A 144,179-nucleotide genomic window follows, 5' to 3' on the forward strand; every position below is an offset into this window, starting at 1 on the left:
AGAGACATAGGCAAAATCTTTTCTTTTGTTTCCTACTCTTTTATGAACCCAGCCCACCTTCACTAAAGAGCTTACAGCAATGAATAAATAGTGTGAATATATTGATGGTTTTATTATAAATAAATTTTAGGTTTTTCTGAAGTGCAATAAACCTGTTGTATTTTAGTATAAAAGAAAATAGAAATTTTTATTCTGTGCTTTAGCACTTTCCATATGACTTATTCCTTACCCACATTTAGTGAATGTTGAAATAACCTTTAAGCTCTACATAGAAAGTTCACCATAGCCATTTCTTCAAAGGGCTACTAAGGCATTGGACAGTAGTATGAGAAGGGAGAGAATTTTTCTTGACATTTTCTTTAATAAAGAGAAAAATTCAAAGGAAAAGAAAAAGTAAACAGAAATACAATGTACAGTCAAGCTTTTTCATGTAACTATTCTAGGATAAATTATTAAGAAAAAATTAGTTGTAAGTATGTTTAGAAACTAATTAAGGACAACATTTACAAGCAATAGAGAAGCTTATAATCTTTTCAGTGGGCTAGACAGAAAAGTAATGAAAAGACTGTGAGGATAGAGAGAATAACTGTAGAAAGTCACGTGGAGAAGACCATTGTTCAAGAGACAGTAGAGGTCCTGGGCTTTATGAACTAATACACTTCACCAAGTACCCCAAACATGTAGTCATAATCCCACAGATGACTAAAATTGTTCTATTATCCCATGAAAACCACAGGTACACTCAGATGTTTGTTTACTAAGTGATACTTTAAAAGCCACATAATAAAGGCGCTTGCGGGCATCATAAAGTAAGAGAACCGGTCATAAAATAAAAGAAAGATGATTTTGAGAACAAAATAATATTGTTTTTACAAACTTTGAGTGTTAAGTGGTAAATTTTATTTCTACCAATTAGAGGACATTGCATAATACCTATAGTGACCAACAGAGATCCAGGTAACTAAATGGTTAAAATTGCTATTATTTTTTCTTATGTTACAAAAAATGATGGGCCACAAAATGCCATCTTATTTGAAGGAAAATATATTTCCTTCACGTATAGTAGTCAGTAGTCTGGAAATCAGATAAAAATTATAAGAGGTAAATGGCTGTAAGGTCAAAGTCAAGGTTGTACATGACCTATTATCGTCCATCCATCCTTCATCTTTTCTACGACAGTTGTGAACTCCTATGTAGTACAATTAAATAAAAAGATTAGTAACTACTAGCAGAAGAAATAACATCTTTTATTCATAGATAAGCAGAAGATCACTTTGAAAAACACATTTCTACATCCTAAAAAATTTTAGTCATCTGAAATTCACTGTTATAAGACAAGCAGTGATGGAGTTTGTTAACCCACCCAGTCCAGGGCCTGGTCTCTGCTCGTCTACCCTTCTATGCAACTTTCCCAGGGTCATCTAAAGGCTCCTTAGTCTTCTGCCCCAGCAGACTGCCGGCAGCCCTGTGGGGTGTGACTCTCCTGTTAGCCTCCACGCTGGGTGGCAGACAGGGAGTGCTTGGGCAGAAAGAGTGAGCAGGGTTTTCCAGGCGGTTTTCACGGATACGTTGTGAAAATTCTTCTAGTCTTCTGCTTCTGCTCACAATTTGTGTTGGAACTGAATCCTGTCTATCCACCTAATTTCAAAGAAGCATGTGTGCATGTGTGTTTGTGCATGTGATGTGGCCAACAGGATTTTTTTTGTGTGTGTATTTAGAAATAAAGCACAAGTTGTCAGTGCAGCAAATTGGGTCATATCTTGAAGAGAACTTCAAAATATGTAAATTGATGATTTTATGATTAAAACTTTTACTGTAATTAGACATTGTGGTAAAGAGCACATTGAGTTAGCAAAAGCTTCAAAATAAAATTAAACTTAAATTTAAATAAGGTACACATCAAAAGCTAATCAGAAATGTTTAAATTTGCATAAAATTAAGAATTTTTAAGATATTGTAAAACTACACTCATGTTAATATCTCAGAACGAGTCAGTAGCACAAAACACTACATATGCCAACATTTATTTAAATTTTGAGAGATTTCTCGTGGTATGGTAGTATAAATTTCTAACTACGAAACTGATTTTAAATTAACATAGACAAAGATTTAAATGCAATAAGGAATTACTATTTCTACTAAGCATTAAAACTAATATAAAACTTTCTGTAGTAAGAGTAAATTTAAAAAGTAATTTTACTCTTAGAAATTTATCATATAGATAAGTACAACACATAAGAATGCTTGTAACTGGTACTGTAATGGAACTGATTGATCAAACGGAGCAGCCAGTCTCTTAGAATGGATGAGGCCTTTGCCAGCCATGGTGAATAGATTGTGATAAGCTCCTCCAATTTCAGTTCTGGAAACTACATTAATGTTTATTATGCCCCAAATCAGAAATAAAACCAAAACAACAGAGGGATAAGATAAATAAATTCGATGTAATATATAACTAACAAAAAATTAGGTGTAGGTAGGTCTCATACCATAACAGATATCAACTGAAAAAAAGATTAGACACTCAAACATAGAGTCTAAAACTATAAAACTGTTTGGCAAAGTTATATAGGTACAAATCAACATGGTATTGATGTAGTTAGGAATTTTTTTTAATTTTTATTTTTTACAGAGATCCAACTGGCCATGTCTCTTTTCACTAAATGAAGCTTCTAATACCAGGTTTGGGTTACATCTAATTGACTTGCTGGCCAAAAGAAGTCCCAAGGGAATCCCCAAACAACTAAGCTACTGCCAAGACCATACGCTGTTTCCTACAAACTAACAGCAAAACCCCATTTTTGGAGACTATACCTACACAACTCATTAACAAGGGTCCACTCCAAAAGTAGAAAACATAGCTGACACTGTCTCGGTGAACAAGAACTTGAGACTATATATCCCAGGGACCTCAGTCAAACCAAATAAGAGTGGTCTAAGAGAAGAAAAAAGAAAAAAAGAAAAAAAAAGAAAGAAAGAAAGAAAAAGAAAAAGTGAAGTGATAAATTGATTCCTAACAATATTCAGCTATACTCACAGATGTTTATGCCTCATCACAGATGCGTCCTCCTGCAGCATATGGGAACACATATATAGAGAACTGCAGGTAGATGCTATGCAGAGAATTACAGACCTTGGAATACTCATTTCTAAATGATGTCTCCATCAAATCGCCCCCTACAGGGGTCAGGGAACCCTCTGGAAGAGGGGGTGGAAAGAGTGGCAGAGGGGAAGGTACACCAAGAATGTAAAGCCCTTTAAATCAACATGAGTAAAGATTGTATGGACTCAGAGACTGAAATAGCATGCATAGGCCTACAGGGCCTGCACCATGTCCTCTGCCTTTACAGTATGGCTTCCAGATTAATGTTTTTATAGGGTTTTGTAGACTATGAATGAGTGGGTCTCTGACTCTTTGCCTTCTTTTGAGCTCTTTTCCTTCTGTTTGTTTCGTCCAACTCTGATGTGATGGTTTTGTCTTATAGTTTGTTTTGTTATATTTGAAATGAATGAATGAATGAGTGAATGAATCAACGAGTGAGTGAGTGAGTGGATGAGGGTGAGGGTTAAGAGTCAAGCTGTTGTTTTTATTTGGTGGGAGTAAAAGGACTGGTTTTCTCAATGGAGTGACATTGGGAAGGCGAGCCACCTCAGGGCCAGTCTTGTGTTCAGGAATGGTTGACCAACAGATAACAGATCCTACAGATTTTTTTGTGTGCTTCCATTTGATTACATTTTTTTTTTCCTTTTTTGTGTTGTATTTTGTTTTCTGGGTTTGACAGGATTTCTTCCAGTGAGTGGGTAGTGAGGACCTGGAGGAATGTAGGAGAGTGGAAATACATTTAATTTTGAGAATTGTTTTAAATAGTAGAAAATATAGTAATTAAAGAGGAGGTAAAATTAGATTTCATCACTAAGTAAACAATAGAGCAAAAGGCAAACTCTGAAAGAGAAACTATTTCTAAGCTATATCTAAAACAATTCATATCACTGAATTTTGGAGCAAAGAAGGCAGTACTTTGACTCTGTCCCTTCTACACTATGATCTTAATGTGGTAGTATTTATAACTAAGACCCTTTTTGTTTTGGTTTGGTTTTGTTCTTTGGGGCAGGGATTCTCTTGTAGTCCTGCCTGTCCAGGACTTGCTTTGCTGACCAGGCTGGCCTTGAACTCATAAAAGTCTGTCTGCCTCTGCACCCTGGGTGCTGGTGTTAAAGACGTGCATCACCATACCTGGATTAACTAAGGCCTTTCAAAGTGATTATGTCATAAGAATCCTCTATATTGGACAGGACTGAGTCATATCTGAAAAATGCACTACCTTTAGTATGTAGCCTTGCCTTCACCATTTTTTAAAATATATAAATACTGGTTGATCAGAAGTAGCTTTCAGCTGCCGTACAGAGGAGAGAGAGAGAGAGAGAGAGAGAGAGAGAGAGAGAGAGAGAGAGAGAGAGAGAGAGAGAGAGAGAGAGAGAGAGAGAGAGAGAGAGAGAGAGAGAGAGAGAGAGAGAGAGAGAGAGAGAGAGAGAGAGAGAGAGAGAGAGAGAGAGACAGAGACACACAGAGAGAGACACAGAGAGACAGAGACAGAGAGACAGAGACAGAGAGACAGAGACAGAGACAGAGAGACAGAGACAGAGAGACAGAGAGACAGAGACAGAGACACACAGAGAGAGACACAGAGACAAAGAGAGACAGAGAGAGGACAGCTACCTTTCACCATGTTAAGATGCAGCAGGAAGGACTTCACCACCAAACCAGGCCAGGAAGTGCCTTATTCTAGAACATTGCTGCTTTCAAAATTATATGAAATACTCTTTTGTAGGTGACAGACATCCAGAGGCCCTGGGTGACACTAAGATGAGCAAGTATGTGGTAGGGAGATGGGAGAGGAGAAGACTGGTGTGTATACAATGATGGGAAATGGACCTGGAGACTCAAGGGTGGTGAGTAACAGCCTGCTGTGCTGCCACCTGAGGTCATGGTGACGTCATGGCTTTGCTGCCACTGAGGGCCATGTCTGGGCCCATTGCCCTGCAGCAGTGGGTCTGTGTGGATATTCATGACACATGTTACCACCAAAGACCATGCTGGCCTCCCTCCCTGGGCTGGGCTGCGGCCTGGGGCCATGTTGTTGTCTAAGTGCTGGGCAGAGCTAGCCCTGCCCCTCATTGGCTGCAGCACTGGAGGAGTGGGTGTCCTCTGCTTGGGTACAGGAGAGCTGGTGGGTTGACCAACTCAGCTACCATCCAAGGCCTGATCCAGGGCTTTGAGTTGGCCCATTCCAACAAATAGCCCAACTATGAACTGCTGGAGCAAGTGAAGGGGGCAAGTCCTGCAGAACCAAAGCTGTAGGATTTTCATGACACTGGGCAACAAAAAGATGTCCGACAGGAGTGCAGTCAATGAACACCGGCAAGCAATGCAGTTTGGGCAAAAGGATGTACTGTGTGACACACACCATAACATACGGCATCTTCCATGGCTAGATGTTTAAAAAAATATTTATTTATTATCTATTTTCATTTTATTTTTGTTTTCTGTTTTCAGAGAGGTGGCAAGGGAAGAGGGCTGATATTAAGGGATGGGCAGGGATATGAGTGAGATTCAGGTGCATGCCTATAATTCATAAAGGATCGATAAAAAGTTAAAAAAAAAAGAAGAAATAACTTGTCATTAAAAAAAGCCCCAGAATATGAGTTTTGGTTATAGCAGCACAAGTCATATAAGGCCACCCTATATCGTAACCATCTTTCTAGAGAACTTGCCCACAAGGACCAGGTCCTCTGCAGTCATGCTCAATGACAAGCCATCAGTAACCTTCCTTAGGGCACTTTAATTTTCCAACCCTCAACTCCAAATTCTACTTATTATCTTTTCCAAGTCAAATCAATTCAGTAAGAAATTTATGATATTTTGCCAGGCCCAGATCTCCTTGGTCAAGAGGACCCAGAAACTGGTGATAAATGTCAGAACCTTGAACTGACAGATGTGGGAGTGCATTTCAATATCTGACATCAAAAGACTTCCCTGTGTTCTTAAACATGGAGAGGTACATACAATGTAGCATTTATTTTTGTGGGTCTTGATTCTTTTTAAAAGTTTTTTATTTGTTATAATTTATTCATGTTACATCCCAATTGTTATCCCTTTGCTTTTTTCGCTTTTATCTTCCTGTTCCCAGCATCTCTCCCTCTTCTGTCCTATTCCCCTCCCTTAGACCTCTGACAGAGGGGCCCCCCTCCCCCACAGTCTGGACACAGCCTATCACAGCTCTTCAAGACAGCCTGTATCCCCTTCCTCTGTGTTCCCACAGGGCTTCCCTGGAGGCAGTCCCTCTACACCCCGTGGAGAATTAGCAGTTCACTGGCTACATCTGAATAGGGAGTCTAGGTTCTCTGCTTGCATTGTCCTTGGTTGGTGCATCAGTTTGAGCAGGGCACCCTGGGTCCACACCATTAATAAACTTTATCAGTTTTACCAAACTTGATAGGATAGAGGCACATGAATACTTTGTAGCACTAATAGTTCAATTAAGAAAAAATAAAACAAGCCAGGTGCACACCTGTAATCTTAATAGTTGGAGAGGCTGGGGCAGGTGGATCTCCATGACTTTGAGGCCAACCTGGTCTACAAAATAAGTTCAGGACAGCCAAGGATACAGGGAGACACCTGTCTCCAAAATACAAAAACAGCAACAACAACAAAAGAAAGAAAAAAGAAAAAAAGGAAGAATGAAAGAATAAGTCAGTTCAATGAAAACTTTTTGAAAGGAAGAAAGAAAGAATAAATCAGTTTGATGAAAACTTTTTGAATCTGGTATTTTGAAAAATCTACAGAATCTGCTGAGAATTGAACTTGCTATTTGATACACATCATTTATTAATGACTAATAAAATTAAGCAGCCTGTATATACACATACATGCATAATACATACACACTTATTGTTAATGCCCAGCTGCAGCTCTGAAGAGGTCCAGGGTAGGGTCTCTGGGGCTGGATACAGATACCCTTCCAGTTCACTTTATCTCTCAGGGGGCCAGAGCTGATGGCTCAGGCAACTGATCAGGACTGAAAGAGGGGAGAAGAAAAAGAGCCCAAGGTTTCTCCTCCAGGAACTGGCTATACTTTGGCTGAGGAGGAGAATTTAAACTGACCACAAGTTTCCTGTGGCTGAGGCTGTACAAATGGCTAGAAATTGCACAGGGGTCATAAAATGAGGCTCTTTGATCTGTAGATAGGCCTCTTTGTGGAGATCTCCAGTAAACCAATGTAAACTTAGATTTATTAGTGACAGAAGGCTGATGGCCCTGAGTCTGCTAACTTATTTGTGAATCTACAGGGAAATAAGAAATAAGGAAGAGACAGAAAATAAACCACTCACACACATGCATTCAAGAGAAAAGATTCAAGAGAAAAGGTGGATGAAGCCAGGCATCTCAACTTCAACTGAAGTTAAGTTTCCTAATTTCTTTTTTTTTTTTTTTTTTTTTAAGATTTATTTATTTATTCAGAAGAGGGCATCATATCACATTATAGATGGTTGTGAGCCACGATGTGGTTGCTGGGAATTGACCTCAGGACCTCTGGAAGAACAGTCAGTGCTCTTAACCTCTGAGCCATCTCTTCAGGCCAAGTTTCCCAATTTCAGAACATACATTCAAGAGAAAAGGGTATCAATTAATACATGCTTTAAATCTAAACATTTCTTATCTAAGTATCCATTACATAAGTTCACAGTGAGTTCAGAGTGACAAGGCCCAAATGCTACAAGAATATATCAATTAGGACTGACCTAACTATACATTATCCAACTATCTCTTAGTTCATAATGAGTTCAGGACAATAATTTTATCTGTCTTTCATTCTAAGAAACAGTAAATTCAGACATTTCTAGGTAGCTTCATTCCAACTTAAGTTCATAGAAAGTTTAAACAAACTTGCCTATATTTATGAGGATCCGTGGTGCCATCTGGAGTGGAGGCTTATCTGAAACAACAAATCTGCTACAAGGCTATCCTTAGTGAGACATCTGGAGGTCCACAGAGGTATTTATTGTAGCCATAAACTAACTTTAACTTTTAAAACTATTTGAATCAAATTAGGAATTCCATAATCAGGAATTAATTCATCTGAATAACAAGCAGTACATGTTCAATAAGATCCTGTAGGAAGTTTGCTCAATCAGAGCTGGTCAGTACCCAGAGAGTAACAGTTCACATCAATGCCAGATGTTTTTTCTTTTTGGTTATTTGAGATAGGGTTTCTCTGTGTAATCTTTGCTGTCCTGGACTTGCTCTGTAGACTAGGCTGGCCGTCAATGTAGTCCTGGCTGTCCTGGACTCACTTTGTAGACCAAGCTGGCCTTAGACTTACAGTGATCCACCTGCCTCTGCCTCTCTGGGTGCTGGGATTAAAGGCATGCACCACCATGCCTGGCTCTAATGCCAGATTTTAGAGAGATGCAACAAAGCACAGTTGACAGGGTAGTTAGAGTTTGGAAGCCATACCGGGGTACATCATGATACAGATCTTGCAAATACCGGATCACCTCCAGAGATCTCTCATGCCTACTGAACTTCCCCAAATCAGTGGCTCCTGACAGTATGTCAGAGGCTGGAAACAGTTTGGGGGTGCATCAAGGTACAAGACCTTGAAAACACCAGATCACCTCCTAGACAGCCCACACGCCTAGTGAGCTCCTTTAACAGGGTGGCTCTTGGCAACTTATAAATGTGTATGTATGCATGCATGTGTGAGTGTATGTGTGTGTGTGTGTGTGTGTGTGTGTGTGTGTGTGTATGTGTATGCTTCTATAGGAACTACAGTTAACACTATTGTCACATTTTCAAAGCATCCTGATGCTCCAACATAATTAAAAGATATGTTCACTATAGCCAGACAACGTAAAGTTCTGGATTCTACAGAGTATGTCACAACTGATCTATAAGTAGATGTCTAACATATTGTAGTATCTAAATGTAACTGAGAAACCAGTCTGAAATGTGGGGTCAAATTCATAGTGGACACACTTTATGTTTCCTTTATGAGCGGGAGAGGGAGGCAGCAAAGCCTTTGTTCTGGGGCACTCTCCTCTGGAAAATAAGCTAGAGGTTCCCAGCTCAGTCTTCGAATTTATTTCCATCAGACTCCCTTAAATGTGAACATGATCTGAAATTTGTTTAAAAACAACAACAACAACAAACTGAAATATGCCGGATGCCGAGGAATGATTGATGTACGGACATGTTTTTCAAATCACTAAATAACACGATAAGAAGTAGTGTAGGAGTGTTAGAGGAGTTGGATATTATCTGCCTAGTAATTTTTATGTCACCATGAGTGAAAAAAGCTTAAACAGATGATGGATTGAGTGGAGCTTCAATTTAGCCTTTCGTTATAGTTATGGGCAAATTTTGCTCTCCAGCGGTAGGCGCATAGATGCAGGTCATTGAGCTGCATGATTAGATCTTGATACATCTGGCAGCCACTCGTCTGTCTCAAGATGAATCTGAACTCATCAAGAAAATGCTGTGCGCTGGCATTTTGCTCTCTTTTCACTTCTACTAGACAGTAGTGAGCCTATTCAGTTACTAGGGAAGGTGATATCCCGCCTATTCAGTTACTAGAGAAGGCGGCATCCAGTCTTTATACTGCTAACCTGCTTTCCACTTGAAAATTAGACCTGTGCACCCATCCTTCTCGCGGATCTTCTTAATTTTAAATTTGTACTCAGAACCATGTATTGCACATGGAAAACAAGTCAGTTCATGTGATAGCTGCGTTTTGGGACTAGCAAAGCCAGCTTGTGTTTTGTTGTTTTTATTCTGTTTCTGTCTGGACAGTAGTCCTTTGATGTGAACTAAAGCTTCAGAATAACACTTATCAAATAAAACAGCTACAAAGAAAGAAATATTCAGAATGAAAACCATAAAATCCCACATTCTGTTTAGTTGGTGAACTGTAAGTAACTCAGGAAAAATTTTAAATTTTGATCATATGCATTTGGCCATATTCTCATCATCTTAGAAATTTCTGCCCTTTTCCTTTCTAGTCAGTTATCCTAAATTTTTTTATATAATATTCTTATTGCTTATTTGGAAATTTCACATAATGTACCTGAACACATTTACTTCCCAGTCCTCCCAGATCTACCCCTCACCCTTGTGACCTTCCCCAAAACAAAGGAAGAAGAAGAAAAAATAAGAAAAAATAAATAAAGAAGTAAAGAAAAACTACACCAAGTCTAATTTGTTTTGCCGATATACTCACTGGAACACGGTCAAATTTCCAGTGGCCAGTGCCTTAAAGAAAACCGAGTTCTTTCCTCCTCCCAGTACTTCCAGAAGCCATCACTGTGCAGAGCTACACTTCAGCATTCCTGTCACAACCTTTAAGAGTTTTCCTCAATGGCTTACTGTCTAGACGGTTGGTGGAGTGGTGGAGGCAGGGATTATCACAGAAGCCTTCTATGTCTGTCATTCTCAACTGTAAGTCAACTCTCTTAACACTATCCAGAAGCTGGCACTGTCCGGACTTCAGTACCGTACTTGCCTTTGAGGAAATCCACGTGACCACTATAATACAGCACTGATCATTGTATGTGATCTCAGTCAAGTATGTTCAACGTTGCATGAATATAGTAGTTAATATATTTTATGTCTGAGAATTATGCTGTTATATACATATATTTCATTTTTTTGTTTCAAAATTTTTTATTAATTAATTATTTTATTCAGTTTACATCCCTGCAAGAGCACCCTTCCACCTCCTCTAACAATTCCACCCTCCCTTCTACCTCTGCCTCCCCTATTCCTATCCAACCACTCCAGCACATCAAGTTACATCAGGACTGAGTTTGCCCTCTTCCCCTGTGGCCAGGGTGAAGTGATCTAAAAGCGTGCAACAGAATCCACGTCAGAAACAGATCCTGCTCCTCTTACTAGGAGACCCATATAAAGCCTGAGCTGTCCATTGCCAGTATCTATGTAGAAAACCTGGGTCCAGTTCATGCGTGGTCCTTGGTTGATGCCTCGGACTCCACAGGCCTCTCTAGGCCCTGGATAGTTGGCTCTGTTGGTCTTCTTGTGGAGCTCTTGTTACCGCTAAGTCTTTTTTTATCATTCCTACCACTTTTCCACTAGACTCCCTATGCTTCGCCCAATGTTAGGCTGTATGACTTAGCATCTGTTTCTAACTTCTGGATCATCACAGAAGACAGCTCTGATAGGGTCTTGTCGACAAGCAAAACACAAATCTGTAATAGTGTAAGGGGTTGGTTCTCTTGTATGGGGTGAGACTTAGGTTGGGCTAGGCATTGGGTGCACAGTTGCACATTGCCTCAATCTCTGGTCTCTCTGTTCTATCTTTATCTCTGAACATATTGTAGGCAGGGTAAGTTTTGGATTGAAATTCTTGTGGGTGGGTTGGTGTTCCATTCTCTCCACTAGGAGTCTTTCTTTCATTAGAGAATATCCTCTTTAGTCGCCATGGCCCTTGCTACTAAGAGTCTCAGGTAGAGTCCACCTCATACCCTCTCAGAGGCCTATTCTGACTTAGATCTCCAGCTTGTCACAGAGATGTCCACAGTTTTTCTTTTCTCTTCAGGCCTTTTGTCTTCCCGCCCCTGCTGGCCCTAGGGTTGATATCCACCCCTTACTTTTTTGTGTGTGTGTTCCCTCTCCTCACTTGTTCCCTCTTTTCAACCACTGCTTCTGTCTATTCCATTTCTTCCTCTAAGTGAAACTTAAGCATTCTTCATTGGGTTCTCTTATTAATTACCTTCTTTGGGTCTGGAATTGTAGTATGTTTACCCTGTACTAAATGGCTAAAATATGCCTTTAAGTGAGTACATAGTACATGTGTCTTTTTGTGTCTGGGTTACTTCACTCAGGATGATCTTTTTTAGTTCCATCCACGTGCCTCCAAATTTCATAATTTCTTTGTTTTTAAGAGCTATAGTATCCCATTGTGTAAATGAATCACACTTTCTTTGTTTATTCTTTGGTTGGGGAAATCTAGGTTGTTTCCAGATTCTGGTTACTACAAATAAAGCTCTTCTTAACATAATTGAGCAAATGTCCTTGTTATGTGGTGGAGCATCTTTCCAGTATATACCCAGGAGTGGTATAGCTGGGTCTTGAGTTAGAGCTATTTAAAGTTTTCTTTAAAAGTTCCAGATTTATTTTAAAAGTGGTTGCATGAAGGAGAGAGAAACCTGTTTTTCTGATCCTGAGTGTGGGATCGGAATGGTCCTGTGAGAGAACAGGTGAGGTGAATCCACTAGAAGACCAACCACCTCTTGCGGGAGCTTGATTGTTGTCAGCTGAAAAGATCCCATGAACAGACTCTGGGAGGAGATAAGCCCAGAACTGGAGGCAGAGCCTTTGGAGACTGGGGATAGTTTTGGCTGTTCGTTTCTCTACTTCGAGACGCTCCTAGAGCGAATTGCTTGAGGGAAGGCTTTGGAGTTCCGGCTACTGCTGAGGTTCCACGTTCTGGTTACTCCAGGTTACAGTAGAAGAAATCCTGCTGATTATACCAGGAGAATCGTTCTTTGGAACTTTGTGCTCTTTAATCCTCTTTTTCTATTGTTTTGGCTAGTTGGGTTATAAGTGAAGTATGCTCAATTAATAAGTTGTAATAAAATATATTGGTTAAGAAAAGGGAGCCTATAGTTTTACAAGCTTGTATTCCAACCAACAATGGAGGAGTGTTCCCCTTTCTCTACATCCTCATCAGCATGTGCTGTCCCTTGAGTTTTTTACTTTAGCCATTCTGATAGGAATGAAATCTCAGAATCATTTTGATTTGCATTTCCTCGATGACTACCAACATTGAGCATTTCTTTAAGTGTTTCTCAGCCATTTGAGAGTCCTCTGTTGAGAATTCTCTGTTTAGCTCTGCATCCCATTTTTAACTGGGTTATTTTGTTTGTTGGTTTTTTTTTTTTTTTTAGTTCTTTATATATTTTGTATATTAACCCTTTGTCATATGTAGGATTGTCTCTCTGCATTTAATTTGATTTTGCCTACTGGCTTTCTCTATATAGCCTTTATTATGTTTAGGTATGGGCCCGTATCCCTGATCTCTCCAAAACTTTTATTATGATGGGATATAGGATTTTTGCCAAGGACTTTTTCTGCATCTAATGAGATGATAATATGATTTTTTTCTTTCAGTATTTTCTGTAGGGGTGTGTTGGTGAATAGATTTTGCTGAAGTTTGGTTTTGTTATGGAATATCTTGTTTTCTCTTCCTATGGTGACTCAAATTTTGCTGGGTATCGAAGTCTGGGCTGGCATCTGTGATCTCTTAGCATATGCACCACATCTGCCTAGGCCTTTCTAGCTTTCACAGTCTCTGCTGAGAAATCAGGAGAGATTCTGAGAGGTCTGCCTTTATATGTTTCTTGGTCTTGTTCCTTTGCTGCTTTTAATATTTTTCTTCTGTGGATGTAGTATTTCGATTATTATGTGGCAGGAGGCATTTCTTTTCTGATCTAATCTATTTTGTGCTCTGTAAGCCTCTTGAATGTTTAAAGGCATTTCTTTCTTTTAAGTTGGGGAAATTTTCTTCTGTGATTTTCTTTTTTCCCCACTTAAAAATATAACTTTTTTGTTTTGTTTTTCTTTTCTTTTTAATTTATGATTTCTTGAATATATTTTCTGGTCCTGGAGCCTGAAATCTTCTTTTTCTTCTATTCCTATTATTCTTAAGTTTCATCTTTTCATGATGTCCTTGATTTCTTGGCTTTTTTGTGTGACAAATTTTTTCTATTTATTATTTTCTTTGACAGATATGCTGATTTCTTCAATTGTTTTCTCTATGCCTGAGATTATCTTCCTCATCCTTTCTATTCTGTAGTTGATGTTTAACTTTGTGGTTCCCGTTCTTTTCTCTAAGTTTTCCATCTCCAGAATTTTCTCAGTTTGTGTTTTATTTATTGACTCTATATCCCTTTTCAAGTATTGAACCGTTTTAGTCATTTTCTTCACCTGTATGATTGTATTTTCCTGTATTTTTTGAGGGATGTATTCATTTCCACTTTAAGTGCATCTAACAACTTCTTAAGCAGTGATGTAAGATCATTTTCATGTGTTTCCAATTGTTGTTGTTGTTGTTGGTGGTGGTGGTGGTGGTGTGTGTGTGTTTGTGTGTGTGTGTGTGTGTGTGTGTGTGTTTCTGATAGAGCCACATTGCCCTGGTTTTTATTGATTGTGCTCTTCCCCTGGCCTTTAGCCATCTGGCTTTCCCTGGATCTTTGGCTGTTTGTCCCAGGAACTGGCTGGGTTTCTTGTACCTCTGTGATCCAGTGAGGTCCTGCTGATATCCTGAGAACAGACAGCTAGTAGAGCTGGGCAGAAGGCTGGATCTGCATGTCTCTGGAGTCTGGAGTCCTCTTCAGGATTCCAGTAGACATCTGGAAGGACATGATCAGAAGATGGCATTTTGGAGTCAGCTCCCTAGCACTCTGGTTTGCCTGGGCTCCCTCATCCTTAACCCAGGCCCCTGTATACTCCTATCGTCCATCTTGTCTCCTCAGGGGGACCAGTGGAACCACATTGAGGTGCTGTCCCGGTTATCCAGGCACTGCCCCCAGGGGAAGCAGAGGAATCCAAGGCCTGGATGCTGAAGCTGGAACTGTGGACCAGCACTAAAGTAGGTAGGACGTGCCCTGGGTACCGTGAGTCTCCGACCAGACCAATGCAGACTCCTGGACCAGGAAGACAAGCACAGAGGGCCTGGAACTGGGCATCCCTACTTTCCAGGATGTTCCCTCTTGTCCAGGAAACACCAGCATCTGTATTTTGGAGTCCACCGCCAGGTTACTCACTGCATCTTCAGTCACTCATCTTCTGCCACTCAGATAAAGTGCACCCTGGTCACTGCTGTCTTGGAATAAATATTTTGGATTTAATTAAAATACATTTAACTGAGTTAGTAGTTTGTATAAATTAACATGTTTAAAGAAACAATTTGGTAGGTTTTAATAAATTTACACAGGCTAGGAACATCTGCTGTTTTATTTTGTAGCAGAGAATTGTCTCCAGATCAAATCTCCCTCGTCTCAGCCTCCCAAATTCTGTCTCCTCTTCTTGCTTCCCAGATTCTGGGCTTATGGTCACGTACCACGACAGCATGATGAAAGATGGTGCCAGAGTACCAATCCATTTCAAAATACTTTTACAACCACTGAAAAACTTTCCTGATCTGTCTATAAGAGGGTACTTTCAACATACTGGAATACTAAAAGATAGGTGAGGGACCACCCTTAGCCCCACGACTCTAGCTAGCCACTGATCTGACTTTTCATTGCCATGGATTGGATTTGCTTTTCTTCTTACTGAATTATGTACAAATTGAATCATAAAATAATTTTCATCTGACTTTAATAATTTTTTGACATTTTGCAAATTTAACTATGATAAATTTTTCTTGTTGCCAGCATCAGGAACTTTTACCATCTAGTACTAGCAGTATAGCATGACCATAAAAAACACCTATTCTCCTGTCAATCAGCATTTACGTAGTTTCCACTATTAAATCACTATTAATAACTCTGCTGTAAATTATTTTTAAAAGTTTTTTTTTTGTAAAAACATACTTTTATTGCTGTTTGGTTTGGTATGGTCTGAATTTTACTAAAACTGATAAATTCTCCACCAGTGATCATAAAAATCTTCTACTTTACTTGTTTGAGTCATTTGGTATTGTTTCAATCCTTTAGCACTGGCAGTAAAATTATTCAGGCAAGTTCCCTTTAAATTTTCTGTTTTATTCTCAAACTCTCTGTGTGAGGGCCCCAACTTTGTAACAGGTATTCGACAAATCCACTGACAAAGGACAATGCTTCACTTGGCTCATCGTTCTAAGTGCCTTTCTCTCTCTCTTTCTTTTTTTCTTTTAAGATTTATTTATTTATTTATGTATTTATGTATTTATTTATTTATTATGTACACAGTGCTCTGCCTACATGTACATCTGAGTGCCTTTCTTACTGCTTGCATCTTTCCTTAGCTGACATTGCTGGCCACTAGCGTTGCCACATTTCTGTCATCTCAGATGCATTGTGGGCACTCCCACAGCCCCACGAATTGTCCTGGCAGAAGGATGCGTGCAGGGCTTTCACTCCTGCAGGCCACTGACTAGCCCAGATGTTCTTTTGAAATCTCAGATGAAACTTGTATGCAGTTAGCATTCTTCACTCTATATGTATGTAAGGCCAGAATCACCTGGGCTCTGCTGAGACCAGCCTTTTGTGGAAGCTAAATCTGAGCCTTCTCACGCAGGAGCTGCAGAACTCCTGAGTGCCTGCCTGGTTTGAGCATTTCTGGGCAGTCAAGGAAGTTTGGAGGAGTTTTTTCTGGAAATTGGCTTGGGATAGCTTTGAAATAAATTGTCATTTTCATGATTTATGAGATGTCCTCACAGCATCTCTCTTACTGCCCTGGTACAAATTCTTGGCTTTTTGAAAAAAAAAAAAAATGTAACCCTAAATCTCCCAGACCTTCCTGGGCCACATATTCTATATGCTCTTTGTTTTAGATCTTCTCTAAATTTTTAAAGCTTTCCCCCCTGGGTTCCTCTATGATCTGTGTTTGGCTAAATGCAACCATTGACACATGCTGCCTGAGTGCCGACCTTCCTTGAAATCTCTTGCTAAGTAAACTGATCTTCCACCTTTAAGCTCAATTTTTCATAACATCAAGGAAGGAAAAATGCAGCCACTGCATCCCACAGGTGGTCCCACGATCAATAGTCATTTTTGATGCCCATGGTCCTGCAGCACCCCATTACTCTCCATCTCCAACTGAACTGCAGGGTAAGGTCTGCTAGAGCATGCTAGGATTGTGTAACCTACTCTAAACATTTCCGAATTTCTCTTATATGGCAGTATTAAAGGCTCTTCCACATCCTCATGTACAATATTAAATGGATGTATACAAATCAATTTCTTGGGACCAGTTTTCCATTTTTTTTGAAATTGCATAAACACCAGAGATCTTCAAAGAGGAAAGAGTTATTTTGTCTCACAGTTTTAGTGATTTAAGTCGACGATCAACATGCCCTGTGGCTTTGAAGGGACCATACATCACAGATGTGTGACAGAAAGGACTGCTCACACCGTGGCCAAGCTGTAGAAGAAGGTGTGAAAGGAGCCAGGCTACCATAATTCCCTTTGAGGGCACACCTCCAGTGACACAGGCTTCCAAACAGGCTTATTCCTTAAAGGCCTCTTCCTCCTCTACTGACCACAGACTGGAATCAAGCATTTAACACACTGGCCTCTGCAGAAATACTTACCCAAGCAATGGATGTAATGTAATACACTCTCTTTTGACAAAAATCAACAGTCTGTAACTTTCTATAGGCCACTCGTTGTTTCCCTGAGAATGTGAACTTATGTCAATTATGTGTGTAAAACTATACTTTTTATAACTTGGGTCTCTTAGTTATATTGTCCCCTCTCCACATACCTTGGATTAGTTTTCATTCATTTTAACATAATTATAGTTTTATTTTTAAACATATGTAGGCATGTGCACACATGTGCATGTGTGTATATCTGTGTGTGGGGGTATGTAGTATGTTTTGAAGCAATGGATAGATTAGAGGCAGTACATTTTAATATGTCTGTGGACTCCATATGCCCTTAAACAAGAATTTATAACCAATATTTTCTCTTAACCCCTTAAATGTAATCAACTTTTATTTTCTACAACTCTCCTTTTCTGCAGTGATGCAAACTTGAATTATCAAGGCTTAATCCATAATTGCTGATTTAAATCTTGTTGGACCTTAGTATGTTTTGAGAGCATTGCCAGCAGCTTGTATCTATTAAGCAAAAGGAGCAAGAAAAAGTGGCATCAGTCCCAACATATGCTGTCCTTAAGTTTTCCTTCAATGTTTTTGAATTTTTAACTTTGGCAACTAAATAATTGACATCTATGTGGCCTCATCATTAACTCAAATTATTATCCACCTCAAGCAATGCAGCCTCTATTTTGGGATACACAGATACCAATTTGTAAGCAAAACATTATTTTCCTGAGCCTGTTTTCTTCACTAAAATAATGCATCTTGTCTTCTTGGAGTATAGTAGTCATCATGATACATTTATTTCCTGCATATTCCCTTTTTTCATATAACTCCATTTTAGATGGAAATTGAATCTATGGTTTCTGTGGTCCATTTTTCATCATTATGACAAATACCCGAGAGAAACCATTTAAAGAAAGCACAGATATATTTTGGCTCGTGATTTCAGAGGCTTTCAACCATGGTCCATGGTAAGTTGGTTCCATTGTTTCTCAGCCATGGTGAGGAAAATCATTCTGATGGAGGGAGAGGAGAAAAATAAGAAAGAGCAATGGACAAAGTATGTCCTTCTTAAATAAATAAATAATTTATTTAGTGCTTAGAGATATTTTTTTCTCTAGCAAAGACTACTTCTTAATTTCTACCATCTTTCAATAAAGTCATCAAATCATCAATCCATCAATCACTTAGTCATTTATGATAAAATGGATTTTGAAAATCTTTGTCAACTTGCTGGATTCTTGACATTTTCTAGCTGAATATTTGGTGCATCCATGACATAGTTTGTTTCCTAGTTTTATTTTTGGTGCATCCATGGCATAGTATGTTTTAGGGATTTTATATTGTATGCCTGAAGAATTTTCTGAAATGATTCAATTCATGTATGTTTATAAATTGAATGCAATTTTTGCTCATTCTTAAAAACAGGGTTAGTCATTGTGTTTGTTAATATATAGCCAGCATAGATAGTTTGTCTAAAGCGCTCCCAGAATGCCTTTGCTGTTGTTTTTCACATCCCACCAACACCAGTGGTTTTATCAGTTATATTATTGTGCTTATACATACTTATCAGAGCTTTCAATTCAAAAAAATTATCACTACTAGGTTAACACAGCATTTACATCTGTCATCTATTCATTGATTTTAATTTTACACTAATGCTTCCCTGAAAAAGCTGTCTAACATCTGCAGTCTCTGGCACTTTGTCTTAAACAAAAGCTGCCTGCGAGTTCAGTGGAAAAGACCATGCCAGGTACTTAGAGGTTCCAACTTCTCTTCTGGCATCACTGAAACAAATTTGAAACTATACCAGTACCCGGAGTCATAAATTCCAGAATTCTAGTTAAGAAGCAGATGGGAAAACAAGGCAGCCAAATTCAAGACAGCCAAACAAGAACTGATTACTAAGCATGTGATGAGCTTCTGTGGATGGATGGTTTTTAGTCTGAGTATGGTTGATGGTTTAATGTTCTATTCTATTGCAGTTTCAAGGAAACTCTCATTTATCTGTAACATAAAAGTTTGATAGACTATGCTTTGTTAGCAAAAAATGAAATACTTGTATTTATCTTATTCCTCTGGCTGGTCTTTTAGAGTTTGAATTTTTTTGAGTGATTTGGATACGTGCCTTCCAACTTATGTTTTGAAGACCCACTGTATCTCTCTGCCCATGAATTAGGATATTACACTCAGCTACTGCTCCTCCAACGTCAAGAATGCTATCATTCTCTCACCATGATTATAATGAACTAACTGTCCAAAACTGTAAGCAAACACTAATTAAATGCTTTTTATTATAAGAAAAGAAGGAGAAGAAGATGAAGAGGAGGAGGAGGAGGAGGCGGAGGGGGAGGAGGAAGTTGGAAAGTTACAGCTTCTTTGGGTCTGTCCCTAAAAGAGATATAAGGAAGGCATGCTCAGGAGACCGCCCTGCAGAGACTTGTGATGGGGGGAAATGAAGAGAATGAGGAAGAAACGCATATTCAAGAAGGAGGACGTGTACATTTTCTTTGGTTGCTTTTATGGCTATTCTTTTACTTTCTATAGCTCATTATGAGCATATATTTCCTCATGCAGATTTTAGGGCCCTTTATATGGTTCTATATTAGTGTTTATATCAATTTAAAGAAAATGACAACATATTGGTAACACTAGTGGTTTCTCCCACTCTGATTACATTAAAATAGTTATTCTTTTCTTCAGTTTAGGGTGTTATAGTCTTTATTTATATATACACCCTTTGCTTTCCTTTACAGTAGAGTCTTAAAATTATGTGTGAAAATCTTACATATTTTTGTTAGGTAAATACATATGCTTTTGCTGTTATGTTATGACCAGTTGTTCTCTACTAAAGAACTACTAATTTATAAACATGTTAAATCCAAAACATTTTCTTCCAGTAAAGTTGCTCCAGTTTGTTTCCATTTGCAAGAAGGAGTATAAGTGTTTTGACCTGACCTAACCTGCATGTAGCTTTTAAAAAAATGATGGCTTAAATCTTAAATAAATAACTTATTTAAGGTTTTTAGAAATTATGTTTTTTACATTTATTTTTTATTTATATACTCACTTTACATCCTTATTGTAGCCCACTCCCTCCTATCCTCCCAGTGGCTCCCTCTTCCACCTTTTCCCCTCTATCCTCCCCTCCATTTGTCCTCAGAAAAAGGGAGCCTCTCAACCAACTAACCCCAGCGCATCAAGTTGCATCTGAACTGAGCTCATAGTCATCCACTGGGGCCAGGCAAGGCAGCAGAGTCCATGTCATAGACATCATTCACTTAACTTGCCATGGGACCCACATGAAGATCAAACTGTCCATCAGTTACATATGTGTAGGGGCCTAGGTCCATTGCGTGCATGCCCTTTGGTTGGTGCTTCTATCTCTGTACACCCCCACAGGTCTAGGGTTTTGACTCTGCTGGTCTTCTGCATCACTCTTGTCCCCTCCAGGTACTTCTATCCGTCCCCTCGACTCTTCTACAAGACTCTTTGAGCTCCACCTAATGCTTGCCTGTGAGTCTCAGCAACTGATTTGATTAACTGTTGGGCAGGGCCTCCCAGAGGATGGCTAAGTTAGGCTCTTCTCTGTAAACATAGCCGAATTTTGTTAATGGTGTCAATTGTTGGCTTTCCCCCATTGGGAGGCTATAATATTGGACCAGACATCAGTTGGACATTCCCTCAGTCTCTACTCTATATTTATTTCTGCACATCTTGTAGGCAGGCTAAATTTTGGGTCAAAGGTTTTGTAAGTGGGTTGGTGATCCCCTCCCACCACTACAAGTCCTGCCTGGCCAGAAGGTGGCCTCTTCAGTCTTCTGTGTCAAACTGCTAGGAAGCTCAGCTAGAGACATCTCCATATCCTCCCTGTAGGCCTGAAAGCCTCCCTGAGACCCTGTTTCAAGTCTCCAGCTTGTCTCAGTGATGCCCCCAACCTTGATTTCTGTTTTCTCTCCATGTCCTCAAATCTCCCCTCCCTCCTCCACCCACATCTGATCCCACCATTGTTTTTCCCGCTCACCCCCTCTTCCATCTAGTTACTTCTCTACTTCCTTTTCCACTGTCAATTCTATTTCTCTATCTGAGTGAGATTCAAGGTTTCAAGGGAGGCTCTCCTTGTTAGCTTCTTTGAGCTCCTGATTTATACTATCATTATCCTGTAAGATATGACTAATATCCACTTATAAGTGAGTACATACCATGTGTGTCTTCTGGGTATGGGTCACCCAGCTCAGCCTCCCTAATGCTGCCAAACTTTAATACAGCTCCTCCTGTTGTGGTGACCTCCAACCATAAAATTATTTTCATTGCTACTTCATGGCTGTAATTTTTCTGCTGCTATGAGTTGTAATGTAAATATCTGATATGCAACCCTGGTGAAAGAGTCATTAGTTCCCCAGGGGGTAGCAACCCACAGGTTGAGAATGATGGGATCTAGAGATTCCCTAGCAACCATCTGCGCCTTGTAAACACTCACCTTGCTCGTCTCATTTGGTGGAAAGCATTCTGGCCTCAGGGAAACAACTTAGTTGCAAATTTCTTCATGTGTTCATTTGACACAACTTTCTTCTGTCATTCCCACCAGCAAAGGTGTCAGCATGCTGGGGTTGGCTAAATGCACGTCGTTAAATCACTGTCATGGCAAAAATAGACTAAAAAAGGTAAGAGACAAACCATGTCTTTTTTATAATTAGTTACTCACGCTAACCCAACCGCATCTATGTTGCTTTTAATTTTTATCTTAAAACAAGTATGCCCTAAATGAAACAGAACTTAAATGTGTTTCTGAGAGCCCAGTGCACTTTTAACTCTGTCCTTTGGATGAAACTTTTCTTTTAGTCATACATATCTTCATTTTCTCTGGAGAGCTGCTTGATCAAACTCATTAAGTGGTGCATGTGAGACAAATGAGTGCTAATTGTGTTTATAATGAAAGATCATATGTAAATAAAAATGTGTTGATGTTACATTAAAGTATATTAAGAGATTTAAGAAGAGTCTATGCCATACCTATTATGGCAAGTCTTGTTAATTTGCATGAAACTTTTAATTTTCACCTATAACCTACTGAATAAGATGTTTTTGTGTTATCAGTTTACATAATTATAGAAAGTGAGTTACAAACTGAAAAAGAATTAAAAATATTGTTACACTTAATAATAATTATTGCTAGATATATGTTTGCATAAAATTATTTTTAAAAGATAGTCTATCTTTAATTATGTATATATGTATGCCCGTGCGCAAGTATTCCCCTTGTGTCTATGGGGATGAGAGGAGGATTTCAGATCCTCAGTAGCTGGAGTCCTGGGAAATTGTAGATGCTTGGAACTGAGCTCTGGTCCTCTGCAGGAGCAGCAAAAGCACTTAACCACTGACCTATCTCTACAGCCCCAAGAAAAGTATTAACTGAAAAATCTACTGGATAAGATATTTCTCTATATTAGTATAAAGTAAATTAGGTTTTTGTGGGGTGAAAAATGTGAAGAGTTTTTTTTTTCTTCTATGTTCCAACAACATTTTAAAAACAGCAATATAAAAAAATCACAAAAAATAGCTCATGATCAAGATCTCAGTGTGAATTTTCTCAAGATTGGAAGTTGGTTTGGACATTGGGAATGAGATATTATAGACCTAGAACTGCCAAAACCATTTGAAACTGAAGAAATTGTACCATTTGATGTTACAATTTATCATCGAGACATGGTCTGTTGCTTAAATTAAGACATGCAGATCAATGACAGAAAATGAAGAGTTCAGGCACAGAATTACACTGCTGTATCACTACAGAAATTATGATGGTGTCAAGGAAATTCTGAGGTAAAATGACAGCATTTTAATGAAAACACTATAAGAACATTTAAGTATCTATATGTGATAAACACTTAATAAAACATCATATGTTTTATAATTTATTACACTTCAATCAAGATTGATTAGACATTAATTCCAAAAAGAAAACTTTGAAGATTTCAGAAGAAAATAATTTAAATAGTATTGTGTGTTTGGGATAGGTATTTCTTGGATTGTCTCTAACATTATAAGCCCATAAAACATGAAGCATGTTAAATGAGACTATCATGACTCAATAATCTTTTTCAACAGACACTATACAGAAATATAAAGGCAAATTTCAGGATGGAAGGAAAATGTAAAAACCGTTGTCATAAGAAGACTTGTATACAAATATTAAAAGCACAACAACACCTCCATTAGAAAAAACATTTAATAGAAGGTGGAGAAAACTTTTGCCCTTATCTTTAGCCAAGTTTAAATGACTAGTAAAGAGGCAAAGGAAAAGATGTTCCATGTCATTGGCACGCACCTAGGTAGGCCATAACGGAACATCACCTGAAGCTTTCAAGAATGATTAAAATTCGTGAAGACTATATTAGTAGTGGCGAGGATTTGGAGGAAGAGGAATTCATGTACTGCTGGTAAGCATGAATGCTTTACCAAAGGGTTGTGGGACTGTGGGAAGTGGGACCTGGTTAGGGCATAAGGGGATTAGGTCAGTGGAGGTGTGTTCTTGAGGGATACACTGTCTTGAACCTTTTTGATTAATGGTCCCCTGCTTTCTGTGCGTCGAGAAATGGGTAGCCTTTTTCTGCACATGTTCTCTCACAATGATCTTCTCCCTCTCCAGAGATGGTGCTAAGAGCTTCAGGAATCAGCAGCCAAAATGAATTTTCCTCACATGCTTTTGGCCATATGTCTTGTCATAACACTCATAAAACTGACTCGCATAGTAGGAATTTCAAATTATTCATGCATTTTGGAAAATGCAGCATCTATTGCAGATAAACGCAAACTTATGCTACATAATAATTTTATTCCTAGGTAGTTTGAATGAGTTGTTAAAAATATATACTCTAAAGTTATTTATATGTGTTTCTACAGTACTTTTTTCCAGCAGTAAAATCTATATGATGAGTAGATAGAATATTTGTGAAAAAGTCATAAATATGAAAAGAGTAACTTTTAGAAACACATGTTAGGTAAAAGGATGCACACTCACACACTTGGTATATTTTATGATTCCATATGCACAAAAGGAAGCTAGTATACAGAAATGTTTTTATAAGTAATATCTGTTAGAGACTACCAAACAGAGGAGTGGTCCTGACAAGTGATTTAAAGGGGCACAGTAAGTATAACATTTCACATAAGTATAACATTTCACATGGGTGTAGATTCATATACAATTTGCTAATTTACATTAAATGTAACTGGAAACACTGATAAGGTGGAAATAATTTTATTGGATTTTATCAGAATTACATTCATTTTTTAGTTTATAATTAATATAATTGCCATATTGTTGCGGTTTGTACAGATACTATATTTATTTCTTTGCTAGTTTGCTTTATTAGATAGTGTTATGATGCATAGTATCTGTTTAAAATTATACTTGTTATTAGTGACATATCATAATGCTATTTCAATTAATATTTAATAAATTAATTACATACAGAAAAACTTAATTTTGCTAAACTACATTATTTTTTGAAATATGCTAGTAGTTTACTAAGTGTACTATTGTGATTGCTTTATTTATTCATCTTATGACATATCCCCCAAATATATAAATAATGATTGATACAGTTACATGGAGAATACAAATCATCATGTATAGTTACTCATTTTGCCATACTACTTTTTATCAATTGATGGTTCCATCAGACAAAATTTAGCTATAGGAAAATAAAAATTACATTATTTTTTATAACATTCCAGATTCCAAGTGCTTATGTTGTATTGAATTAGTCATAATATGTAGTTAAATAATATCATTTTTATTTTAATTGTAAGAAAATACATTGATAAGATAATGTTTACAACTATTCTTAAATCAGTAATAAACATTGAACTGGAGTTCAAACCTATAGAAAGCAACTCTAGAATCCTTATTTCTCAGTGTTTATTTTTCTTATTATTTTTAATGACAAAAAACATGAAGTTTAAACTATAATTTATAAAAGACAAACAGTGAGATATATTATAATAAAGTATTTGACAAGTCAATGATTCCATCAAAGCCTCAATGGTCACTAAGAAATAAAAATTAAACTATTTCTGTGATCATAAAGATTACAAAGCTTCTAACAAAAGGAAGAAAGACATTATAATAAAAATAAAAATAAATTGAACGTCTCAATGTCACGTTTTGCTACCCTCATGCACAATGGTATAGAGTAAACATTCCAATTGCAAAACAGAGGCACAAGTAAATAGGAAACAAAGACTAGAGCAAAGCTCAACAAAGCACACACCAAATCCCAGCATCTGTATCGTAGAATGGAATGATCTGGGCTCCAAACACCCCCAGTACACTCACTCACTCCTTCAACTTTGCAACCTGTTACACAGAGCTTGTTTCCTGGGTGAGCGCTACTCTATGCCCCCTGCTTTTTCTGGGCAGAAGCGCCACGGTTCTGGCCTTTCCACACACTGGGCAGGAGCGCCACGGTTCTGGCCTTTCCACACACTGGGCAGGAGCGCCACGGTTCTGGCCTTTCCACACACTGGGCAGGAGCGCCACGGTTCTGGCCTTTCCACACACGGGAGTCCACATTAGGACTTAAGCTTCACCTTCATAGCTTCCTGAAATGGCCTTTTATGGCCTCTCTGCAAAGATTTTACCCAGCCATACACTGTCTCACCTCAGTGGTTCTCTGGAACTGTGCTAAGACTCCATGTCCCCTCAGTCTTGTGTCTTTCATGCTATCAATACTAGTACTACATGGGGACACTGCTGAGCTGTCCAGCCACATCTGCATGAAGCCTGCTGCGGGACCTTCCTTGCCTTGCTTTTCCTGAAGAAGTGCTTCGCTGGGTGCTTGTTGTCAAGCTGGGAATGGCCTCACTTGCATGCTCAGCTTAGCGTCTCTCCTTTCAAATCCATGTGCTTTTTCATAAGCTGAAGTCTTTACGATTTATTTATGGGCCTTTTCACATATGTATGTGAAACCAGAAGAGCATGTAGGAGCCTCTGGGGCTGGAGGTACAGCTGGTAGTTAACTGTATAGTTTGGGTTCTAGTAACTAGAATCCAGCCCTCTGCAAAACCAGCAGGAGCTGTTAGCTGCTGAGCCATCTATCAGCCCCGTGAGCTGGAGTCTTTACTATCTGGAGTTTTGCTTTGTCCTGCTGTCCTCGTATAGATCAAATCATTCGTTTAGCTATTGAAGCCTCATTATTATAGGTAACATCTAGGCTGTGACTTTAAGCTTGTATGGCTAGATCTTTCCCTCACCAAACTGAAAGTTTAAAAAATCTTTCTGCTCTACTTAAACTCAAAGTAACTACAGGAGACAGTAGCCATGCCACGATGGAAATGCTCTCTTGCCCGGAAGTGTTGTCCCACAAGCAAATCCGTGCACTGATTATCAACCACACTCAAGTTCTCAGGACCCAAGGCTGAGGGCAGCCAGACTCTTTGCCCAAATTATCATACAAAAGGCTTTCTACTCAGTTCCTGATAGACTCTTTGTTCCTTCTGAAGCCTCCTGAGCCCCACCTCTATGCCTGTGTTTCTTTTTCTTTTTTTCCATCTTGATTTGCTTGAAACTTCACATTAAATATTATTTTATTTTCACTAGGTATTTATTTTACATCCAGACCACAGCTTCCACTCTCTCCTCCCCTCCCCTCCCTCCACTACCCATGTAGTACTCCTTTCTCATCAGAGAAGAGGAGACCTTCCATGAATATCATCCTTCCTTACAATATCAGATGGGCACATCTTCTTTTATTGAGGCTAGACAAGGCCCACCAGTTAGGGTAAACGGATCCAAAGGCAGGCAACAGATTCAGAGACAGCCTGCTTTTGCTGTTACAGGCCCCACATGATGACCAAGCTATACATCTGTTATATGTGTGTGGGGGTGGGTGGGACAGAACCAGCCCATGTATGCTCTCTGGTTGGTGATTGAGTCTCTGTGAGGCCCTAAGGGCCCAGGCTAGTTAATTCTGTAAGTTTTCTTGTGGTGTCCTTGACCTCCATGGCTGTTTCAATCCTTCCTCCTCCTCTTCCACAAGATTCCCTGAGCTCTGCTTAATGTTTGGCTGTGGGTCTCTGCATCTGTTTTCATCAGCTGTTGGGTGAACACACTCAGATGACAGTTATGCTAGCCTCCTGTCTGAAATTATAGCAGAAATATTATTAATAATGTCAGGAGTGGGCTCTCTCTCATGACTCAGGTTGGTTCTGTCATTGGTTGGTCATCCTTCCACTTTCTGTTCCCTCTTTAGCTCTGCACCTCTTATAGGCAGGAGAAATTGTGGGCTGAAGAATTCATGGCTGGGTCTATATCCCCAGGCCTCCCTTTGAAATCCTGTGTGGTTATAAGAGTTGATTGTTTCACGTTCTGTATCGTCTATTGCTAGGAGTGTTAGCTAGGGTCACCCTCATAGATTCCTAGGAATTTACATTGTCCTAGATTTCTAGCTGCCCCAGAGATACACCCCCAGCATTGATTCCAGCTCTCTCCTGCCATCCTCCCTATGCCCCTGATTTCTCCTCTTCCTCTTCCCACAGCCTCTTCCACCCAGTTCCCTTCCTCCATCCAACCAAGATATCTGTTTTATTTTCCCTTCTTGGTGTGATTAAGCATTCTCCCTTGGGCCCTACTTGTTTGGAAATCAATCTGGAACTTTCTTAGAAAAATTGGGAATAGTTCAAGACCCAGCTATACCTCACCTGGGCATATACCCAAAAGACGCTCCATCATACAACAAGGACACTTACTCAACTATGTTCATAGAAGCTTTATTTGTGATAGCTAGACACTGAAAACAACCTCAACTGAAGAATGGATAAAGAAACTATTCTACATTTACACAAAGGAATATTACTCAGCTATTAAAAATGATGACATCATGAAATCTACAGGTAAATGGATGGAACTAGAAAAGATTAATCTAAGTGAGGTAACCCAGATACAGAAAGACAAACATGATGTGTACTTACTTATAAGTGAATATCAGCCACAAAGTACAGGATAACCATGCTACAGTCCAAAGACCCAAAGAAGCTAAATAACAAGAAGGGCTCAGGGGAGGATGTTTGAATCTCCCAGCATTCTTATTTCCCAATCTCTCACCAGAATGTCTGTTACACTCTGCTGAGAGCATTCAAGTGTTTTCCTACTCAAGACTGTCAAATTATTCAACATTTTCCACATAACCCAGTTCCTGCCACCTAAGATTTGCATAATTATGTTTATGCAATGACCTCAGTTTCACATAAACTTTTAATTCTTGGTATTTTCCTTGAGGTTATAGTGAAATTATCTGACAAAATCAACTTAAGGGAGAGAGGATTTATGTCAGGCCACAGCTCAGAGTTACATTCCGCTATGGTGAAGAAGTCATTGTAGTAAAAAGCAGAAAGTAGCTGGCCAGGGCCTTCTCTCCACCATCAGGCAGCAGAGGGCGATGAGTGGCTCCATGACACAGCCCATGGGATGCCGCCAAGCATACTCAATTAGCCTGACCTAGGTAACCTCTCATTGGCACCCCCAGAAGCTCATCTATCTGGCTCTTCTTTCACAGGTATAGCTAGAAACTTGTCTTTTCAGTGATTCCAGAGCCTTCCAAGTTGAAAGTAAATGAGAACCGTCACACATGGTGTGATGCTAGTTTCCTCCAATTGGTCAGTGTGTTACAGAGGGCTGAAGAGAAAGAACCGACCTAATATCACAGATCACATTGCTTTAATTCCATCACACTTTTGTTGAGTAGATATAAGCCAATACTTCCAATCCATGTTTAAGTTTAGAGTCTTATACAGGGCCTTAAGTAAGAGCAAATAGAAGTCACTGAGGAAGTGTGCACAAAGAATTACTTTAGGTTGGGCATAATTATTTTAAGTCACTGTTTAACAGACTTGGGTCAAATGGGTACCATTAAAATCACGTCCTTACACATTGGTTAGTGCAGTCCAGGTGCTGAGGAATAAGGCTGCATGGTACAGTTTACCGTCTGCAATGAGAAGGCAGAGAGAGAAGTCCAGTGAAATAATTGGTGCTCCTCAGACTTCAGCGTTTGGCAGCATCTGGATGTGCTGAAAATGAAAGAATTTATATATTTTAAAAGGCCTTAGTGGATATTAACATTACTGGACTTTGATTTGTATAGAAAACGATTAAAAAGTGTAATGAAGCCTGGAAGGGAGATTTTTTGGGAGACACAGATGATGAGATTTGTATTCTGGTGGGCTAGAGAGGTTTGGTCATTCTGCTTCCATAGTCCTCAGCTTTCTTAATTACATTAGATGAGGTAGTTTGAGAAGTCCACGGAGTTGGGCGATATCTGATATCCGGTACCTGAAGTGGAGCCAGACTCTGAAGAATTTAAGGTCCACAGGTGTCCCACTCTTTCATGTACAGCAAGGCCTTTCCTGATTGGGCAATCTGGCGGTGTGTTTCCACATCCACCAAAAAGGCTGAAATAAAGATTCTTAACTATAGAGTTCTGTGAGGATTGGGTTTTATTTTTCATTTTTATGATTTCAATTAAATTAATGTACTATCCAATATTCAAATAAAACCTGAAATATAGACTAACAATTCCCTGCTCAACCATAAAACAAAATGGGAAGAAAAATGTGCATAGGAAGTAAATGTGATATCTCTGTGTACTCATATTGTTCTGAAATAATTACGCAATAAATCTACAAAACAAAGCATTTTATAAAGAACAACCAAGGATACGATTAAGAATGTTAGAACTCTTATGCCAAATAAAGATATAAAGTTCAGGTATAATAGGTGCAATTTATGATTCAATTACATGAAATCTCACTTCTCAATGGTAACATAAACTGCAACTATAGTTGGCCTAATTACAAATTATATAGAAACAAAATATAAAATCAGTAATAAATTATAACATGTTTCATTATTAATATTAAAATTGTATTTAAACATGATATTCTATATTAATTTATGAAATACTCTTGTACTTTTAAGCACTGCATTTTATGTTTACATACTTTAGAACTATGGAATATACTTTTTTTCCCAGAAGATAGTTAGCTGGAGGCTTTCTTTCAGAGAAAAGAACTAATTATTTACTGCATAAAATCTCTCTTCTGTTTTAAAATTGAATTCTATTAACAGAAAGAATTAGATTTTGAGAAAATTCCATTATTTTTGATTATCAACTCAAGCCTCTTGGCAAAAAATTACTCTCAGCTATATTTTTCCAGTCTACAAAAACAATCTGTTTATTTAAAGCTTACAACAAGTGCTGACATCTTCATTAAAATATGTAAGTTTAAAAATATCATAAAGCTACATGAAACATGTTCTATTTTTCATCGTACAAAGTTTGAGTATTACTGTTTAGAGTTTAATTTCTTCAATATTTGGTTCCCCAAAGTATTTTAGACAAGAGAAAATATATAAGCTATATTCTTACCTATGTCATAAAAATTCTTACTGTGAATATTTTATACTGTTGAACTGAATAAAGCAGGTTAGCTGCTACTGTTATCCATCTGGCCTTATGTACTGATGAAAGATTTTCAACGTGCATTTTTAAATTAAAAAACCAATCAATATTTGCTTAAATTTTAAAAATTGTGTACATATGTTTTATAACTGCTATGTTTATCTGATTAAAAAAAAACAGTTAAACTATTTTCTTTAATTTAACCCAACTGATAGACGTAAAGACTTTTATTGACATTGAGAAGCTGGCTACATTAGTACTACCAGTGTTGGGAAATTGTAAAAAAATAATAATTATTCAAACATAGTTGCAAAATAGGGAGGTGACATAATGACTAGCTTTTTGCAGTTGCTGCTCAGGAGAGTTCTTGGGAGAGCAGAAACTCAATCATATGAGAAAGACATGACACTACTGATAAGGGCTCTGCCCCTAACAGGCTCTAACACAACATGGAGCAAGCCTCAAGGAGGAGTTGAGTGACAACAGACCATAATCACTTCATAGGGCTTTCTCTCCCTCTATGGGGCTTGTCCACTCACTGTCTTCAGGTCTTGGCTCCAGGTTATACGCTAAATAGTTCCTCATGGGCCTTCTGCTTATAAAGAACCTGTCCATGATCACTCTGCAGACCTGCCTTTACATTAATCCTCTATAGAGCATTTATATTTCTCCACACTGCAACCTCTATAAAACTGGAAACTGGCTATGTGGTTTAGTATTCCGCTGTAAGTGTTAAAAGTAGTGACTGGAACATAGACGCTGACACACGTTTTTTTATGTGAACAGCATGTTTTTGGAATCTTTGAGGAAACCTCAAACAATTTTAGGTGCCAGGGTGTATATTAAGTGCTTTAAATGTGTGATACATGACCCTGAGTGGAACTCCATATGGAGTGGAACTGCCGGCCTATAGGTAATGAAGGTAGGAGTTGATTTTAGAGACTGCATGGTTACACACGATGTCAGACTACAGTGCGAGAAATGACTTTTAGTGTTTAAAATAAAACACCGGTCCTCAGTGGGGAAAGGCATTTTACATCATGCCTGACTATGCCACTTCCATCCCCAGGAGCCACATGGTGGAAGGAGAGACCCAACTCCTGCAGGCTGTCCTTGACATATACGTGTGCTGTGGCAAAGTAAAATATTAGTTTCTTTTCTCTGATGTTTCACAATCTTCATCACTTGTTTTCTTTAGCCATGGCTTCTCTAGCATGATACTGCTGCTTTACTATTCATTTTTGGTGCTGAAAAAGTATAATGAACTAAAACTTGATAATCTGTTGTCTGAACCATCTAATCTACTCTGGTAAACATTGTTCATTAAAATCCTTGATTAAGATATTTCTTCACACTGACACAGCTGTCACCTAGTTCTTATAAGGGAGTAAGACTGTTTTTCAACATTCTCAGTTAAGAGACCATTATGTCCGCTTGCATGTAATGTCATTTATCTGCCCCTTGCCCAGTGTCAGCCATAGTGTCCGTCTTTTGTTCTTAAGGTTTCACTCATTTTCGCCTCTGGAGCACAAACCCATACAGTCTCCAGTTTCAAGAAACTGGAAGACTCTAAATCAACCAGGAATATGAAGAATAGAAAACAATAAAATAAATATTAAAAATAATGTGTGAAAATTACTAAAGTCAAAGATAAGCAGAACGCTTGCTAAAACCAGGACTTAGGGAATGTCAAACCAGCACAGAACCTGAAGCCCTTTTCCTGACAGCTAGTTCCTGCTCTTCCCTTTTCCCTGTCTAGCAAACAAGTTGTAAGAAGCTAGGTGTATAGCTTTGGATCATCACTTACTCTTCTAAAATTATTGATAACTCTAATAGGACAGTAATTTATCTCCTCTATTGCATGACTATTAAAATGTGCTGCTATAAAATAAAGTGCACGGTGGTATAAAAGCATAATTTATAATTATTTCTGAGAAATAAGAAAATGATAGTAAATTTTAGACATGAGAATATGTAAGTTGCAGGCACATTTATGGATCTATATGTAAGTGATGAACTGATCTTTATTATCCTAGCTTTAGCATTAACACAATTCAAGGTTGGGATTTGATACATGCCTATTGGGTCAATGTCTGGCTTTTCTACTGTAGAAGGAATTCTGTTTAATTGTAGATCCTAATGGTGTTAGTGATTGCTAGAAATAACAGTCTCCTGGACATTTTTGGAAGTTTAAATTTGCCACAAAACTGCAACTTGTGATGGTTGACAACAAGAGGAGTGTGTATGAAAGTGATGGATTACAGGAAGATTTGTACGGGAATATGCTCCATTTCCACGAGTCTTAGAGAGGCAGTCGCCTCTAGAGACACAACATCGTCTCAGCCTTCTGCATCACTCTTATGGATTCACTACATTTCTTCCTAGTTGCTATTAAAGGGTGAGGGGGAATCTCTGTCTACAAAGGGGAGTAGAAGTTTACTTAGTATGAGATTACTTTTTACCGGAAATGGACACAGTCTGACTCTCAGCTGGTATCAGTGATCAAAACAAAACAGGATTTATTTTTTACTTTTTGTAGTGAATTATAAGGGAAGGATTTTTATTGCTTCTATAGGAATCTGAGTTTTCTTGCCTCAATATAATATCGCTAATACACTGGTAAGCTAATTTCTTCATAAATATTCAGTTTAACTATGGCAGCTGCTTGTCTCTACATGCAGCTATAGTTTTGTTTTAAAATAGAGATAGCCATTGTGAGGAGTGAACCGATTGCTTTATTTAATGCTGGTGTGACTTGCCTTTTTTACTGAGCATTTTGCCACAGCTGGAAAATTCAGCTGCTTTCTTGTTCCTTACACTGCAAATAAGATAAGTTGTACGAAAAATGCATTAGAAAATGAAATAGTTTATTCAGTATTTAAATTTGGATTTCTGCAAGTTAAAAATATATTATTCTCAGAAAATGAACATATATTAATGATGATCAATTGTTCTAATCATGTTCCAGTAAAAATTGAAATTTATTGCGTAATAAAAACAAATTATATTTTATTGCATTTAAGTTTTAAGGAAAACTGAACTTGTGAATGTTCGAATCTCATACGTAGTCAGCTGTAAGAGATGATTATTTATGGAACTTGTGTCAAAGTTTACCAGGGCTCATATTAGCAATGGGAATCTGGAAAATGTAAAACAATTATTTCTAATCATGTGATAAGTTGGTTAATAGTATAAGAAAATGACTTATCCAAGACTTTAAACATGAACAGGTGTTAGATTTTGTCAAACGCCTTTTTGACATCTAAAGAGATGGTCATTTTTTTTTTTTTTTACTTTTGGTTTGTTTATATGGCATAGCACACTGATGTATTAAGTAAGTTGAACCATCCCTGCATGCCTGTGATGAAGCCTACTTGGTCATGGTGCATGATGTCTTTGATGTGTTTTTGGATTCAGTGTGTAAATATTTTATTGAGTATTTTTGCATCAATGTTCATAAAGAATTGGTCTGAAATTCTCTTTCTTTGTTGGGTCTTTGTGGGGTTCAGGTGTCAACACAGAAAGAGTTTGGTAATTTTACTTCCATTTCTATTTTGTGGAATAGTTGGAGGCATATTAGTATTAGCTCTTCTTTGAAAGTCTGGTAGAATTCTGTAATGAAACCTTCTTGCCCTGGTCTTTTTTTGGTTGGAAAAGTTTTGATGACTGCTTCTATTTCTGCAGAAGATATAGGTATTTTTAATTTGTTTACATGATCTTGATTCTGCTTTGGTAAGTGGAATCTATCAAGAAAATTGTCCATTTAATTTAGATATTCAAATTTTATGTCATATTGGGGTTTGAAGTAAGACCTAATGATCCTTTGGATTTCCTCAGTGTCTGTAGTTTTTGTCTCCCATTTCAGTTCTGATTTTGTTGATTTGGATAGTGTCTCTCTGCATTTTAGTTAGTTTGGCTGAGGGTTTGTGTATCTTGTTGACTTTCTCAAAGAACCAGCTATCAGTTTTGTGGATTCCTTGAATTGTACTCATTGTTTCTAATTTATTGATTGCAGCCCTTAAGTTGATGATTTCCAGCCATCCACTCCTCTTTGGTTTGTCTGCTTTCTTTCTTTCTTTCCCCCTAGGGTTCCAGATGTGTCACTAAGTTGTTTGCAGGAGATGTTTTAAACCCAACACCCAGTCATGTTTAAAGTCTTAGAGAGATACCTTAGCCCATACCTAAACATACTAAAGGCTATATACAGCAAGATAATAGCCAACATCAAATTAAACAGAGAGAAACTCAAAGAAATTTCAATTAAATCAGGGACTAGACAAGGCTGCCAATTCTTTCCATATCTCGTCAATATAGTACTTGAAGTTCTGTCTAGAGTAGTAAGGCAACAAACGGATATCAAGTGGATCCACTTAAAAAAGAAGCAAGCCACAGCACTGTTATTCACAGGTGATCTGTTAGTGTACATAAGTGAGTCCCAAAATTCCACCAGAGAACTCCTACAGCTGATAAACACTTTCAGCAATGTGACTAGATACGAAATCAACTCAATAAAGTCAGTAGCCCTCCTGCACAAATGACAAATCAGCTGAGAAAGAAATTAGGGAAACAACAGCTAAAATAATATAAAGTATCTTGGTGTAACTCTAGCCAAGCAAGTGAAAGACATATATAAAAAAATTCAAGTCTCTGAAGAGAGAAATTGAAAAAGATATCAGAAGATGGAATGATCTCCCATGCTCCCAGATCAGCAGAATCAACATAGTAAAAATGGCCATTTTGCTGAAAGTAACCTATAGATTCAATTCAATCCCTATCAAAATATCTAAACAATTCTTTACAGACACATGCAAGGGCTTGCAGCTGAATTCTGGGCAGAGCCCTGAGAGTGATAATGTAAAATGGAGGGATGGAAGGGTCCAGAGAGCTCAAAAGCCTCACAAGGAGACCATCAAGGCTGGAGGATCTAGACGTAGGGGGCCTGAACAAACTCTTGCGCCAAGCAAAGACAATGCATGCAGTGACTCTAGACCCCATTCAGATAAGGCCAATGAACAGCTAATTCTCCAAAGTTGTGTGAGGAGCGGGAACTGCCTCTGACATAAACTCTGGTTCCCCAGATTTTTTCACTTCCTCTTGGTGGAGAGGCCCAGCAGGTCCCCCTGTCAGAGGTCTGGGAGAGGGGAATAGAGCAGAAGAGGGAGGAAATGTGGCAGTGGGAAGCTACATCAAGGGGCTAACAATCGGAAAATAATCTGAATAAATTAGAATGAATTTTTTTAAAAAGACAGTGACTTATCTAAATCATTATATTTCTTAGTAAAAAGCTGAGCACATATGCTTCTGTGCTTTGTTTGTCCTCTTGTCTGTTATGGCTCAGGTGGAGCTCATGGGCACAATAAGGAATGTATCTAATTTCTTCCTTTTCCATATATGACAGAATATTTGGCCAAGTATATTCTGACTCCCTATGTGACAGCCAGAAGAGAGACAAATTTATAGAAAATAATTCTTCTTAGACATTAAACAGAAACAGTTTAAGGTTGTTATTTTATTTTATTTTATTTTTTTGAGAAAAGAAAATTCATTTAAGAGTAAGGTTGTTGCCTGTAGTGTGGTGTGGTGTGCATGTGTGTGTGTATGTGTGTTTTGTGCATGTGTGTGTATGTGTGTGTGTGCATGCATGCGTATGTGTATGTGTGCATGTGCATGGGGTGTGTGTGTGTGTGTGTGTGTGTAGTGAGTGAGTGATTGAGTATGTGCCTTGGCTGCACTTGGCTTATTGTCTTGACTTCCCCTTTCCCCTCCACTCCTCCTCTTCCAGGCTACTGGGGCAGTATGGCTCCCCAGGCCCTAGGAAATGAGCAATAGTGACAATGACATCTAAGTGAAGAGTGAAGAAGAGCAACGGAGGTTTAGATCCCCAGCCAGAAAACAGGCTCATCATAATGCACTGGAACAAAAAACAAAAACGTAGGGACCACATCAGAGAATGCTTTCACAGTTTGTGGGACTCATTCCCATCCCTCCAAAGAAAGAAGGCATCCCAGGGCCCAAATCCATTGAAAAGACTCTATTTTTCTTTTCTCTTTATTGTTGTTATTGTTGCTATTACTGCATAGGAGCTCTTGGACAACAGCCTTCATTCCCTTCCCTGTGTCCACTATTTTAAAAAGTATTCCCTTCAGGGGTGCCTGTCCCCACTAGAAATTTATTACCAAACATTGTTCTGACTTGGCAGCTCCTTTTGTGGAGGACAGCCATCTGGGCAGACCTCTAAGTATTCAGTGTCCTTCCTACCCCACCTGAGAGCATGTTCCTGGAGGACACCTGCCCTGCTAGGCTCTCCTCCCAGTCCCTTGTGTTGGGTGAACTTTGGGAATCCATGAACTGTTTTGACAAGATGACACGAATAGAGTAATCAGAACTGCCCCCTTGTTCTTTGTAAGAATTTTTTTTTGAAAAGCTATTGCTTCTGTTGAAAGACCAGGTTCCTGTACAAGTTTGTGGTATAAAAGGCAAGGAAACCAGGGACAGATTTGCAGGATCCTTGGCATGTTTCACTCTTCAGCTGCCTAAGCCTGCAGAGCCAGACTTACAGAAGGTCATGTGACGCTGGTGAATACAGGAGATGGCAGCAGTGGCAGGACCTCCCAGAAGTGGTGCCTATTCAGGCAGTAAAATGGCTCAGTCATTTTTCATTTTGGAAGCTGCTAACCTGCACTGCTGGTTCACTTAGGTATTTAAGTTTTATTCCTTCTCAAGTGTCTCATAAGGTTGAAGACCAGATAGTTTAGTCTTACAATTTAGCTTAGTTGGTTAGGGGTTAAGATGTTTTTAGATCAAGAAAGATGTTTTAAGTTAATAGAGATGAGATATGTGATTTATTTTCATTCAGAAATTTATACCCAAGAAGAAAGATACTTACTTCACTTTTGCCAAGTACAAATAGCCAAATCACCATGAATGTAACTTGTATATAATTCCTGATTGTCTCGTGTTTCTTCCTGCTGTATGTAGTTTATTTTATTCACGTGTAATGTTATAAATGTATATGTTAAAAAGAAACATAATAAAAATATTTCTTTTTCTCAAAAAAGGGGGTTCAAAGTAAAATTCCTTTTATGGGGGGGGAGCAGAGGTCAAAGAAACACTTTTTAAACAAAAGCTGAAAACAATTATCACATGGACACCTATATACTCAGAGAAAATCTCAGGGGTGTTTATCAGATAGCAGGAGAACACTAGCAAAGGAAGAAACTGACACAAGGAACTCACTACACAGATCACTAAAGGATAGCAGGCATGCCAAGCTCATGATGGGAGCTGTGTGTTTTGTGATTTGATGTGTCCAGAATTGGGTTTTATGAAATAGGTTACTCAATAGGAAGACAAAATGGAAACACAAAATCACAACTACTTAAGGTGCATTTGTAAATATGTAATGATTATAACCATTATTAAGGAGACAAGCAAAAGCCAAATATATGTAACTAATAACCAACAGTTTTTACATATTAGTACAAAATCTATGAGATTTAAAAGCTCTATTAAGTGGCAGATATTGTCTGACTGGTGAGGAGCCTCTTGGAAGAAACTTGAAGTTTCCCCCTTTAATTCACTTATACATACAAATCAAACTGTGTGCTATTATTATATTCATTATTTTAATAACAGCCTAAGATTAAAAATTCACCTATTGATTCTAAAACCCTTCATCTGGTATTTTTCCTCCAGTTCGAATACTTTGATTTGACATTCCTTACAGTATATCCCTGATGGAAATAAAATTGGGCTTTGAATAAATTTCTTGAATCTTCATTTGAAATATGTGTTTAGCACATATAGAAGTGGGCGCACCTGCATTGTGGGGTTTTGTTGTAGTTGTTGTTGAGAATTGCAAAAGCGTTAGTAATTTTATTTTGTGTTTTTTGGAAACGTGGGAATACGTTTATATATTATGAAGATGTGTTTATGAATATACTACTGAATTGTCTCAGTAAAGTTTGATTGATGGCAGTGATGTTAATGTTATGAACACTGGATCTTAATATTTTCACACCTGAAGACATTCTGCAAGCTGTGCTCTCATAATTTTTCTAAATAATTCTTTATGACTCATTCTTTTTATATTTTATTTCCTTTTAGAATTTATACTTGACAGGTCCTAAAGTCACTTTATATTACTGAGAATGTTCAATGAATGCAGTGTGGTCAGTCTTGAAACCATACAGATAATTCAGCAAGTTGTATTTGGGAAAAGGGGAGGGAGGGAAGAATGGGAGGATACAAGGGATGGGATAACCATTGAGATGTAACAAGAATAAGTTAATAAAAAATTAAAAAAACAAACAAAAAAAACCAAAATAACCAACAGGAAAAAATATTATGTAAATATATGTAACAATAGTAATAAAAGAAAAAGAGACTATCAAGTTGAGAGTAGACGGTCACAGGAGATATTTGAGGGAGTAAAGAAAGACGGAAACATGATATAATTCTATTTTAATGAAATATACTAAAAACTTCTTTGCAAAAATTTACTAAAAATAAATTGAAGTAATTATCATTTATGAATAAAAGGGTGCAGTTTCTAAACTATAGTGATAAAAGTTAAAGATATTAAATGCTTCTTGATTATCACATAAAACATTAAAATGATAAAAACATAAGGATCTTTGAGCATCACTAAGACTGTTTATAAATTTTATTTTCTGATAAATACAGTACTGTGATCCTCTTAGATGTTTTGCATATATACACGGGCTTACTTTGGCCAAGGGAGTGTTAATGAAAATTCTTTTTAGCATTTTGTGGTGTGCTATTTAAGAAGCTATATACAATTTATCATGCCTTATTTCTGTTTTCATAATAATTCTGAAAACCAAGTTTTGAGAATGAATTTAGTTTTACCTGGTGCCTGAATGACCACTGAAAGAAGAGTTCTAACTCCCAACGTTTTTGTGTGTGTATATATGACAGATAATTAAATTAATTAAAGCCTTGGGAATTTTTGAATAGTTATTAGAATATAGCCTGATAATTTTTATCAACATTTGGTTTCTTTTATGAATGTACAGCGGCGTTGTGTCCAACTTAGTGTGATTGCATTGTACAACATTGTGTCAAATCATCCCTTCATGATATTCATTCTGAATGTATGCAATTGAAAGGTGACAGAAGCCCAATAGGGGTGGGCAAAAACAACAGCAACAACAACAACAAGAAGGACAAGCGAGCAAACACAAAAGCAAAGGTAAATGATTAACTTGTAACACAGCAGTAAAAGTATTGATGGAGACATTGTCTTGTCTGGAAAGACCAACTGCCCTTTGAGCTCATGAAAGTGGAGATGTAACTGCCTAACAGCTCATGCATAAAGTCGTTTCCACATTGCCATGGGAATCTTTAGATTCTGTGTCTTCTAAGACTTCACTGATATCAAAGCCTATCTGGGCTTCTATAACAAAATACTGTATCAAACATAGTTTTTTTTCCTTCTCTGACTGCTGATCTTGCAGCTGTGGCAAAAGTGCTGACTGGACACGAGAAGCTGGACAAAGGCTTTTGAGGTAGGTTGCTCTTTGATATTAGTATCACAGCTATTGGTTTATATGCTTTTGAGTAAAATAAATTAATGTTGTTGCTTGTGCACCATGTAATAATTTTGTAAGCACTCTATGTGTTAAAGAATTATGGTACATGAGATAGATACACATTTTTCTACATTACACTCCAGGACAATTAAAATATCTATTATATTGTCTGATTCTAAGAATTTCAAACAATGTTAACAGAGTTCAGTTAAATACATATGGGATTTAGATAAAAGTTTCAGGGTGTTTGTCTCTGGGGTTATTTTCAATCTACATAATTTGTAGACAGGACTTTCAGTACCACCTTCCTCCCACCACAGAACACTGCTTCCACCTGGCTTTGTGACCTAAGAGGATGCTACACTACATGATTTATTCTCTATCTACCAAATGGCAATAATTTACAGGGTCAGAATTTACGAAGAATATTTTTGGAACGTGTGTGTGTGTGTGTGTGTGTCCTGAAGAAGGAGTGTAAATGTTTTCATTTCTTCAGGTGAGAGGATGAGATGAGAGATGGTACCAAAGCTTTACAAATATATGGCTTGGGCTGAGCCCAGAGCATTTTTATCTAAGTACCTCTGGGCCTAGGCCATGAAGTTTCTACCTTCCATGCAATCTAATCATCTGCAGTCCTAGACCTTGAAGACATCAGTTTCTAGCCTCTGTCTGCTAACCTAGATCTAGGATGTTTTCAGCCTCCGAGACTTACTGCTGAATAAGCTTATCCTTTCTAGTTCTTCTGAATTCTGGCTGGCTGGTACAACCCAGCTTTTCTGGCTCAAGCTCCTCTCCAAGCTGACTGATTTAAACTGGCTTCTCTTGGCTACCCAATGAATTGATCTACTTAAAAAAAAAAAACAAACTGCCTCTGAACTTCATGAACTGAGCCACATAAACTCAACTGCACTTAACTGAACTGCACCAAACTCTACTGTCTTCCCAGAGTCCACTGTATTCTCTCCATGAACTGCTCCTTCTCTGTGCTATGCTTAAGTAGCTTCTGTCTCTTCTTCTGAGAGTTGGGTGTATTCTATCTCTGACTCCTTCTGTCCAATCTTTCTCTGATTCACCAGTTTGTCTGCCCCTCATAGACATCATTGTTTGGGACTAAAAGTGTGCACTAAATTCCAGCAATGAGGATTAAAGGTATGTACTAAGGTTGTGTCTGTATAACAGCTGGATAACATGGGGTCCTTTTCCAGAGCAGCATTATAGCTGAATTAAAATTACTTTACAAAGAAAGGTAATTTCAACTATATGCATGTGTGTGTGTGTGTGTGTGTGTGTGTGTGTGTGTGTGTAATTTCTCCAAAATAGACATTGAATTGCACTCTTTACAGTTCCTACTGAGTGTGTGACACACACATGTTAATGCAAATTGTTGAAATGGAACCATTGTTTCCCTATACACAGACTTTACACCCAGAGATATAGGCTGAGGGATATTGTATCTACAGGGGATGGTTACACTTTGACCTTTTACTATAGAGTATTGGGAAGAGAACGAGTTGTGAAAAAAATTACATTACACAGATAGTAATAATTGTCATCATAAGTTAATATTTTAACAAGTATATTCTAACATTGACAGGTTTTATCTTTCAGTCATTTAGTATTTACCTTATGGAAATCTTAACGAATTTTTGTTGACCAAAGTGAATGGAGATATGTGGCTGAAAAATTGCAGAATGAACCAAACTCAAACTTTTGTAGGTTTTCAAAATTATTTTACTTATTCTCTAAAAAATCATTAGTAGAGGGTTTTGAATCATGGTTTCTTTGATCTCATGAAAGCACTGTTGAAATTGAGATTAAATAAACTATTGACATATTTTTGTTTTTATGTAAAAATACCACTTTACTTAAGTATTAATAATCTTACTTGCAGTGAAATGTAACGAAAGTTTATCTTCATATACAGAAGTTAATAGTGTTGTCTATTGTGCTATAATAAGCATCAGGACATTGCAGGTATCACTTAATATACTTTATTAAAAATTAAACGTGGACTCCCAGGTTATTTGAAACTTCTCCAAGAAGCATAACATTTAAAGGTATACAATCCAAACAGAAATGATATGATGAGGCATCTATAGTGAGACAACAGAAATTATTTTTGTATGATTTTAATTTTTCCTGGAAATATATATTTAAAATATTGACTTTGAATGTTAAGATTAAGAAACAAGTCTCATGCCCACATGATAGTACAACACTTTTTGAAAAGAAATGAAGCATCTTTATGATGCTAGAAAATTCTAAATGAAATTATCTCCCAGTTACCCCTCCCCCAAATGCATTTGATGTTCTGAAGAAAATGTAGTTGGTTGATTTGTACTGTTAAGCATTTTAAAAATTATCATTAAATGTACACTTTTTTGCCTCTCTCTATATGGCTACAGATGGCAAATTTGAATGTTGTATTATAAAAAATGATTATTTAATGTTGAAAACTTGCATGATAATTAAATGGCAGGTAAGGAAGAAACAGAGGGTAGAGAGATGAATTTTTGGCTAAGAGCACTTTCTGTTTTTCCAGATGACCCAGTTTGATCCCCAGTGCCCACAACGCAGCTCACACTTTTTATAAAAGCAGTCCCAGAGGATTCAATGCCCTTCTTTGGCCCCAGTGGGCACTGCATACACATGGTGCACAGATATATACGCAGACAAAACACCACATTCATACAACCAACAATAACAATACAATTTTAAAAAGGAACACATGAATTCTACCAGACATATACTTTTCTGAATTTTAAAATAATATTTTAAGTGAACATCTTAAAACAGTACAATGATTTTGATTTCCCTTATTACATTTAGACTTCTATTATAAAGACCATATTACAATATATATTTGTTTCTATTTTAAATTCTAAGGACTAATTCTCAGAATTATGACATAACTGAAGTTTTGTATCTAAAGATTATGTGATTTTGTAAATCAGATTTTTAAAAATTTGTTTTAAACTTAAATTAGTGAGACTATCACAATGTAATGATCAGTTAATGTTTACTCCTACATATACTCCTACATATTTTACTGAGATAATTGCTACAAAACTATTCTTCTTTAAAATTGAGAATAGATTTTTCATACTCTATGTTCTAATTATGGAAGCCTCCCAGATCTTCCTCACCTCCCCATCAGAATCGACATCTTTTTCTGTCTCTTATTAGAAAACAAATAGGCATCTAAAGGATAATATTGCAATAAAATATAGCAAAAAAAAAAAAAAAAAAAAAACCAAACCAATAAAAAACCAAAACTAAGACAATAGAACAAAACAAACAAAAAGAAGAAAAGGAGCCAAGAAAAAGCATGAGAAAAAAATATAGACACAGAGACACACACGTTTGTACACACAGGAATCCCATAAAAATCACAAAACTTGAAACCTGCATAATAGATAGTCAAAGGATCTGTAAGGGTTACAGGGGAAAAAAACCCCGTATGCGACAAAGACCATGCAAGGATGCCATTGAGTTCGTTTTGTGTCGACCATCTACTCTGCACACGCATGTACTCTGCCTGTGCTTAAGAGTGGTTTAATTCCCAGTGACTTTTCATCTGTGAGTGGTTATCACTTCAAGATAGGACCTGGGTTAAGGATGGGGGCACATGTCCACTTACCCTGCCAGCACTGGGACATCACCTAGCCCAGATCTGTGATGGTGCTGCTGTGTTTAGAGGGTCTTGTTTCTTTGGTGTCCTACGGTCCTTCTGGATCCTTACACTTTTTCTGCCTCATTTTCACAAAGTCACCTGAATGAGCTCTGAGAAGAGAGATTTGATGGCTACATCCTATTGAGGCCTGAGGGTTCCAAGGTCTCTCATTCTCCATACAGTAAGATATTATGGGCTATTTTAATTTTAATAGGAGGAATTAGAAACTGTCAAGATTGTACTTGTACACTGTAGAAGTTACACTGAATCTGACTGTACTGGACTCTGTATATATTATAATCTTTTGTGAGTGTATTTCCTGCATTTTGACAAAATAACTTGTCAGCTATCATTTTCCTGAAATTTTATAATCGCTTCCAAATGAAATGTCTCCTAAAATTTCTAAATGTTACGTTCTTAGAGTTCTGGCTGTTTGTATTTGACAGCCTTGAAGAAGACATCTTTCTTATCCTGGTGCATCTAAATTTCTGAATGTAAATCAATCTCCATCACATCTTTTCATTATCAACTTAAAACATCTATCTAGACCTAAAAAAATCTTAACCCCTAAACAACTGAGCTTCCTTGTAAAACTAAGCTGCCTGCTCTTCAACTCCATCAGAGGCTTGAGAAGGATTAAACTTGATTACCTGAGTATGCCAGGAGTGCAGGTTAGTAGCTTTCCAAGTGAGAAGATGACAGAGACAGTTTGCTGCCTGAATAGTCACCCAAAACGCTAAGAATGTAACATTTATATAGTTCCTGTTGTCACAGTTCCTCTTGCTATACGTAATATTTGTATATATGTGTAATAATATAAATGTATATGAAAAAATAAAGTGTAATTATCCTTTAAAAAATTCTCACTATATGCTGCCTGTGGTAGCTCATGTCTCTAATCCCAGATCTTGGGAGGCTTAAAAAGCAAAAAGATTGTTATTTTAGGCCAGTGTATGCTACACAGTGATTTTGAGATTAGTCTGAGTTGGACCCTTACTAAAAATAAAAATTCAACACAATTAAGCACAGGTAGATTTTCATCTAATCAAAGTAAAGATGATAGATTACCTACTAAGATTAAACAATGGACCTCACAAAAATGTGCTTCACCATTTGAAACGTCAGTTAACATTCTGGTAAGACCTGCCACAGAGCAATGTGCAGTTAAGACCAGAGCTGCCTTTCTGATATTGGGAAATACACAATTTGGTAATTTATGCTCAAACTTTATATCATTAATTTAAAATTTAATGTCATAATATTTAAACCACTTGGCTGATAATACGTGCCTTGAAACTATTATAGGCACAAAATTTTTCATAAAGTTCTTTATGTTTACACTGTAAAAATTTAAACAGAACAGTAATGACTCATTCCTGACTTTACGAGGGTAACACTAGTCTCATAAAGTCAGTTTGGAAGGATTTGTATTTTTTACATTTTAGAAATATTTGTAGGTAATTGTTATTAATTATTCTTTGAATACTGGCAGGCTACATCCGTGGAGGCATGGCCTAATAGGCTTTTCTATGGGATGTTTATGTTTAAATTCATTTGTGATTTGTCTAAGTTTTCAGCCTCATCTTGAGTCATATTTGGCTAAGTTATGTATCTTGAGGAATATATCTCTTTCCTCAGATTATGTAATCTGTTGCACAGTATTGCTCGTAATAGCTCATAATTGTTTTTTGCTTCTGAGGCATCTGTTCTAATTCTCTTTCTTCATTTGGATTTCTTTTCGTTCTTAGGTTAGGTAAGACTTTTTCAAACAAACTTTTTATTTGCTGACTTTGATCTCTATATGACTCATTTCTGTCATGGTATTGATATTTCCTTTCTTATAATTTTGTGATTAGTATTTTCTTATTTTTTCTTATTTTTATGAATCACTGAGAGATAAATTGATGTATTTTTCCATTTTCCTATACATTTATTTTATTACACATGCATAAAACAAACTACATACAGCAGGGAGAACCATGCAACAATCAGTAGTTATATAAATGTTACATTCACAGTGATTTGGCTATTTGTATTTGTCAAACTTGAAATAAACATCTTCTCTGTCTTGTTGGGTCTAAATTTCTGAATGGAAGTCAATATCTATCCTATCTCATCTCTATTAACTTAACCTCTTTATATTGGTCTAAATTGATCTTATCCCCTAACAGACTAAATTTGATTTTGGACTAAACCATCTGTTCTTCAACACCCCTCAGAGACTGGAGAAGGAATAAGATTTAAATTCCTGAGTGAACAAGCAGTGCAGGGTAGCAGCTTCCAAAATGATCAAAATGACTGACACAGTTTACTGCCTGAAGAGTCGCCCAACACTCTCTATAACATTGGAGCCTCATCTTCGGCCTTCTGGCCCAGTGTCTCTGCCAGACTTATCGGCAAGGCAGCAACTATTGAGGACTTGCTTACCCTGTCTTGGCAGAGTTTGGCCATCGACTCTGCCTGCATCTAAGCTGCCCATTTTCCAGGCAGAATCTGTGTAAAATTCTGCTTTAGTGCTCTTTGAATTCCATCAGGTGTGATTTGTCATGTTTTATTTTCATTTTTCTCAAGCAGTCTTTAAAATACATTTTTTTATTTCCTCTTTTGGCTCAGACACTGGTGTTTAGTTTCTATGGATTTGTGGATTTACCAGAGTATTTCTTGTTATTGGTTACCTCATATTTCATTATATCATGTTCAACAAAGATACTTCAAAACACCAAACCATATTTTTTGGTGAACACCAGTGGAAATATTCTCCAAAACTGATCAGAAGATTCCAGGAGAGGCTCTTGTCTTCAGTCCACATTGGAAGCCTGAGGATGAGCCCTACCTTCAAAGAAGGAATGCACCAGTGGCAGGCATGAGATGGATGAACTTGCCAGCAAGATTAAGTAATGGCAAGCAGGCAAAAGCAAAGTTTCATTCTATCTTTTATCTTGGCTGCCCACATTTTAGAGCAGTTCTTCCTGTTCAAATAACATTACCAAGAAAATGCCTCACAGGAATGCCCAGCAATTTGTCTTTAATTAATTCCAGAAATAAAAGAGTTTTTGCATATGGTTTCCATATATTTTCTTTTTCCAAATCCCTTCTTTTCATTATTATTATTATTATTATTATTATTATTATTATTATTATTATTATTATTATTAATACATTTAGCATCAATATTTTAAAAATCTAGTTGATACTTTTAATATCTGTGCTAATAAGCTTTGTCAGCCTAATACAAGCATGAATATATCTGGGAAGACAGATTGTTAGTTGAGAAAATGTCTTCCTAAGACTGCTCTGTAGGCAATTCGTAATTAATGATTCAAATTGGATGGACTGAGATCACTCTGGACAGTGCCACTGTTGGGCAGGTAGTCCTGGGTTGGAGAAGACCTGAGGAGCAGGCCAGTAAGAAGCATTACTCCATGGATTTTGTTGTACCTTTTGCCTCTAAGCTCTCACCTGTGACTTTCCTTTATGTTCGACTGTTACCTGAGAGTTATAATAAATACTATCCTTCCCACGTTGTATTTGGTCATTATGTTTATCACAACCACAGAAACCCAGCTAAGACATGATGTTAGTTTCTTTTCTAACTTTCAGTGATACAGAGAGAAGTTGAGAAACATGAATGTGCCTTAGACACTGAATAGTCTTTTTCATAATTGTGTTGTCATATTGGCTTTGTCATCTACTTGCTAACCATCACAATGATACATCTTCTAAAATTGTAACAGGAAAAATCTATATTTAATTCTAAAAGGTACTTTAGCTTACTATTAATAATTGTAACAATTATCAACATTAAATTAATATCAATTTAATTATCAGCATAATAATTGTTATTGGTAAATTATTATTATATTATATTAACTATTATTGAAAATATTAATAATAAATTAATAATTTTAGTCACTTTTCTGTCACAGCATACAGATAATTACTAAGTTTAAAGTCTTACTAAAATTCTCTTTGAAAACACTTATTATACAAAGACGTTGAATCGTTGATACTTATGGCGTATATAGCAAGATGGCTATAAACCTAGCTCAAATTAATTTTGAAGCTTACAATAAAGAAATTATAACTTTTTAAAGAAACAAATAGTTTTGGCCCAATTTAAAAACTATACTATATACATGTATGCATATACTTGCATGTGTTTATATTGACCAATATGCTATTACATTCTATACATTTTTTGTAATTTAACATTTCTATGTACTAATTAAAATCAGCCCAAATAGAGCATCTATAAAACAACTCCCAGAGCTAAGGTTCCAGGAACACTGTTGAAGAGAGGGCAGAAAGATCATAGCAATCAGAGGAACAGGGCATTTACTGTGAGGCTGTGTATCTTGGTAATTCCAGAACTTACATCTGTAAAGTGTCATCAACATGGCTTCCCAAACACAAACTAAAGGAGGACAACAATAGACATGCTAATGTGGAAGGGAGAAAGAATAAGAGGATTCAATCCTTCACAAAGAGCTGCTGGCAACCAAGGATAGCTGAGAGCCAGAGAAACAGATCTCTGCAGGAAGGAGCACAGCCTGGCTCATCCAGAACCAACTGGGCAGCCCTGTGACTATGCATGTCAGTAATAGGCAGTTTAGATGTATTCAATATTCATACATGCATTTAACAACAATTAGAAAGGGGGGCCATGGATTTGAAAGAGAGGAAGGAGGCGTATATGAGAGGGGTTGGAGGGAGGAAAGCGAAGGGGAGAGCAATGTAATTATAATCTCAGTAATTAAAAAAAAGTGAAAATACGAGTTTATTAAAATGCAAGCCTTTACTATTCCTTTAACTAACGTATATATTTTAGGTTGAGGTACTGTAATAATTGGCCAGTATGTTCTACTTTAAATATCAATTTATTTTATAGGAAATCACAATTTTATCAAGTGGAGTAGTTTCAGCGCTTCTCCTGGTGAGGTGGTAAAGAGGATTTAGAAGTACTGCCACTTGATCTGGAGAACACCTTTGATAGAGTTGAAGATACCTTTGCTAGCACTTTAGAGCCTTGCGTGGAAATACTGCTCCTGGACGTTTCTGTGGGGGAAAGGAATAAAGGTGATTATCAGAGTAGTTACATCACAGCAATGCTTTAGAATTCAGAGGTCGGCATTTGTAAAACGATCTCTGAAATATGAAGCACAGCTGTCATGTTTTCACTTGATTTGTTATGGTTTCCTGAAGTATTTGTGTACAGCGTTGTCTTCGTTTATGGATGGTGGCTGTGGGTGAGGTCAAAGACCTTGACCAAGATGACACAGGTGAAGTGAGTCTAGGCTGGGAATACCATCCAGTGATTCTGTCTCTTTGCGTGTAGTCTCCACTTGACCTTGAGGCATCTCCAGATAGATATGTAAATTCCACCTCTTATCCCTACTTGAAAATAATGGATGAGCTAAGCAAGGAGATACATTCCAGTGTTTTGTGTGTGGGTTCTATTTTATAGTGCTCAAGTGAGAGCACAAATTTATTAAAATTCTGTAAAGTCTGAGAAATTTTGTATAAGTTTCCTTTTGAAACCTCACAGGTATATTCTTTGTCATGCAAGATCTTACTGCACACATAATGAAATTTGGATTCAACTTTTTCTGTATCAGCTATTAATAACCTGAATCTTAAAGACAATATCTCAACATATGATAAATTGTTATAGGACTGGAAAACACATGTAAAAAACCCAACATTTTAGTAACTGCAATATATAACTTTCAAAAGCCAGGGATCCTCTCTCTCTCTCTCTCTCTCTCTCTCTCTCTCTCTCTCTCTCTCTCTCTCTCTCTCTCTCTCTCTCCCCTCTCTCTCTCTCTCTCCCCGCCCCTCTCTCTCTACCCCCCTCTCTCTTTCCCCCCCCTTCTCCCCCCCTCAAGGCTAGCTCTAAAAAGGCTGCTTATTATCTAGCATTTCTGTGACCAATGGATAATGCTAGCTCCACTGAGCACCTTACTAAAGCACTTTTACTGCATCATCCACTTTGCTCAGCAAGCGATACCTTCACGTGAACGACGCTGCTGCGGAAAGAATGTAAGCCCTAAATATGATGGTGCTCAGTGTAGCTCAGCAGCTATGTAGCTTTACAGAAATCATCATAGTTTTCCTCCTCAGTTATTCACATTTTATTCTTTAGTCATGTATGAATATCTGTGGCCTAACAAATGTTAGTTATGCCATCTGTTGTTCCTTGATCTTCAAAGGTAAAGATAATTTAGATAATAAACTTTAGACTTTTATACAAATGCTGTAGACATTATTTCAGTCCTGTGTTAATAATGTACAAGAAAAGGGTCACTCTTCCTTGAAAGATCAGTGATAAAAATTTCTATATTCACAATAATATCAATAAGAGCTATATTTCATTGGTGGCTAAATGTTTAGTGCCTTTTGTACCTGAAACGTGTTCCTTTGAGGGACGTGAACAGCTAGCCACATTTTTTGATCCTTCAAAGATGGTGACAAACTGTCAAGACAAATTGGAAGACTTAGTTTTCGGACAGTAAAAATATACCAAGGAGACAAGAAATATCCAAAGATATAACAACTATTATACAATTTCACACAAGTGAAATCTGTGTTTTTATGCCTTGAGTAAGCCCCTCCCCGCCCCAGCCCTGATTCAAAGCAGGTGAATTTTACAAGTTATAGCTCTTAGAATTTGCTTTGTGATGGATGATGACCTTGGCTATAACCACATGGCAAACAACGGCTGAGCTTTATTGACCCTTGGAAAATGTTAGTTCTTTACCCACTTTCTCCTTTGCATTAATTGCAATACATTTCAGTAAGTTGTGGATATGTTTCATAGAAAATATAAAATTATAAGAGAGAAGCAAAACACTTAACTTTGCAACTCCCAGTTTCCTCCAGGGAAATTTTTAGCAATTTACAGGTTCTGAAACAATAGAGTCACTTGTTTTGCTATTACGAGGTACATCCCGAAACTGGTTTTATTCTGGAAACTTGTGTCATTTCTTTGAATAAAGGAGGAGTAATTGTCCCTAAAAGGCAAGATGAAGCCACTGCCAAGACTTCAGCTCTCAAAACCTTTTGTCAATATAATTTCAAGTGCGTAAGAAAAACTTCAGACAGACATGTAAGGACAGCCTTTCCTGAGTCTCTCTCTATGGTTTCCCTCAGCCTTTGACTACTAACAGACGTCTCTCCCTTTAATCTTCTGCTTAAAATGCCCCAGCGCTCTCCCTGGTCCCCTTGTATGTTATGTTTCTTCTACCTCTGTTTTCCCACGACAATAAACAAATGAAACCAACAGGTCCACTTGCTTAGAAGGCTTCATGCTAGCATTTCTATGAAATTTCAAAATTTGTGCCATGAAATAGTGAAAGAAAATGGAAGAACTAATATTGACTGCTCTTTGAGTTTTGATTTCTCAGGCTAAACGTCCACGATTTATTTGCAGATCCTCAGTATTGTTAACAGTTTTCAGTTGTAACCAAGCAGTGGGTATGTGTATGTCTGAAGTGTACTTATGCAACTTTACTTAGAGATGCTCTGTGTAACAATTTTAATCATAGTTCAGGCATGGAAAAGGTAACAAGGAGAAATTACAACAGTGGATGGGTGTAGACTAGTTAGGAATTTACCATCATTCAAAGACCATTAATGACTCCCAGACTAGAGCATCAGGGCCTCTGTTCTGTTGACACACAATTTTATTTTCTACAAGTTATGAATTAAATGAGATTAGAGATTGTTAAATAGATGTTTGTGTTCATAAATAATGATCAGGTTGAATGCCGAAGTAACTTATTTATTTGAAAAATTGCAAAAATTTCTTTCAGGGTGATACAGGATTTTATGAATTGGGCCTGAAGCTATAATATTTTGTATTACTGCAAAGTTGTTGGGTTTCTGGTTAATTTGTAATCTTGTATTCATAGGGAAATTATGAAACTGAATTAAAATAAACCAAAAAGGCACTGTGAAAAAAGAATAAAGAGAAGCTAACAGCGGGATCTGTTGAGTTAAAATGGTTGAGGAAGAGGGAAGGTCCCTCTCAGCCCACACCGCCGTGTAGTTGAGCGGCCTGTGAAGTCAGTATGTAGCAACCAGGAAGCCTGGGCGGACTCCAGTGTATGGAAATTAGAGGATATTGAAAAGTATTTACCTGGACATTGCTTGGGTTCTCTGTTTGTGGTTCCCGAGGACTTCCTGTAAAAGGCAGGAAAAATGTTTTTCTTACATACATACATGCATGCATATTTGTTGGTACAAATCCAATATCCTCACCTAAATTACAACACACGCATGCATAGCTATTATTATTTTTAATGGATAGACAATTGGAACACATTTGAAACGAGAGCTCTAGAACATTAGAACTTGTATTTGCCTTCCGCTTGGAAATTACGCAAGATGATTGGGATTTATCAGGAGAGACGGGCTCTTTGCTTCAGTAGCTACACATTTGTGCGAAGCTACTCAACCCTTGTGCCTTTTTTTAACTTATAAAAGAGAGATTACCTTAATGACAAATCTAAAGGGGCCTTCGAACTTTAGCAAGCTTTATATTTATTTAATTATAAAAGGTAAGTGAGCCAGGTATGGGGGCACACATTCTCAGCAGAAATCGTCTAATCTTTATGAGGTCAAGGCCAGCCTGATCTCCACACCAAGTTCCAGTGCAGCCACAACTACATAGTAAGACCCTGTCTCAAAAACAGAACATGTAAATGCAATTAAGAAGAAAGTGATGATGTTTTGAAATGGGGGGGGGGTTGCATCAATACTCAGAGAAAATCCAATGGAATCACTTCAGATCAAAAAGTTGCCTGAGTTTCCAAGGGAGGTCAGCATATCATTGAAACACAAGGAAATAGAGATTACTTTGCAACCTAGAGACCCACTATCAGGGAAGCAACTAATCTAGCTGAGAAGCTCTGTTGAACTTTAGCTTCATTGCTTACAAATGGGTGACAAATCTAAGTTCTCTGACTCAGTTTCTTTATAAGTAAAATGGAAGTGAGACTATTTTGACTATCTTATGAAAAGACATGAGGAAATAAGAGCACTTCAAGTATCATCAAAAGCCAGCACAAGTAAACAAATTATCATTTGGGAAAAATATACATTCTAGAAAAAGAGTAAAGGCAAAACATCAGGTAAATAAGAATGAGATAGCGGACAACATTAGTAACTTTATAATTGATTAGTTATATTCTCAATGGATTTGACTTGATTTAATTTTGTATTGTACATGAGTGAACAGACTGTTCCTCTGAAATGATTGAAACTATGTGGGTTTAATATGAGGGCCATAGGGCAAGTACCAGGTTTTTAAATATATTACTAAAGTTCATGGGCAATGGACTCCCAGGACTGTCTATGAAGCTGCTTTGATAAAGACACATGTAAAAGTTCCAATTCTTTAAGCTATTCATACTTGAGATTTAGTTTTATAATTTATGAGCTTAGGAATAAGTATATTCAGCATGACCTCTCCATTAAAATTTATACTGAAATGTCCAGTAGCTCACGTACTAACTCATCTTAAATATCTTAGCGGATACTTTAATCTCATAAGCCTAACTGTTTTCACATTCTTCCTCCCACGTCTTAGCTTTGTCTGTATCCTCTATCACTCAACGTTTTAACGTGCATTTAGCAACATACAGTTTCAGGCCTCGACGGACATCAGTTCTAGAAGCTTGCATTCAGAACAAGTAGTCAAGATCAAACAATTAAAATACAGGGTCTTTTAGACAACTGGACTGGAGAAAAAGAACGCAAATACACAGCCTAGGTAAGGTACAGAAGGCAACACATCTCAGTCTCACGGGCTGTGACAGAAGACTCAAAGGACACATCTCTGGGAGAGTGAAATGGAAAACGTCTAAGTTGAGGAAAAAATTAGGCAGACTAGGGAGAAAGAACTCCAGAAGGGTAAGCAGGAGGGAAAGCTCTGTAGTGTGGTGGACACCTGAAGCAGAGAGAGGAAGCCACAAGGGAAACAGAAGAAGAGGTAAGAAAGGTAATCGGGGAAGTTTGAGCTAATGATGGATGGTCTTGTAACTACTGCAATCTTTTGAATTTCTGCCATTAGTAAAACGGAAAGGACTTTTCAACCTCTGGATTTATCTTATGTTTGTAGCATTGGTCTCTTCACCTCAAGTTAACACGTAAATCCCGTAAGAGTAAACTGGCTTGGTATTGTCCATACATGGAATATTATAACAGAAAAGAACTGCTTCCTTAACCTTCAGATTAAGTTAATGAATAAACCAGTGAAGAATATAGTAAATGTGTGTAATATAAATATCAAAGCTAGGCAAAACAGAATAATACAAAAATTTTAACCACAGGGATTGAGCCCTAGTTCTGGCTCTCAGACAGATGCTGGACACTAATGAACGAAAACGCAGAGTGGCACTAAGCACTTCCTGGCTGGATCTTATAGCCTACGACTCACAACCCAGGGGTCTCCCTGGTGACTGCCACTATACCTACAGATATTTCAGTGGTGTTCGGACAGAGTTATCACTGACAACGGGGAAAATTATTTATACACCTCAGTTGAAAGATGGTGTTTCTTGTGTGGGTTTCAGAGCAGTAGTTGGGTTAAGCCTTTGGCTTGAATTGTAAGGCCATTCTGTAGTAGAAAGATCCTTACACTTCTCCATAGCGATGCTGCTTAATCAAATTTACAGATTGAGGTCTGAACTAATATTGGACTAAAAATCCTAAAAATGTAGTAAGAGATCCATAAAAGCTGACATTAAAAAACAAAACAAAAAACCAAAATGGTTCATGCTAGCCAGATTTTAATGTGAGCTACACTAGTTAGTCTTTATAAGGCCTTTGCATCTTAGTAGAGGTAAGCTCTGAGGCCAGAAAGCATAACTTTTCAATGATAAAATTAAACCCAGTTGTAGTTCAGATATAAGCCAGCATAGCGATACATATTTGAAATTGGTCAGTGTAAATTTACATATTTCATACCAAATTCATATAAGAAGAATATTCAGCTTGCTTTATCAGCTGGCTTAAATAATAATGGATTACTTCCACAGAGTAGAATCAAGGTAAAATAGACCTAATGAAAAAATAAACACTTTCAAGGTTGATAACTAACATTTTTAACTTAGGAAATAATTAGATTATTGAAATAGTCAAAAAAGTTTTTTGTTCATCATTTTTAAAAGTTAAGAAAAACATCCAACCAACCTTCATATGCATTAGCCTTTGAATCTGGCATAAATTCTTCAATTTCACTAAAATAAAATAAAAAGAACATTTTTAAGGATGTATATTTAACAAACGAAGAAGCTACTAGTTAACAACCTGCCATTCCTCATATGGAAGCAAATGTGGGATAGCATGCTGCTAAAATTCAAGTCAAGAGAATAATTTGTAATTTGATTTTTTTCCAATTTTAAATTCATGATTAAATATACTATTTCATGTTGTAAAGAAAATTTACATTACTGTGCAAACATCACTATCTTCTACCTCCTGATCATGATTTGTGCTTAAACAGTCAGGAAATCACTATTTCAGCTTGTGTCATAAGGATTTTGAATACTCCAGATAAGTGGTTTCATAATACTTTTAATATTGCAACTTATTCACCCCAAGGTCATCCATATTCATGCAGACTGTAGAATGTGAGGATTTTCTTTAAATAGTAGATATACTCTAAAGAGTACCTAAGACTGCAAATTCCAGCATCTGTCCCAATCCCCTGCTGGGTGGAGTCACTCCAAGGACATCTATGTTGGGCTAATAGCCACTTATAAGTGAGTGTATACCATGCATGTCTTTCTGGGTTTGGGTTACCTCACTCAGGATGATCTTTTCTAGTTGTATCCATTTGCCTGGAAGTTTCGAAATTTCTTTCTTTTTAATAACTGAGTACATTTCCATTGTGTAAATGTACCACAGTTTCTTTATCCATTCTTTGGTTGAGGGACATCTAGGAGCCCAGGAATGGTACATCTGGGTCTTGAGGTAGCGTTATTCCAAATTTCCTGAGAAAGTGCCAAATTAATTTCCAAAGTGGTTGTACAAGTTTGCACTCGCACCAGTGATGGAGGAGTGTTCCCCTTTTTCCGCATCCTCACCAGCATGTGCTGTCATTCTGACAGATGTAAGATGAAATCTCAGAGTTGTTCTGATTTGCATTTCCCTGATGAGTAAGGACATTGAGCATTTCTTTAAGTGTTTCTTAGCCACTTGATAGTCCTCCATTGAGAATTCTCTGTTTAACTCTGTACCCCAGTTTTAATTGGGTTATTTGGTTTGGTGGCATTCAATTCCTTGAGTTATTTATATATTTTGGACATTAGCCCTTTATTGGATGTATGGTTGGTGAACATCTTTCCCGAGTCTGTGGGAGAAGAGCTGTAAGTTGCATGGAAGAGCTGGGGCATGGAAGGAGGGGCAGGGGGTTGTTAGGAGCTCCATGAGGAGACTATCAAGGCTGGCAGATTTGGACCTGTGGGGTGGGGGTTGGGGTGTGCGCTGCACAAACTGATGCACCAACCAAGGACACTGCAATCAGAGAACCTAGACCCCCTGTTCAGATGTAGCTGATGGACAGCTCATTCTCCACATGGGGAAAAGGGCGAGAGTGGGGGACTGCCTCCAGTGCCCTTGATTTGATAACTGTCCCTTGGCAAAGAGGGTCTGTGGGAACACAGAGGAAGGGAATACAGGCTATCCAGATGAGACCTGATAGGCTGTGGTCCTAAGGTACAGGAGGAGGCCCTGTGTCAGAGGTCTAGGGGAGGGGAATGAGGCGGAGGCGGGATGGAGCGTGGGAACAGGAAGATAAGAGCAAGGGGATAACATCCGGATGTAATGTGAATAAATTATAATAATAAAAAAGAAAAAATACATAAGACACTTTTTGTTCATGAATGCATCCAGTGACGAACATTGTAGGTTGCTTTCTTCGTTGGTCTGTTGTGAATCATGCTGTTATTGACACGAGTTCACAAATACCAGCTGCAGCGCCTTTGATAAATATACTTCAGTTCTTTGAGAAATATACTCGGAATTGCTGGTTCACATGTTAACTTCATGTTAAATTGTTTAGGGACTCTTCACACTGTTTTTCATAGTGATTTCCCAATTTTATAATTCTGCCATCAGTGCATAATGGTTTCAGTTTCTTTCCATCCTTAATACTTATTTTCTCTCCTTGCTCTCTTAACTCTCCCTTTCCCTTCAGCTATCCTTGCGGATTAAAATGGCATCTTCTGCAATTTTGATTTGCATTTGCTTAGTGGTTGGTGATGTGGAGTGCCTTTCATGGGCTTTTATACATCTTTTAGGGGACTTTTCTATTCAATTACTTTTTTTTACTGTTTTGTTTTATTTTGAGGTATGGGGAACAGTTTAGATATTGACCCACATACATACATAATGTCATATATATGTATAATAATATATATACTGTCACATATATGTATAGATATTGAAGTGAAGTTAAGATATTCTGAATTACGATACTAGGTTTTGAACACATTTTAAACATGAACCTAATATAGATAATGAATAATATATATTCTGCTTTTAGACTTTACAATATGGTAATTACAGATTATTGCATTAAATAAAATAGCAGAGACACAACTCTGGGCATCTCATCACTTATCTGATCAGACATTTTAACACATACACTGATCTTTTTGTTTTCAAATCTAGAGCCCCTGACTTGACTGAAATCACAAGTGTCTATTTTCTGCAGTTTACTGCACTTTTTGTCTTAGTCTATGCACACAAGTTCAAGAACTGTGTTAGGATGTTTCATTAAGGCAATTGTCTCACTAGGAAATCCAACATATGTTTTCTAAAAATATGATTAGTACAGACTCTCCTCTCTCTCTCCTCTCTCTCTCTCTCTCTCTCTCTCTCTCCTCTCTCTCTCCTCTCTCTCTCTCTCTCTCTCTCTCTCTCTCTCTCTCTCTCTCTGTCACACACACACACACACACACACGTGTGTAAACTGCAGCTATTTTTCTTTTTCCTTGTATTGCTTTTTTATTCTGATATTGAAACAGCCATATTTCCAGGAAACAGTTTATTTCTTATTCTGTTTATTAGGTTATATTTTAACTTTTGTGGGGTTTTTATATTAATATTACTAGTAGTTTGTGTTTTAAAAATTAATCTAAGTGCTTGAAATTAACATTTTCCCCCTTGTCTTCAGATTCTTCTGTAATGCAGGGCTATACACTACAACCTTTAGCTTACTTAACAAAACCGAGCAGGAATCTTTCCGTGCTGATGAGGCACTTTCTGCTGCTGCCTCTATGGATATTCTTCAGGCTTTAATAAACACCACAGTAAACAACAGCCCCCTATCACACTAGCAAATATCTGATCCAAGACATTGGTACACCTAAGAGCAGGTGTGGAAACGAATATGTAGAGGCTGGGTAACTAGAAATGCAACATCTTGTGCTAAGAGAAAACTTAAGACTTACAGTGGCACCAAGGGCTGGATAATCAGAACGAGGATTTTATGCTGGACGTTTGCTCAGCTACAGATTTACTAGGCGCCCCGTTCTTGCCGTAAGTCCTGCTTCCTCCCGACGTTTCTATGTCTGTACTGATTTACGTACCTGGAAAGGAGGTCCTCTTGGTTGTATGATGATGTGCTCATAATTCTGTGTATGAAGTAATGTGTTGGTTCAGTAGCAAGGATTTCCTCTTTCTGTAAAATTACAAATCACGTGTTACACACCATAGAACTTGATACGTACTTTCTGCCTCACTGGCATTTTTGCATTCAAAAAATATTTCAAGGAAAAGGAAGTTTTAGAGAGTACTTTAAATATTATTTAAAAATTAATAGTAGCCCAAGTTTTTAATGGCTCTGTGAGAAATCATAAATTATGATACTAGGTTTTCAATATCTTTTAAACCTGAATCTAATACAGATAACGAAGAATATATATTCTGCGTTTAGACTTTAAAATATGTTACTTACAGTTTATTGTATTAAACACAAGAGCAGAGATAGAACTCTAGGCATCTCATAAGTTTGTCTGGTCAGACATTTTAACACACACTCTGATCTATTTGTTGGCGAATCCAGTGCTCCTGGTACCATGTGTGTCTATTGTCTGCAGTTTACTGCAGCTTTTACGTTAGCCTAAGCACACAGGTACAAACACTGTGTTATGATGTTTCATTAAAGCAATTGTTTCACCAGGTATCCCCACTCCATATTATTCCACAAACACGATTAGTACAGACTTTTGGACAGGATAAAGCCAAAAAGGGGCATTGAGTTTCTTCTCATTTGACAATTTGGATTCAGAAACATGAACTGTGCCCCATCAGAATTAAAAAGTTTAATGGATGAATGAAATTGTAAGGTACAAAATACTTTGAATAGCTTGTTCTATTTAGGAAAGCTGTAGAAAGCTATATCAGAAAAAAGAACTTACATTTACCATGTAAGTTTTAAGAAAGGTAATGTATCTATTAAGTGGAAGTCTGAATTCAAACCCAGGTAATAGTTTTCTTTTTGTTATTATTTGGATTTAGTGTTGTGGATTAGGCCCAGGTTTTAACAAATCTTATGCAACAGTCTGAATTTCCATAGATCACTTATTTACTTCCCTATAACTTAGTCAGCCGATATGGATTCATTCTATTCACATAGAGTTTTCCATTGATGGCCACCAACTATTTACAGCCCCAATACAAAATGGAATCTATTGTTTAATTATAAGGTTGAGTTTCCTTAAGCAGTTTCTGTTTTTCATTTTTCCTTCAACTAATATTTCTAGGTTTCTTTCTATCAAATAGTTAACTGAGTTTCATGTTATGTTAATTGTTTAACCTATGGTATATGAAGGCCTATGCAAATAATGACTCTAGTATGCTTTGTTGGATACAGAAAATACAAGGTTGTTTCTGCTCCCAGTAGCTGGGAGGTAGTGTCTCACCTACCTTAGGCTGTATCTTTTCCTTAGAAGGTGGTGCTTCTGGCAAGGTTTTCGAAGATGGCATGTCGAGCTCTGCAACAGCTCTTTTAACTTGCGCCTTGCTAGGTTCCGTTGTCTGGTTTCCAGTGGCTTCAACACTTTCAGTATTTTCGCCGGACGTGGGGTGACAGCATTTGCTTAGTGATAAGAACTTTCTCAGGCTGTTCGTGCTTGTTGTGGTCTTGGGAGAAACAACTTGGTTTTCTACAGGTTTTACCACTTCTGGAACATGGTCTTCAGGTATTTCGTTTAAGCCCTGGCGTCCAACAACCTCGCCTAAAATAACCTCCTCATCTTCTGAAACCATGTTGTCTCCGAAGCTACTTTCTGAATCTTTCTTACTAATGTCATGAGCTACTAACCGGACGATCAGCTCTTTTTTATTGTGAATATCTTTCAGAAGTTCCACTCTGGTGACATCAGGCCTTCTTACATTTTGAAATGAATTTCTGCCAACAGCCTAGAATTAAAAGTACAATAAATATTGTAATAAATATTAAAAATACATATCTCAGTCACTTTTCAGACATTACTTTGTATCATAGCTACTTTTATGAATTCTAACTTTAATCTAGCAAATTTCTTCCAATAACTTTTACTAGCATATTGTCACTATTTTAAAAGAAGGCTGTGTCGATAAGTCACATGATATAGTTAATTGTATCTAGCATTGTTTTTCCTGTGAGACGACATTAATCTGTCATAGCTTATTCCAAATATTCAGTATAATAGAATGCTTTAAATTTTATATTTTATTTTTAAATAAACTTACTATTTTCTATTTTTGTCATTTTTCTTAAATGATACCAACCCAACATCTAACAGAAGGCTAATATCCCAAATATATATAGAGATCAAGAAACTAATTGGTAACATGCCAGGAAAGGGAAACTTAGTGTTTTCTAGAGGAGTGTTACTAGGTATATCAGCCATGCTCCAGGAGAAGCCTCATGCCCAGGAGGAATTGGCCTATAAAAACTGAATTCTATTTTGTATGATTTTTGTTTTGGTATTTTTTTTTCGTCTTTTGGTTTCTTTTGTTTTATTTCTTTTTTCTTTTTTCTAATAGAGAGAGAGAGAGATAGGAAGAAAGAATGTGGAATTGAGTGGGTGGGAAGTGTGGAGGAACTAAGAGGAATTGGAGGCAGGGATATGATTAAAATATACTTCAAGAAAGAGACTACTGTGCTGCCTTAAGTAGATGGCTTTATATGCATCTTCTTACACATTTCCAAATAAAATTGTATTTCAGTCAGTGTAGTGTTAATAAGGACTCCATGCTTCAGAAATTAATTTTAGTGGATTGTCTTATAAAAACTAGCCTTGCGCCTTTCTTGTGAAATATGCAAATAATATGGCAAGTCCATGGAAACCGTGACTGTAGAAATGAGCTGGTGTAAACAATTCCCTGTTTGGCTGGCAAAAATAATGAGCATGCCTCTCCACATACCAGGAGAGGATGGGAATCCTAGAACTGGTTCACTTTCCCCACTTTCTCCACTGCTATAGTACTTACCTCCAAGGGCTTTACATCAAGTCTTCCTGTCCTGTCCAGTGAGGCACGTCTTTCCTTCTGTCTGGTTCCTAAATCAGACACATCCGCGGAAGAGGGACCCTTTCCACTTATGGAAGCTCTTCTCAGCTCTGCTATGTTGCACCCGGTCCTCTTCACACAGTCCATCTTAAGTGTCTCCAGAGGTTGAGTCTTCATAGAAATAACAGCCAAGTGTTCCGAGACAATATTTGGATCTATTTTCATTGGTTTATTCCTGACATGTGGAATTATTCTGACTGGAAGTTCATCATCTTCTGCATCGTCAGAATCTTTGTCAGAGTCAGAGCTCACCTGTCCAGCATGCTTCTGTGCCCTTTCAATGATCCTACTTGTGTCTAGGTCTCCATAAGTAGCAGCGTAAGAACTCTTGGGACTAACTCGACACGATGGAATTCCTGAAACCCCATCAACAATTAAGCTGGCCACTTTCTTAGGGAAGGCCTTCTTTGTACCTTTTGTATCATAGACCTCATTATGGGTTTCAGATTCATTTATTACATTACTGTAAACAGACTCAATAACCTGAGAAATCATTTCAACATTTGCTAGATCTAACGACTGTTCTTCAGGATTAGAATCCACAAGGCTAATGTTACTTCTGGAAATTTCAGCTGTTACAGATTTTGTCAACTGAGATGCAATTTTGTTTAACTCAGGCTTTGTTAAACTGTTTGGGTCTTTGCTTGCTGCACCAGGCTTCGGTACTAGTTTAGCCAAGAACAAGGCCAAAGCTTCCTCTAAAACTCTGGAGTCTACTATTACATCCTTTAGGGATACAGATTTTTCCTGGGACTTAAGTTCATCGATAATTTTCACCACTTTTTCCATAATTTTTACAGCTTCCAGAACTAATTCTGAACTTGGAAGTTCTTCCTCTAATTCAGGTTGAAATTCAGAATTGGAAATCTCCTTCACCATTGAACAACCTATTATGTCAGAAAGGACATCACCTTTACCCATCAAATCTTCAAATACAGATGTAGGGGAGCCAGAGTGTTTTATAAGATTGCTATAAACCGAATCAGCTACTTTTTCAATAGTTGCATTGTCAGCTGAAGGCACAGCATCTGAGTCCTTGGCAGGTTGTACAACTTTGATCTTACTTTTGGAGAAAAATTGTTGGATTGATTTTAGTATTTTTGAGACTATTTTTTGCATTTCAGTTTCTTGAGATTTAGTTCTTTCTGTATCCACTTTTGGAAACCCAGATAAAAGCTTAGATAAAAATTTCACAGCAATTGCTTCTATTATGTTATATGATAGTTTACGAGGACGTGATGGCTGTGGTGAAGTAGTTAACACAACATTGGTGAGGATATTTTCAACAACATTGTCAACTTCTGCGCACTGATATGGAGTCAACTCACCACCAAAATAGTTCTGCAACTGGTTGCCAGCCGCTTCTCGTAGAACTAAGTCAACGATAGTTTGAGAAAGGAGTTTACATCCACTAACTATACAACTTTGTATGGTTTCCTGTGATCCAAACTGTGGCACCAGATTATTATAAATTGTCTGAACCACCAATTGAATAATTTCATCATCATTTGGATGCAAGGAGTCAACATACTGTATAACCAAATCTTCATTTTTGGAAATCTCGGATGCAACCGTGTTTACTAACTTCATTCGAAGGAATTCAAGTTGTGTCAACAGATTTTCTTGAGATATTTTTGTTTTGATGTTGGATAGTTTTGAAAAAACTTTTGCTAAAAGAGCAGAAATCACATCATCTAAAAATTTGAAAGGCAACTTTATGGTGTACGGAGATGAGGTCTGACATTCTTTGCTGGATGTTTGCACCACCTTTTGGATCTTTTTCTCAACATCTTTTGATTCTAGAGGCACACATTCTGAAGCTGGTATCTCATCAGAAAATATCAGGTTGAGCTGATGCTGAAAAATTTCATTTATCACTGTGCCAGTTAGCTGTTTGGCTAGACTGTCCCCATTACTGTTGATGTTCTTGCAAATAGACTCTTGAGATTTACATTCCTTCAAAACATTGCAAACACAAGAGTGAACAATTTTATTGACTACTGATTTCTCAATTGGTGGTATTCCAATAATGAATTGCGTCTTGTCAGAGGAGGATTGTTCAGATGTTTTATCCACATGCGATATTTTATCCACATTTTTAATGTTGCTGCTGGATGGTGGTTCTTCTGGAGTTGCTTCTTTACACACAGGAGGTGGGGTATGAACCGATTCTTTGATTTCTTGGGAAACTATGTCCTTTTCCTTTTCTGGCCTAAATACCTTAATTTCTGCATTTGAAAACTCCTTCAACATTGAGTCAATGAGTTTCATAGCTGTGTCATAAAGTCCTTCCTTATTTTGATCCTCATTTACATCTGTACTTTTATCACACTTCTCTGTTTCTGGTGGAGGAGTAAAAATCAGTTTGTTCACCATTTCAATGATCACGTCTTCTAGAAATTTAGCAGGAACAATTCTAGATTTACTCTCTGATGGCTGAGGATGGGCGGTCATACTAGGCTTACTTTTAATCTCTTTCTCTCTTTTTATCTCACTCTCCTTTCCTCTCACCTTAGCTTCTGTTTCCTCGCTTGCCTTCTCTTTAGCAGTGGTGTCTTTGCTAAGCTCTCCTTTTATCTTCTCACTCTCCTTTTCTCTTACCTTGGCTTCGGTTTCCTCGCTTGCCTTCTCTTTAGCAGTGGTGTCTTTGCTAATCTCTCCTTTGATCTCACTCTCCTTTCCTCTCACCTTAGCTTCTGTTTCTTCGCTTGTCTTCTCTTTAGCAGTGGTGTCTTTGCTAACTGACGGGGACACATCCTTTGTTGTAACAGTCTGTGCAGAATCTTTAAGTATAACCAATGCTCTATCACTTACGAGGCTTCTACTGTATATTGGTCTGGAAAAATCCAGTGGCTCTTGTGATATTATTAAAACATTGTCATAAATGTTTTCAATGACATTTTCAACAGTTTCTGAGTAGTGTCCCTCCTCTATATACATCTGAGCTACGGACTGTCTGCTCTCCTCCTTGATTGACTCTGGGGCTATTTTTACAGCTTTTTGTACCATGGTTTCTTTACTCTTACTCTTAGGCTCATCATCGGTTTTCACTGAATTTTTACTAGCTTTGTCAGTCTTCTTTTCATTGTCTGCTTCAAAATCTGATCCAAGTGCCTCCTTCTTGGAACTTTTATCAACAGTAGCAACTGAAAAATGGGTGTATATCTCAAGAACCTGCCCCTGATCATTGACTAGGACTAAATTCTCTTTCCCAACTTCGTCACTTTTACATGTGTCACTCACATGTTGTTCCTGAGTATCTTTGCTCTTCATACCGGTTGCCGGAGATAGGACTTTTGAGTCATTTTCATCTTTTTGGGCTGCAGGTTTCAGTTCCTTCTCATCGCCTTTCTTTGTGTCTGTGGCACCTGCAGTTGATTCTGACTTGAGGTTGATGATGTCAGATTTCATAATGGCATCTATGGAGGTAACTATTGGGTCTTGAACATCATGGTCCTTCCTCGGCACGTCTTTAGGTAAAGCAGTCTGGCTCTGCTGTAAGGATCTACTAGTCTGCATGGGAGCCCTCTCTGGTAGGAGCTGAACCCTGTTGGTGATAGTTTCTGGGTCTAGAAATGAAAAGAAAGTTGAACACCAGTCTCCTGAAAATAGTGGCTGAATCTTGAATGCAGAGATTGCTTTCTGGGCCAAAGAGGAAACCATTTCGATAACAATGTTACCAGTGTCACCTTTCTGAATAACATCAGATCCAAATTTCCCTATAAACTGATCGTATACAAAGTTAGATATTTTATCAACCGTCTCCTTCGCAATTGGTGGCAAAGAAAATATTTCTTCAGCGTGTTTTAAAACTTTAATTTCACTTTTTTTAAACTCCTGTATGAGAGAATTTGCAAAGTTGATAGCTAAGCTTACGAATTCTGCATCTGGCATGTCCTTTTTCCTGAAATCTTTACTAGGAGTTGCAAAAGAACAAAATTTGTGAGCAAGGTCAACAATTACATCTTCTAAAAATGCAGCTGAAAATAGAGAGGGTTGTGCCTTTTCTTTCCCAGACTTAGCAACAACAGAAGCACCAGCACAATCAGGCAAGTTACTAAGAGGTGAGTCTTCACCATATAAAAATGGTCGCAAATGATGGTCCAAGATTTCTTTAATAATGAAACCAGCTATTTTACTGAGAAATGAGTCTCCCTTTTTATGTGCATCTTTCTGTATTTCTTCCTGGAATTCATAACTTTTCAAAATATTATTACATATAGAATCAATGAAATTCTCAGCGGTTTCTAATTGTATATTGGCTGCATCCTCCTCTGTGGTGGCAAATCTGATCTCATGTTCAGAAATTTCTTTGATGATTTCATCCGTCAGTTTTGAGGCTGCTGCCAGGAACTCGTCATCATCATCTGGCCTATCTTCTCCCTCTAGTTCACTTTCAGTGTTGTCTGAAGGGAAGATGTTTTCTAAAAGCTTATAAATCATATTTTCTATCAAAGAACAAGGAAGCACTGTAATGCATGAAGGCAAAGCATTGGTGTCCTTCAAGATGATATTGAGCACATTTTTGATGATATTTGCAGCTTGAGGGGAAGAATAAGAAGAAGGCATTAATTCGCCTGAAACTAGTGACTGCACCTGATAATCATAAATTTCTTCCAATAGTAAGTGATATATTTTTCCTGCAAAACAACAAGTCTCATGTTGCACAGACCAGTGTAGTTGCATCAGAGATTTATATTCACCTAAAAGATTTCCATAAACAGAGTCGACTGTCTTTTGAACCATTTCCTTATATATTTCTGAATACCACAGACTCTCATCCAAATGTTCTGCAACTAAAATTTCAGATGTGGTGAACTCTAAAATAATTGATTTTACTAATGCTGTGACGATATCCATTATTTCAGCTATTGCTCTTTCTGTGGTTTCAGCAGCCAAGCAATTCTGTATGAATGTCTGAAGGATTTTGCATAGGAGCTCAGTAATTACTTCCTCCAAAAAGACAGCTGAGTTCACAATGGAAGACAATTCTCTTTGCTGAAAGTTTGTTGCTTTTGGCTTGCGGGTTTCAGCAACTGAAGCTGAAAGAATATTTCTATCTCCTGATAAGAATGAGTCTAGATGATGATTGAAGATCTCCTTTATTATAAAACTTGCTATTTTTGAAACAGGTATGCTTCTTAGACCTTTTTTATCTTTTGTAAGAGACTGGTATAGATTTGAGTGGGAAAGGTCAGCATAAATTGAATCAACCATTGACTGCATGTCCCTTTCTGAAATCATACTCTGTTTTTCATTCCCATGTTTTACAATACATATTGCATGTTTTGAAATTATTGACATGATTTCGTTTATTAGTTTTATGACTGTATTACTCAAGTCTGATTGAGAAGCATCAGCATGTTCTACACAGGAGTGCGATGGGCTCATCTGAGACAGAAGCTGAGTGACTATTTTCTGCAAATGAGTGTGTGAGAGCATGGTGGTGTATTTTGCTGAAGCGTGTCTCCGGAATCTTGACTTACTAATGTCATAATGAACTCTATCTACCAAAACATTTGGACTAAGTTTAGAATGGAAGCTTAAAGGCAACCTTGCTACAAGATCTGGTGAAATTTGGAAATCAAGAATTTCAGTCAGAGTGATTTTGGCTATCTGAGCAGCCAATGCCTTTGTGTCATGTAGAAAGTCTTTATTGGGCATGATTTCCATTTCATATTTTTCTAAAACTTTGCTGTACACAGTGTCAATAATATTTTGGAGTACATCTTTCTTTACAGGGGGCAAACACAACCGCTCCTCAGCATTCTCTACAGTGGTAACCTGGGCTTTTGAAAGTTCCTCTGTTATCCAATATATGAGGTTTTCAGCTTTATCAAACAAAACATTTTCTGAATTTCTTGAGGATTCCACTTGTACGATGCCAACCGCCCTGTGAACTATTTTGCTTACTACCCCAGAGACCACATCTTCCAAAAAAGTGGAAGGATACACACTAGCATAAAACAAGTGTTGTCTGTTATCTTCAAAATATTTGCATGCTGAAGTAGGTGACTGCTTTTTTTCCACAAATGGCTGAAGATGCTGTTCACAGATATACTTAATAATAAAACCTGCCATTTTATTAATTAAAACATCATTAGTTTTTGTGATATTTTGTTCCACTGATTCTTGGGAACCAAAGTTTTCCAAAATATTATTGAAAACAGAGTCAACAAGACGCTGAACATCATATTCTGAGTAAAAAGACTTGGTTTTCTCTTCATCTTTTGAAAATCTAATTTCATGTTGGGAAATTTTTCTCCTAATATCACTGATCAGATTGGATGCAATTTCATTAAAATTTACTCCTTTGTCTCTTGTAGCTGCTATATTTGAAACTGTCTTAGGAGAAGGGAAAAATTTAGATAATAGTACTCTGATCATATCTTCTAAAAATGTATATGGAAGTAATGTATTGTATGGAGAGTATGTCTGGTTTGGCTTACTAGATTTATTGATGTTACCAAGATCATCATAAATGGTATTATAAGGCATTGAATTAGAACAAGAAGCAGATGATAAGTCACCAGAAAACAAGGGATGAAGAAGGTAGTCTGAAATAGCTGCTGTGATAAATTTGGAAATATTTTCTACAAAAGCATCACCATTTTCAGACTCGTTAATATCAGGGTCTAGCCCATGCTGCTTCAAGACATTCCGGTAAACTGAGGTGACAAGTTCATCGACAGTGTCTGTATCGCCCAAGGGAAAGGACGGCTGCTTATCATGGAGAATCGGAATCTTAGCTTCGTCCAAATTGTTATTCACTGAGTTTACTATTTTTTGGGTCATATTTTCTAGCTCCACATTAGTACTAGGCTTAGGACTAAAAATCTTTGCTAAAACTCTGGTAACGATTTCCCCTACGAACTTATTGGGGCACATGCTGAAAGGTGATGGCTTCTGGGGGTTCTGTGAGTCTCCAACCTCACTGAGGACTTGTTTGACCATGTAAGACACCTCATCCAGTGGAGTTTTGGGGCGTGGTGAGTTCTCCCCACACAAAAATGGCCGAAGATGGTTTTCAATAATCTCTTGAATAATGAAACTAGCTATTTGGTCAATCATAATTGGACTTCGGCTGACTATATTTTTCTGTATTAAATCGAGAGAACCAGACATTTCTAAAATATTACTGTAAACAGAATCTACCATCTTTTGGAGATTTCTATCTGTGTGCAAACATTGATTATCATAGACGGTGAAACAGATTTTATGTTTTGAAATGGCTGACATAACCTTATTTGTTATACAGTTGGACATGTCATTAAAATCTGAACTCATCAAATACTTTTTTTCTAAGGATGAAGGATTCATATGCAGTGGAATAAGCTGAGCTAAAAGTCTTCTGATGACATATTCTAAAAACGAGTGTGGTAACATGGTGGTATAACCTTTTGAAGACATGGGTTCGGAAATAATTTTTCTTAGGTTATTTTGAAGCTTGTACACTATGATTTCAGCATTGAGAGTGTGGTATAGATTTGATTTGAGCTTTCCCTTGAAGCAGGATGGAAGCTGATAGTCAGCAACCTCCAACAATATGCAGTTAGATATTCGTTCAGCTACTGAAGTCTTATCATATGGCAGATCACTGCCACAGGTTACTGTGAACTCATACTGCTGTAAAACGCTGTAATAAATGGAATCAACGATTTTAGCCACACATCCTTTATGTGCTGATGGAAAATATAACCTTTCTTCAGGGTACCTTAGAACAGTAATGTGGGCATTATTTAACTCATGCACTACTCTGTTGATTAGTAATGTGTTCATCTCATTGAGCCAGGCTTCACTGATGTTTACATTTTTCTTCCACAATGACATAGACAGATTAAAGAACAATTCTGAGATTATCTCCTCCAAAAATGTGGCTGAGTAAACAGCATCATTTAAACCTCTTTGACATGGCTTGTGAAAGGCCTCTGGGCTCATTCCCCTTGTTTCTTTCCTCTCAGGTTTTACTGAATGTTGTTTGCCAAATGGTGTTTGCCTTTTAAAGCTAGTTGCATTGGCATTATTAAAGGACCTGGTAAAAAAATCACCGTCGTAGGTCATGAACCCTACATGAGCTTTAGTTTGTCCTACTGCTATTGGTTCTCGCCTTTTTGGTTTTGGATAAAAAGGCTGTATTTCTCTTGTGCTGTAGTTCATGTATTTGTTTTCAAAAGGAACTTGTTGAAAACCATGAGACAGATTATCCATCAAAGATTTAACCAAGCTGTGGGAAACAAAATTAAGTACATAGTCTGATGATGATAAATCTTGATCCATGTCTGCCAGATTTTCTAGAAGTTCTGACGTGTAATCTCCTTGAAACTGCTCACAATCCATTGGCACCTTACAGTAATGGAAATGCCCACCCTGAACACTTGGAAGGACTTTGACATGTCGGCATTGCTCTGCTACCTCAGGAAAACACGAACGATCCTCAAAAAATGCAGTGCCCGTGCACTTTTCTAGAAGTGTTCTAATAAGCTTCTCACACACAATGTTGAGAAGAAAAACTGATTTGGGGGAAAGCCCGGGACTGTTTGTAACAATTCTATTACTTTCTTGATTATTCGAGGAGAAAAATGTTCTTGCTAGTTTACTGGAACTCATACCCTCATCTGGAAATTCATCTGGTAAAAATAAATCTAAAATAATATTGAAAACTTCATTGACAACTTCTTTGGATTCATGAGATTTTAGGCTACCCACCAGGCTACTTAATCTATAGGCCAGGTAATTTAATTTATTTCTCTGAGCAAGATGATCAATTAGGTCGGGAGATGGCCCCCAGTCTCTGGGGCTTCTCTGACTTTCCATGGTATTTAATCTGTTGAAAATGGGCACACTATTGCTAAATGTGGAATACGGCTTCTTTCTTACATTATTTTCAAAATGATCTATTCCTAGTGCTTTGGACAATACAAAAATCACCCCTTTTAAAAGATCTTGAAAGATATCATCAAAGTCAGAAGACGTCACTCCTGGACAGAGCATGTACTTTGCTTTTCTGGAAGCCTGATGTGCCTTGATAGCATTAATCATGTTGCCATTAGAAAGAATTTCAATAATAACTTCAAAAATACTTAAAGCAAGTTCTCCAATGGAAGTAGATCTGTTCTTATACACTAGAGAATGGATTGAGATATTTCTGTTATATATTGCATCTTGGGTTTCCCATGCTTTCTCTTTGGTGCCATCAATAATGTCTGAAATTAGGTAACAAATAACTGATTCCGAGAGGCATTCACAAAACTGATAAACTGAAGAATTACTGTATATGCTTTTTAGAGGCTGTTTTGCATCATAATTTTTCTTTAAGGGTGAAGATATAGGATACAACGTCTCAGTTGAAACTTAAAAAGAGAAAGAGAGAAACAGAAACATATAACTTTCAGTATGGATTATAGAAAATATGGAAAATGTGATATACTGGCAATGCATTTTGTCTTTGGACCACCTTACTAAAGTAAAAGATAAAAGAAATTTAAAAGGAAACTGGATTTTCCCTAAATACTTCTCAATTGTGAAATCTTACCCTGTATATTGAGAAAATAGGTCTTTAATTTCAAATCTCCAAGTTGTGGACTGATATCTGTGCCTTGATTTTATAGTTATCTATACTAAGAGAGCAGACTTTCAGGTTTACTGAAACATCCTGCCATAGCTCCAGTGATGTGATTATTTAAAAGTATATTAGGTCAAATATTTGATGCTATGCTGCATTTTACTTGTAAGATATAAAAAGGTGTCTTATCATACTGAATAAAACACAAGTGCATCAACTCCTGAAAGGCTAAAGACAGACAGGAACAGCAGAAACATGCATAAGTACTTTGCTCACTCTTTAATTCATGATGTGTGCTCAAGCGAAGTTCTCTAGTTAGTAACATTTTTTTTTTTATGCACCATGAAAGTTTAACGATAATCAAATAGTTATTGTACTGTTCTAAGCTATTTTCAGAAAAACAAAAATGTAGACTCTTGGAGAAGGAATCCTTCAAATATATCTTACACTGTTTTCCTTAAATTATTCCGGATTAAATACTAAGTTATCTCTTGCTTACCTGAAGCTCTGACGTTCTTCAGATGTGTGATCACGGAGGTAGTAACGTGTCTTGCCACTAAATGCATTTCATTTGGACCCAGTTCATGATCAGCAAAAACAATGGTGTCAGTTTCCTCCAAAGTCTCTGTCGGCACTTTTGGGGTTTTATTTTTCCACTTGCGTAGTAAAGAAAATTCTCCTTGGCGGGCTTCAAGACTTCCAGTTTCTTTGTCGTGAACACAGGTCATTCGTTTACACCACATTCCGAGCAAATTTTTCTCTTTATTTGTTTGTCCTTCAAATACTTCAGACAAAGAATCTTGCTTTGACACAAAAAATGGTTTCATGGTCTCCACGTTTTCCTTAGGGTCTGGCTGATGAGGAAAGCCATAGCTTGACAGTACTGTGTTTACAATATTTTCTGCAGCTAAGCATATTTTAAGTGGGGAAGCATTTGTCTTAATTTCATTTGGCTCAGTTGGTTTGGTGGTCTCATAATGAAAAACCCTTGGGTTTTCACTTTTCCTCATTTCTATAAATGACATGACTTGTTTTAACGATTCTTCCGTGGAGTCGTTTGCTTTCTTAAACAATTTTTGTAACACACTGCCTTCAGGGAGACAGCTGTTACCTTTTTCGGCTTCCTCAAAAGACCTAATGTTGGGTTTCCTTTGGCTGTGGTCTTGGGCTTTGTTTCTAGAATATGATGGCATGGCTTTTGAACTGGGCCTTCTCATTGGCTCCGAGCTTCGCATTGTGTTTTCAACACAGGAACTGATCTGTGAGGGTGAAGTAGATGTGATGCCATACTTTTCCTCCGTGTCATCCTCCGAATTAAACCGAGAGCCAGATGAACTCCTTCGAGGAGTATTGCTCCGGGCGTTAGTGTCCCTCATGCTTGGTGTAGATATTTTCACATGGGGTGCAAATTCAACTGGATTAACAATGTAAACATTGTCAGTTCCGTTAAACCAATTTTTGCTTGGAAGGTTTGTGATTAAAGACTCACTAAAATGAGCACACTGGTCTATCAATGTACCAATGATGTCACTTGCTGCAATGCTCTCTCTCAGTGTGCTAACTGGGGATGCTTCCACCTGGCTTATTTCTTTGTCTAGTTTGTTCTTGATGATACTAAGCATGTCAGTGACAGTAGTGACAGAATACGTAAGTAATTCTGAATGGAAGCTGTGAACCTGTAGGAGTGTGTTCTGCACATTTTCCTTGGATACAACAGTACTTGACTTGGATTCATCACCAACCTTTCTAAGTGGTTGTAACTTTGGCGACATCTTTTTGCTTAATTGTCTCTGCTGCACTTGAAAAAGATTGTCTATGGGCATTTTTACTATTTCAGAAAACTCATATTTAGAGATATGCTTAAACTTCAGGTCCACAAATGACTCTAACATGTTTAAAACCCTTCCTACAATCTCTTGCACAATTTGGTTGCTTTGGCTCATAGACACTTGATCTTTCGTCCTCGTGTGGCAGGTCTTCATGGCGCTGAGGACACGCTTGGTTGGGACACCATGTTTACTTTTCGAAGCAACGTGTTCTTTCCCACTTGCCAGAACTCTGCTACTATCTGGAGTAGGCATCTGAGACAAGAAGCACAGCTGTAGTTTTTCAAATAGCATTTCGACAATCTCCCGCCCAAACATGCTGATCTGCGCCTTTGTGTCCTCAGACCTGGTAGGGCCACCGTGGAGTCTGTTCTCACGTGCTTCAAGAGGTGGCACATTTAAAAGTGAAAGCGAATACTCTAAGTCTTTTGCTTTAATTGAAATTTCCGTCAAAATGTTTTCAGCTATGCTTAAAAGTTTAGACTTTTCATTTTCTGTGTCACTTGTTTCTGCTTGCCATATGTCAAACATTTTTTTAAATATACCTTCTTTAGGAAAAATTTGTTCTAACTGTGAGGAAACATTCTCTAAGTAAAAACATGCGTGCTGCTCGACTGGGGAACCCGCACCGAGACTCTGCTTTGATAAATGAAGATCATGCAGACTTGAGAGAATGGGAGAAGCTGAGTTGTGGTTGTTTGTAGCGTACAACTCTTGCAACACTGCATTAACAATTTTACTGGCTTCAGAGATCTCGCCAGACAGTAAAGCCTTTGTATTTAGCACGGCTCTACTTAGTGCCACCCTTTCAAGTTCTTTCATAATTATTTCTAAAATCTCAATTATTATATTCTTGGCATGAATTCTTAATTCAGAAACTGGAAGATTGGTTCTCAGTACGGTCTTGGCGTCCGCTGCTGCTGGTGTTTGTGGCAGCCCAATGGCAGTTTTGGATCGGTTCTCTCTTGGACTCTTCTCTCCGGCACCTAACTTGGTTTTGCTTTTGGACTTAGTACCACTAAGTCCTAGATGTGGTTTTGTTTTATATTTAGAGAGAGGGGTAATTTTTGACCTCGCTTTTAAACTTGTTTTACATCCTGGCCTAGGGCTGTTCTTGGGGCTTAGTTTAGAATTATGTAGTCTAAGAAGGTACAAGTCATCATAACTACCTTCAGGGGGAAATGTCTCTTCTAGATGCATGGAGACAAAATTTGATAACCTATCAAGAACTATTTGAACTAAATATCTTCCGATCTCCAATGGTGAATATGGCAAAAAAGTGTTTTCTAACACAAGAGCATTTACATTGTCAGCAGAAGGATGCATTTGTGGCGCCCCAGGACTAAGGTGGTTACTTCTTTTTCTCGGCTTAGTTTCTCTAAAGCATGGTTGTGTTGTCGATGAGGTGTCGCTGCTGTCATGCATTTCTACTTCTCTCTTGCTTTTACTCTTTTTGTACAAGGATGTCACAATCACAGAGTGCATTTCTCCCAAAATATTTTCAAGTATATAATTTGATACGTTGTTAATATGTGGCTGAAGGACTTTCTCCTGGGTTATCGTTGATGTTTTGCTTCTACATTTAGACACAATATAGGGAATTTCTTTAAATGAGGGCGAGTGGCCGGTCATTTCCACTATTTTTTGACTCAAGTTCTTCAGAATCTCTTCCACTGCCTTGAGTATTTCAGCTTTTCTTCTTGCTTTTGATTCTCCTTTTTGCATAAATATTTCTTCCAAAACAACTCTCTCGCTTTCATTTTCCAATGCTGTTTGGTTTTCTTCTAAGGAGTCATCTGTTAACTGTGATGATATGGTTGTCTTTTCCTTCTCTTTGTATCCCAGCAAAACGTCATCATTTGATATGCTTAACTGTGAACAGCTAGGATTCTCTGGTGAGGATAGAAAAAATTCCTTTACAGATTCTTTATTATGTAAAATCTTTAAGATACTATTAACAATTTCACTCACAATCTTATGTTTTTGAAATAAAATGTGGTTTGAATATGTGTGCATACTTTGTATTTCTAAGTCTAAGTCATTTTTAATAAGTTTCAAAATAGCACTGGCAATGAAGTCAGCATACTCCTTAAGGCTGGTTTGTGATAAATGGATTGTACTTTCAAAATTTTCTCCACAACTGGCACAAATGGGTTCTGCAAGCTCTTGGCTGGAGACTGTTTTGGTTGTTGTTAATTTTAGGGCATTCACATCATATTCAACTTGGCCTGATTCATGAAAAACACTGTCATCTTGTTTACCATTTGTCAATTCTGTGCTAACAAATATGTTTTCTTTAGACTGAAAGGCAAGACTCATTAATGAATTCATTCTTTCAGTGGCAAAAGAATGTAATCGATTGAAAATGGTTTCAGTAATAAAGTTGGCATTTTTTTCGCACGAGTCAGGAGCAGGCCCCTTGGTGTCTTCTTTCCCCTTTGCAGGCATCTGACAAGCGTCGGCATAAGCTAAATCCTTATTTGTTGGATGTGACAAATGCCCTGCTTTCCCCTCCATTCCTTGTGTTATAAAAAGAGGCTGTTGGTACAGTGATTTGGGGAACAGATCGCAGAAGGCCAGTCTGGCAGAAGCAGAATCCTTTGCGTTTATGGCAAGCATGACCAAGGACGTAAGGCTACGAAGCACAATGTCCACTATATCTTTGGACACCAAAATGACATCTGCTTTAGGGACTGATACTTTTGGAACCATATTTGTACCCATAGCAACTGGCTCGAAATTTGCATCTGGGTGTTTTCCAGGTATACTATATTTCAGAGTTGGTGTGGTAAGAGAGAGATTATTCTGGTACACAATGTTTTCATAAATATCACATAAGATCCCTTCGATAGTGTCCTGAATTTGAAACTCGAGTATTTTTCCATAGTCTGTCTTATTGACTAGCCTTTCAATAATGGGGTCTTGCTGATCCGAGTAATTCTCTTTATCAGAGCTGGCTTTGTCACACTTGCTCTTGCAGGACACAATATTGAGCACTGTGTTAACAACTTGACTTGCAATATTCTCAGAAACCACAATGTTATTTGTCAAGAGAGGACTTCCTTGTTCTTTATCTAACTCATGTTTGATACCTTGTAAAATTTTCCTAGCCACTTCCTTAGCGTAAATATTTAATTTGGACAGTGACAGCTGGCACCATGAGTCCACATTTCCTGGATTACTATAATCCAATGAACAACAGGGAAATTGCTTATCAGAATATGAATCTGTGCTTGACAACACTTTGCTCAGCGTCCCCCCTTCCTCCTGTACTGGTAAAGCTACTGGAACTCTGAAGTCAACTTGGGGACAAAAGAGTGATTCTACTTTGGACGCAGCAAAATTTTCTAAATTTTCTAATATTGCCTGCACAATATCTTCTACGACATTTATTTTGGTCTGTTTGTCAACATTCCAGCTGGACTGAAGATCACATGAGTTTCCATTTAACCCAATGACATGGGTGCTTTCTCCATAGGTATGCTCATGGAAAGAAACATTGGCTGAAAAGATGATTGCTTCACATCTGCTTTCACTTACCTGCTTCTTTGTCATAGCGGCTGAATAAAGCTTGTGAAATACCGTCTTAACCACATCGTTCACCACTACAGTGACGTCTGTGTCAGACACTAATGGGCTCATCAGCTGATCCATCAAATGAGTAGATGTTTGAGCAGCTGACCCAGGAGCACTGCGGGGCATACCACGGAAATGAGAGCGAGAGAGAGAAACCGCATTTAGTTGACGGATTAGAGCACTTCGAAAGATTTCATTCAAAATATTTCTTATAATGGGAACAATTGGAGATTTGTGGGGTTCTTTGAGTTTCACTTCAATTTTGTTTAAGGTTCTTTCTAGAACCCACTGGTCAGTAGAAAAACTTCTGGTTTCCTCTCTGAGTGATGTTTGATCTCGGATGCCTTCTTCATTTTGTATGTGGTCATCTAGAAATGCCTCTGGTTCAGCTCCTCCAGGAAGGAAATTACCATAAGTTGGTTTGTATCCGTGAGTTTCCATGCTTCTGTCCTCGGGTTCAGATTCAACAAACACATCTGGGGATACTACTTTTAAAATTAAATCAACTATGTTTGTAAGTGTTTCTGTCTCCTGCTCTGAGCTTTTTCTATCTTCCCTACTCTCTGATGGGTTCATATTTAGTTCCGTTTGAATGACTTTCAAAATAGCACTTGATACCTTCTTCGCGTGAGTGTATATAGTAGACTGCAATGATTTATCATGGGAATCTGTGAGGGAACTGTTGCTTTCACACTCCCAACCTAGCGTAGTCTCTTTTTTATTCTCATCATTAAGAACATCAATATTTTCTACATTTCCAATGGCAAATCGTTCTAGTTTTGCAAAAACCATGTTAAGAATATCTGAAGCAATAGTTTTCAGTTTATTTGGGCACATTTCTTTTGAGTTCTCTATTTCAGAAGACACTGTGTTTTTTTCTTTGTCTTTGGTCATGATTTTGGAAATTATGTTAGAGATTATGTTGGTACATTTGGCCATTTCCTCCATTGTTGAGGAAAATGATAGGCTGTCAATGTCAAGTGATTCTGAGACAGTTTTCAATCCAGAATTTTTGGTGCTGGTATCTATGTCAATGTCACATAGTTTTGCAAGGACATATTCCAGAATTGTTTTGGAAATGAGCTGAACATTAGACAGCTTGGGAGGATCTTTTTGTAAGTTCTCTGTATTTTCCTTACTGCAAGATGGTTGAGAATCATTATGGGCACCTGTGAGTTTGCTTAACATTTCATGCAGCATCTCTCCAATTCGATCTAACACCTGCAATTTGGAACTATCCTTAAAATCTTTTCCATCAGTGACACTGTGGTAAACACAAGGTGTAGCCAAACATTTGCGGAAAGATTTTTTATCCTGTTTACTTGACAAAATGTTTTGTTTATTAATATTTTCTGACCTACAGAAAGTTGTAGACACTCCCTTATCTGTAGAGGTTGAAGCATTTTTTTGATCCTCATTTGTACTTGATATAATTTCATAGATGCACGTCAGTAATGGATTTTCCATGGTGTCATTGACATTGGTGATATGGGGGTCCACTGCTTCACTGGAACCAGCAAACAACCCTTCGCTTGTGTGGCACTTGGTATGTTCTGTCTCTCTAAGAGCTGGGTTTATCTTGTTGATTTCTAGTTCATTCTGGATAGCATGCAAAACAATGTTGACTATTTTCATTGTGTAAGAGCTAAGTTGAGAATGTAACGATTTCTCTATCAGTGAAGATTTTTTGCCTGTCTTCAATTTCGGACAAATAAACAGCTTTAGTCTTTTAAAAATTGTATTAATAATCTTATCAGTAATATCATTTACATGTTTAGGTCCACATTCTCCAGATCTTGTCTGTGAAGTCTTTTCAAGGTCTATGTTGAGAGAAGATAAATATTTCATTTTCTTTTCACTGTCAAACCATACTTTGAATGGTGTTTTATTTGATGTTTCTTTGGCTGAGTGGCCAGTATCAGAATGATCTAAACAAGTTTGATTAGCTGATGAAAAGGCATTTTTAATGGTATTAGGGATATACTTTGAGGCCTTATGAAGTATATTTATCACAGAATCTGTTATTTCGTGTGCAAATGCACAGATTTCTGGCCCAGAGAACATCTGTTCCATTCGTTCTTGATCAGATAATCCTGGAGCTTTTTCATTAATGAAAACAGAAGCTTCTTCTCCCTGTTTGCTTCCAGAGGGACTAGATGAAATGGAAGACATATCCTTGACCATGTCTTCCAAAATGTGTTTCACGATGTTTTCTGAAGCCTTTTGTATTTGGTGCTTTTGGTCTTGGCTGAAAATTGAGGTGTCGTTACTCAAGCAGTGCTTTGTCATCCTAATGTCTTCGCTACTGAGCGAGAAGTCCAAATTTAATTCCCAGTCACGAGGTCCAGCTCTGCTTCGAGGAGTAGGTTTTGTTGGTAGTTTATTACTTACTTTGGATTCAAAACAAGTATCTCTCTTTGGAGGCCAATGGTTAGGAATCTGCTCTGGTGATTTTACTTTTTTATCACTGAAGGATGAATCAAGCACGCTCTGCACAAAGTTATCTATTTCCTCACTATCGTCTTCAGAATAGAGAACCATGCCTGGGACATTAACAGGTGGAAATGGTCTTTTATTCCTGTGTCCATTAAATGACCTAGTGCCAGCGAGTCTGTACTTTTCTTCAGGGTCAGAAGGGTTTCTCACTCTGGGTTGTCTACGTTTTTTACCACCTGCTTTTAATGGATCCTGGTGAAGCTGAGTTAAAACATCGTCCAGCAGCTGCAGAAGGACTACAGTTTCCTCCGACGCAATAAGTCTCTCATTATTGAGTTCTGTTTGGACATAGCCTAGTATAGTGCTGATTGCCTCTTCTACATAACCAACCAGAGAGGACTGTGAAAAAATATTTGATATTAGGTTTTGTATCTCTTCTTTCACAATAAGATTAGCAGCGTCAGACGCAGGACTAGATTTCCTTTGGTCAGTTTTTTGATGGACTTTATGCATTGGCTCTGTCTTAACTTGTTGGTGGAAATATTTAGTCGTGTCTTCAGGAGGAGGTTCATTTTTCTTATAAGATGCAAGAGTCACCAGCTTTTCTAAAATGGAATGTACCATATCATCTGCAATATCACACATTGGTTCCAAAGCATAAGTCAGCATATCTTCTGAAGGTTTGGTTTCGGCAGATGACAAATATTCACCACTAGCTGATAAACTTGGTTTAATGTCCACTGAGAAATCTTCCTGTGAAAACATCTGCACACATTTTTTCTCAACAGCAAACTCCAGCTTCTCAAGCATGTTTTCCACAATCTCTGAAGCTACGGAGCATATGTCAACATTGGAGAGCAACTCTTCTCTCTCGGTTTCACTTTGGTCAACAAAAACTTCCGCTGTCACTGAAGATAGAGAAGGAATGGCCTGGCTTAAGTCGGACATTATTTCTTGAAAAATACTTTCCAGAATAAGTTGTGTTTCTCCTTTCAAGTGACATTTAAAGTTTACAAAGACATTTTTTAAGTTTTTCACTTGATCCATGGCCTTTGCTTTTTTATCATAAAGCCATGGAGCCTCTAAACTTTCTGTTTCTGTGGTAGCGTCTTTGGATTTTATAGTGCTTTCTTCCAATGATGTTAAAAGTTGACTATCGGATTTACTGCTGCCTATCTTAGGAAGCGGATAGTCCAAGCTGGTTTTTTTGTAATTGACTTGTGTAGCTATAGATTGTCCCTCCCTTTGATAGGCTTTGCCAATAACTGTTCTCTCCACATGCGCAGAGGGGGGTTTCAAAGGTGTGGGTGGGTTCTTCACAGGCATGTCACTGGTAAGTGTGCACGGATCTGTTTGAAATGTATTAGCTGTAGCTGTAGCTTTAGGTGCAGCTGCGGCTGTAGCTGTGGCTGTGGCTGTGGCTGTGGCTGTAGCTGCGGCTGCAGCTGCAGCTGTGCAGCTTCTGAACGTAAAGCCCTCACTGCATGTACTGCAGAAACTTGAACTATCTGAAGAAAGATCTGAGTCATTAGAGACTGGGTACATATTACTCTGCACTCTTTCTTCATATTTTGTGATGGCTGGATATAATATACTGGTTACTGTAGCTACAACCCAGGTCATGATATTTTGAATTATGCTATTTAGTTCTTCAGAAGTTACCTAGAAAGAAGATAACCATATAAAAAGAAAGTCATCTAACTTTTTACTCTATTTTGGGAGATAGGGGGTAGCATTCATCTTTTTATACTAAACAATTCATAAGTTTAATGCCATCATGATTTCTAAGAAAATGACAATGAATATATTTGGAATTTCAGTCTGTTTTAAGCTGGTTTATTCCATATTAAAGAGAAATGTTTTGAACATAAAATTTTATTTATATGCCTTAAGAAACTATATAAAAATTTTCCAACATTCATTACTTTGATAAATTACCATAAAATTAATGTTATCAGACTGCTACCTAATCACATCTCATAAAATGTTTTTAAAAAAAAAGCCAGATATAGTATTTATAACTCTGCTTTATGCTTTGAAAATAGATAAAATTATTTCAAAGTATTTCTCCAAACAGGTATAATAAAACTATTTTGGAGTTTTCAGAAACATTTTTCTAGCTCCTATATGGAGATTAAAAATCATCTTCATATCCATTTCATGCCATAACAATAAGTATACAGTCTATTTTTATGAAATACAAAGATGGTTGTGTTTTAGATAGGCTTTGTAGGTAACATGACTTATCAGTATAAACTAGTTAGGAAAGCAGGAAAATGGTGAAATGAAAACACAAGACATGACAGCAAGCCTGACACGTTGATCCCACTTAAAGTATATCTAAAAGAAACTGACATTATTCACGGTTTAGGTCAACATTACAAGAAAAACTAAATGTGTATGTAGCACCTTCTCTGCCAGTCAGTTTTTGGAGCTCATATGGAGCGTCTCACAAAAGACCACCTAGCTCAAATTTCTCAATTTCTTACAAAATTTCTCATTAATATTATAGATGATGGCTAGTGCTTTGGTAAGCACAGGTTGAGATGACAACAAGTATAAAAATCGTTGTTTGCAAAAATATATCTTTATTCAATAATTTTAATAATAAATAATACATTTTAACTTAGAAGATAATTATTTTAAGTGACTAACAGTGAGAGCGTATTTTATACTATCTAACCTCTCTTCTTATTACAAGATACAATGAACACCAGACCCATATTACTATTCTTAAACTGGGTGAAGGATAAAGCATTTGCAATTATAACATAAAAACGAGGGCATTGTCTAAAATTTTGCATGTAACAAAGTGAGATTAAAGAAAATTTAGTTTTTATATTTCTTTCCATTTTATTTTACATAAAGAATGATTCCTTACATTGAAGCTTTTTGTGTACTCCATTCTCTACAGACTCAGCAAGATTCCACGAGAAAATACCCATTGCTATGATATTCCTTAATGTCCCTGATTAATCTGATGAGACTTAAGTTGAGTCATATTAAAAATGCCTTTTTTTTTCTGTGTCAAGTTTCAGTTCATAGGTGATCACATATCTATGTTTTTTAACTTTAGGTAGCAGGTTCTTCCCATGAAAGTTGCTATAAATATATGCAGGCATCTTGACTCATTCTCTATGGAGTTCAGCAGGAATATCTGTAAAATTTTACTGATTAATAAGATCCCACGTGAGGCGAGTCTCTCTTATCTCATATTGCTCATCATGGTTGGTCCTGAATGCTCCTCCACTCTGCACCCAAGAACCATTCCTAAAGTGCCAAGAGTATCTTTTGATAATAACTTTGGACTAAGAGGAAGCTATTAAAATTACCTAAGGACAAACTTTCATTACAATCAAAGGCAAAGAGTAAGAACAACACATATCAGTAGATAATTATTAGTATCTAATTTACAATTATTTTCTAGAACGGCACTTATTAACTAATGTACTGTCATATTGGTTGATTTTCTGATACATACTTTATCTTGCAAACAGTTTTGTAGATTTTGCTGCCTGTAAAAGTCAAGAAATAGTAATAATTTAGCTAAGTTAGGACAAATAATTTTTTTAAAATACTTTTAGATTCTTGTTATTTATTCAGTTCCTTTTTCATGAGAATCCTTCTACATACACACAAAACACTTTAAATTTTATTTTGATTTATTCAATGTTCCTAGTTAATGTCTGCTAAGATATGAACTTGCAGACTAAAAGATTGGTTTTTTTAACTCAGGAGGGTAGAATCATAGTACAAATTGTGCCACATAAACAATGCAGGTATGTGGTATTGGAACTCCAGTTTACCTTAGCCCATTCTGTGCTTCTCTGGGGAGAGACATAGGAATGGAGTGGAGTGCACAGGTGATTACTCTCTTTATTTTGATTAAAAGAGATAATGGAATAATAAGTTTTCTGATCATAGCTCTCTAGTGGTCCTCTGTTGCCTTTCTAAGATCCTCTAGTCCCATCATCCCTTTGCTACATCTCACAGTAAGAAGAGAGTATGTGGATTACTATTCAGTAACTACTGGTTAGAATCATGGGTTTCTGGCTACATTCAAAGCTAATTTCAATCACCTTTATGTAATATGTGATGAACATATCCTTTCATGTGTTGCCTTAGGATTTATCCATGTATTGCTGACAAAGTAATTAATTATATACTAATTTGATCAAAAGATTGCTATTCCAAACTATTGGACTTTTACTTAATGAACAACATAGGCTCTAGTCATGGTTTATATGACAGAGGATTTCAACTTTTTCATCTAATGCTTGCTAGTTCCAACTCCACTCCTGCTACTAACACAACTTTTCTGCATTCACTGATGTGAATCTTCATTTATACCTTAGCCTTCTTCCACATTTACACCTTTAAAAATGACAAATAAGACAAGTATTTGAAGGAGGTGAAAGGTGGTTGACAATGGAACATGGGGTCTCCATGGTAAAATTTTTCACAACACATCATTAAGTCAGTGTGTATGACGAGCTGAGTCTCGTCAAACAGCAAAAGGCACTGAAATGTTCCTCCTGTAGCACTTATATATGAAATAAATACAAGTGATCATTATCTGCATGGGGTGGGCATCTTTCCTCCTCATTTTACCTCGTTTAAATGAGATTCATTCTTTCTGGCTCTGGGACAGTTCTATGTATTCTATGAACATTCATTAAGTTGTACACACTGATACCCTTCAACCTCAAGTTGAAAGTCCTCATTGACAAAGCTTAGTCTGAATGTGAAAAATCACTTCTCATCAGCGATCTTTACATTTATATATAGTCCTTTACATTGAAATCTAGGCTTGTAAAGAATGCAGTTAAAAAAATAATGTAGTTTAGTTTGTACTTCATTTGATTTATTGATTTATTTTTAAGACTTTAGTCTGAGAAGACTGTTCTCTGTGTACATAGCTTGATGTGCATGAGAGCTGGCTTCAGACCTTGGTCATGATCAGAAGGATCAGAGGAGAGACTCTGCCTCAAAAAATTAACTATCAAAGGGAAGATGAAGACCAATAGTGATGTTGACTTGTCTACACCACTCCCAAATAAACATGTTTTTAGAAAGATGACAATGGGGCTAAAACAGTAGCTTCTTCTCAAGTCGAAAAAAAAAAAAAGCTACAATAGCTATTTTTCAATATTTGTTTAAGAAATGAAAAGTTTTGGTACTCAATGTCTCTTTCCTTAATGTTTCAATTTACAACACTAGTATTACTCTGGACAGCACTGCAAATATTTTTAAGAAGGAAAAGAAGGTCAATTCATCAGAAAGGTCTGCTGAAAATGGTGACAAAAATCATATTTTATTAGCCATTCAAAGTCCACAATCTCAGAATTCATAGGTAAATATTTCAAAGAGAAATAGAAAGAGTTCCTGATTATGTGAAGCCTCCTGAACAAAAAGGGAAAAGACATTGGCTACAGAGAGCAAAGTACTGGATAGAGGAATGACGTCACTTACTTTGTCTACAATTCAAGCTAAATTTTGAAAGTTCTCAAGCATTGAAGTTTCATTAAGCCTAAGTAGAACTACAAAGAGGGTAAAGATTTTATGTAGCCATGTACTAATGCAATTATTAAAATATGAATTCATAATTCCAAATAAATAATTTAGGTACTTACATACGTGAATAAGCAGGAGAAGAAAAAATTCCTGGGGGTGGAGCACCACTCTGAGATCCTAAGCAAGAAAAGAAAACTGTAATTTATACCCATCCTCAGTAACCTTTAAACAGCAATACCATTTTCAAGTACCAGTTCTCAATTGTAGCTAAGTAGTTTACAAGCTTTTGAGGACATTTAACAGCAATTTCTCAAGATCTTAGCATAGAATTCAATATACTGTAAAATATCAACTTCTTATTTACCTCTCCGACTCCTCTTGGTGCCCAGTCTCTGTATGTACTCTGTGGCCTAAGGACACAGGATTATATTTAATCTCCTACCGTAATATGCTTGCTATGCTTCTGGACTGTGGCTCTGGCCTTTGGAGAATGTTGTATTTATACTTCTCAGTTTTTAAAGGTTTTGCTGAGTCTGTGTTAAGACTTTTGAAAATTTTCTGTGAAGCTCACTTAAACAAATATATATCCTTCCTTAGCATTTATAAAACACTCTACAGTGCTTATATTAAAGACTTTATAAGGGCTGGGAAGAACTGTCAACAGGCACCACTCTCACAGAAAACACAAGGCCAGTTTCCAGAAGCCATGTCAAACAGCTTAAGAAGCCATGTAACTCCTACTCCAGAGAATCTGAATCCATCCTCTATATTCATTAGGCACCTGCATTTGTACACCTGTGCATAGGCATACACAATATATTAAAAACTTAATATTAAAAGTAAAAAGCTAAGTATAATCCTATGATCACAAGTTTACTTTTATATTTCTGAAAATGTAATAGTTTCACCACAATATTCACAGTAACACCTGTTTGTGTAGTATATTAATTGATTCATGTTTTCTTAGCACTTGTTCATTGATTTGTTATTTATCTCATCCCTTTCAAATGTCTGACTTACTTTGTGTATAACATAGTGAGGTTCTGCTCTTGACTATGGTTAATAAAGACGTAGATAAGGCTTTTCTGTAGAGCACCTCCACTGCTTTACAGGATCACAGGTGTACATGTGTGTATGTCAGTTATGCAAATGAACAAGAAATCAGGAGATGAAAGTCAAGAAAAAATGTGTGTTTTCAATTACATCTATTTCAAAATCAACTTAATTAGCAATTCTTAATCTTTTCAAATAATGAATAGAGAATATATATCATACATATACTGTAAATGAATTCTATACTTTTCCAGTGTGTGTGGAAATGTTTACATGTATTTGGTTTTGGAGAAGAAACTGAGATTAAGAATACACAGAGAAAAGCTTTGCATTGTCACATGTTTTTAAAGCCTGTGCTAGGGAGCTGGACTATGGCAGATTCCTGGACCTCTCTGGAGATCCTGCTTAGCCTATTTCTTAAAATCTAGGACAGTGAGAATTCCTGATTAAAAGGGAAAAAAAATTGTGTGTTTGCCATGTGTGATTTGCAAGAACTGATTCTTGCACTTATACAAATATGAGCACATATACCTACATATGTACCTGCATATATGTGAACATGCACACCAACAAGCATGCAAACCCTTCCCCCACAAAACGATAAGCAAGATGAAAGAGTGTTCAGGAGCAACAATTGTTATAGATAATCATGTTCCTTCGTGAGCAGGGAGCAATTACTGACTGAGCCAATTCCTCAAGCTGAAGAGATGGAATTTTTAAGACACTGGGTTGTTTCAAGTTGGGTGATTTGTTAGAGAAACAAAAATGTACTAACACAGGGCAATACCTACTGATAGATGAGTGGATAAAGACTGTGGGTATGTAGAGTTATTGCTTGGTATCGTTATGAGATTTGTTTGGTGGGGAGGGATCTGAGGAGCACCAAGTCCGTGGATCTGAGGGTTCTTTATATACAACAGCATAGAATTTGTTCATGACCTAGCCATATCTCTTGTGTACTTCATTCTCCAGATAATTTATAAATTAATAAAAAAGAAACAGTACACAGTCTATTGTGTAAATAGCTGTTATTCTCTACTGGTTACAGGATAAAGGTACACATACTTAGGATAGATAAACCAGTGTAGACATAAACAGTATACACCTCATAGCTGTGTGGGATTGAAAACACAGATTATGCTGTTATGGACACTTGCTGCACATTGAAAGATGGATCTTAAGGTGGAGGCAGGAGTATAAAAAAAATTAAGGACAGTCTCAGAATGAAAAAAGTTTTTTTTTTTAAAAAAAGGAAAAGCACCATTTGAGACTGCACTCACAAATCTGGAGAGCCTTATGCTACATGAAATAACTGAAAAGTACAGAAAGACAACTATTGCATGCTATCCCTTACACGTGAGACATGAATCGTCAAACTCACAGCAACAGACTGCAATGAACTTGAAGGAAAAAAAATGGAGAGCTACTAGTACAGTTGTGTCTTTTGTAAAATCAATAATTACAGATCCAGTATGCACTATGACTCTCACTAACAGTATTTTGTTACATATTTAAAAATTGCTAGATCTTTTATGGTACAGGATCTTTTTAGCTACTCTGGGTGGTTTTATTTTTCATATGAAGTTGAAAATTGATCTTTCAAGGTCCGTAAAGAATTGGGTAGGTATTTTGATAGGGATTGAATGAACCTGTAGATTGCTTTTGGTAGGATGGTCATTTTTACTGTGTTGATCTTCCCGATCACAGGAGATCTTTCTGTCTTCTGATAACATCTTCGATTTATTTCTTAAGACATTTTAATTTTTTTTTTTATTTTCATACAAATCCTCTGAGAGACTCCACCCAGCGGGGGTGGGGTGGGACAGGGACACATGCCAGGACATGCACTGAGAGTTGTGAAGAAGACTAGGCATAAGGAAGGATCCAGAGGGTCAGGAGCCCGACAAGGAGCCTCAGGGGGCCTGAACAAGCTGATGCACCAACCAAGGGCGATGCATGCAGAGAAAGCTACACTTGTTGGGTGTTGGTCTGGTCGGCCCAAGTGAACAGACTCACTGTGCCCTGAGTTATATCTTGCCTTAGAGCTTATTATTGTTTGACCAATAAAGAGTCATCACACCTGGGCAGGGAAAATGGGATAGGTGTAGCTAAGGTTGATGGACCTATGGAGAGAGACAGGAGGAAGAGAGAGAAGGAAGGGGCTGGCATCACTGGTTAGGTGCAGGAAGGAGCACATGGCTAGCGTGTATGGAGATTTAGCCCAGATGATGATAATTAACAAGTACTTGGGATTGTGGATGGGAGGTAGTGCGACAGAAATTATTAGAAGCAAATGGCCTGGGATTGGGAAGGGTACGGGATACCTACCCCAATATGGGAGTTAGTTTACAGGACTAATATCTGCCTTGCCTCAGGTAAACTAAGGCTGTTTAAAAATGTAACAGGTGTCTGTGTCTTCATTGGTTGGTTGTGGGTTAGAAAATACCCCCATAATAATTATAGGCCTAATAATGAACATTATTAGGCCATACTGCTAAATTAACCACAACATGAAACCCCCTGTTCAGATGTAGCCAATGGACAACTCATTCTCCCCAGCTGGGGTGGTTTGTGAGGGGTGTGCCTCTGAAATGATCTCTGGTGTCCTCCTCCCATTTGATCACTTCCCATTGGCAGGGATTCCCTGTGGGCACACAGAGAAAGGGGATGCAGGTATCAGAATGAGACCTGAGAGGCTGTGGTCAGATGGTGAAGGCAGAGGACCCCCTGTCAGAGGTCTAGGGGAGGGCAATGGGCAGAAGAGGGAGGGAGAGGAGGAACGGGATGATACAAGTGAAGGGATAACAATCAGGATGTAATATGAATAAATTATAATAAATAAGAAAAGCAAACAAAAACTTATTAAGAGAGATGTTATTCAGTGTTTTAACCATGCAAATATTTACACACAAGTGTAATTGTGAAGTGAAGGATATGTCAACTGGTTTATTGGACATAAATCTCAAATTATTAAGTCATCCTAAGTCCATACTATTTTAATTGTAAACTATGCGTCAAAGTCTGGAAGACAGAAAAGGTGAGCTGCCACGCAAACAAAACCGATATAATAGAAAGCATAAAGTGTCAGAATTAGTTCAATTTTGTCTGTCATCATTAGAAATAGACCATTAAAACCAGCCGGAGACTAAAAGCTCCCGAAGGTTCAGGCGATATTGAAAAAGAGGGAGAAGAAGGATGGTAGGAGCCACAGAAACAGAGAGTATGCTCTGCCATTTTGTTTGCTAGAAATATCAGAAGCTAAACTCATTAGGTCTCACCAACATGACAACCTGGACAAGAGTAATAGACATGCTAAAACAGAAGAGAGAGAAGCCCACAATTCCTCGGTTCTAACACAGAACTACAGGCAACTCATGAATGCTGACAAGAAAAGAAATGGTCTTCCCCAGGGATAAGCACAGCAATTGGTCAGCCCTGAAAACATATACATAAGTAGCAGTATACAAAAGAAGCACCTGGTACTTAAGTATTTAACAGCATATTCAGGAGAGTCATGTATTTTAGAGAGAGAAAGGAGGGGCATGTGGCAGGTCTTGGATTAGGATATAGGAAGGGAGAAATGACATTACACTATAACCTCAAAAAATAATGAAAAGAATTAGAAGACTCCCCCTGTGTCCCAAATAGTGTTGATCTAGGTGCTCTTTCCATACAGGTTATGGCTTTTATCCATGCACTTTAATTGTGTTCATAATCTTGTTTTGTGTGTTTGTCAGGAAGATTTTCTCTGTTACAGGGTAAAAGCTCTGGGTAAGAGTCCGGGCTACTATGCCCTTCTGTATAAGACCTAGCAGACACCGCTGCATTGATACATTAGTTGGCAAAGAATTTGGAACGGCTATAATAAGTATCAGGTGAAGAGACATTTCAATAACACCATTATTTATTGCTGATGCTTACCTGGTTCACCAACATAACTTGATTTCTTGCTTGGTCTTCCATTCCAGTCACCTTGCATCTCCTTCTGCATAAACAAAAAGGGAGATTTATCCAAAATTTTACCACTAAGTACTATTTGTATGTTTACATGTCAAAAATTTAATAATATTAAATCTCTCACAAATCCTTATAAGAAATATGCATGGTTTGTACCTATGTCATATTTATTATTTACATAATTAAAACTAATGTGTATCTAAAATATCCACAATACCACTCACACATCAGAATATAGTGGTACTCATGTCAAAAATTTAGTGAACTTATATACAATTTGAATCGACATTAGGAGTAAAAAATGAAGACCTAAATGGTTAGCAGGAAGGTTCTTTGTCCACCTGCTAGGGAACCTCTTTCCTTCAAATACAACATGCAATAATAACCCCAAATTAACTACAGGAAGAATGCGTAGAAGTCAATCAACTTAATTAGAAGAAGTGCAGAATATTATTGGGGAAAAAGCAACCTAGGGGTACTAAAAGGGAGAGCGTGCACCCTCCATGAATGATTGCAAGTTTTGATTCTTAGTACTCAACCTGCTTGCAAAAAAAAAAAAAAAAAAAAAAAAAAAATCATGACAATGGGCATCTTCATTTGTCAATATTTGAGACCTGGCAATTTTAGGCTCTGCATGGTGTGCCGGAGCACAGTTCAACTTCCTGTCATATAGTTGGTGTCTGTGAACATCTGCTCCCCTTTTGGGATTAATAAGGAAATTGAGCAGAACATGCTATTCTCAGCGAGGTCAACAATGCAACTTACAATTCTATTTTACTGTACCAGGATAAATCGTTTTCTTGTGCCTTAATGAACAGTTATCCATATGTAATACACAATGTTCTCATTGTGCAGTCTGAAGTGTTGAAGTAATCAGAACATACAGTATATTATCATGCCGGTTTTTACTCCTATTCTCGTGAACAAAACTGAAGCATGCTTTCCTGCCTCTCTTCCTTGCAATGTTTTGAAAATGTACAAAAAAATTATGCTGCAGTGTTTTAGAAGACAGTATTATTAGGCCTTCTTTATCTCTTAAAGGTTTGAGGCTTTAAAATATGATTAAAAATGTGACTATTCCAACATTTAATTTTTTCCTGATTGTTAGCGTATATAATAGATTAGTAGCATAGCAGAAGAGCGAACTGTGAAATATACAGTTTACAAATATTTATTTTAGATATTCTGCATTATTTGATGCCAGATGTTACACAGTCTAAGTAAGATCAAATGTAATTTTCTACTTTAATATGATGAATTTGTTAAATCTCTAGTGTATTGAAAGTTCTTGAAAACCATGTAAATTCCTTAGCATGGTGAATCAGCTAGTATCATGCTAATATTGTAATAGAGGTTTACTGATTTTATCCCTAAGACAACAGGTTGACAATTTATAGAGATATTTATTTTATACATAATGGCTAAAACCTTGGATCCCTAATGATAACTTTCCATTAGCAGATACCTGATTACTGGTCAAAAATGCTACATCAGCATTATTATAAGCCCACTAAGGAGGTCAGTTGATTCCACTGAGGCTCTATGTAGACAGTAAATATTAAACCTTGTGGATTATATTTAGAGACACTGAACTTGAATTGTTTTTACTATGGCATGATACATCTCATGGGATTGCGTGATACTATAAGGTTAAAGGATGGCATTTTCATATATTAAATTGACTATAAGATATGTCCTTTATTCTGGTTGAATTTAGAGTAAATAGAATGATACGCACCTCTTCTTTTTGAGGATGCAAAGATGATTGCGAAAGCCTAGCATTCTTTGTGGGCGAATTTTGACCTGAAATAATTGAATCTCTAGCTGACGTGTTTCCAGGAACTAGAGAGATAAGATAAAGTTTAAATATGAAATTACTGCAGTAACAAAGGCGACTCGTAAGTTGCTGGCTTGGATTCTGCTGACTAAGCTGATACACTGACTAGAATAATCACAATCAGAAATCTAAGTTAAGGAAGCTTCTCCAGAAATAAAACACCTTATTTGGATGCTTACTGCCTAAAACTGTAACTGCTTTCCCATCGCTGCCAAAGAAAAATCTGAAATTCTTATCTTAGTCTTATGAAAGTAATGGGGCTCTTGATAGAGGACTGTCTTAATTATATTCAGTCTGAAATGACAACTCACAACTTGTCCAAAGAAATAAACAAGCCATATTTTAAAATGATTTTAGGCAAAAGGCATAAAGTGATAAAATAGTTTGGGGATGACTTTTTTTTCCACAGAAAGATGTACAATGAGCTAAAAAAGAGGAAGAAGTGACTGGAATAAGGGAACCATATGATTAAGAAAAATTCATTAATCCTTTGAAAATTACGTAAAACAGCTTTCAAAACTATATAACAGTGAAGTTATGTGCTTAACACCAGAATCATTAATACTGTTCATAATCTTACCTCTTTCGTCACTTGGTTTTTTCATTACTCCATTTCTCTATAAGACAAAATATTAAAGAGAAACTATTCATAAGTGCCAATACTTCTGAAAGAGATTTTGCCTTCTATCACATAACTAAATGAATCCAAATGCTTTTCTATGCTTCATGCCCTAAGTTTGTCATGAGAAGTGTTTAAGGAACTGTGCATATCATTAACTTTCCCTGTCTCAAACTCAGGTCAAAACTGAGCTCTCTCTGTAGCAACACACAGCTCACTCATCTTCCAATCCGTCCTTATCTAACAGCACAGTAACCCACTCAATGGACAGTGCTAAAACTTCAGAGTCACAATTCTGCCAGCCCAAACCCTAGGTAGCATGATATAATGCTTATTTAAAACTCTCCAGAGCCAGTCAGCGCAAGAGTAAAAATTAGTCACTCCAGGTTACTGTAACATTTCCTTTGCACCTCACCTCACTAGACAAAGCATCCTTAAGATGAGGGACTGTCTTGTTCACCTTCACATCCTAATAGCCTGATTTCCTTATGCTGCCAGTGACCAATCAACAACGTGCACATAGATTTCTTATGCTGCCAGTGACCAATCAACAACGTGCACATAGATTTCTTATGCTGCCAGTTTATAGCAACATCGTCATCACAGTTGATGATGGCTTTGGATTTGTTTTTGCTAAATTTCACAGTACATCAATAATAAAGCTAAACTGACTCTTTCGTGCCCCAGAGAGGAATCAGTTTCTGTTGCAAGAACTCATCTCCCTTAATTAATCTATACCAGGTTAGTAAAAGAGATAACACACATAAATAAAACTTAAGAAGATGAACTAATATGATTGAAACATTTTACCTTTTGTTCTGAGCTACTGTTCTGTATGTCTGTTTGATAAGCAACTGAGGATCCTGATATTTTTGAAACAGTCTTTGAGCTAATCTGAGGCTGATTAACTGTAGCTGACACTTGTCCTAGGAGTAAATGAGAAAGGCATCCTTAGGCTTTGAACATTTTGTTAATTGCAACAAATTGCATTTTCTCAGACTAATTATTAAAAATTGAAATATTCATAGTAGTACTTCTGAAATAGATGCACTTACAGTATCATTCGATCAATAACACATTGGAATCACTCAAATGAGCACTTCCCTGCATGTTTGTAAACAATCCATATTTCCCAATAGCATTGATCTGTACTTCTTGATTCGTGTTTTCTGATACTTTACACGAATGCAACTATACAGTCTGTACACTTCTCCTTTGTCTTCATTTTGGGGGAAGTAAAGTGATTTCTTTGATGCAGCACAATGGTATGGCATGTTTCAAGTTTGCCCCATTTCACTCAGACGTACCAGGCTTTGGATTTTGCCATCAGTTCATGGGCATCTCAGTTCTCATTCAGCCATTTCTGAAATGATCCTCTGTAAATTTCATGCACAAACTTATGCGCATGCACGTGTGTGTGTGTGTGTATGCGTGTAAACACAACACATGTATATCGATTAATAGATACTCTACAGTAGTAATCAATCTATTGATCTATCAAATTATCGATCTGTCTTTATATCTACTTCAATTAAAGTGAATAAAATTTTTTATAAAAACTGCCTGGATATATGGCAAATATAACTTTAAGGAACCTCAAAAACTTTACAATAGTGATCACTCTATCTTAATATCAATCATCAATAGATCATAATTTTACTTCTTTCATATATTCCTGTCAATACCTAACAAAGAAAATTGTGATTGTGTGTTTGTGTATTTAAAGACATAGCCAAAACAAATCAAAAGTAATGATACCAACAGGTGATTCTCCAAATTGAGTAAAAACGAAAAACAAGACTGACAAAGAAAAAGAAAGGAAATAAATCAACACAGCAGAGTCTACAGATAATTATCAAGTGATCAAGAAAGAAGTACAGTGCAGAATGTATGATATAAGAACACAAAAGATAGTGTCTCTAAAAATTCTTATATCAAATCCTATATATATGTAAATTATTGTCTAATAAATTAATATATCACTAGCTTAAAAACATATTCTACAAAGAGGTTCCACATACAAATGACTTCTTCAGTTGAAGTGATTTCATAGAATTGCAACAAATTCCTGAGGGAACTGAAATTTACACAGACTTACAAAATGTTGAAGTGCAAACATTTCTGAATTCCCATTGTTTTGAATTGCCATATACATTTTATACAGTATTGGGCTTCATAAAGACATTTCTACATAGGTATGTAATAGACTTCTTGCCATGATTTTCCTTTTCTTTCTCTTCCCTTTCCCAACAGTCACCTTTTCTCTTACACGGTTTCCTTTTTACACTCTTGACTTATTAAAGATTTTGTATATCTGTGTAAAAGCTCGGGTCTACAAAGGAGCATAAGCATTCAGCATTTCTCAGTGAGTCTCATTGAATTTGCTTCATATGATATTCTACATTTGCACATGTTTTTCTGAAAATGACACAATTTTGTTCTCTTTATGACTAAATATAATTCCATTGTGTATATATAACATATTTTATTTATTCTTCTGTTAAGGGTAGCTATCTTGATTTCACAGTTTATCATAAATGACACTGAAGCAAACATTGATGAGCATTCTATATGATTTGTTTTAAGTTTTTAGGGTAAGCATCCACAACTGATATTTTTTCAGATACTGATCAAAAATTAGATGTGTAGTAAGAATTTTACTGCATTCAGCACTCAGCACTCCATTCCACACCCCATTGTCTAGAAACCTATGAGGGGAGGAAGACTTCTAATTTTGTGTAATCACATTTGTTAGTTCTTGTTAAGCCCTTGTCTGTGCCTACATCTTTTAAGCATTTCCCCTATTTTCCACCTAACAGTTTCAGATTTTTTCCATCATTTGATACATTGGGAATGGAGTTTTGGATAAGGCATGAAACAGGCTCCTCGCTCATTTGTCTACGTGCAGCTGTCTACCTTTCCCGAAACCATTGGCTGAAGATGATATTGTTTTCTCCAATTTGCGTTTGTTTGTTTGTTTGTTTGTTTTCATCTTTGTCAAGAATCAGTTAGCTGTCTGGCGGCGTGAACACATGGAGTCCTCTGTTTTATTCTGTTGTTTTACAGGTATTTGGGTTGTTTTTGTAGCAGTGTCATGTTGTTCTTGTCTCTATGTACACATTTCTACTAGTGCACTGGGGATCATCACAGAAAGGGGCTTTGGAAGTAAAGGGTGTCTTTTATCTTAGCACTGTAATCCATCGTGGAAGGAAGTCAAGGCAGGAACAGAAGCAGGAGCCCTGGAGGGTTGTTCACTGTGCCTTCTCATGTGCCCCAGGACCCCCTGCCCAGGGCTGCCTCTGCCCTAGCCGGGCTCCTTCACATCACTCACCTACCAGGAGAATGCCTCCGTGATTTTCTCACAGGCTGAGCTAAAGGGAACATCTTTCTCAACCAAAGTTCCTTCTTCTCAGGTGACTATAGTTTGTGTCTGCTTCACAAAAACCAACCACACAGGGAAGAAAAACTGGGATTCTGTTTTCCTTAGTTTTTTTTTTTTTTAATCAGTAAATTTCAAGGTTATTCTAAGTTTTCGCATTAAGTGCAACTTGAGAGTTATTACTGAAAGAAATGTCATATTATTACTTGTTTTCTTTTTTGGAGTTTATCCGAGTACTTCGTGGGGACTCACAGTATGGTGAGCTTAATTTGAAAACATAAAGTGACAGAGCATAAGAAATACAAAGTGCTAATTTGTCAAATGTTCACAGTAGTTTAGAATCAATGAATTTAGCTTATAAACTATTTCTGAGTTTTCTAAAACCATTCTGAGAAGTTAAGATGTTCTACAACGAACCTCTATCTACAATTAGTAATAAATGCTGAATTTAACTGTTCTTGGTGGTGGTCTGATGACCAGCTGAAAACACTACCTCAGCTATAGAGAGATTAAGTCCTGGAGACAGAACACAGCATGCAACCCCCAAAACAAACCGTTCATCATAACAAACCGAAGGTCGCTCTGCATTCAGCTGAAGATCACCCCTTGCTCAGTCTTCCTCCCAAAGCACTGCTCTAAGTATTCGGAGTTTGTTAAAATGGTCTATTACCTGACGTTCCTTTACTTGCTTTCTGGTCACCACCAGGATAAACTACTTTTATATCATCCAACGGCTTCTTTTTCTTCTTTGTTAAAGCTTTAAAATGTAAGAAAGGATATTATTAGTAGTGATGTTGGGTAGTGGAACTATTAAAGTTGACTGTCCTTTCCTGCTCAGGAGGAGGTAAGTCTTTGTCAATCTAAATGTGGGGGACGAATGTGTGGAAGGCAGATAAATTGCCAAATTAACTATTTCTGAAATATGCCTTTAACTTAAAAGGCATTATGTGGAGAGACTATTTGTTTTTTTTATTTTAGAGAGAAAGAAACATGTACTGTAATCTGTTGGAACATATAGCTTCCTTTCTATAGGAATGCATGCCTGCAGAGTGACACGGATGAAGATCCACTGGTCCAATAGGACTATAGGTTTTTTGGATTTGCGCTGTGTGTGTGTGTGTGTGTGTGTGTGTGTGTGTGTACATAAATTTCTCTTGGAGATTTTTACTTGGTAGAAGAGGATATTACTACAGTGTCATATAATTATGAAAGTGATATCTTTATTCCTTCTCACCTCAATATTACAAAAATATTGACATACTGCTTTTTTTCTAAGGGTGATTTGATGTTTGAAGATTGCTACTTCAGGGGATGAACTGATGCCTCACAAGTTAAGAACACTTGTTTTTATTGTAGAAGACCTGAGTTTGTTTCCCAGGACAGTCACAGAGGTAGGTCTCCCTCTTCTAACCTTCACAGATACCGTCCAGATACCACAGTATGCATATACTGTGCATAAATGTACACAGAAACAGACTCTGTACAGAAAATAAAATTTTAAATTTGAAAACATTGAAAATTCACATTCCTTATTGTATGAGAAAGGGATGTCAGGATTAGAAAACTGGTGAAGTGATTTGTAATCTGAAGCACGGGGCTATGGGCTGTAGGAATCCTTCAAAGAGGTAAAATGAGTTAATTTTTCTAGGAAACTTATTTAGTAGAGTTATTTTCCTCAAAATATTATGATGTACATAAATAGAAATTTAGTATTAGTGAGTAAAACTGTTATAAATCTGTAGCTATTTTGAATATTGCAAGCTGCCAGTGATTCAAGAAGATCATGCAAATAAGGTTATGAAGTAATACTTGACTGAATGCAAATTGAGTGCAAAAGATTAGAAAGAAACAGGGAGTAGGTGGTTGTGGGCTGAGAAAATGGACACAGAGAGGCAAAATGATGAGAAATTTAATCTGTGTAATAATGGTCACTATTCCTATTTGACAGCACTATGAAGCCTTACTATGTGTTAGAGTTCTGAAGGTCTTCACAGAAGTTGTTCAGTGTATGATATTCAGTTTTACACTGTGAAAGTGTCTGTGAAAGGCTAAACAAATTGCCAAAACCATGTACAGGTCCCTAAAATTATTAAGGAGGAGTCACACAGCAATAGTCTGGCTCCAGGACATGGGGCAGCACCAGTAGAGGAGAGCTGTCATCTTCAAGCATATAGTGTAAAAACAAAATTTAGATGTTTAAATAAGACTGTTCTTCATGTGGTGATGATTGCTTGCTTGTCTATGCACCTTAAACTGAATTTGAAAGGTAGAAGTTTGGGGTCAGCAGAAGAAATTATCAGAATTAAAGAGGTACAAAGATGGGTTGGGGGAAGGTAAGCAGAGTCCAGCTGCAATCAGGCAATAAGGTAATGTAGTAACAAAGGGAGGGTCTCGCCAAAAGTGAGACCCATAAGGGACAAGATTGAGGATGGCCGTGTTCTTTTTCAATAGTATGTATCCTTAGAGCTTTAAAAAATCTGCTTTGTTAACTAATAACTAATGGGTGTGATTTCTTGATGTTACACAAAATGCAGTTGATATGGATCGGACACAGCCATGTCATACACGTTTACTTTTCCACCTTCTTCCATTCTTTCCATTTTCTTTCTTGCTTCTTTTCTTTACAACTTTCCCTCCATCTTTATTTCCTTATTTTCCCAGGTTCCTTCTATTCTTACTAACTGACAATAAGCCAAAGCACCATGCTGATTTATAAGAACAATTACTTTATACATTAGCTATAATATCTGAGTAGTAAAATATACATTATTTTAACTAAAGGAAAATTGGTGTAAAAACTGCAAGGGAAACACAATTTGTCTCTTGAACCAGTTGATAAAACTGTTTTCATTAAGGCGTGTGTGTGTGTGTGTGTGTGTGTGTGTGTGTGTGTGTGTGTGTGTGCATATCCATGTGTGATCCTTTCAACTTCAACAGTAATGTGGAAACGGTTAGTTTAGCACTCCATGTAAAATAGGTAGCAGGTACAAGTATATAAGATTACATGGTACAGAGATCAATGCTTAGGTCATAATGTTCTCACATTCATAAGTTGTTCCATTTTGTCCTTTATATTCAAATGCATTTCTTCCTGTGTCATCTTTAAAGCCAGTATCCTGCATTTTTTGTATATGATAAGCCATTTTTTTCTCTAGCATTGCTTGTTTCTAAAACATTAAAGAAAGCACACTGATTAGTATTAATTTGACATTTGTAAATACAAAAATGATTAATCCATGTGGTATAGTAGAAATAATTATTCTTGTCTTGTGACTTAGACTAGAAAACTTAGAGAGTAGAAAGGAGTCCACTTTTTATTTCTGAACAAATACTTAGGTAAAATTTACCTCACTGAATTCTTTGGTAAAATTAATACAGTCTTTGAAATGTAACTTTTCTTTGTGTGTCTCTGGGATACTACTGACCATGGACAGAGCAGGAGAGATCAGTGTACAGAGAGAGCCTTGCAAATGTCATAGAGCATCCCATGAGAGAAACTGTCACTTAGGACGGCATAGCGGAGCATCCATGAAGGTGAAGCTTAGATGTAAGCTACAGTATAAATGCTTTAGGAATCACACTGACTAGAATGTTAAAACGAGTCTTGCTTTGGCAATAGGGAATAACTATTTCAGTTAAAAACCAACAGTAGCCTCAGATAATAAACCATAAAAAAAATCTGATTAATCAAACTGTCTCCAATAATATAAAAAGGCTGAATACACAAATATGTGGCGTCAAGCAAAGAATGCCAAGGCATGCAAAGAAACAGGGCCCCATGGCCAAAAATAAATCATGCAATTAAAAGTAAGCTAGAAAAGACAAAAAAGTTAGAATTCAAGCAAAGAATATCAATCTGCTCAGCATAGTTGCATTCTGTGTGCTTATAAAAATAATGCAAGGATACTGTGGACAGAAAAGTGTTCACATGATTTGGTATGGGAGATGAGGATGAGAAGAGGGTGCATTGGTAACAGATCTGACATTTTAGAGGACATCTGTATGAGTTCAGTGACAGAAACTACTTTAAAGGAGACACTGAAAAGGAAACTACTCAGACTATCAGAGATATATAAGACAGTTTAACACAGTTAACAACCCGGAAAGAGGAAAGCCTATATGTCCACCTGCAGTTGATTTCATTGCAAACCTGTTAGGATTCAGAATCACCAAGGATACATACCACAGAGTTGGCCTATGAGCTTGTTTACAGAAAGGTTTAACTAAGAGGAGAAGACATATCCTAAATGTAGGCAGTGCTGTTTCGGGGGACTGAACACTGGACTCAATCAAAACGAGCTCGGTGACCTGACCACAAACATTCATTTTTCTGTTCTTCCAAACTGTGGGTGCAATGTGACCAGCTGTCACGATTCTGCAATCTCATTTCCCCAGGGCAATAAACTGTATCTCCTCAAACTGAAAACCACAATGAACTCTTCTTTCCTTAAGTCACTTCTTGTCAGACATTTGACCACAGAGAGAAAAGTAACTAATATGAGATATAGTTAAAATATCTGAGAATGGATACCCAAAAAATTCCTAAAGTTGCTACAAATAGTGGAATCAGAGGTTCAGGAGAAACCTGACCAGAATTACAAACCAACTGAATGAGACAGTGCCACACCGACAGCAAATCTACACATAGATGCTGAACAGGATTAAAAACAAGTATAAAATTATACACAAAATTTAGACATTTTGTATCAAAATTACAAAAAAACACAATTTACAAAACAATCTGATGAAATGAATTGATTCTAGATTGAACAATTAATATTTGATTTACATTCTACACTTCTAAAGAGCCATACATATAAATTCAACAAACTCTTAAAATATTTGACAACCCACTTGATAAAACTTTTGGCAATGTAGTGATAGAATTAAAAAGAAAACATGATGGAAAATGTGTATGAAAGACACAGAGAACCTTATAGTTAACTGTATGTGTGTGTTCTATCTGTAGTTGTTTACAAAGCTGTTAAAATGTTGAACATAGGTGAAATGCAGATTATACCAAATAAGACAAGCCTACTTATTCACATGAACAGTGAATCTTACGCAAGACTAAGATGTATAGGAGAAGCAAAATAAAAAATAAAATATGAACCTAAATCTGTGATATTTTTATTGTGAAATAAAATACTTTAGTTTCCAATATTTTATGAGGTTTAAGTATAATGATATGCAGCAATACAAATCAAACTTTGGACATTTTACATCTATGTTTGTAAAGAATAAATTGCCTGAAATTTAGAATGTTAGATTTACACTTTTTAATATGAAAAATCATTTACTGTTTTATTAATTGAAGAATCAGCCTACAAAATAATCTCTAAGATGTAAGCGCGAGAACATGAGACAGGGCTCATGGGTTAAGAGCACTTGCAGAGAAGCTGGGTTCAGGTCGCAGTGCTGGCACAGTGGTACACAGCCATGTGTAACTCAAGTTCCAGGGCATCTGACCCTATCTTCTGGCCTCTGTAGGCTGTAGGTTCATGCATGCGTGTAGTGCACATGAATACACGCTGTTAAGCATTCATAAACCTAAACATGTCTTTAAAATAGATACAAAAGAATGTGCTTACTTTTGTGGAGTAAATAAATGTTGATAAGAAATATTGTATATATTGTGCATGTGTCCACTTAACAGTAAGTTGGCAAAGGGAGTCTATATGCTACAGGTGTTTTTTTTTTAATTCTGTTTTACATTCTAAATCACAAACAACAGCATGCTATTAATCTTAAAAGACAATTTTTTTTTTAAATTAAGGAAAATCAAAGATTCTTTTTTACTAAAATATGTAGTTCTCTAAAAGAATATTTTCTAAGAGTAAGATTAGGAACTAGAACTACCGTTTTATTGTGAAGATTAATCCGAAAGAGCATAAAATAGTGGCATAATGCTTCGTATAGTATAAAAATGCATCAGATACAACATGTGAAAGTGTCCATAGATAGGTAGAGTGGCTTACGGCAGTTGGTACAAGGCCTATATATGTATCTCATGAGGCTGAGGTTTGAATAATGGTCACACAGATTATTTCCTTTGAAACACCAACTTTTCAAATATTCCAGGGAAGAACTTAAAGCTCACCCTACCTTTCTGTCACTCTCCTCTCGGCTTCTCCGCCTTTGCTCTTCTACTCTCTGCTCTCTCTTAACATCTTCTCCGATCTTCGTGAGAAGCAGCATCTCCTTTGCTTTCCATTCCTAAGGACCACAGTGATACCTGCTTAGTGCGGGCACGTTCTGTTTTCACGGCAAACGGATTTTGTCCACCAGCAAGAAATACTGGCAGGTCAAAGGCTCAACAGATATAGGGCCAGATACATTAAAGCCACCCAGCGCTTTTCGAATGAGCTTTCCTAACTGCACTTGTATTAAGAAAGCTGACAAGGAGCTGGGCCAGGGGGCTGTTTTGGGCATGAGGTCATGCTGACAAGCCTGTTAACGTGGGTTCAATTCCCAGAACTCTCATGGTAGGATGAAAGAACCGACTCATGCAGTGGTCAGGACTTCGCTACTGCACTGTGCCACGTGCTCACATAACTGCACAATTTTTAATTAAAAATAAAAAGTAGCTATGGTTAATTTTTACTAAAGATAATTTAAAAGTATTTCTTGTGCACACTGAGTTTAATGGGAAATGAAGTAATGCTTAATAACTTTTTACAGTGATCTTTAAAAACAAAAATTGATTGCCTATGCCTCCACATTTTATGGACTAACTTGTACACTGTATGGATATGAAAGTGTAAAACTAAAACATTTTCAAACAGTGTAATACAGCTAAATTCATTCACAACTGGAAAAACTCTATGTATTTTTCCCTTATAATATTCAAATTTTCCTCTTACCTCTTCAATTTTTCTACGAAGACTAAGTTTTTTTCTTGTGTACTCCCGCTGTCGCCTCTCTTCTCTGTCCATGCGCAGTAGGCGTTGCTCTTCCGCCGTGCGCTCAAGTTGTTCTAATTCTTTACTTATCATATCCAAATATCTGGGTTAGGATAAACATTATAATTGTGGGTGAATTGGGACGCCTTATCCTTATACTCCGAATGAAACCCTGCCTTGACTGACATGGTTGAACCACAGAAATGTCGTAGAGTTTTCATAATTTGCGTTCTTGTTTTTGTTGTTTCCAATCATTCTTCCGATTAGCTGTACTCATAACGTCTGGCTTATTTTAAATTCTTCCCTTTGAATATGTATTTGTTAGCATGGTCAAAGAAATTTTGGAGTGTAGAGCAAATTGGTTCACTGTTTTACACAGCGAGCAATGATAACTCAGTGGCATTAGAAATCTAGACTCACAGAAACAACAGAGAAAGCAAGCAAAGCTTCAAATACGTTCACTTGAAAAACATTTTCACAACAAAGTGACAATAGGCTCTTGGTAGTAACACAAAACTCTCACCAAAGATCTGGGACAATGACAGCGGCCTGTCTTAAGTCTGAGAAACAAAACTACACAGTGTAAAAGTCACATAATGTGGAGGAATGCCTTGAGTGGATTTAGGAGTTGTCAATAAAGTGCTGTTTAGCCAATCAGCTGGGCAGAAGGACAGGAAGTGGAAGGCGGGGCTTCCAGGAGAGGAGGAGGGGCCAGGAGTTGAGAGTTGAGAGGAAACAGTTGACAGAGTGAGCTGGTGGAGAGAAGTTGCCCGAGGAGGAGCATGAGATTGGTGAGTGCTTGGGGTGTAGAAGGTTATGAGATTAGAGCAGTTTAGTTTAGTTTACTGGTGTATTTGTAGCAGTTTAGGTTCTGCTCAGCACAGCGCTTGCAGCTTTGAGTTACACTTTTGTCTCATTGTGTTGTTGTGTGTGTCCTAGGTCATACCGAGACGGATCAGTTATTGGCTTCCTAGGCCATGCAGATGTATGAACTGCAACACAACCTAGCATAAAACTCTCACTCTGAGAAAAGAAAGAGGACGGGAGCATCATTTTGCTTTCAGAAAGATAAATTCAGTAATGGAGTACTAATCAGTGATTATAAATGGGAAATATCTGAAAAATCTGCTGTTACTTAGAATGGTTTTGTTTTTTTCAGAGGCATTAAACTCCTGTTTTCGACTTGCACTCATTTTTTCAGACTTAATGTCAGTCTTCAAAAAACAGTTATAAAGTATTACTTTTCTTTTTCAGCTGCCGCTAAAATAATTTCTCCTATAGAAAGGCTCTGGGATTTGGTGCTTCCTTCACCTATTGCCTCATTAAATCTTGGGTTCCCAGAAAAGCCAACTCTCCTGGAAAAAGATCCCACCTTTAGGACAAACAATTCTTGTTCGTACCTCTCTGACTTCCCTTCCATTCTCTGTCTCGTGGGGAACATTAAACACTATCTACTAATTAAAAAATAAAAGTTCTCCTTACAGTGCTGTTCAGTATAATTAATTTCAGTCCACACACCATACACACACACACGCACACATGTACACACACACACACATGTACACACACACACACACACACACACTCTGCTATAACTTTAGTCTCACCTGTGCCTTAACAAGCGTTCTTGGTCCTTAATAGACAGAGTATTGTCCTGTAACAACCAGTTCTGGAAACGTGTGACGTCAGAACATTTAGGAAGTTGGCTGGTTTCTTGCAGCTTATGTAGTTGCTTTGAAATCAATTGCTATTTAAATTTAAAAATGAATGTCAGAAATATATGTTTTTTACATTTCCCTTAAATAAAATCATAAAGAAATCATGTTTTATAAATGATAAATTGTGTGACTGCATTTAATTCTAGTTTGAATCCATTACAAATGTGAACAGATGAACTAAAATAAGGATTTGTCTTTCTGAAAATAAAAGAAATATTTTATTGGTTCACCAATACTACATTTTTGGTCTCTGTCTATTTTCCCACTCATTTCTGTCTGTCTGTTTGTTTGTTTTTACTGACACAAGGCCTCACAACACACAGCCTATGCTGGCCGTCAGCCACAGTGCCCCTGCTCCAGCTTTTCAGAGTGCTGGGATTGCAAATCATTCTCATTTTTCTCTAACATTCATACTTTGTAATAAAAACATTTTAAGAACACTTGTCCTATTTTGGGGTGTCTTGACTCTTAGGACAAAGTTGCAGGCATTTATATATATATATAAATCATACAGAAAGCGAGGGTCAGGGGGAGGACAGAGGGAGAGGAAGGGAGGACGAGAGAGAAGTCTGTGCTACTCATTACTTTGACTCAAGGCTCACTATAATGTAAGAATTCTTTTTCACTTTTATGATTTTCTTGTGAATTTATGTACACACACACACAGTCAGCTTGATTTTTAAATATTATGTAGGATATCATAGATGTAACAAAAGAAATCATTTGGTCGGGTGTGACGGTTCACACCTGTAATCCCAGCACTCAGGGAGGCAGAGGCAGGCAGATCTCTGAGTTGAGGCCAGATTGGTCTACAAAGTGAGTCAAGGACAGACAAGGCTACACAGAGAAACCCTGTCTCATAAAACCAAACAACCAGAACCAAACCAAAATAAACCAAACCAAAACAAACCAAAACAACAACAACAACAACAACAACAACAACAACAACAACAACAAAACCAGAAAATAAAGAAAGAAAGAAAAAAGGAAAAGAAAAGAAATAAAGAAATCACTTGTTTCAAAAACTGCTTTGGTTTTAGCTTTAGAATCTTCTAATACAATAGACTGCTGCTGGTGCCAGTTGACGTGTGAGTAGCATAGCTGACTTACCGAATGCTGAGTGTACTACAGTACTTACTAAACTAACACTAAGTATAAATAATAATAAATATAATTATACTAATGATATGATCTAACTCCTTTTCCATTATTGGGCAAATGCTGCAAGTTCCAAATATTGTTCATTTTTGCTTACAAATTTCACATACAATATTTTAATCAACAATTAAACTTCAAAATATAAGACAATATTACACACATAAGTAAAACATTCTATATATTCTATTTAAACAAACTGAATTCATAACTTACCTGTTCTCTTAAATAGTTTCTTTCAAAGTCTAATTTTAAGCTGGTAAGGTATTGCCTGTATTTATTCAGCTCCCTCAAGCTACATACAATCTAAAAACAAAAACCAAAATTGTATAAACATTTTAAATATATGAAGATTGAACAGTCACAACAGTTGATTAGTAGAGGACAAAAAAAAAACAATGACAATAATGACATTTTGGTGTGAAGAATAAAAAATTATTAGCAATCTTATAGGTGGTACCTCCATATTTATAAGCAAGAAGTTTCTATCTAAAAATAAAACTTTCTGATTGCTATAATAAGAAATTTATTATTCACAAGTAATTGTAATTATTAATATAATGTGAATTAATTATAATTGGATTATGATTGTAAACACTGTTCAAAAGCAATAAGAATAATCTATCAGGATGCTAACAGACTTTCATACATTTCTGTTTCAAGTTTTAAAAAATATAAATCACACACAAGAAAACAGTATCATTACAGACAGAAAAAGAGAACTATGATTCACCTGAAAATATAAATATACCTTTGCTTCTAAATAGTTGTCAATAATCTCTTAATATGAGAGAAAAGGGTGAGGTAAATAATCGCATGTGAAACCTCATTGTCTGATCCCTGAATATTCTGTAAAACCAATGAAGTATCTGCTTATAGCAAAGTTAATGATGTTTCTGAAAGACAGTTCCTGGAAGGAGGTTGTGTCTGCGAAGGCTGCCCTACTGCCGAGAGATGGGCAGTTTGGAGGGCTTGGGATGTGGCAGATCCAGAGCCCAGTTGCCTTTGATCTTAGGGTATCTTCACTCATTCCTTGCCCACTTGTTCTGGAACTAACATTCTGTTACTCACAGGTAAAAACATTTTAAAATGTATTAACAAAAATCCCCATTTTCCTTAACAAAGGGCTGAGAATACTATTCACACAACAACCTGGGCTTAAGGGATGAGAGTTCTTTGCTTGGCTGTACCAACTTCTCTGATTTTTCTACTGATGTATTTGAAAAGTCTCTTGATTTATGATTTTCTCTATTTGGTTATTATAAAAGCTTCATGTAGTTATTTCCACATTAGATCATGTAATTTGGAGTAATTTAAATTTGTGCTTCTGAGCTATGGTCATACATTTTTGGCTCCAGAAGAAATTATTTTTTTATTCCCTTTGAGGTAAGAGTAGTGTTTTTGCATCAAGAGATTGGCTTTTTATTAGGGTAGGGAAACAAACACAACATACTATAAGTTTTCATTGAGTTAAAAGAATGGAAACTGTCAACTCACTTTATTATTGCTGGTGATGTAGCCACCTTTCTTTAGTTTCCTCAGAATATCTTTGCGCCTATAGTATGTTCGTAAGTGTGGATCATGGAGACTTTTATATTGGGTTTCCAAAAGTCGGCAGTAAGGATCACTCAGGTTAAAACCATAGGAAGGTCGAAAGAGCTGCAAACACAGATAATAAAATATCACAAATATAAATTAATGTATTTTCACTTTTAATTAACCTGTTGACATGACTAGAAAATCAAACATGCAGTTTAAATTTGAACTGGGAATACGGAAGCAACAGGAGGATTTACTCAGAAAGGCTTTCCTTCTTGCCTCTCACCCACGTGAAGTCACTGAAGCAATTGGCCTTGCGAAGTCAGTTCGTTCCCTGATGCATCACCCTCTGGCCATGAGATAAAAACAGAGGAGAAGAAAAGAAAGGGAATAGTGTGTAATCTGTTTTAATAAATAAAGCCAATGCCAGGACCCTGTCTTTTCTTTCTCTCCCAGAGTGAGACATTATACTCAAAAGAAAAAAAGGATAATAATAATTATTATGTTTCAATCATTTGCAAGTAAAGACAAATAATGGAAAATCTTTCACCATAATGAAATGGAAATAATGCACATAGCTAGTAGAATTAGAACTCATGTACTAAAGACTAAGGATAAGGAATCATAGTGTCTTGGGACCTTTAACAAACCCAATGCACTTTGAGTGTTACAGTCATACAGAAAGTCAATCTCTATGCCAAATTATCCAACACACTTAAATACTAGTTTTAAGGCATATGTAAAGAAAATGGGTTTTCATCCTATGTGTTAATACCAAACAACCTCTTTCAATAAATAATATCATATAAATATAATTTTACCATATAAATATAAATATCATATAAATAACATAATAATGAAAGACGGTCAAACAATGTCCATGCTTATCTATTTTTTACTAGGAAGGAAACACCAAAGTTATTTAATCTCATTAACTAAATCATTATCAGAGTAAGGTTTTGGTGTGAACTCTCAGTTAATTTTTCAAAGGGAGAATGATGATGATTGCTTGTACCAGGGCTTCTGAGGAAGAAAAGGAAGGAGGATTAGGGAAGTCTGTGTGGGAATGTGCTAATGCCCTCTTTGTATTCTTCCAGCTTTAATGCTTACTAATGCAATAGCAAGTCTGGAAATGCAGGGAGAATGTGTCATGCTTGTAGGCATATAATTCAGTTCACACTATCACACAGTATTGTGCACCAATCCAGAAGGTTCTCAAGGTACCAGTTTGTGACCTCTGTTCAGTTTCCCTAAAGCTACAAGCTCAGTTCACATCTTGAATGCTGGAAAGTAGGGAGGAATAGGGCTCTAAAAAGAACTAGGCAGCAGAATTAGTGCTTCTTACTGGAAGAAAGAGGAAGGGAGCAGAGCTGGGAGAGGAGCTTTTCCTTCTCATAAAACATGCCTTTGTGAAGTCTCTGAGCTCTTAATGTCACAACTTTAATAACTTTCAAAGGGCCTAATCAGAAAAGTAGATCAAATGACCATCAAAGCTTCCCAGAATGCATCCCACTACCCCATTCAAATTACACTATAACTTAAAGTATAATTAAATGAAAATAGGACTGGATAAGTGGTACCCATCTTATCCTGAAGGAAACAATAAATCAAGCAAGGAGCTGGTTGCCTCTTGTAAGTGGTGACATTCGGCTAGCAACTCCTTTTAGATGCTGATGCTAATGGTGGCAAACATGTTTTTCAATGTTAATTAAAGTAATCACTCAATATAAATGTATGAAGCCTTCTTCCTTCTTCAGAATCATCTGGCCAAGAATGGAGACTACTTGGGATGGGATAAAACAAAACAAACAAAAATCAAGCATTTTAAGACAAGTAAGCAATATCACACAGTATGGTGTAAGTGATGAGTGAAATTCTTCTGCCTAAAGAAATGTGAGATATAATCAAAATAATAAACTGGTAACTGTGACGTAGTCGCAAGTGGTTCTCTAGAGAGACTCAGATTAACAAGCTAGGAAAAGAGAAGAAAAAAGAAAGAGTAAACCAAGTTTGGAGACAAATTAGACCAAAAATACAGTGGCTGCTTGTTTGCTGGGCATAAGACACACGGAAGACTTCCTGCTGAAGCTGTGCGTAGTGGGAGAAGCTAAGACCATCCTGGGCCTCATCCTCACAGAACCAGGGCCTTTTTCCATTTGCAAGAATTATAATATTAAACATAAAAAATTATTTCAAAACGATTTAAGAAAAAAAAAAACTTACTGCATGAGAGAACATTTGGCTCAAAAGAAAAAACAAAAACAACAAAAGTCTTTCCTAGAAAGGTTAGTATTGGTTAAAAGTCCAGTACATAATAGCCAATAGTGATAGCCTTCCAATCAAATGAATCTAAGACTAATCTGAGTACATAGGCATGAAAAGGGCATGCAATTAAATGTTAATATGTTGTTCTGTAATATAAATTAAAATAGGGCTGAGGATGTAAATCCTTTTGGTCACGATTCCATAAATCCATATTGGATGAAATTGCTTTATATACAGTCTAAACAGTACCTGTGGCCCCATGTCTGTTATTACACATGCTCCTAATGTAATCTGTTATACTCTGTTAACACAAAGAGAAACGAGCATAGACATTTAAGACAGTTAATGTAATTATAAGAAGCTATCTTACCTTTTCGCTGATATTCGTAGTAAAATATACAGTATCAGTTCCTGGAATCATAGGCAGCTTGACTCCAAGGGGAAGATCCAAGAGCTGAGCAGCTCCCACCCCTGGGGGTGGGGCTTTGCGTGCCCCCTGTCGAATATAATCAGAGAATTTGTCTTTGGCTTTGACCCATACCTCACACAACAAAGGTAGAAACTCAAGAATTAAAGAGTAAGGTCCAAAAGGGCCTTGCATGGTCCCTTTCTCTAGCCAGCCTAGGGCACCCTACTATAGCCTAACAGGAGCTGGTGAAATGATTAACCCTCCCAGGCCGACGATGGATGCTTCCGGGCCAGAGACCCAGGACATCCATACCAGCCTGAGGGTACTCCACTCACATCTCCACATTGTTGACTGTCCTCAGCCACACTGCTGGAGGCTGCCTTGTTGGCGGCCACATTGGCAGTCTTGGAGCAGGCACTGAGGTACAGCTCCATGGCAGCTGGGGCCTCACGTCCTCTCCTGATGCTTCCTGGCTTCCTTTGCCTTGGTCCCTCGGTTCCGAATGACCGGTACCAGCCCCCTGTGGCCCCACGAGCTTACGTTCTGCACGGAACAGTGGAGGGTTGCGTAGGAGACGGAGGGCCTCCGAGACTTGTATTGTGACGACCTCGATCAAAAGTCTAGCTCTCTTGGAAACCCTCACCCCTCAGACAATCCAAACAAAGTGTAAAATTGTATTGGGCAGGAAGCTGAGATAAGAGAGCCAAGGTAGCTAGTATCCCCTTCACCAAAGCTCTACAGTGCTTCTATGAGCACCCAGGACCCGAGGCAAGGCTCTTCATCCATCTTCTCCAGTGAAGACATTGTACAGCCTCACTCCCAAGCTCTCATAACTCTCCAAGTTAGACCCACATCCCACAAAGAATCCTGCTCCCTTCGGCCTCCTCCTTCCTCTGTTTTGCCCTTTTCCTTTAGTATCTCTCTTGCCCTTTCTGCATCCTGGACTTTACCCTGCTTCCTCCTGTCCTCAGCCACCCAGCCTAATTTTGTAAAGTTCTCAGCTCCTTTAGTCAGTCATGACTGGATAGGGATGAACACATTGTATAAAACAAGATGCTTGTTTTTGAGCAGCTGACTGGACACAGTAGTTACCAGGAAGTGATCTGATTGGCTCAGAAATAGGAGTTTGTTTCAAAGATTCCTCTATCCACTACCACTCTTTCTGGGCCACTTAGAACTATTAACTCCACATACTAAATTCCTCCACAAATTTATAAACACTTTGTCAATAGCGACCTTTTTATTTTCCAGGTTTAAGAAAACACGTGGTAATCTCAAAAGTTACATCCTTCCAAACAAGAAAAATAGAAACTACTAGAGGGTATTATTTAATTGAATACTTTTGTAGGAAGGATAGAGAGACTGTGTGGAACTGGATTACTTTCCAATCAAGGATTACGAGAGCTAATGGGGGAGGCAATGTCCTAACTAGACATTTTATTCCAACTAGTAAAACTTCCAGCGCCAAGAATGGTTTACGTTTGGTGGAGTCAGTAGTCAAGAGTCTTATGCACACCCACAAATATCACAGGCTGTGGTCAAGGCTGTTGGATGCTTTCTACAACGTGGTGGTAAGGCACGACTGCTAATGGCATTACTTATGCCAGTCAAATGAGAAGAAATAGATCTGGAGTTGTCTAAATAGAAGCTTCATTCTGACTGACCAGATTCCATGGTGCTAGAAGCCGCTTTGCACACTATTAGAGGGGCATGATAATACTCCACTACCCACAACAACAACCTGTCTGCAAGATGTATTGGTGCAGTAGTGGCTCAAAAGTTATGGGAGTAACTAACCACCTTTCAGTGTTTGTAGGACTCACTCCATGTCATGGAACACTTATTTGACATTGCTAAAGTGGCCAACAACCTGAGGCTAGATAGGTCATGGGCCTCAGGGCAGAGCCTACACTGTTATTGTGCTAAAAGAACAAGGCAATAAATTGACTAATGATATATTGCTAATCCAAACATCAGTGCCTTGCTCAACCCTCATTAGAGAAGCTTCTTAACACAAAAACCCTCAAGTGGACAATGAACAAAGAGTGAAAAACTTTGGATAACCCAGTGCAAAATAGCATGTGTTCCTCAAACTTCTCCCCTAAGGGCTTAGGGGGTCTATCTGAAAAGGAGGATAAAAGATTATAAGAGCCAGAAGGGACAAATGACTCTAAGAAACAGTGTCTTCTAGACTCAACAACTGATAAACATATGAACTCAAAAAGACTGTGTCAAGTATGCACAAGACCTGTATGAGTTTAAGGCAGATGGAGCCTCGGCTCTGTAAGGTGAATATCAACCACACTCCAGGAAGGCCTCATGCCTCCATACCCAGGAGTAGTTGAGCAACTCAAAATGAATGCCATAGGTTTGTTTTTAGACTTTTTGGGCTTTTATTTTCCTTATTGGCTCATTGAATGTTTTGAATTTTGCTTTTGTGTATTTTTTTTCCTTTTTATAGATAGAACATAAAGGTGAGTGGATAGGAAGATGAGGAGGCTTTTGGAGGACGTTGGGAGGGTAATATATGATCAAATTATATTATATAAAATATTAAAAAACAAAAAACTTATAATAGCGTTTAAAGTTGTAAACCAAATAAATTCTCATAGAGCAGAGACTCATGCTAACTGTCCGGTTATTTACATTTAAGTTTATTCTTATTAGACTGAAGTACGTTTGCATTCAGAGGTATTTTGTTCTTATTTTTTTCAAAACCACATCATATTGTGTAAAACCCCCACAGAAATAAAGTGGTGCTTTTCAATGTTTTCAAAGAATAGATATTCATTTTAACACAGTTAAGTACGGTGCCTCTAACTGTGGTTTTGTAATTTCTTTACTTTTGATCTTCATAATACTAAATTAAAGGAAATCTATTTTTTTGTTAACATGGAATAATTGTCAGTGATTCATGTAGTTTGTATTGTAACCATTCTAGTGCCTGTGCTCAGAACAAGTGCCAATTAAAATATTACTACCTTCTTATCATCTCGTGCCAGCTGGCTGTTTATATTAACAGTGCAGGGGATCGCAGTGCTATTTAAGGTAGCTGCTTATCAGCTGTGGCTTGATTTTATGTTGTTGCTAATATTTTCACCTAATTAGCAAACAGTCTGAGAAAAGCTTTATCTTTAATATGGCTTCGCACACAGTGAAGTTGAGAATAAAGTGAGTCTTTGGAGACATTCTGCAAGAAACAAAGCAACAAAAACCCTCTCCACCATCTTGCCCTTCCTCAGGCGTCTCCACACAGACCTCCCTTGTCAGTGTCAGCTGTCATGTTAGTTCCCACGCTTGTTTGTCATACTGGTTCCAATCTCTTTTCTGAAAACTCTCCTCAGTCATGCTGTTTCAGATATTGTCCCAATGTAATGCCTAGTTTATGTCAACGTGTCACAGACTAGTATTATTTGGGAAGAGGGAACCTTTAAGAAAAGTTCCCCACCAGATTGGCCCGTGAGCAAGCCTGTGGTACATTTTTAAAAATTAGTCTTCAGTGTGGGAGGATCCATGCCATTGTGGACGGTGGCACCATTTCATGGGTGGTCCTGGGGTGTAGAAAAGATTAGGCTGATCAAGTCTTGGAGAGCAAGCTAGCAAAGAGCCCTCCCCATGGCCTCTGCATCAGCTTCTGTCTCTAGGTCCCTCCCTGTTGGCATTCTTGCCTCAGCTTTCAGCAATGAACTGTGACTGAGGATAAGTAAACAAAGTAACCCTTTTCCTCTTTAAACTGCTGTCAGTCATGATGTTTTATCATGGTGATGGAAACCCTAAGATGCTCTACAAATAGAACATTCCTAGTGCACTTTTGAAAAAAAATCTTTGTAATTGTTATAAATTCACTAATTTTTACTTATTACCAAAAATATTATATATACTTCCAAATTGTTTCATTTTGTATTCACTGTATCTTTGCTTCTTTCTTTTTCTCTCACTCTTCTCATAAAAATATCTTAGTTGAGCTATAAATACTGCCTCTACTTTTGAAAGATTCATGCAAAAATATCACAGTAAAGTTTTAACATATGGGCTCATAAAGATATGCTCTTTCGTTGTGTCTATCTGTGCACTTGATAAAGGGTCGAACTATGTAGCCCAGGCTGGTCTTGAATGCACAGTCATCCTGCATCAGCTGCTGGACTGCTGGGGTTATAGGCATGCACTACCCTCCATGCATGGTGAGAACTTCTTAATGCTGTGAAAGATTTCTTTTCTGTCCTGGCCCAGGGAGCGAATATTATTAAAGTTTGGAATCATTAAAAGATGTTTATAAAAGGACCATTAGAACCATCTGTTTTTGTCTGTGATATTAAAGATACAAAATTAAAACATTTTCTTTGAGCAAGAAAAGAAGGGTCAGAGAAAAACACGTCGTTTAATGGCTAAATATCCTCTAAGTCCACATCACACAGCTACTTGATTTCAAATATAATCGACACCTGTTTTGGCTTTGTTGTTTAAAATTGAATTTGTGTTTTGCTTTAGATAACCTTCAAATCCTGAAACTATTGTTTTGATGTGAGCTTAATTGTGGAACAATTATCTCTCAGGAAGCAGTTCTTGCCGCTGTGGAGGATTTATAATACCGGATCTTTAACTTTCCCATCCTTATATAACAGAAACCATCAGGCAACTGGTTTTCATTAGTTTCATTCTATGATTTTACTCTGCTACAAAAGACATTCTAGGAAACTTGGCTTCATGCTATAGTAGTCTTTATCAAAAACTAAAAATGATCATTAGCATAATGTTTTAAAGTTAGCAATATTAAGTAATATACTGCTACTCTTCTTTTATTTCAACCTTTCTTATTTTTTGAGGAATAAGGACAATAATTTATAGTTAGTATCTTTTAAGAAGAGAACTGGTCTTGCTAAGAAGGTATTTTCTGTTTAGTCATTAAACCAAAAGTGAGTGAAAGAAGATAACAATAATTTTATATTCTCTCATATTAAATATGACTGAATTCCACCTTTATTATGGCTGATAATTTGTAAACTCTGAATGAATATCGGAAGGTTGATAATGATAAATTGCTACCTATACTTTTTGTTTTGAGATAGGGTATCACTAATTTACGTACTTTCCCTGAACCCAGTAGCTCCCATCTAAGCAAGCCCTGCAGTTGCAATCTTTATGCCTCAGCTTCCCAAGTGGCTTGGGTTTCAGGCCTGTGTCACAACAGCGTGATCAAATTTTTACCTGTATTTTTAATTTTGCTGAGCACTGGGTTAAATTCCTGATGTGAATGATCTCGTTGGGCCTTTACAAAGCAGACAACTCTAAGTCCATTCTCCTTCCATTTAAAAGTAGAAGAAGTAAGTGTTCCCAAGGGAAAATAAGGTAAGTGTTTTTTTTAAAAATCTCACCAGTAAAAATAAATATAAATAGGTGACCTCTCCTCAGATAAAGTGATGACATTTTTCTGGAATCAATACAGCCCTTTGAGCAGGGTATCTCTGGTTTAACAACCTAGTCTTGGGGAGAGACTTGGGGGTCAGTGGTTAGGAATATTGGCCACTCTTCTAGAGGGCTTGCCTCCAATTTATAGCACCTGCATTTTTAAAACTGTAATCCTCTATAAAACCAAAATAAAAACCTGATCACCTACTTCCAGCATACAATGCCACATGGTCTATATTACAATTCTAAAAGGAAGGGAGGTAGCTTAGTGAGGAAATGCTGAACTGGAAACCAGCAGGGCAAATGCCAAATTCTGTTTCTCCATGTTTGACGTCAAAGCATTCTTCAGATCTCCAATTTCTTTCAGCCTTTTGACTGCAATATACTTATTTCCATTGAGGGTGTTTCCACACCAGAGCTGCAGCTTTGTTTGGCAGGTATTACATGGCTCTCCAAAATATGGGGTATCCAGCAAAATCCTACACAAAACTCAAGTCCAAGTGGATTAAAGACTCTATAATACTAGTTTGCATTCCCACCAGCAATGAAGGAGTGTCCCTCTCTCCCCACATCCTCGCCAGCATGTGGTGTCACTTGAGTTTTTGATCTTAGCCATTCTGATGGGTGTAAGATGGAATCTCAGAGTTGTTTTGATTTGCATTTCCCTGATGACTAAGGAGGTTGAGCATTTCTTTAAGTGTTTTTCAGCCATTTGATATTCCTCTGTTGAGAATTCTCCGTTTAGTTCCAAGCCCCATTTCTCAATTGGGTTATTCGGTTTGGTGGTGTTTAGCTTCTTAAGTTCTTTATATATTTTGGATATTAGACCTTTGTCAGATGTAGGGTTGGTGAAGATCTTTTCCCAGTCTGTAGGCTGTTGCTTTGTTCTCTTGACAGTGTCTCCAGCCTTACAGAAGCTTCTCAGCCTCATGAGGTCCCATTTATTAATTGTTGACATTAAGGCCTGGGCTGTTGGTGTTCTGTTCAGGAAGTTGTCTCCTGTGCCAATATGTTCTAGGCTCTTCCCCACTTTTTCCTCTAAGTGACTTAGTGTCTCTGGTTTTATGTTGAGGTCTTTAATCCACTTGGATTTGAGTTTTGTGCAAGGTGACAAATATGGGTCCAGTTGCATTTTTTTACACATAGACCTCCAGTTAGACCAGCACCATTTGTTGAAGATGCTATCCTTTTTCCATTGAATGGATTTGGCTTCTTTGTCGAAAATCAAGTGACCATATGTGTGTGGATTCATATCTGGGTCTTTGATTCGATTCCACTGATCAACCAGCCGGTTGCTGTACCAGTACCAAGGTGTTTTAATTACTATTGCTTTATAGTACAGTTTGAGATCAGGTATGGAGATTCCTCCGGAGAGAGGAACACTCCTTCATTGCTGGTGGGAATGCAAACTAGTACAGCCACTTTGGAAATCTATCTGGTGCTATCTCAGAAAACTGGGAATAGGGCTTCCTCAAGACCCAGCTATTCCACTCCTTGGAATATACCCAGAAGATGCTCCAGCACACAACAAGAAAATTTGCTCAACCATGTTCATAGCAGCCTTATTCATAATAGCCAGATCATGGAAACAGCCTAAGTGTCCCTCAGTAGAAGAATGGATAAAGAAACTGTGGTACATATACACTATGGAATACTACTCAGCTATTAAAAACAAGGAATTCCTGAAATTTGTGGATAAATGGATTGAGCTAGAAATGATCATAATGAGTGAGTTAACCCAGAAGCAGAAAGACTTAAATGGTATATACTCACTTATATCTGCATACTAGCCCAAGGGGTTTGTCCCACGAAAGCCTTCACTTACCAGGAAACTGGGACAGAGAGGAGGACATCCTATTGGGACTCTAATAGAGAGAAGCACGGGAGAATAGCAAAGTAGAAGGATCCAGAGGGTCCTAGAAACCTCCAAGTAGAACAATATGATAGGCAGATTTGTGCCCAGGGGTCCCGCTCAAACTAAGGCACCAGCCAAGGACAATACAGGCGGTAAACTTTAAACCCCTACCCAGATATAGCCAATGGTCAGAACATTCTCCACAGTTGAGTGGAGAGTGGGATATGACTTTCTCACATACTCTGGTGCCTCACATTTGACCATGTCCCCTGGAGGGGGAGACCTGGTGGCACTCAGAGGAAGGACAGCAGGTTACCGAGAAGAGACTTGATACCCTATGAGCATATACAGGGGGAGGTAATCCCCCTCAGGAACAGTCATCGGGGAGGGGAATAAGGGGAAAAGGGGAGGGAGGGAAGAATGGGAGGATACAAGGGATGGGATAACCATTGAGATGTAACAAGAATAAATTAATAATAAAAAATTAAAAAAAATAATTTATAAATATAAAAAAAAGACTATAATACACGGTTTACTTAAAGTACTTTGAAAGTGCTATTGCAGGCTGCTGAAAATAATTAAGTAATACAGCTAATTGATAGTTGATCAAATCATGGTCATGTCAATAACTAGTCAATTTTTATCACAAGAATATATATCCTAGGTTTAAAAGCTAGATATAATTCTATAGATAGATAAGGTAAAATAGTTAGATAATGTCTTCAAAAGCCTCAAAGTCATTCAGAATATGGCATTTAAAGATGTTTTTATTATTTTAAGGATTCTTTGATAATAAGACAGGTTAACTCCTGGCAACACCTAGCCTACCTCAAAGAAGATAATGAGCATCAAAGAACCTCCTTATGGAGATGGCTTCAAATGTGGGAAACAAGCCACTGGATGAAATGTCCTCGTTTCTGCCACAGACAGAATTCTGTCTAAAAATGGGCAAGCTTGGATGCAGACAGAGTTGACAACCAAACTCTGCCAAGACAGGGTAAGCAAAACCTCAACAGTTCCTGCCTCACAAATATGTTTGTCAGATATACTGGACCAGAAGGCTGAAGATGATGCTCCCATGTTATAGAGAGTTTTGGGTGACTTTTCAGGCAGCAAACTAGCTGTCATGTCCTCATTTTGGAAGCTGCTAACCTGCACTTCCTGTCTACTCAGGTAATTAAGTTTTATGCCTTCTTGAGTCTCTGATGGCGTTGAAGACCAGATCGTTTAGTTTTACAATTAAGATTAGCTGTTTAGGAGTTAAAATGCTTTTAGTTCCAGATGGTATTTTAAGTTGATAATGATGAGATATGATACATATTGATTTACATTCAGAGTTGTAGATGCAGCAAAATAGGAAAGATGTTTTCTTCAAAGTTGCCAAATACGAATGACCAAAACACTATGAATGTAACATTAACATAGATCCTGATTGTTTCGTTGTTCTTCTTGCTGTAGGTAGTTTATTACATACATGTGTAAGAATATAAACATGTATGTAAAAAATGAAAACTCATTTTAAAAAAGGAAAAATAAAAAGAAACAACTAGAAAAGGCCAGCATATTCAACTGTAAGCATCTGAGATAACAATTAAAACAGGCAAATAAAAGTTAAACTTTCATCATCTCTAGTCACTTACTTTATATCTAACCTCTGTGACTATAAGGATTTTAACATACTTATCAATTATTTAATAGCTAACAAATAATCATATATATGTGTATATATATATATATATACATACACACACATTTGTATTTTGGGTCTGAGTTATCTTACTCAGATGATATTTTTCTAGTTCAATCCATTTACCTGTGACATTTATCATTTCACTTTTTAGGAGCTGAGATATATTCAATTGTGTAAAGGTATCTGTTCATCCACTGACAAACATCTAGGCTGTTTCCAGTTTCTGGCTATTATAAATAGTGCAGCATTAAATGTGATTGGGACAAGTATCTCTGTAACAGTATGTTGAGTCTTTTGGGTATATACTCAAGAGTGGTATAGGTGAATCTTACTGTAGATTCACCTGAAGAACTGACACACTGATTTCCATGGTAGCTGTGCATGTTTTTACTCCAACCAGCAATGGATGAGTGTTCTATTCTCCCCATCATGAGCTGTTATCTGTTTCATTGATCGTGTCCATTTTGACTGGTGTTAGAGTCAATCTCAAAGTAGTTTTTATTTTTACTTGCCTGATGACTGAAGAGGTTGACCATTTCTTTAAGTGCTTCTGTGTCACTTCTGTTTACTCTTCTGATAATTCTGTTTAGATCTGTAAACCATTTTTAATCAGATTCTTTGCTTTCTTTGTTGCTTGGTGTTTTTGTTTTGTTTTATTTTGGTTTGGTTTGGTTCTTTATATATTTTATGTATTAGCTCTTATTTCCGAGGCTTACTGTCTCCATCTGCTAACCTAGACTTAGTCCTGGAAGCTTCTGGCCTCCAAACCTGTGATGCAGATCTTGAAGCAGGAAGGCAGTGTATCTTTGATGTGGACCTTGGGTTTAGACTTGGATATTGAGGCTGAATGATGTAGGCCTTTACTCCAGACACGCCTTGTGCTAGAGTCTATGGAGGGCTGTGCTCTTTGCCTGCTTTCCCTCACCTTGCAAGCACATCTGTTCCTTCATTGGCACCACAGGTGCCTACTTCTTCAGGACTCCAACAAATACAGAAAACCAGCTGAGAGCCCCCTGCCTTGTTGGACTGAGCAACTAGTAGATTCTTGGACTGTCTATTCACAGCTAATCATTTTGGATTAACTGGACTGCAGCCTGTGTTATTCCAATAAATTTTCTAATATATATTCCATAACTGTTCTTTTTCCCCTCTCTGGATCCTAGGAGCATGTGGTATCTGTGGTCTATCTGTTAGCGAGTGCCTCTGAGTCCCTGCCAGTTGTGATTCCTGGGAATCTTGTCACACAGGAGTGGGCATTTGCTGTAAAGGTGTTATGAAGAGTGAGGAGTGTAGGAAAGAAAATGCTTAGTTCCGTGAGAGTCGGGGCAGAGGAGAAGCAGGGGCTGCAGCAGATAGTCGACAACCAAACTGCGCAGAAGACTGGGAAACCAGAATTAAAGGACAAGAAGGAGAATAAAAGTCGCCTACCTAACTCTATGGTTGGTGTGACTAGTGGAGTTCCTGGGAGTGACTGCTTTTGTGGTTCTGCTTTTACTTATACTTCGTTGATGTCTACTGCTGGCCTTCTTCTTTCTTTTCTTCTGCCAGTTTGTACACAAATCGTTCATAGTTTCCGTTGCCTCATTAGGTAGACCAGTAGGTCTTTATCTGAGATATTTCTGTATTTTTGTCATTGGTTGTTATACATTTCCTTTCTATATTATGTGTTCTTATTTGTCTCAGAAATCATCTTTGTCATCTAGACTTACTTGTCTCATGGGTTGTTTACGAATGTTTGCTACTGTTTGCGTATTAGCATACTGAAGATGATTTCCACTTGTATTGCACTGTGATCAAAAAATCATTCCAACTTGAGTACCAATTTTTTTCTAGATTGTTGAGGTTCTTTAAAGCATTCTATTATATAATACATATGGTATAATTTACCATGTGCAATTTAGGAGATATATATTTAATAAAGTAAAAATTATACTACAGTTCAAAATAATGAATAAGTATCAGTGAGATAACATTTTTTGTTAAATGAATTTCATGATTGACCTTACTTATTTTTTATAGTATGTATGACACAAAAGTTCATCTCAACAGTATGATAGAACATTATTAGGATAGTTGGTTCCCTGGGTAACAAAGAGGCTACGATGAGGCATTATATGACACACATGATGTTATGTATGTCTGTGAGGTTTGCAATATAGTTTATGTTTTTTATAAAAGAGTGAGCTCTATAATAGCTATCAAGAGATTGTAGGAGTAGAATATTGTTGGGAATGCATAATGGTGTGATGTGATGGGTCAACCTGCACTCAATTCATAAACCGTAGTTAGGACACTTAGATAATTAGGTAGCCTTAACTATAGTTAAGCCTCCAGTTTCTCCTATGACACAGTAACAGTCCAAGCATTGTCTACTCAATTCCCATAGGACTACTCTTAAATTTACTTTTAACAATGTTTCAAAGACCCCTAGTAACATCTCTGTCTGTTACCATGACATGTACTGCATCCTATGTGCTACATTGAATACATTAGATCATATGACAGGTGCTGGGTTACGTGTGCTTTACAGTACATAGAGCACCCCTGGATAATTTGCAGAGCCTTCTCGTCTTCTGGGTTCCACATAAACTAGTGATCTTTTATACAATTCTGCAAATGAATCAGAGCAACCCCCACCCCCAAAATGTCTTACTGGCTACCTAGGTATATCTTAGCTCAATCAAATTGACAAAAAAAGTTAACCATGTCTTTAAAAGTGATTTAGCACAAATCATAGAAAAAAGAGGAGTTGAACTAAATCTGTCTGTGTCACTATGCATAATGCATGTAAAATTGTGAGCAGCCTCTGCATAAATGTGTCTCAACAATATACAACTTTCATTTCTCAGTCTTAGCTTTTCATAAAAATTTTCCATGTGACTGATTTATTCATCTGACTGTTGAGGATGGCAGCATATCCATTCCCATCCGTTCACACCACACACACTTGAGCAACCACTGAAGGACTGGACCATCACAGGGCACTGTTAATCTGGATTATTTATCTAACCTACCCTCAGAGTCCCAACATCAATTTGTTGAACAAACCCTAATGAAATCTATTTGGTAAGCACATAAATATCTTTAGAAAAACATTTTGACCCTTTTACCCGACTTAAGGCTTTGATCCAGACATAGCAGGATGCATTCGTTACTGTGCGGCTTTCATTCTGATTCACAAAGATCTGGGGAAGCAGCACAGTGTAGTTTCCCTACCTAGGGAGCTGAAACTGACCTGAATTCATTTCATGGCTCACATGGAACCAGTGACTTGAACTAAAATTAGGGACAAATTAGGTACCAACTTCCCAAATGAAATGATAACTCTTATTGGAAAAACTGCTTGGAGCATACACATAGTGCCAAATTTTGCTTGGAGCATACACATAGTGCCAAATTTCTGGACTTACACAAACTCCTTAATCAAATGAGAGCTGTCTCCTCACCAAAGACAAAGGGAAAAAGCACTGGGCTTGCAGAAAACAAGTACATTCATGCTCAGCTTCCACGCAAGATGTAACTATGAACCCACAAAAAGCAGCCACTATTAACGATCACATTCCTTTCCTAATGAGCTCAATATTGGATTCACGTAGAAAGTACCTCTAATGTGATAAATTAAAAGGTCATAAGTTCAATATAAGTGATCAAGTTGCATGCCTGGTTTTGGTTGACAATACAAGGGCAGTTAATCTAATGTGCCCTTCCTGCCCATGCTGTCAAATAAGAAGCTTCCATCACGCCCTCCTAGAATGACTGAGAATGGAGGCAGAGAAGATATGTGGGTTTCTTTGCTGAACAGATACAGAGATTGGAGGCATCCTTTTATTTTAGATAGGTCTCTGCAAAAGGTTAAAACCCATTGCAAGCAATTCATAGCTAGAGATATTTGCAGAGGCATCGCAGAGCCTACAGCCAGTTAAATTTATGATACTCATCACACTTTTCGAGAGCATACCAGAGAGGTTTCTTTCATGGGGAAGATGGTAGGAATAATTCTACAATAGAAGAAATCACTAGTGTTTCTCCCTCCTAGGCCCTCAGCAGAGTCTGAGATCTTCCTTCCTCAGCACCAGATTATTTCAGTCTTTATAGGTACAGAATCTGTACATTTGATTGCAATAATTAAATCTTTACCTTTAATCCGTTTATCTTCCTCTGACAGACCAGGTTTTTATGCAATAGTTAAGTGTGGAAGAATGAGGCATTTATATAAAACTTAAGCAACATTTCTGAGTTTGGAGAAGATAAAAACAAATCCCCTTTGGGAACGTTTAATGGCTGATGAATCCTAGAAGACAACTGCCTCTATTCTAATCCTAGCTGTTGTGCTCATGGGTGCTAATGCCCTGCCCATCAGCCAACACAGATAATTCAATGCAGGGCATGCACAACAATGCTTATTAACATTTTCTCCGAAGTGACAAGGAGGTGAAGACAATATTAATTGTTATGTCTTGTTAAGAGGATGGGCTAGCTTGGTCTAAGTATAAAATCGGCATTCTGTGCACTGGGCTAGCTTGGTCTAAGTATAAAATTGGCATTCCGTGCACCAGGTAGAAACTGGGAAGTAGATAGACACAAAGTATGGAGATGGAACTTTAAAACAGTTTAAAGTATCTACAAAGGAGCCGGGCGGTGGTGGCGCACGCCTTTAATCCCAGCACTCGGGAGGCAGAGGCAGGCGGATCTCTGTGAGTTCGAGGCCAGGCTGGTCTACAGAGTGAGTCCAGGATGGCCAAGGCTACACAGAGAAACCCTGTCTTGAAAAACCAAAAAAAAAAAAAAAAAAAAAAAAAAAAAAAAAAAATCTACAAAGGGTAACAATATATATTAATATTTAAAACATGTACAATTCCGAATGGTATAAGATTGTGATGTACCAAGGAATATGACCTTACACTGAGTTCCAGGGGAATTCAATTCTTTTCTCCCCCTTACCAATTCATATTCCAACTAATCGCTAATAAGCTCAAGAACTATATAAATGATAACTTATATGGTTTGACCAATGTGTCATAATTCTAGAAACTGATTTTGGTTTTGCTGATCCGAAAGTGATTGGTTATTATAACGAATAACATATCCATGACGTTGTATTTTCATGGACAAGACAGGCAATGAGAATTGCTACAGTGGACATGTGCGAGGCTCGTGGATCATGCCTCTAGGGGAATTGGCATGGGACTAGGAAGATGGAGCAAGCTCAAATGCTAGAAATTTCCAATCTGAGATCTAAAATCGCATCCTAAGAACAGAAGGTGGGGGGGCGGGGAGCAGAGCTCTCTCCTTGTTTCTGCGCCTGCCTGGGGAGCACACAGCACAACCCCTAGGTGGTACAGTTGTCCACCACAGGAGCTTATCACGTGTTATCATTCCCCATGCAAACTCAGCACTACCTGCCTCCTAAGTCTCAGCCAACCAGACACATTCATCGTCGAAGCCCCGCCCCACAGCCTAAGGGTTATAAGTCCCTGTTTCACACGTAGTAAAGCCATGAGCACCATCTACTTCACTAAAGGACGTCTGGAACTGGCTGCTTATTCTGAGCTGTAGCACTGTGGCACAGCTGTAGCCCCCTTCACCGCTAGAGCTCACCCAACCTCGGCAAGTTTCTGCTGTTTGTCTCTGTCTCAGTGCTGATCTATGGGGAGCAAGCGGCTGGTTGTTCCCAAAGCAGCTAGCTGCCTGATTCCTCTGAGCCAGGCTAGGCCTCTGAAGCCCTGGACTCGGTGGGTCTTGGAGCCCTGAGCTCCTCGCTGCCAACTGGCCTGGCACTAGGAGCCCAGATAAAAAAGCAAGAGAAAATCTCCTTTTCCCCGCACTTCCATCTTGGACTGGAGGTCTTGAGACATGGCCTTAGTTCTGCACTCACTCAGGACCCTGCTCTGTGTTCTTTTCTGGAGACCAGTGGTGCTTGGATCTTCCGGTGGAGAAACGTGCCCTTCCGGCTCAGTGCCCCAGTGGAGTCCTGTAGCCGTGCCAAACGTTGAAGGAGAAAAAGGTTGTTAGCTATCATGGTTTAAGCCCATGAATTACTGATGAATTTTGAACGTCCTGTGCATGGTAAATGAAACCAGCCTATCTGCTGTTTTAGTTGCTCATTTTACCTATGGCTATTTGGCAATCACTGACAACCAAGACAAAGAATATATTTTAATGAAGTGGGATACTAGGCAGAAAGGTTGAACCTAAAGGGTAATAGTCTTGGAGCGCCATTAAAAACAAACCTTTAATATGGTAAAAAAAAATATTAAAAGACTATAATTTACTTGTATTTTTGTTTATTACAATCAGTTAAATATTCTAAACCCAGAGATATGCATTCATTGGCAATTAAAATCTGAAGAGATTAAAAGTTGAACTAGAGATTTTGATTTTTAATGAGGGAATACATTGATAAAATTAATCTATAGAACTAAGCATGGAACTTCCAGTTCCTAAAAATTTTTAATCAACACATAGCAATTACATATGCTTATGGGGTAAAATGGGATAATTTAATATTTATAGAATGTATGATGATCAAATCAGGGTAACTTCTACCAGCTACTTATTTATGTTTGGATATGGGGTAAAATGGGATAATTTAATATTTATAGAATGCATGACAATCAAATCAGGGTAACTTCCACCAGCTAGTTATGTCCTTAATTTTGGATCTTAGGCTGTTTATCATTGAATTCTTTCTATAATTCTAGAACATATTTTCCTATTTGACTGTATAAAAATATCATTCTTTTTCAGAGCAGAAGTAATATCAAATAAATATTTATATACAAATATTAATGTTTTTATGCTTCAATTGGGTATTAAATAAACCTTTTATTATTAATTGTTAATATGGCATAGACTATAAATATATGCATTTTATTTGTATGTGTAACATACATGTGTAACACAAGCTTATAGTACATATAGCAAAAAAATATGTAATTTCAGGGATATATCATAGTGATTAGAAGTATACACATTTCACAAAAAGTAGAAAAATAAATCTATAGTACCTTGCAGAAATAATAATCAAACGCAGAGAATTAAAAGGAAGATATTCAGAGACTTGAGAAGGAATAAAATTAATTACCTGAGTATACACTGGGTGCAGGTTAGCAGCTTCCCAAATGAGAAGACAACAGAGATGATTTGTTGCCTGAACAGTCACCCAAAATTCTCTATAATGTTGGAGCATAATCTTCAGCTTTCTGGCCCAATATATCTGACAGACATATTTGTGAGGCAGGAACTGTTGAGGACTTGCTTACCCTGTCTTGGCAGAGTTTGGCCATTGACTCTGCCTGCATCCAAGCTTGCCCATTTTTAGGCAGAATTCTGTCTGTGGTAGAAACAAGGACATATTACTCAGTGACTTGTTTGCCACATTAGAAGCCATCTCCATAAGAAGGTTCTTTGATGCTTATCATCTTTTTTGATGTAGGCTGGGTGTTGCCAGGAGTTAACCTGTTTCATTGTAAACATATCTTTGAAATAATAAAAAAGTCTTTAAATGTCAAAAAATAAATAAATAAATAAAAAATAAAAGGAAGATATTGTAAGTTAGATTGAAAACAATGACACATATCAAGAAGGATTAACAGATTGAAAAGAATTTTTTTTTTTATTAATTTATTCTTGTTACATCTCAATGTTTATCCCATCCCTTGTATCCTCCCATTCCTCCCCCCCCCCATTTTCCCATTATTCCCCTCCCCTATGACTGTTCCTGAGGGGGATTACGTCCCCCTATATATTCTCATAGGGTATCAAGTCTCTTCTTGGCTACTTGCTGTCCTTCCTCTGAGTGCCACCAGGTCTCCCCCTCCAGGGGACATGGTCAAATGTGAGGCACCAGAGTATGTGAGAAAGTCGTATCACACTCTCCACTCAACTGTGGAGAATATTCTGACCATTGGCTAGATCTGGGAAGGGGTTTAAAGTTTACCTCCTGTATTGTCCTTGGCTGGTGCCTTAGTTTGAGCGGGACCCCTGGGCCCAAATCTGCCTATCATATTGTTCTACTTGTAGATTTCTAGGACCCTCTGGATCCTTTTATTTTGCTGTTCTCCCATGCGTCTCTCATTTAGAGTCCCAATAGGATGCCTTCCCCTCTATCCCAGTTTCCTGGTAAGTGAAGGCTTTCGTGGGACATGCCCCTTGGGCTAGTATGCAGATATAAGTGAGTATATACCATTTGATTCTTTCTGCTTCTGGGTTAACTCACTCATTATGATCATTTCTAGCTCAATCCATTTATCCACAAATTTCGGGAATTCCTTGTTTTTAATAGCTGAGTAGTATTCCATAGTGTATATGTACCACAGTTTCTTTATCCACTCTTCTACTGAGGGACACTTAGGCTGTTTCCATGTTCTGGCTATTATGAATAAGGCTGCTATGAACATGGTTGAGCAAATTTTCTTGTTGTGTGCTGGAGCATCTTCTGGGTATATTCCAAGGAGTGGAATAGCTGGGTCTTGAGGAAGCCCTATTCCCATTTTTCTGAGATAGCACCAGATAGATTTCCAAAGTGGCTGTACTAGTTTGCATTCCCACCAGCAATGAAGGAGTGTTCCTCTCTCCCCACATCCTCGTCAGCATGTGGTGTCGCTTGAATTTTTGATCTTAGCCATTCTGATGGGTGTAAGATGGAATCTCAGAGTTGTTTTGATTTGCATTTCCCTGATGACTAAGGAGGTTGAGCCTTTCTTTAAGTGTTTCTCAGCCATTTGATACTCCTCTGTTGAGAATTCTCTGTTTAGTTCCAAGCCCCATTTCTCAATTGGGTTATTCGGTTTGGTGGTGTTTAATTTCTTGAGTTCTTTATATATTTTGGATATTAGACCTTTGTCAGATGTAGGGTTGGTGAAGATTTTTTCCCAGTCTGTAGGCTGTCGCTTTGTTCTCTTGACAGTGTCTCCTGCCTTACAGAAGCTTCTCAGCCTCATGAGGTCCCATTTATTAATGGTTGACATTAAGGCCTGGGCCGTTGGTGTTCTGTTCAGGAAGTTGTCTCCTGTGCCAATATGTTCCAGACTCTTTCCCACTTTTTCTTCTAAGTGAGTTAGTGTCTCTGGTTTTATGTTGAGGTCTTTAATCCACTTGGATTTGAGTTTTGTGCAAGGTGACAAATATGGGTCCAGTTTCATTTTTTTACACATAGACCTCCAGTTAGACCAGCACCATTTGTTGAAGATGCTATCCTTTTTCCATTGAATGGACTTGGCTTCTTTGTCAAAAATCAAGTGACCATATGTGTGTGGATTCATATCTGGGTCTTCGATTCGATTCCACTGATCAACCAGCCTGTTGCTGTGCCAGTACCATGTTATTTTAATTACTATTGCTTTATAGTACAGTTTGAGATCAGGTATGGAGATTCCTCCGGAGCATCTTTTATTGTACAAGATTGTTTTAGCTATTCTGGGTTTTTTGTTTTTCCATATGAAGTTCAGAATTGAACTTTCAATGTCTTTAAAAAATTGTGTAGTTATTTTGATAGGGATTGCATTGAATCTGTAGATTGCTTTTGGTAGGATGGCCATTTTTACTATGTTAATTCTCCCGATCCATGAGCAAGGAAGATCACGCCATCTTCTCAGGTCATCTTCAATCTCTTTCTTCAGAGTTTTGAAATTTTTTTCATACAAGTCCTTCACTTGCTTAGTTAGGGTAACTCCTAGATATTTTATATTGCTTGTGGCTAATGTGAAGGGTGTGGTTTTCCTAATTTCTTCCTCTGTAAGCTTGTCATTTGTGTATAGGAAGGCTACAGACTTTTTTGAGTTAATTTTGTATCCAGCCAATTTGCTGAAGGTGTTTATCAGCTTTAGGAGTTCTCTGGTGGAGTTTTGAGGGTCACTTATGTACACTATCATATCATCTGCAAAGAGGGATAATTTGACTTCCTCCTTTCCCATTTGGATACCCTTGATCTCCTTTTGTTGTCTTATTGCTCTGGCTAGAACTTCGAGTACTATATTGAAGAGATATGGAGAGAGTGGGCAGCCTTGCCTTGTTCCCGATTTGAGAGGAATTTCCTTGAGTATCTCACCATTTACTTTGATTTTGGCTATTGGCTTGCTGTATATAGCCTTTATTATATTGAGGAAAGTGCCTTGTATCCCCGATCTCTCTAAAACTTTAAACATGAATGGGTGTTGAATTTTATCAAATGCTTTCTCTGCATCCAAGGAGATGATCATGTGGTTTTTTATTTTCAGTTTGTTTATATGATGGATTACATTGATGGATTTCCGTATATTAAACCATCCCTGCATGCCTGGAATGAAGCCTACTTGGTCATGATGAATGATATCTTTGATGTGCTCCTGTATTCGTTTTGCAAGTATTTTATTTAGTATTTTTGCATCTATGTTCATAAGAGAAATTGGTCTGAAATTCTCTTTCTTTGTTGAGTCTTTGTGAGGTTTAGGTATCAATGAGACTATGGCCTCATAGAATGAAGTTGGTAATTTTCCATCCATTTCTATCTTTTGGAGTAGCTTGAAGAGTATCGGTATTAGCTCGCCCTTAAAGGTCTGGTAGAATTCTGCACTGAAACCATCTGGCCCTGGGCTTTTTTTGGTTGGGAGACCATCGATGATTGCTTCTATTTCTGTAGGGGAAATGGGACTATTTAACTTGTTTATCTGTTCTTCACTCAACTTTGGCAAGTGAACTTGATCAAGAAAATCGTCCATTTCCCTTAGATTTTCAAATTTTGTGGCGTATATGCCTTCAAAGTAGGATCTTATGATTCTTTGAATTTCTTCAGTGTCTGTTGTTATGTCTCCCTTTTCATTTCTGATTTTGTTCATTTCAATACTGTCTCTCTGCCTTTTAGTTAGTTTGGCTAATGGTCTGTCTATCTTGTTGATTTTCTCAAAGAACCAGCTTTTGGTTTTGTTGATTCTTTGGACTGTTTTCTTAGTTTCTAATTTGTTAATTTCAGCCCTGAGTTTGATAATTTCCAGGCGTCTACTCCTCTTGGGTGTTTCTGCTTCTTTTTTTTCTAGGTCTTCCAGTTGTGTTGTTAAGATGCTTATGTGCGATGTTTCCAATTTCTTTTTAAAGGCACTTAGTGCTATGAATTTTCCTCTTAGCACTGCTTTCAATGTATCCCACAAATTTGGGTATGTTGTTTCTTCATTTTCATTGAATTTCAGAAACTCCTTGATTTCTTTCTTTATTTCTTCCCTGACCCAGGTGTCATTTAGCAGAGAGTTGTTTAGTTTCCACAAACGTGTAGGCTTTTTGTTATTTCTGTTGTTGTTGAATTGCAGCCTAAGAGCATGGTGATCTGATAGGATACAAGGTATTATTTCAATCCTCTTGTATCTGTTGAGGCTTGCTTTGTGACCTACGATGTGATCAATTTTGGAGAAGGTTCCATGGGGTGCAGAGAAGAAGGTGTATTCTTTCTTGTTTGGGTGAAAGGTTCTATAGATATCTGTTAGATCCATTTGACCCATGGCATTGGTTAATGATGTTATTTCTCGGCTTAGTTTCTGTTTCAATGACTTATCCTTCAGTGAGAGTGGGGTGTTGAAGTCTCCCACTATTATTGTGTGGGGATCGATGTGTGGTTTAAGCTTTTTTAGGAGATCTTTTATATATGTGGGTGCCCTTGTATTGGGAGCATAGATGTTCAGAATTGTGATGTCATCTTGGTTGACTTTACCTTTGATGAGTATGAAGTGTCCTTCCTCATCCCTTTTGATTAATTTTGGTTGAAAGTCTATTTTGTTCGATACTAAAATGGCTACACCTGCTTGCTTCTTGTGACCATTTGCTTGGAATATTTTTTTCCAACCTTTTACCCTGAGGTAATGCCTTTCATTATGGGTGAGATGTGTTTCTTGGATGCAGAAGAATGTTGGGTCTTGTTTATGTACCCATTCGGTTAGTCTGTGTCTTTTTATTGGAGAATTGAGGCCATTGATGTTGAGAGATATTAATGACCAGTGACTGTTAAGAGTCTTAATTTTGATGTTGTTTCCAGTCGAGCGTTTGTGTAGTTGTGTTTTTGCCATGGGATAGTTATCTATTTCCTGGGTAGTTTTGGTTGTAGCTTGACCCTTTGGGATGGAGTTTTCCTTCTAGTACCTTCTGTAAAGCTGGGTTTGTGGATAGGTACTGTTTGAATTTGTTTTTGTCATGGAATATTTTGTTTTCTCCATCAATGGTTATTGATAATTTTGCTGGGTAAAGTAGTCTGGCCTGGCATCTGTGTTCTCTTAGGGTTTGCAGGATCTCTGTCCAGGCCCTTCTGGCTTTTATGGTCTCTGCTGAGAAGTCAGGTGTAATTCTGATAGGTTTACCATTAAATGTTATTTGGCCCTTTTCCCTTGCAGCTTTTAATATTTTTTCTTTGTTCTGCATGTTTTGTGTTTTGATTATTATGTGGCGGGCAGTTTTTCTTTTCTGGTCAATTCTATTTGGTGTTCTGTAGGCCTCTTGTATGTTTATAGGCATCTCTTTCTTTAGATTGGGGAAATTTTCTTCTATGATTTTGTTGAGAATAGTTTCTGGGCCCTGGAGTCTGATGTCTTCACTTTCTTCAATGCCTATTATCCGCAAATTTCTTCTTTTCATGGTGTCCTTAATTTCTTGGATGTTTTGTGTCAGGAGTTTTCCAGATTTGGCATTTTCTTTAATGGTTGATTCAATATCTGTGATTGTATCTTCTAGCCCTGAGATTCGTTCTTCCATCTCTTGGATTCTGTTAGAAAAGCTCACCTCTGTGTTGCTCGCCTTCTTCTCTGAGGTCTCACGTTCTCGTTTTTCTTCTGTCTGTGTGTTTATCATTGAATCCATTTTCATTTTCAGATCTTGAACTGATTTTTTGATTTCTTTCATCTGATTTTTTGTATATTCCTGAGTTTCTTCCATTGCCTCTTTATAGGTCTTCAGAGCTTGAACCGTTTTAGTTATTTCTTTCATCTGGTTGTTTGCATTTTCCTGCAATTTTTCCAGTTCCACTCTATGTGCTTCTTTTATGTCTCTCATCTGTTTGTCTGCGTCTTCCTGCATTTGATTACGAATTTTATTTGTTTCCTCCATTATCATCCTCATTACTAAGGATTTGAGGTCATTTTCTTGTATTTCCGTTGTATTTGAGTTCTCTGGGTGGTTTTCTTTGGGATAGCTGGAAACTGGAGACGCCATGTTGTTTTGGGGTTTTTTGCGTATGCTTTTTCGTTGTCCTTTAGACATCTTGCCGTCTTTGTTTTTGTTGGGTAGCTTCCAGAGTTGAATGGAGGGTGTCTGACGATAGATTCACTTGTTTTCTTACGATTTCCCTAGGCTGCGAGCTCAAAGCTTCACTGGTGTGGATGTTAGGAGGTTAGCCCTGTTGTTCTGGTCTCTCACAGCCAGTGATCCTCAGTCCCTCTCTGCTGTGGATCCTGCAATTGTTCTGGGTCTCTGAATGAGCGTTGGGTCAGGCCAAGGTATCCACAGCCTTCTGTGTTCCCTGCCAAGTCCAGCCAGGAGCACTGGGACCGAACCACGGGCAGAACTCAGCTAGATTCTCAGGGCCAGAACCGTCTGCCAAGCTCAGCTAGGGATTTTGGGCCCAAAATGCACACAGGGCCCAGCCAGAATTTTTGGGCTGGGACTACGCACCAAGCTCCACTAGGGCCTTTTGGCCCAAAGTGCGTGCTGTGGTCAGTTATTGACTCAGGGCCCGAACTGACCACCAATCTCAGCCAGGAATTCTGGATTCAAACTGTACACTGTGTCCAACCAGAGTCTTAGAGCTGGTGGAACCGAGAGCTCTGTCCAGCCTGTGCCACAGCAGGAGAACTGCGGCTGCTCTGAGTTAGCGCCAGTGGTGGAACAAGTGCTCCGCCCGCACTGTGTCCCCGCAGGGGAGCTGCCGCTGAGCTGAGGTGGTGCCTAGGATGGAACCGAGCACGTCACCAAGCCTGCGCCACAGCAGGAGAACTGCGGCTGCTCTGAGTTAGCGCCAGTGGTGGAACAAGTGCTCCGCCTGCACTGTGTCCCCGCAGGGGAGCTGCCGCTGAGCTGAGGTGGTGCCTAGGATGGAACCGAGCACGTCACCAAGCCTGCGCCACAGCAGGAGAACTGTGGCTGCTCTGAGTTAGCGCCAGTGGTGGAACAAGTGCTCCGCCCAGACTGTGTCCCCGCAGGGGAGCTGCCGCTGAGCTGAGGTGGTGCCTAGGATGGAACCGAGCACGTCACCAAGCCTGCGCCACAGCAGGAGAACTGCGGCTGCTCTGAGTTAGCGCCTGTGGTGAAACCAAGTGCTCGGCCCAGACTGTGTCACCGCAGGGGAGCTGCCGCTGAGCTGAGGTAGTGCCTAGGATGGAACCGAGCACGTCACCAAGCCTGCGCCACAGCAGGAGAACTGCGGCTGCTCTGAGTTAGCGCCAGTGGTGGAACAAGTGCTCCGCCTGCACTGTGTCCCCGCAGGGGAGCTGCCGCTGAGCTGAGGTAGTGCCTAGTGTGGAGCAGCGTGCTCAACTAAGCCTGCGCCACAGCAGGGGAGCTATGGCCACGCTGAGTTAGTGCCTCAGGCAGAATTGTTTGCTGGGCCGGGCCAATACCCGGGACTCTGGGGCCGAACTGTCCGCCGAGTCCAATCTGGGTCCAAAGGCTCCACGCGACCCAAATCCTGCCCCGAGTCCCCTCTCCCGCAGCAATTCCCACCAGCCACCACACCAATCGCCTCCACCGGAAGGCTATGAGCTGCAAACCTCAGCCGCCGCTGCTGGTGCCGCTGGTGCTGCCGCCTCTACCGCTGCCGCTCCGATCAGAGAAAAACCACGCTCCTCCCGTGTGCAGGGGCACGCAGGTCCTCCGCACCCTGGTCCCTCCGAACCGTGGAGCACTCCTGCTGCCGTGATGTTCGGACCTCGGTGTTCCTGGCTCAGAAATCTGTGCAATTCCCTGAATTGTTCACTGGAGCCTCCAAACGCGGTCCACACTGCTCGCCGCCATCTTGGATCTCCCGAAAAGAATTTTTAGCATAAAAATCCAAAGGATCTCTAGATATTCTGTAATGACTTTTGAACAATAATGAAATTGGCATCAGATTGCTCCTCAAAATCAGTGAACTTATTTATGATAACTTTATCATAACTTTTCTTTGTAATGGCTTATTACAAACTTACTGTGTAAGTCTCCTAGGACCTGCTAAAAGAAGATACCACACACCACAGGGCTTAAAATAGGAATAAAAGCTCTTTTTGTTCATGTGTCTTGATGTGAGACATCTCAGTGGCAGCAAGGTCATCTGTCTGAGGTCTGGAAGAGTCTCTCTTGCCTTCTTCTGACATTTTATCCTTTGCGGGCGGTCCCTGGGGTTCTCCGCTTACCGCTGCAGCACCTCATCCTCTGTCTTCACCCTCACTTAGAGGTCTGCCTGCATCTGTTTTCAAGTAACACACTCCACTGTAGATACGCCTGTCCTCAAGTTTCCTTTTTATAAACATGCCAGTGATATTTGATTAGGCTTAGCCCTAATGATCTTACCCAAATTTGGTGTCTTTGCAGTGACCCCGTTTCCAGTAAAACCACATTCCTAGCTACCAGGCTCCAGACACTGGGAAGTCAGTGTAACCTTTATTTTGGAGGGGATGACTTTTATTTTATTTCATTTTATTTTAAGAAGCAATCACACGTTTCTTAATTATTCAGAGAAACATTTATTTAACACATACTATGTATCAGAGACTGTTCCAATTAATTGCAATATTATTAAAAAATAGTGCCTTTCTGGTGCAGATCATTTAATAAAAACAAAGCAAAAAAGCTGCCAATGTAAAACACATTACTCATTCTAAGTGAGATGAGAAATATTTATTCTGGAGATAGATATGGGTGAACAGGGCCCTGGAATGCAGATTTAGGTTACCCTAAATTCCACATTCCAAGTTGATAACAATTTAATGAAGTTTTTGTCGCAACAGAATGAGACTGGAGATAAATCAAGGCACATTTGAAATATGTTTATTGAAACATTAATTCATAGATTCAAACAGGCTTCAGATGCTATCTGACGACACTCTTAACCTTGTGGTGGGTAGAAGCTAGTGGTATGCTAATATATTCTGAAATGTTTTCCCTGTTAGTCACAAGGATGATGGGATAGACAGAGGCGGGAATAGAATGGCTGAGGGGAATAATGGGAAAATGGGGGGGGGGAGGAATGGGAGGATACAAGGGATGGGATAAACATTGAGATGTAACAAGAATAAATTAATAAAAAAATAAAAATAAAAATAAAAAAAAAGAAAGGATCCTAAAATAAATTATAATTGGGTCTGTGACCTTCTAACCTTACAGTCACTAAAGTTCTAATCAATCACTTTACCTTGCTAAGGCTTCAGTGGAAGGTGCGGGTCTTTTCAGGACCATTCTTTCACAAAGGCATAAACCGGCACAAGGATAATGAATAATCTCATGTGTATGGGCATGCTATGGAAGCTCATAATCGAACAGAAAAGGGAGTTCATCGGTGTGTGGAGTAAGACGTGGGAAAGCAGCGTTCACTATGACGGCAAGAGCGCTCTCTGACAGCATGATTGACAGCATGAGTGGTTAAGGACTTGCATGTAGACATTTGATTTTGGTTATGTTGTAGGTTAAGAAAATCATGTAAATCTAAGGCATACATGTTACAGTAAACCTGGTATGATCAGAGTCTGGAGTGATCTAAGGGCCCTGTTAGGGGTGATAACATCTAGGAGGGGCAAGCATTTGGCTTCATTTTGGTGAGCCAGGGACTAAAACGGTTTATTGTAAAATATACCTCTGTAAAATAGGATGGCTGAGGTTAAGCCCTGCACAGGAAGAAGGGACAGTATACGTAAAAAGGTGTGGTGGTGGAGGTGGCTGTAGCTGTGCTTGAGGGCAGAGGGAGGATTCTGGGTGTATGTTCAGTTAGAGTCCATGTGTTGCCTGATTAATCTGTCAGAAAATGTACAAAAAAAGGTAAAATTTTAAGAGTAAATTCAAGGTTGCAGATTAAAGCTTCCAGAGAAAAGTGGCACAGCTGTCCCTGAGATGGCAGCTGAGGATCCCTCACTTTGGGATGTAGCAAGTTGGTGGCTTTAAAATATCAACCACCAGCTTTGGGTTTTTCTTGACAGAAGGAACTTGCCTACTGCCATTAATAAATGCTCATCATACTTGAAGCTGAGCATAATGCTGCTTTTTGAAACAGCCAGTTTTGTTGATGCTTTGATTACAGTTGATTTTTTTTCAACATGAAAGGGCCTTTAGTTGATCTGTATTGCAACTGACATTTATTACAGACACAATCTTCTATTTCGTGCCTTGAGTACATTTTGATTATGACCTCTCGAAATCTGTAGATAACAGGATGAACAAGCAAGGTGTTCCTCAGTGAGATATCATGGATAATCTGACTATAGGTGCCTAGCCAATAAATCATTGTTGATGTGCTTAGATGTGGCTGGCCTAAGAGTAGATAGCAAGCCGTGTTTTCAGGAATGACAGCCTGTGGGTTATGCTGTCTATAAGCTTTTGTATGCTGTACTGAACTTAGAGCTGTTGTGTATGGTGCTGTGCATGGTAGACTTAGAATACACACTTTTGTGGTCAAGGTTAGAGATTAGATTAGTGTATTAGTTTCCTTTCCGCTGCTGTGATAAAACTCCATGACAAAGCAGCTTAGAGAAAAGTTACTTTTGGCTTACAGTTCCAATGGAGGGAGAGTCTATCACAGCCATGGCAGGGAGGTACGGCGGCAAGCTGCAGGTAGCAGGCAGCAAGCAGGATGCCAGGAACAGGAAGCTGGGTGCTCACACCTTGAATCACAGGTGTGAAGCCGAGGGAGTGAACTAGAGATGGCACAGGAGTCTTGAAACTGATGCACCAACCAAGGACAATGCACGCAGAGTACCTAGACCCCCTGCTCAGATGTAGTTGATGGACAGCTCATGCTCCATGTGTGTAGGGAGTGAGGAGAGAGGGGACTGACTGCCTCTGACATCAGCTTTAGTGTCTGATTTGATCACTGACCCTTGGCCGGGCGGCCTTGCGGGCACACAGAGGAAGGGGATGCAGACCACTGTGATGAGATGTGATAGACTCTCCTCCTCTCCTCCCCATGTCAGAGGCCTAGGGGAGGGGAATAGGGTGGAAGAGGGAAAGAGGGTGGCAACTGGAAGATAAGAGCCAGGGGATAACAATCGGAATGCAAAGTGAATACATTATAATAAATAAATTAATTACAAAAAAAAAGAAACTCTGAGAGCCCAATATCCTTTCTCCATCAATGCTGACCCTCCTAAAGCTCTCCAAACAGCGCCACCTATTGGGGACCAAGAGTTCATATGCCTGGAACACCTGTATTCACACAGCTACAGTTACAACCCTCACCAGCATACGGGACTTTTTTTGTTTTTTGTTTTTTTTTTCAATTATCTGCACATTTACACTATGTCAGATTCGAAGTTCCAGTTCACTAATGGAAATATGCTTCTTTTCAGAAAAAAAACATGGATACTGCCCCAAATCATCATGGAAATTAACTAAAACTCAGACTCTATTTTCTCCAACCTATCAAGACTTTTCTAGCAAAAAACCACATGGCATAATGAGACCAGCTTCATATTTTACACACCACAGCTCTAAGCTTAAGTATCGTCTCCATAGATGGAAACACCAACCAAAGAGCATGCATGGACTGGACCTAGGCCCCCTACACATATGGGCAGTTTGATCTACGTATGGGTCCCCTAGTAAGTTGGGCAGGTGCTGTCTATGACATGGGCTCCGTTTTCTGCTTCCGATCACTTCGCTCTAAAGGCTGCCTTGCCTGGCCTCAGTGGATGAGGAGCTCAGTGCTGACACGACTTGATGTGCTGGGGTGGGTTGGTGGGGGCTTCCCTTTTCTAAGGTAACCGGACAGGGGGTTAGGGGGAGGAGGGTGGGAGGCAGGGGCAGGGAGGAGAGAAGGGTGGGAGCTACGGGATGTAAAGTGAATATATAAGTTAAAAATAAAATGCAAAAAGTATCTTCTTTTCCTGTAACAAGCTAACTTTGATTTCCTGTGGGTCGCTAAAGGTCATCATCTCTGGAAATGACTGCAACATTTGAGACTTTTAACTGGAGCAAAAAGCTGGTAAGAAGTAGAATGAAATTGTCTATCTGGCCTTATGTAAATCACACATCTGTGAGTTGACATTTGCCTATAAGAAACCCTACTGTATCCGAGGGCAGTTAACCCTGGACACTGTGCCCTGGATTGTGTCATGCTTATTTCTATTAGCATCCAGTTTATTACGGCAATGCTTTTGGAAAGGAAGAATTTCCATTTATTAACATGTACGAAGAATACAGAATAACATGTTTCATTATGGCATTTTTATTCATGTACATAGACACTTTGAACATATCCACCTACCCACCCACCAATTGCCCCCTGGAACCCTTCCTCTGCAAAACTAGTCCATCTTCTACTTTCATGTGTTTTACTAAACACAGTTAAAAAGAAACTAGTAGTACGTTTAATCTGGATAGTCAGCATGCTTTCACTGGAGCCTGGCGTTTGTGGCCCTGCCTGCGTGTGTTTACAGGATTGGTACCCTGCCATCGTCGAGGCTCATCCCACAGAAGCCAGGAAAGGGCAGTGTTGGTGGGGACATCAGAGTAGCATGTCTAGCTGGTTTTGATATTTATTTTACATTCTCCTCTGTGGTTTAAGAAACTGAAAAGTTGTGGATTCAAAGGTGACAAAATTTCTGATAGGCCTGCTGCGAGTTCCTAGAGACTGAATCAGTTGTCTCTGTAATGTCTCAAAAGTGTTTCACAGTACTATGTCAGGGGTACTCACTCATGACGACAGGCAAAAAAAGCAAAACAAACAAACAAACAAAAAACCAAAAAAAATTTTTAGGCAAATTTATAATAAAGCAAGTTTAAAGCATTTTGTTTGGAAAGTGCTCAGGTATGTACTGCAGGATTTCTGAGTGCTTAGATATGTAATGCAGGAGACTGTAAGTCAAGCGTCCACTTTCCTGATTTTACACTAAATTATGAAAATCAAGTTACATAGAACAGGGTCTCTGTTTTAAAATCCTACTGTCTGTGCCTGGAAGCACATGCCTGTATTCTTAGAGGCCTGTGCCACCATGCACAACTAGACTTGGCTTGAGCCCAGTCTTGAGTTTACAAAAGCTCTCATTGCCCCACGGAGTCTTGTGAGTCCACATGCTGACTCACAAGTTCATGTGGATTGATGAAGAACTGACATCAAAATAAAAACATACCTTTTCCTATTTTACAGTGGCATTATTGGCAGTCAAAAAGCTCAATCCGTCTCATAAGATACACACCGTACTAAAACAATTGATGTTTTAAGTGGCTATTTATTGTCTCTTTCCATATCATTACTATAAGACATTTCAAATATTACAACAGATGACATTAAATTTTAATGAAATTTCCAAAAGCTCATTTAGAATCTTCTTTTGTCTCTGTAACATATATATCATAATCAAAATGAAATTGAGTTCATTTCTGTAGTACCACTTGTTAGGAAATTACTTTTGTATATCTTAACATGTCAGTTAAAGATCTCCATGGGGAATTTAATTTTTATCTTTTATAGCAACAGTAAAAACAATATATTCTGAGAAAGTTAAATTGTCCGTGACTGCTCAGACAACACATTGATTTCATACCAAATGTCATCTCGCTAGGAGTCTAATGTCATGTTACAGACCTGGTATATGAACAAAGAAGTAAATGTAATGTAGAATAAAAAATGTTGATTTAAAAATTATATATATCCATTTTATAGTATTATGATGTAACACACAAATTAGGTGCTGAATTATTCTTATCAACTACGTGATAAATATACAAACCATGTTAAAACATTCTGATTATAAAAGCTATTTTACTAGTTATGGGGGCCTATCTTACATTTTTGAATAATGACTATATGTGTTTCAAATAAAAAGAGACATTACACCAAAAAATTAATTCAGTTCTTCTTATAAAAGCTTATCATGAAAGTTAGTTTTATTAAATGCTCCTGAGAATGGTGTCAGGCTACAGTTAATGAAAATGGAAATTTCATATAGTCAAAATTTCAAAGATTTATATACACATGCATATTGTCATATATATTTATCATGATTCATAATCAATATGCATGTATTTGAATTACATGAGTGAAAAGTTCAGTGCTCTAGGATTTTATATATTCTGTTCCAAAATAAATATTATTATTATTATTAATTATTAATGGTATAATTAGATTAATTAATCCAACATATTGACAAGCTATATTAAAAGTCCTACACAGGAGAAACACACACACATATATCTATATAATGCATATATGATAGAGATATAATGTTAGAATAAAACCATTAGATACCGAATTTCTGAGTTTACGTGTAGGTAGATAATATATTATATTTTTTTAAATCTTGAGTCACACTATTAATTTAGCGAAAAATTAGCTAAATTATTTCACCCGATCCTCAACAAAACTAAATCTTCACGAACTCACATTATAGTCTACATGACACAAAAGCACCCCAAATTTTCTCAATGATACTGTAGTTGGAAAACTCCTTAGCTTCATCTGAGTTTTTAAGTTCCACATGGATCCTTAAACTATATTAACACAATATTGAGGTCATGCTAATGCATATAACCCTGTCTCCAAAATAACCTCGTTTAATCCGATCAATATTTTTATAATAGTTTTTAATCCTTTGACAACTTCCCATGTGTATATACCGACTTCCCACCCTCATTACACTTTCTCATCTCCCCCACTCACTGAAATCCTCCTCCAAACAAAGAATTCTTTATTTTGAAGTATCTCTTTTGTCTTTTTATTTTTTGATTCATTGAGATTACTTATGTTTATATACCTAAGCATGAGTCAGAGCAGATATTTTCTAAAATATGGGCAGCTTAGAAGTGGTTATGACACAGAAAAAGATGCTGGTCCCCTCTCCCACCTGCTCATAGCTCCTCAGCAAAGAATGCATTCTCATGAGTTTCCCACACATGCATGATATAATCTTGTACACGCCAAGTGCAGGTAACCATTGTAGAAATGACTATTAATATTTATTCATGGTATAAGTAATACAGTAGATAATCTTTAACCATTGGTTTCCCCAAATAACCACACATTGAAACTATGACTTATTCAAAAGGCTAAGCACAGAGCTGAGCATAAAAACCTAAAGGAGTTCATAATTGCAATGGCCGTGTCATATTTTTAAAATGCTGCTTTGAAGCACTCCTCTTCACCTTCTCTTACATTCCTTCTGTCTCTTAGCTGAGATATACTCTCGGCCTTGGAGGAAGGGCAGAAATCTCTGCTGATGGCCAAGTATCTAAAATTTCACCAATTATGAGTCTCTGCATTAACTTCTGCCATTGCAAAAAAGGAACATCTCTGACAAAGACTGAGGTCAGCACTCATCTGTCCGAATGCATTAGTATTCAGAAGGCAGTTTTACATCATGCTTCTACAGGAGAGCAACAATAGCTGGTACTGCCTTATAGCCTATGACGTCCCAAGCCACAAGGTCTTGGCCAGGTTTACACTCCTAAGTATGAGTTCCTTCTAGATGAGTGGGCCTCAATCCAAGTAGAAAATGGTTGATTAACTTCCTAATTATCAGACCACCATGGCACTAATTGTCATGTCTTGACAGTATAATTGTTGTCACAGCTAAAATTGTCTCTCTCTGGGTAAGACCAATATGAATTTTCTTCCCAGACAGGTTCTGTTGTATCTTCATTCCCTATGAATGCTAGCCAGTATGTAGTAAACTGCTAGCTTGACTTGCAAACAAAGGATGCTCTGTCCTCAGCAACAGAGTCTTATGATCTAGTTCTGGTGGGCAACTGCGGACATAGCCCCTGGGAGCTCTTAGGAAAGTCTCCCACAGCCAGTGCTGGGATTTTATTTAGTGCCTTTTGGCCTCTAGAAGGAGCACTATCTTTCATACAAGTGCATCTGTTTAAACCTATGGGTTTTTTTTTTTTCCAAAATGGTAGGTTCCCAAAGGTCTTTTCATATACTTCTTTTTTTGTGTATTTCCTTTGTATTCATACAATGCTTGGCATTTTATTCCTTGTGTTTCTTATCAGCTGATAGAGCAATAAGTTAATTCTTGACAAGTCTTCCTTACTCCTGCGGTGAATCTGGCTTTCTTATGGAAGGGAATTATTTTTCCTTTAGGTCTTTTCCCACAGCACTATGCACTATAATTCCTCATTTATAGAGTCAGAACCATTTCTCTTATGATGAGCTTATATTCTTCATATTTATCTGCTTTTTATAAGAAATATTTGTTTTGAAATTTATTTGTATCTTTCCCTTTATTGCCTTTTGTGGATGGTAGCTGCTTAATTTCTCCTATCTCTGCTCACTCCTTTTGATAAGTAGCTTTGGAAACCATATAACAGTGATTCTCCCCCTCTATCCAACAAAGGTTTTGTTGTAAAAAACTATAGCATTGCTGTAAGGGCCTATCTGTTGACTGTCTCACCCATGGTATTTATTAACTCGCATATTTAACATATGTCTCTTAATTCATTTTATCACGCCTATCAATGTATTTACTGGACCTATAAAAGTTAATATACCTTGAAATTGGATAATTTTCATCTACCTAAATCTGCATTTCTCCCTGTATTCACCTGACTTGTCTGCTCTGTTTTATTCCTTTCTTAGTGCATATCGTGCCATGCATTATCTTAAACATGCTCTCGGCATTGTCCGTAGAGTTCTAAGTGTTTTCCATTCATCTGCTTTGTGCAGGCGTCATACTTCAGTGATTTTTAAGGTCAGTTGCCACTTATAACACATACTGGCTCATATTTAAAAGGATTTTAAGTTCATACACATCTATATTTTTTATACCAAGATATAAATAGTCAAAAAGTAAATTAAAATGCTTAAAATTGAGCTGGAGGGATGGCTTGACACTTAAGACACGCTACAGTTCTTGCAAACTACCAAGTTCCAATCCTGGCATGTCAGTCAGCTCATAGCTGAACACAAATCCAACTCCAGGGACTTTGTGGGCACCAGCGTGCAAGTGCATGCACACATGGGTATGCTCACAAGCACACACACACACACACACACACACACACACACACACACACACACACTCTATAACTTTAAAATGTTCAATATAATTTAATGTTCTTAGTGACTCATTAAATACTTGATTGTATGAAATAATTACTCTTGAATATACATATTTCTTATTAATTTTGAAAAAAAAATATAAATCCAACATCCTTCTTTTATAGAAAGGTGCTGTTTCCAGGACATATTTCAGCCATGATGAGAACTGCTTTTCAGTAGCACCCTGCATTTCTAGACAAACTGTGGTAAGTTTAACTTAAAAATAAAGCTTTTGCTAATAATAAAATTTAAAAAATGAACTAGAGCATAAATCCATTACTAAGGCTTTAATAGCTTTCCAATACATAAAGAGAATTTTCTAATGAAGACAATAGTAATATCAATGAATGTAATTTGTATACTTTCAGATAAAACACAATAACAATCGGAAGATCTTTATAACTTAGTGAATACGTATGCAATGTGATGAGCACATCATGTAAGAAGATCATGAATGAGAGAATGAGTTCCATAGAATTATGAGATAGATCAATGGATTTCTGTGTACCATTGGTGTGGTCACACATTTCAAGAAATCATCTTTTGCTGAGTAGGGTGAATAGTGTTGTGGTAGTATATCCAGGAACTAACTATCTAACTAACTACAAACATTCAAACAGTCATTATATCCATGTCCCTATATATGTTTGGGATGGATTGTGGGTGTTCTGGAAGCTTTTAAGACAGGATCTCACTCTGTAGCTCTGATTGTCCTGAAAATGACTCTGTAGACCAGGTTGGCTTTGAACTTACAGAGGTCCTACTGCTTCTGCCTCCCAAGCACTGGGACTAAAGATAGAGATGACTATGCCTGGCAGAAGATGAGGTCTTTTTAGTGGTTCAAATGAAACTATTTTACTTAAAATTGAATGCAGAGAAGATAAAAAAAATTCTGTCTTTCTTTTTTTTTTTTTTATTAGTTTATTCTTGTTACATCTCAATGGTTATCCCATCTCTTGTATCCTCCCATTCTTCCCTCCCTCCCATTTCCCCCTTATTCCCCTCCTCTATGACTGTTACTGAGGGGGACTTCCTCCCCCTGTATATGCTCATAGGGTATCAAGTCTCTTCTCCGTAACCTGCTGTCCTTCCTCTGAGTGCCTCCAGGTCTCCCCCTCCAGGGGACATGGTCAAATGTGAGGCACCAGAGTACGTGAGAAAGTCATATCCCACTCTCCACTCAAGTGTGGAGAATGTTCTGACCATTGGCTAGATCTGGGTAGGGGTTTAAAGTTTACCGCCTGTATTGTCCTTGGCTGGTGCCTTAGGTTGAGCGGGACCCCTGGGCCCGAATCTGCCTATCATAATGTTCTACTTGTAGGTTTCTGTCTTTTATGGACCAAGAATATTAGAAAAAAACTTTTCCCAAACTACAAATATTTCTGCTTTGTTCAGTATTTCTTACTTTTTATACAGTTGCTATATTTATAAAAATCTTACATCTATGAACGTTAGAATGATCAAGAATAATAATTTAAAAAGATTTTCAGAGTTTTTCATATTTCAAGGATATCAACCTGATTTTCAATGCACTGGATATGTTTTACTCAATATTTTCATGGTCCTCAATATTATGAAAACAATATTGGTATAAAATCTATAAAAATCAGTCATTGAAAATCTTTCAGAGATTAAAGAATGAATATGCAAATTATTAAAATATAAAAATTGTCAAAGACATGAAATATATGAATAGTTCATTGGCAAATTACTATTTTCCTATATTTGATTAT

General features: G+C 37.7%; 1 protein-coding gene across 1 annotated transcript; it reads right to left on the reverse strand.

The window, feature by feature from the left end:
* Positions 1-48,932: 48,932 nt before the first annotated feature.
* On the reverse strand, positions 48,933-109,760 carry Fsip2 (fibrous sheath interacting protein 2). The gene is made up of 25 exons (XM_051167061.1): positions 109,662-109,760; positions 109,288-109,413; positions 106,611-106,772; positions 105,330-105,419; positions 103,848-103,987; positions 102,202-102,343; positions 101,444-101,554; positions 98,382-98,505; positions 96,009-96,095; positions 92,770-92,885; positions 91,921-91,957; positions 91,242-91,345; positions 89,468-89,531; positions 84,613-84,670; positions 82,461-82,494; positions 80,437-80,641; positions 71,641-80,352; positions 64,322-70,929; positions 61,502-64,144; positions 59,951-60,445; positions 58,612-58,703; positions 55,208-55,254; positions 52,152-52,195; positions 50,417-50,486; positions 48,933-49,069 (listed from the first exon to the last, which is right to left on the reverse strand). The coding sequence occupies exons 1-25, from the start codon at positions 109,758-109,760 to the stop codon at positions 48,933-48,935; spliced, it is 20,547 nt and encodes a 6,848-aa protein (XP_051023018.1).
* Between the last annotated feature and the right edge of the window lie 34,419 nt (positions 109,761-144,179).

The sequence above is a fragment of the Acomys russatus genome, chromosome 24 (genome assembly GCF_903995435.1).
Source record: "Acomys russatus chromosome 24, mAcoRus1.1, whole genome shotgun sequence".
Taxonomy (NCBI): Eukaryota; Metazoa; Chordata; class Mammalia; order Rodentia; family Muridae; genus Acomys; species Acomys russatus.

Bases quoted from the DNA above. Each gene is read 5' to 3' on its own strand.
- Fsip2 (XM_051167061.1), bottom strand. From the start codon at position 109,760: ATGGAGCTGTACCTCAGTGCCTGCTCCAAGACTGCCAATGTGGCCGCC. The intron at 82,495-84,612 runs GTAAGTACCTAA...TGACTTTTACAG, and splicing joins TCTCCTGCTTATTCACGTAT to GCAGCAAAATCTACAAAACT. The intron at 50,487-52,151 runs GTAAATACTTTT...TTGTCTTGACAG, and splicing joins AGAACCCAAGCAATGTCCAG to TTTGTCACCATCTTTGAAGG.